The sequence below is a fragment of the Euprymna scolopes genome, chromosome 3 (assembly GCF_053919585.1).
Source record: "Euprymna scolopes isolate OS-2025 chromosome 3, ASM5391958v1, whole genome shotgun sequence".
Taxonomy (NCBI): domain Eukaryota; kingdom Metazoa; phylum Mollusca; class Cephalopoda; order Sepiida; family Sepiolidae; genus Euprymna; species Euprymna scolopes.
This window is the reverse complement of record NC_136484.1, coordinates 188736698-188880876: the sequence shown is the minus strand read 5'-3', so window position 1 is coordinate 188880876 and position 144179 is coordinate 188736698.

Below are 144179 nucleotides of genomic sequence, written 5' to 3'. Positions count from 1 at the left end.
ATATATATATATATATATATATGTTGTGGAGTACAAATCACCCCTATTTGATACCTAAGTAGAATGAATCACGCCTATGAATACCACTGGTTTCAGAGACTAAATGGATGAATTCATACCATGTTTAACGGCATGCTGCAAACACGATACTGTCATATCACATTAGTCGCCCGTGTATTATTCATGATAAATACATATTATATTTTATACACTTTACACTACTTGTGGTGTCTTTCATTTTTAACCCCTAGCACGGGTCTACAACAACTGGCTGACGAGGACGATTCAAGAACTTCCCGGATCAATGAATCATAATTGCTAACAACTGAATGGCGAAAATTCGGGACACGAATTCACTCTAAATTAAAACAGCCATTGGAAGACAGCATTTGACAAATAAAAAGATTAAATAAAAGAACACACGCGGATATTCGAAATAATTTTTTCCTACACTGAGGGAAATTCGAAACTTCAAAAGTATTTATTTTTCAAAAGTTCGGTGAAGAACTGGAAAAAAACTATTTGTTTACGTAAGGGAAATCCAACATTCAAGCGTAAAAATAAAAAAATCCGGATAAAGAACACGTCGATAAAAAGGACAAACATTTTTGCCGGAAAAAGAATGTCATAAAGATGTCGTCAAAAAGCCTTATCCTCTTGTTAAAAAAAGCAAGTAAAATGTAAACTACGAGCTTAAACAGAACTCCTAAGACAAATTGCGTGGAGAATTATTACTACGGAATTAATGACCAGATTTTCAGTAATTACAAATAAAAACTTTGTCGTTTTAAAAAGCATGTATTTCTAATGCGTCTTATGGTTAAAAGGGATTAGCATTGGAAAAAAAATAAAACACCTGCAAAAGTAAATGATATATTTTATTTTATTATTGGCTAAAGCGAGTATTTTCACAAATTAAACAAGACGTCAGATTTTAATCCGATTAAAATACACTTTTCACTGTTCGATGGGACTGCACGTCGAAGAAAAAAAAACGATTTCGCTAAGCACGATACATAAAGTACTAACGAGAAAAGGGCATTATTTTTCGCACAGATATCAAAAAGCATAACCAATATTAAATAAACGCTATACACTCTCTTTCACAGTTAAGTAACGTTTTATTTTTAAAGAAAAAGAGGAAACAATGTGTAGGATCAACAATGCATCGAACCCAGTACCTACAGGTTACAAAAATTGAAAAATGACAAACGAAATCTACTGTTTCCTGTATAAATTACAACGCCGAATTATTTTCTCAGAAATATTGCAAAACGGGGAAATAAATATATGAAATAAACATTCGTTAAATAACCAGATACACAATTTGTAATTGTTTTTTTTTTCTTTAGAGTTGGTACTATAGTAAAGGTAACTCAAGGAATTGGGTTGTTTTGTTATATTAAGTAATTCCATACCGCTACAAAAGATCAAAATGGACGAGTTTGCACAACAACTTTTGGAAATGGTTAAATTCCAAGAAAGTCAACAATTAGAACTTGAAAAAAACGTTCAGAGAAGAGACATTAGCAATACAGAAACAAAACGAAGAGAATCAATTGGCTATACAGAAACAAAACGAGGAGAAAGAATTAAATTTGATAAAATATCTCGGAGAAAAACAAGAGAAAAGAAAACAATGAAGGAACAAATATTGGAAAATCAGTTCGATTAAATGAAATTCTTCGAAGAAAATCAGGAATTACATAGGAAAGAAATGAATAGAAAATAGTGGAATTGAAAAAGAATACATTGAGAGCAACAAACCCAGTCGGATAAAAAAAGGGTCAGTGAAAAAGTACAGCGGATAAGAAACCAGCACAGCTGTTTCCCAAAGTGCGATCTGGGCAGCCATTGATACATTTTACTATGCTTCTGAGGAAGAACTAACGTTTGAGGCATATTAAAGATATGACGATCTTTTTAAAACTGATTGCAATGCATGGACGGATCAAAAGAAGGTTCGTTTATTACAACGGATGTTAAGTACATCCGTACATAACGAATGCGAGGACTATATTTTACCAAAAAAACAACGAATTGTCGTTTGACGAGGCAGTCAAACTATTAATGGAGTAATACTCTCCAAAAAGGCTTTTTTTAATAAAATATGGAGATGCATGATCTTACACTTAAAGAGAATCAGCACTATACGACATTTGTTTCTAGAGTTAATAAGCACTGTGCCGATTTACGGTTTATAATTTTACTTAGATTATTTCGGTACGAATATTTTTATCAACAATCTGAAAAAGGTCTTTCGGTGAATTATTCTTTTATGTGGGCACTGTAACGCAGATTAAACCAAACGCAATTTCTACGTCTATTTTTCTTTTTAGTGATATTACCGTTGTTATTTTGGGACTTTCTGATATTGTCTATGAAATTAATTTTACTACAATTAAATATTTGTACTATTTTTACAATTTGATTTGCCCATTGCCATATTGTATGGAATCACATATAATGGTTTCGGTTTTGATACTTTTCCTTTAAAGTCTTTATTTACAGTTTTAATATTGTATTTTACCTTTTTATCAAGATCCTGTAATATTCTTTCTTTTTATTAAATTTATCCTGGATTTAGGACGATCTGGAGATTTTTATATACCAGGAATTATTGTTTTTCATTATGATTGGGTCGTTTGATTTATAGTCAATGTAGTATAAAGTTTGATTAGGTGTATGATAATTTTCCTACGTATTAGATTAAGAGAACCATCTTCAGATTCTTTTATCCTGACTCTAATAACGCCCCCAAATGACCGCCACTCTCGTATTGTTACAAGGCAGAATTGAACCCAAAATGTATTACAACTAACACAGCTTACCTTCGTACCTATTTATATGCACGCATTTGCTTACACACGTACATAGTATCAACATTTTCACCAATACCTTCGACCTTTTAACTACATCTCTTTCGCTAGAAACACTCCTAAAGAACTAAAAACAGTGTACACATCAATACCAGAAACAACAATTAGTTGTTTAAATAATCCATACTAAATTATTCCGATCTTGTCATCCATGATTACAGATTTTTTTATCTATGCATCGCTGGGGCATGGGCAATAGTCACAGTACTTCGAAAGCCTAATGCGATAAACTCTTAAAATTGAATTATTGACACAGATTCACATTTAAGGAAGGACACTTCATTAACTCTAATTACAAGTTTTGTCCCCCCCCCCTTATTTGACTAATCCATCGTCCATATAAACTTTACTCATGACGGGGATCTATTCCAGAGCGACGCTCGTATGCTCAGTGAATTACCTACACTTTTCGTTTGTAACCTTTCTTTGTAACCTTTCCGTTTTCATGTAATACATGTTTAAACTGTCTTCGTTGTTCTGTTCTTCCTTGTGGCAAATTGCGAGCCATAACAATGAGCCACCTCAATTGCGATTCATTTTCACCTACTTTTGATTCGTTATGAATCGTTTATACTTTGGGAGTAGTAATTAATTTTAAGTAAATTATTATAATAATCACAACAAACTAATCTTATGTTAGACGGTTTAATGTATTTTAACGAAGTATTTCTATAGTAACCATTTTTACTTTTTTTTTTTAAATCAGTCCAGTCTATTTCGATCTTTGACGTGACGACCGCGAATATGACTGTAAAATTCATCTATATACATATTATTATTAAGCTAAGTAATATTTAAGTTTTCCTTACCTACTAGCGTTCGGCCGTTGCCCTTCTCTTTTTTAAGCCTATTTATGCTCTTAAATGTACCTGCGCAGACTTCACATAAATAAATCTAAGTGATCCTATTTTAATAGTTCAATATCTTACTGTTGATTGACTTAATATCATGGGAACCTATTTATCTTTTTCTAAAATTACATTAACATTGACCAACAAATATATTTATCTGGCATTTTTTATATAAAAGGATAACTTCTAAGTTTGACCTGTCTATCTTGACACCATAAGCACCCTAAAAGTGGAGAGAAACTTTATATCTTTACCATGTTGGACCCGCCCCAAAATCCAACCCACATTCAAATTTAACTTTACTGAATTTTGGATTTCTTGGTTTTTAAGACTAGTCAGTATATTACCTGGCACAACCTTATCCTAACAGATTTCCGCCCTAATTCGATCTCTGATCACACAATTGTTTTTTAACACAGATAACGTGGCTAAAATGTTATTAATAATCTCTACCTTCGATAAATACAGCATTTTTTTCGAAATACTTGCTAAGACTGAGATTTCCACGCGGATATATTGTAGTATAACCAATTTCATTATCCACCATCATATTTCTCGCACTAAACATCTTTTTTCATGTTTACAAATTTCGTTATTTCTAGCTTCCTGTACAACTATTCTACAAAACATGATTAACTTTTAAAGATGAACCCGGCGTACCCATCTCTTTCCTTTATACTGGATCCATTACTGTTTTTTTAAATTTATTTTTACCCTTTCTGTTCCCTTATCTCTTCCTTATTTTCTATATTATCTCTTTTTCCGCGGTAATTTATTTTTAAAATTTATATATATTCTTACTCTTACAAATTGCATGTACATATATATATATATAAAAGCGAAAATGTATGTATGAATGTTTGTGTGTCTGCTAAAAACTTTTGACAGACGGGAAAAAACTCAGAAACTTGATCATGTAAAAACCCCACCCTCCGAACGATAAATATCAAAAAACTAGCTCTAAAGGATCATCAGAAGTGCGTCAATTGATCGATTTTCTGCAGGAGGTCCCAAGAAAAGTGACATTTTACTGTTACACATTACATATTTTTAAATCGATTTATAACTGCCCCCCAAAATACGGGCGCCAACTCTTCTACATAAAGTATACACGGGACCGTTTATTTTGGGTCAACTTGTATTTAAAATCTTGACGTCAGCAAGCTCTAATGGCAGTCTGAATTTAAAAAAAAAAAACGTGTTATCGGTAGAAAAAAAGTAACCCTTACACAAGCTAAACTATTAACTTCTACGCTATGGCAACGGAACCAAAGTAACATTCAAAATACTTAGATACGATAGTTAAACGAAAAATAGCAAGCCAAAAATGTGAAGTAAAAAAATACGCTCACAAAAAATATTAACAATCGAAGTTTTTACAAAAAAAACAGCCAGACGCCATTTTATTTTAGAGAGAGGGAGACACACACACATACACAAACGTAAACAGAGAGAGACACACATACACAAAGGCAAACATAGAGAGAGAGACAGACAGATAGAGAGAGATCTCTAGACAGGAAACGAAATACGTAATTCAATAAAAATAAAATACTGCTACGTAATCTCGTAACGCTCCTGCGATGACCTCATTTAGTGACTATCTGTCAATCAAACCTATTTCACTCGCGTTATAAGTCTTATTTTAAAACTATAATCAATTCCTCTTACTCTTGGCCTAGACAGTTATGTGGTTGGAGTTAGTTTCACCTCCGCGTTCCGGGTTCAATCCAGCCTCACGACCAAAACTATCTTTTTCTTTTACATCTTTAGACAAGCGGGCAACGTTTCTTTATTTTTTTACTCCCCCCTATACACAGCGTATTTTTTCGCTGTCTTTTTTTTTGGATTTGTTTTTTTTTAAGGGTTATTAATTATCCCCCCGCTACACACACCTAAAAACACCCGGGCAACGCGGAGTACCCCCCGCTAGTTTTAGATAATTAATTTTTTTAAGATTCTACCTGTTTTCTTTCGCATTAACTCTTTCCATCTGATTCCATTTAACACCCAACAGTTATCATTTGATAGATTGTTTTTATTCTGGCTCGATTTTCTAATTCTATATTTGAAGATTCCTATAAAAAGAATAGCAGGGTTGGAACCTACCCACACATCAACATCCAAGAATTTATACACATACAATTCTGACTAAACTTTTAATGTATCTACTTAATTAATAATATAACCATGGCTTCTTAGACTACTGAAGAATACAACTTTACTCACTTTTGCATATGCTACTAATTATAATAATTACGTTTCACAGGATTTATAATAAATGTATAGTTCTTTGTAAGTTTACTTATAGCCTCTATTTCTATATTTCCCCTGTCTATTTATTTAGTCACTATTTTTAATATTATTTTCCTCATTAACATATTTTTGACATTTTTCTTACTTGACAATGAAACGCCCTCATGCTTTCGTCTACGATAAGTTTACATCATTTGAATCACCCTATCCTCTTACTAACATGGTGCATTTCCCAATATCTCTAACCTACCTACCTTCAGTACAGTATCAATTGAATGTGGAATTGATTTAGAGGGCATAATGGTAAAGATGACAAGTTGAACACCCCTCCTATGGTTCTAAGCGTTGCAAAAAAGATGGGTCAATCGTTGTAGTTGTTAATCATATCTATGAAGGAATTCTATTAAATATATTAGTCAATGGAAGTTATCTCCTGATGAGAAGCAGAAGGCTTCGAAATTCATCAGATATTTCATTTTGTAAACTGAAAGAAATCAATACATACCCATATTTATGTTTTACCTTTATTTCATTATATATAAATATGTGTGTGTGTTGCTGCATGTATATACTAGTATCTGTGTTTACACGTGTGTTAATCATAGAACGGCTGGATTAACTAAATGCTATGCTATGATATGGATTATGAACAGAAACATATTTACAAGAATACAATTTTTATTTTCATTAAATTATTATTCTACGATAAAATTTTATCATAATGATGACAGAAATGTTCGTCTTTTATGTTAAAGACAATTTCCCTCATTAATTACTAAACAACGCCAGGTTTTCTTGGTAAGGATCTATATCAATATAATTAGAAAAAATCCAGACTTTTAACAAAGTTAAGACCACAGGAAAAGGTAGGGTTCGTCTCCTTACTAATTATTTTAATTGTATCCTTGTGAGTTGTGTCATTTAAAATTTTAATCGATATATTTCATAGGGAATGCATTATGGTGTATGCATTATGAGATAATGCTATGGGACAACGGAATAACTACTCCCATGATTGATGGATCATACCTGTTCTGCAATTGTCCTTTCACTGTGGTTCGTTTGTTTTGTGATAGTTCCAATACATTTTATTACGAAGTACAATCCTCTTTTTAAACGTTTTCAACATTGGTATTGTTTATGCTTACATTGATCGTACGATTACAGACCTATCATTTTTTCCCTAAGTTTATGCGAAAAATCATTGACAGATATAATTACATCCTCCGTTTAAAAAATAAATAAATAAAAACACACGTTAAGTAAATGCTCTATTTTCCTTGTTTAAAGAGATACATCTAACGTGTTTGCCAATTGAATTTTTTTATTGAAAATTATCTTTTCCCGTGAACTAAAATGTTATCCGTTCAATGAAAGTTAGAAACTCGTTTTAATCAAAATAAAGCCATCAAGGACGCTATTACAAAATCTTTCGTAGAAAGTTAAATATACCGTCGTCTAAAGTGAACACGAATTATTGTTGATTTATATATCATTAAATGCCTTATGTAATAGATTCCATGAATTAGTTTTAAATAACTGACCAACATAGTTAAATAAGCTTAAACCAGGCTTAGGGACAAACAAATCCAACTTGCCTCCTCCCTTGAGGCTTGCATTCACAAATATCCGTGGGCTTAGAACTAATTTAGCTGATGTTGAAGCATTTCTCCTAACAAATACCCCGGATATCTTAGCACTAAGTGAGACTAACCTACACTCCTCCATCCCCTCTAACTACTTTAACATGCCTGGATATCTCCCACTCTGCCGTAAGGTCTCTGACAGACATATGCACGGACTTGGAGTTTACATTCGTAATACCCTTCCCTTGACTAGAGAAACAAACCTAGAAACGGATGACCAAGCCTTTATGTGCTTTAGACTTATCATGCAACACAACATTAGCTACTTTTACTTTCTCTACCGCTCTCCCTCGACCCAAGACTGCACCATAATAAACTAAGTATCTGACAGCATAGACACAGCACTCTCCTTCGACACTAGCGCCCAAGTACATGTATTTGGTGACTTTAATGTCCATCACAAAAACTGGCTTGGATTCTCTACTTATACAGATGCAGCAGGCAGCGCAACTCATAGCTTCTCTGTATCTCACTCCCTATCGCAAATTGTTACTTTCCCAACCCGCTTCCCTGATCAGGAAGAGCAACACGCATCACTATTAGATCTGTTTTTGACCACAGTTCCTGATGATTGTGTAACGAAAGCCGACAGCCCACTTGGGAACACTGATCATGCGGTAATAATGGTTGAAATCGCCCTAAACTCCAGACCCAAAACTGAAGAGCCAGTGCTCAAAACAACGAGATATTATAAAAAGGCTGACTGGGAAGCTATCAGAGATCTTATCAGAGACGCCCCATGGGGAAATATTTTTTCTCTTCCTGCTGAACAGTGTGCAACTGAGACCACTGAATGGTTCAAAACTGCAATCGAAGCGCATGTTCCCATGCGGAAATTCTATAGCAAGCCCCACTCTCCCCAATGGTTTACTTCGACTTGCGCAACTGCCATTGCTCAAAGGCAGCATGCATTCCGCAGGTTTAACCGACACAAGTCCAGTTCAAACAGACTAAAGTACATAGAAGCTAGAAGTAACGTTAAGAAAGAAATAGCGAAAGCTAAGAGGGTCTTTACGGAAACCACTAAAAAACTCATCGAAGCACAAAAATTAGGAACTCGTGACTTCTGGAAAATCTACAACAGTGTAGTAAATAATGGGCAATCAACAATTCCCCCACTAACCAACAATCACGACGTTCTTTGCTCAGCAACCGAGAAGGCTAACATGCTTGCCAGTCGGTTTGCCTCCACCTCTACACTGGACCCTCTAAACCACCCCCTACCTGACTTTCCTATGCGGACAGACGCCACGCTAGACGATCTGGAAATCACCCCTTCTCAGGTGCATGCTATCATAAAAAACCTTGACACTTCCAAAGCATGTGGACCCGACCTCATTCCAGCTGTGCTATTAAAAAAGTGCTCAGCCGAAGTAGCTCCAGTTCTCTCCAAACTCTACAACAAATGTCTTAATGAATCTTGCTTTCCGAGCTGTTGGAAAACTGCTTCTGTGGTACCAGTATTCAAGAATTCTGGCGAAAGAACTGACCCATTAAATTATCGCCCTATTAGCCTCCTCCCAGTTTTTGCCAAAATATTTGAGACCTTAATTAACCATGCTCTAGTCCAGCACCTTACAGATGCTAAACTTCTGACCGACCATCAATATGGATTTAGACAAGCCCGTTCCACGGCAGACATCCTCACTGTCATTTCTGAACGCATATACCATTCACTGGACAAAGCGGGAGAGGGCAGAGCTGTAGCTCTAGATATATCTAAGGCTTTTGACAGGGTATGGCATGAGGGTCTCCTCAGGAAGATTAGATCTTACGGTATCACTGGTAGAATACTTAACATAATTAAATCCTTCTTAGAAAGAGAAAAATCCAGGTTGTCCTGTACGGTCGTACGTCTAAACAATATAATATAAATGCGGGAGTGCCCCAGGGATCTATCCTTGGTCCTCTGCTGTTCTTGATATTCATAAATGACCTCCCCGACAACATTGCCTCTGAGATGGGTATATATGCTGATGACACCACACTCTATAGCAGGCACGACAGGAAAACAAATGAACATATATCTAAAGTAATGGCAGAAACACTAGAGGATGACCTCAAATCAGTAGTGGAATGGGGACAAAAATGGATGGTAACGTTCAATGCCACCAAGACAAAACTGGTTTCATTCAATAATTACAAGAAACCTTCTCTACCACCTATAGCAATGGCCAACAACTCTTTAGCTGAGAGTACGTCTTTCAAGCTCCTTGGCCTAACGTTCACAGGAAACATGAGCTGGAACAATTACATCGAGGGCATTGCCAGGGCCGCTGCGAGGAAGGTGGGCTCTCTCTACCGTGCTAGAAAACTACTAACACCCGAAAGTATCCTGTACCTCTATAAGGCCACTATTCGCCCATGTATGGAGTATTGCTGTCACATTTGGGCTGGTGCATCGGCTACTAGTCTCTCGCTCCTTGACAGGGTTCAAAAGAGAGTCGCAAATCTGATAGGCCCTAAACTGGCATCAAAACTTCAGCCTCTGTCCCATCGTCGAAACGTTGCATCCCTCTGCCTGTTCTACAAGTATTATAATGGTGAATGCTCTGAAGAACTGCAAGCACTTGTGCCCCCACGACGTGAACACCCTCGACAGACCCGACAAGCTACAAAATCCCACCCCCACACTGTAGAGATCCCTAGATGTAAAAGATCTTTCTACTCCAGTAGTTTCTTCCCCAGAACAGCTAGACTTTGGAATTCCATTCCATGTCACTGCTTCCCCAACTGTACTGACATGCATAAGTTCAAGTGCAACGTGAACCAACATCTCGCTGCCCTAATCCCTACATAGTACCCCAGTAGATGTTTCCCCTGATAGTAGCCCCCTACATTAAAGTGGCAATGTGCCTTGTTTGGGGTGAAAATGTAATAAAAAAAAAAATTAAAAAAAAAAAATATATATATATATATATATATATTTACGGGGACATTTCAGGTTACAGTATTATTTTTATTTTACATATGCAGTAAATGGGCATGAATTCGGTCCCAAAACGCGGGTCTTTGTGACGCCATATTTTAATGCTTGTAGTGTTCGTTAATAAAAGGATAAACAGTATTCCGGAATATGAAAATTTTCAGAGCGTTACAAATTGCCGAATGCTCTGTATCATTTTAATGGCATGACTGATTTTATCTGTGATGGTATTCGAAAACTACATAGGTGGTAATTAATTAGCTAGATGTATTAAAATTGTATGTAGAATCTGTTGTTGAATGACTACGATACTTTAGTCCAGAGGATAATTTCTGTTGTAATTTTATTATACAGGAAATTATATAAGACCCAATAAATAGTAATGATTAAAAAAAGTTTGGAAAAATGACTCCTGTGCAACAACTGATAATCGAAACCAAAACGTTTAGCTTAAGTTTTACTTTATCTTCGACGTACATGTTTGCTGCAAGACTAAAAATAAAACATGAACCAATAGCTATTAAGTTACTCATGTATATTAATAATGCGGTCATTCGATCTTCACCTGGGAAATTCCATATTTTTAATTTTAAGACTTGCAATGATTTTCCCGATCCAAACCCAAATATTAAGTTTCGCATGCGCGTAGTCTAAAAATTGTAATAGGAGTTTAGTAGACAACATTTTCCTAGAAATATATATACGCATACATAAATGTGAATAGAAAGAGTTTTGTGTTTCCTATAAGATCATTACGAAAAACATCAACAGGTAAAAATCATATAGAATATCTGCATGAATATAATCACACGGTATAGTTAACTAAAGATGAAGATCTAATTAGAAAACCGAGCAAGAGAATTGATTAAAATGAATGTTTAAAAGAATATGATAATTTGCTCAATTTTTAGCAGATGGATGCGATTCTACATGCCATGCACACGAAAGTTAAATATTCTTTTTAAGTAAATAGAAAAAAGGGGATTTAATATAAATATGAATACGCAAACAACACATTTATACGATATATATATATATATATATATATATATATATATATATATATATATATATATATATATATATGTGGGTGTATGTGCATGAGGAATACAGTTACATTTTTATATTATCAAAGAAAAATAATAGAGTTCAACAAGCAAACCACATAGCTGCTCTATATATTATTCCCTCTTACAGACGGCTACATTACCAACGCGTTTTCCCAGACAAGCGAGATGAACATGCCCTAATTTATTATCTACTTCTGATCACAGTTTCCGATGACTGTACAACAAATGCCGACAGCCCACTCGGGAATGCGATAATGGTAGAAATCGCCTTAAATTCTCGTCCTTAAACTGAAGACTAACTGCTCAAAACAACGAGGTACTACAGAAAAACTTATTGGAAAGCAATTAGAGAACTCATTAGAGGCACTCTATTACGAAATATATTTTATCTTCCTGCTGAACAGTGCGCAGATGCGACGATTGAATGGTTCAAAACTGTAAATGAAGCATATGCTCCCACACGGAAATTCTATAGCAAGCCCCACTCTCCCCAATGGTTTACTTGTACTTGTGCAGCTGCGATTTCACAAAGGCAGCAAGCTTACCACATATTCAATCGATAAACGTCCAGCAACAACAGAAGAAGTATATAGAAGCTGGAAGTAATTGTTAGAGAGAAATAGCGAAAGCTAAGACAGAATACACTGTTACCATCAGAAAACGCATGGAAGCACACAAATTAGGAACCCTTGATTTTAGAAAAATCTACAACAATGTAGTAAATAATAAGCAGTCAACGATCCCGACACTATCAAATAATCATGAAATTGATTGCACAACAACCGACGAGGCTAACCTATTTGCCAGTCGGTTAATCATAAGCATGGTATCATAAAAAACCTAAACTTCTCAAAAGCAAAGGTAGTCGATTTCATCTAGGCTGTGCTATTAAAAAATGCTCCGCTGAAGTTACTCCAGTTCTCTCCAAACTTTACAATACATGATTTAATAAATTTATCTATCCCAACCATTATCAATGGACCAGAGGTCATCTAGTCAGCGTCAGACAAGGCCAAACTATTTGCAAAAACTTTGCACCTAATTCTACCGTATGCGACGAAGGCCATCAACTCCCAATATTTCCTCCTATAACACAGAACAAGCTAGGTAATATACAAATATCCTTGCATGAGGTCGCCAAGCTAATAAAGAACCTAGATTCTCAGTAAATCAACTGACTCTGATGGCATCCCAATTATAGTGTTAAAAAAAGCTTCAACCAGAACTTGTTCCCATGCTTACGAAACTATTTAAGCGCTGCCTTCAGGAGAAGTGCTTTCCGACTCCCTGGAAGACCTCATAAGTTTGCCCTGTATTTAAGAATTCAGGTGATAAGTCATCCTCCTCTCAGCACAGACCAATAAGTCTCTTGTGTGTTATGAGTAAGTTGCTGGAATCCATATTAAATAGAGAAATAGTCAACCACCTCAGCAGGAATAACCTTCTTAGTGACGCACAATATGGTTTCCGCTCTGCAAGATCTACTGCAGATGTGATGACGGTTATATCCCACAGGATAAGTGAATCTCTTGATAAAGGATTCATTTCTAGGGTAATTGCTCTTGACATATCAAAAGCCTTCGACAAGGTATGGCATAAGGGTCTACTTCAGAAGATTTCCAGCTACGGTATAACTGGAAATGTTTTCTCAATCATTAAATCATTTCTCTCCGATAGGTTCATAAGAGTAGTGGTAGATGGACAAAAATAAAAGGCCTGCAATATAAATGCTGGAGTCCCTCAGGGGTCAATCCTAGGCCCAACTCTCTTCCTGATCTACATCAATGCCCTCCCTAAACACATACTTAAATCATTCGTTGACATCTATGCTGATGACACGACCATCTACGGTAACACTTCAAAGGCTGTAAATGACAAAGTTCTCTCTGATTCTCTCTCCTCTGATCTCGAGCGCGTGGTTCAGTGGGGGAAGATGTGGCTGGTTACCTTTAATACATCCAAAACCAAACTCCTATCCTTACATCATCAACGCTCTGATCCCCAGCTGACATCAATTGTGATGGATGGCTGTCGACTGGGTGAGGCCCCGTGCTTTGACAAGCTTCTGGGTTTGACCTTCCCTCCTGATCTGAAATGGAACACGTGCATCAAGTCTGTTGCCAAGGTCGCTGGAAAGATGGTGGGATCCTTCTACCGCTCCAGAAGATATCTCACTGCTGATGCAATTCTCTATCTATATAAAAGCCAAGTACGTCCAAGGATGGAATACTGTTGCCATATCTGGGCAGGAACGGACAAAAACAGCCTATCCTGCCTTGACAGAGTACAAAATAGACTTCGTGGCTTAGTGGGGGATGCTGTTTTCTCTACCCTGCAACCTCTCTCCCACAGAAGAGACGTTGCGAGCCTATCCTTGTTATATCGTTATTTTCATGGCAGGTGCTCGTCTGAACTCCAATCTCTTGTCCCCCTCGCTAATTTTTCACGAAAAACACCCGTCTAGCTGAATCCACTGTGAAAAATTTCCCCCACTCTATATCTGTGCCTAAATCAAAACGCGGATTCCATGAACAAAGCTTCTTTCTTAGAACTGCACGCCTGTGGAACTGTTTCGTCTGCCTGGTTCCCTCCGGACTACAACTTGGATGTCTTCAAGTCCAATGTTAACAAATTCCTAATGAACCACCCCCCTTAATTAAACACTTCATTAAATCTCCACACTAACGTAATATACTTGCAAAACCCCTTATCCCTGAGTGGCTTCCGGGCCTTGATAAGTGATGATCACTGTGTAAAAAAAATCTTGCTTTTCCGACTGCTGGAAAGCCGCTACTGTGGTACTTGTCTTCCAGAATTCTGGAGAAAAACTGACCCATGAAATTATCGCTCCATTAACTTTCTCTCGTTTTTCGCCAATATATTGGATTCTTTAATTAATCAAGCCCTAGTCCAAGATATTACAGCTGCGAAACTGCTTACCAACAAACAATATGGGTTTAGACAAGCCCGTTCCACGCTTGATATCTTAAATATAATCTCTGAATGTGCACAATGTTCACTGAACAAAACACAGGAGGATAGAGCGATGGCCCTCGATATATCTACGGTTTTTGAAAGGGTATGGCATGATACTCTCCTAAGGAAAGTTAGATCATATGGGATCACTGGAAGAATACATAATGTAATTAAATCCTTCTTAAGTAAGAGAAAAATCCAAGTAATCCACGACGGTCGTACATATAAACAATATGATATAAATGCGGGAGTACCTCCAAGGTATATTCTTGGACCATTGTTATTCCTAATATTGATAAATCACTTCCCTGATAAAATTGTTTTGGTGATGGGTATATTTGCTGATGACAGCACTCTCTATAAATGGCATGAGGGATAACACATGAACACATATCTAAGGAAATGACAGAAACGCGAGGATCGCCACTAATCTGTAGTGAAATGCGGTCATAAATGGATGGTCATATAAATGATGCCAAGAAACCCTCTCTACCACTAATAGCAATGGCCAAGAGCACATTACCTGAAAGTACCTTCTTTAAACTACTCGGCCTATCGTTTACAGGAAACATAAACTGGAACAGATACATTGACTGCATTTCCAAGGCTGCTGTAAAGGTGTGCTGTCTCTACCATGGTAGAAAACTATTTACGCCTTAAAGTATTCTCTACGCCTTAAAGTATTCTCTACCTCTATAAGGCCACCATTCACCCATATATGGAGCACTGGTTTAACATTTCGGCTGGTGTATTTGTATTAATAAAAATATGATATTTATACGTAACTTACGACCTGGTAAAATTTTGATTTAAATCATGATGATGATTTTCTAGACATTTAATTTGGGGGCACACAACTTCGCTTGTTTTAATACCAGCGTCTTTCTAGGTCTCCAATATTTTTGGGTATTTTGGTTACAAAGTAGGAAGACTACGTTTGGAATGAGTCTCATATTTTATATTACTAGTCACTTCTGACTTAAAGACGAAGGACAATCATAAGTAGAAGCGTTTTATAAATCGGAAAACCCATGAAAAGATGATATTATTAACCATACACATTCTCTTGCAAGTTTCACATATGTACATTAGACAACTCAACAAATATAAATACCATCCTGAAACAGAAACAAAAACAACATTGCTCAAATATTTACATGTGACGCACACACGGATGAATGAAATTGACGAATATCGTCGATGAACTAGTATCTCAGCCAGTACGTTTTGGAATAAAAATTAAGGGAGAAGTGTTGTCCAATACGAACTCTTGCTTTCCCTACAACATTAATCAGAAAATCTGATTTGTTTAAAAGAATAAATGAAATATCAGTTTGTGATGTTTCGTGTAATTTAGTGTTTTGGATTTAAAAATAAACAAAAAAGCGATGAGGATTATAGTTAAATATTTAAAATAAAAACAAAATCTAGTTTAAGATCGAAGGATCTGTCATGGTACGATGAGCAGAATGAAAAAATATGAAGAACGGATTTTGTGCGCATGCGCCTACTAATTCTAGGCGTTCATAAATTTAGATATTATTTGAAACGTAAGCGAAAAATCTAAAAACATACATATAATGAATTGTCATAGTACCATCGACTGACGACGCAACTTCCAGGGATGTATGGACGAATTTTGAATACACGTGTATATTTAATAAAGTCGTTTAGGAAAAAAATGCTAATAAAATTATTGCAGATTTACGAGAATACCATTTAATAGTTATATAGTGTAAATATGAAAAACATATGTATGAGAACATGATCGATGCACATAAGATAATTCTTCTTTTCGATATTTTGAAAATAAATTGTGAGTGAAATACGAGAATTTGTAATGTGAAGTGTGACCGATAGACATAACTATGGATGAAAATTATAGAAAAAAAACATACGTTAAAAAATTAAAGAAATATTGTCCAAGATGAAGATTTCAGTTTAATCCATTCCCCGCGATTTCCTGAAAGAAAAAAAAGAGACAAAACTTAAAATCCTGGCGCATGAAACTTAAGTAAATGACAGGGGGAGGGGCATAATCTACTGGAGGTATTTCTGAGAGAAAAAAATAACGTCAACCTCGCAATGTATAAAAATATGAACGATCGGTTTTATCCAGAGAAATCCTCCCAAATATCAATAAAATAACAAAAAATCGTGGGTTTTATTGTGATGCTGTTTGTTCATTTTGTTTTATTTTCGATCAAGTAAAGATTACAAGTTTAATCCACGGTACAGTTCCTACTGACAAACCTGCATGAGTGTGTACAATGTTTGACCAATGATTATCCAGATTTCTGATAATAAAAACTCACAGTATATATATGTATATATATATATATATATATATATATATATATATATATATATATATATATATTTGTAGTCATCGACATACAGTCCTGTTTCGTTGTATCACATCTCATCAATGCCGCAAGACTAGCGTCTCTCCCAAGCCAAGTATTGAACCTAGAACCGTCATGTTGACAGTGGGCAGTTCCCTCTCTCTTTATCTCTCTCTTTCTCTCTCTCTCTCTCTCTCTCTCTCTCTCTATATATATATATATATATATGTATATATATATAATTTTTTAAAGCAGTAATCGACGGATGCGCGTAGCTTGACTATTGGTAGGGTTTGAACCTTGGACCTCATGCATTTCAGTCTAGCGCTATAATCCAATCCGCTATGATGCCATAGACGATTTACTGCTTCGTTTTTATCATTCATCTGTTTAAGTGGTTATGTTTTTGCCTTTTTAAACGATATTAAGGTTAATATCTTCGCCTCAGAGGACCGGTGTTTTTTCTTAGAAAGTCGTCCATTTTTTTTTGGGGGGGCGTATTTTTTTTTAATAATTTTTATAAACAGCAATCAACGGACACGCGTGTTTCGGAGCCCTACTCCTCATCAGCGTAGCTTGATTGTTAGTAGGATTCGAAAAAGGCACAAATTACAGATCAGGTGAGAGGACGACAATTTTGCATGGCCATCGAAATGATGGTATGGGGCAACTAAACATTCTTGATATATCAGATTACTGATTTTCCTCTTGATTACTACGCCTCCGAACTGACATCCCGGAAAATAGTGAAGTTGTTCTGATAATGGACTGCTTAGGTTGTAGGAAATCCTTTTATACTATGACACTTATTCACCATTCAAATGACAAATCTTCAATACATGTGCTGAAAAGCAAAATACTTGTTTACTCATAGTTTTACATGTTGCATTTTATTTCCTCTGATAATTTGAGCCATTATTGAAAATCCATGGAAATAAGAATAATTTTTTCTATCTATTGTTTGTTCTAAGCAATACATTCTTAACTTAAATATGTGTGTATATATTTTTATTTACAAAATTTTACTTTAATCATTAAAGTTATACAAATATATATATATATATATATATATATATATATGTATATATATAAATATATATGGAAGTGAAAATGTATGTTTATGTATGTATGTATGCATATATGTGTGTATGTGTGTGTCTGTGTGTGTACATTTCCCTACCAAACTAGTAAGTCGATTTTCAGTCTTCAGATTCGACATCTGACATAGAAGATATTAAGATTTGGAAAAATCGTTTTAATTAATTTTTGGCAAGAAATATTGCGGTAAAGGATCAAAGATGAACGATTTATCTTTTGAAAAGTACCATGCTACTCCACCAATTTTGGGTCTTAACATTTAAAGCTTAACCAAATTATATTTGATGCTCGCATTTCTTGTTGTAATCCATGATTTTTATACACTTCCAGTAAATTTACTTGTGCTTTTTTTAATTTAAGTCTTATACTTTTGCCTCATAAACATAACATACACATATGTAATAACAATGTACGGCACTCGTCCGCTTTCAATAAAATTCTCTAATCATGTCTTATGAATTGCTAGCAACAGTAGTCGTAGAAGCGACGTGCTTGCTATGGAAACTAGTGTGAAAACCGTCGATCACACACTTATGTATTTTTTTACGATTTTGAACACTAGTAAACTTATCATAACTTTAGTTTTACTAAACGCCAATTAATCAATTTTTTCACAATATAGCTTAGAAGGTCCCTTATAAACTGTATAATTTGTTTTTTAGTCGAAAAATAAGTGAGCGGTAAAGCTTTTAAGCAGTTTTAAACGACTAAAGCCGCCACTTAACTTATATAATCCAAACACTACTGTGCTTGAATTATATAAATAAATAAGTGTATATATATATATATATATATATATATATATATATATATATATATATATATATATATATATATGCATATTATACAGGCACATAGAAATATATATATAGAGATTGAGAGATAGAAATAGAGAGAAAGAGAGATTGAGATAAGCAGATAGACAGACAGACAGACAGAGAAAGAAGCGAGAGAGATAGAGAAGTACTAGAAGTTAAACCTAACTATGTTCGGAATAGCTATTGAATAAGGATCAATAAATACGCCAACCTCCACATACTTATATTGTTATTGAAATCGGTGAAATCACACATGTTGTAAAATATATTGATTGATGGCTCTTGACAAGGACCCCATCCTAGCAGTAGATTAGGAGAAAGCTTCACATGCCGTATTATAGTGACTTATTTCACACTACATTGTAGTCTGCATTGCACTATGGATAAACAACTGATTAATACCTTCATTTTGTGTTCAAAATGCAAATATCAAGTATCAGGGTTCAATTTTGCTCTAAACAGAAGCACTTATTTCGAATCTGTTCTAGTCAAATGTAGGAATCAACTCTTGATTATATGAACGTATTCATACACAATCATTGTAACTCACTTTAAACGTAAATAAGTCACGCATCATGACACAATTCTGCCCTAAACCGAAACAATCATTCTGAACACGACTTGTCTTATAAAAATAATCTGCAACTAACTTTATAAGTCGGGCTTTTCTGCTTGTACATTTATATAAATTCTCATATACAATTGCCATTCAAGTTTTTTATAAAAATCTTAAGTTTGTTAATTTCATTCTTCGGTTATCGATTTTAGATATTAACAGAATCCTTTTATAAAAAATATTAAGTTCTTTTGTGTAAAATTTCCAAAATATTTGGTTATTATATTCAAGTTGATCAGAAACAAACTGACACACACACAACGCTTATATATATATACATATATATATATATAGATATATATATATATAATGCAATGCGAATAATCTACAATTACAAATGCCAATAACTTTAACGAGGCATATAAAACTGCTTTTTATGAATTATACAAAGCATAATTTATTTATATTCAAATAAACATTAATTTAATGTCGCTAAAATTATTCGGTTCAATAAGTAATCAATAACTAAACGACTCCCCTAGACTAAGACAAAAAAGAGACGTCTTCTCTCTTTAAAGAGGCAAATCTTTAAATCAAGGCAAAGAAAAAAAATGACATACATATTTTATTATCTATAGAATACAGAGAAAAAAAGAAATAAAGAAGTACGGAAAGAGAAGAAGCATAAGAGAAATTAGATCAAGAAAATGTAGCACGCAACTACCGAATATCATTCGAATATCATTTCTGAGAAGAGAAAGACACCAGAGTTAATATGTTGACAGAAGATAGCTAAAATCATGCGTCATCAGGCATGATATACAAAACGGACTAAGGGTGTGTGTTTACTGTCAGGCAAATCATATTGCTATGTATTGCTTTACTTATTCGATTTTGAATGGTTTATTTAATTTATAAAGAAATAAAGCTTAATTACTTCAAACAATTTATAAAAATGGAAGGTCGTTTAAAATAATATAGCTAATTTTTATCAGAGACTATAAATAAGATAAACTAACACAAATATAATAATAAAAATAAAGATGCATAAATAAATACAACATAGACTTGTACATCAAGATAATATGGAGTTAATTATATACTCTCTATATTAATTAAAGTAAATCACTCTCCTCTATCACAAAACATTTTAGCTATAAAAACACCGACGCTATATATACATGCTATATTGTCGCAATATTTGTTTATTCTGGTGAGTTGTTTACTATATTACCAATTCATTTAGTTCTATATACTAAATTATTACAATAATTTGAAGAAAAATTAGTCTCCAAAATAATCATACATTCAGCTAATTTTTCCTCATCGTTATGTCTTCTCCCTAAACAAGTTCACACTGCTACTAATTATATCATTGAGTTCAATCATTATATCCGTCTGTGATTATTCTAGTCAATCGTTTCATTTCACTAATAATTATCTATTACTTGTTCCGTGCGTAAATAACGATGCTTACTTTCGTTTGGATTGTTGGCTTTTAGCACTGTGATTTTGATACTCAGATGTATTTAATGGTGTAATATATTGCATTTTCGAAAATTGTAATGGTGCTTGTAATAAATTCAAATGTGACTCATCTTGCTTAGCCGTTTCAACATAAAACATAGAAACTTCCGCTTACCGGAAATAATAATAATACATCACATACATTAAGATTGCTTAATTACATATATTTCTACATTGACCATATTGTATCATACTGTTACATGCATGAGAATAAAAAAAATATTTTATTTGCCAAAGTTTTGTAATGCCTTGAGTCGATATCTGTTGCATAACGTCAGCGTTTTGCTCGCATTTCGCTTAACTGCATAAAGACATATTCTTTAATTCACAAATTTTCGGGGGTGTTTTCAAACATCTTCACAAGAATAAAAGCTTTACAATGTAATGTTCTGTTTACATAAATCACTAATTTGTGTTATAACTGTTCTTTTTTACTTTTTTTAAAACAATCTCATGGAAAGAAACAAAAGACAGCGTAGATTGGTTTTTCTTATAACGAATAAAATAATCATATTTCTTACTGTTCTATTTGATTTAAAAGAAAGTACGAACCACACGATAATTGCCGATATCATCTCTGTGTGATTTGTAAGACTCCGTTACAGTTACGTTTTTCTAACTCGCAAACATTGATCAGGTGTGATATTTTCAGGACATACAGGGTAAACCACAAACCACAGATGATATAAACCAAAGTATTTTCAAAAGCCAAACCGAAATTACTCTACCAAAACTCTCATTTATTATTTACTCTACAGATTTAAAACCTGACCTGTAAAGTATTAGGACCTCGAAAGACGTCTGGATTGCTTTATAGCCTTTACAAAAAGATGGCAAGGGGTCAGAATTGAAAAATGAACTTAAATGACTTTAATTGACTAATCACTGAGCATGCATTGTTGAAATTGCTTAATTGTTAATCTTTATAATTTATCAGCTTAAAGATAAGATGGTTATTTCGAAATCCGGAGCACTACATAACGACTAAGGCTGGAAACGTATATGTTTTGTTTATATAGAAGCTAATGTATTTTTCAAACTTTTGAAATAATTATTATACATCTCTTTTGTACAAATAATATCTAATTAGCATTGGCTGTATAATAGTACATTAATGAATTAAAATGCCATAGTTAAGTGTATTTTACGACGGGGTAACGCCAACTGACCTACTATTTATGCAATAGACTTGAGCAAATAAGCAATATATTTATATCTTTCAAAATTATATATATATATATATATATATATATTTACATTTTAATGAATTTGAATTTTATTTTATACTTAGACGTTTCAGATAGATAAAGTATCAAATATAATTTATGGTTCTGAGTATGAGAGAATCAATGTATGTTTCTTCTTAAAATTAGAAATAGTTGCCTATATTTATTGTTTGATGATTTTATAATCAAATGCATTAATTTTAATAAATTTTCACACACGATGTTCCTTAGAATTTTAAATACACAGACGTGTTCAAACGATGACAGCAAGTAATGTCGAATTTCAGTGTCTGTCTTTCCAATTATTGTGCCCGAGTGTCCTAACTTGTAATTGAATCATTCAATTAGTTAATCTTGTATAAATTTATAGATACTTATTTCATCCAAAATTCCGATTATATACAAACAATTCTAAGTTTATTATCAATGTTTGTATTATCGGTTTACTTTATTTCTTCAGACATTGTTTAAGATACGCGATAGCAAAGAATGAGATCGACTCTGCTCACTTCCAATTTAAGCAGGTTTCTATTATGAAATACCTATCTATAAAGATGCTACTATTTTTCCGTTAATTATGTAATATTATACAAATTAAAGGGATTTCCATTTTATGTCAGCCTGCGAAACAGGTTTTTTATACTCACAAACGATTGTACAACTCCGGGAAATTAAACAGTGCTGTTGATATAATACGAATGACCTTCAACCATCAGCATAAACACTTAAAAGTGGTGATTATCTTAACTTCCATCTCAAAGCAATTTATTTCAAATATCTATTTTGGCGATTATTACATTGTATATTTTCCTTGCGTCCTCGAACTGTCAGTGTTATTCATGTCCTCTAGAATATAAAACTTTATATCACGTCTTTAACAGCATTTGTCCAGACCGTCATTTTATTAGGTCGTAATGTTTTACAAACAGTTTTATTAGAAACAAAGAATGACACAAATTCTTAAGACTTAAGGAGGAATATAAATAAATATGCAAATCGTTACTTTTTTCTATAGTAACTTTCTGGAAAAATGCCAGTCTTTAGGTAGGATATTAAAAAAATCGATTACCGTATATTAATTTTTTTAGTCGCGGAGTTATTTTTTTTTCCAATCATAAACAATGACCAATTACCATTTTACGATAAATAACCTAGATGAAAAATAAATATATAAAATGATACTGCAATATATATATATATGTATATATATATATATATATATTTATATATATATATATTAGTAGTAGTCATCGTCATACAGTCCTGTTTCGTTGCATAACAACTCATCAGTGCCGCTAGAAAACCACCTATCTCAAGCCATCGCGTTGACAGTCAGAAGTTCTACCAATCGACCCACGTTAGCGGCGCCCGGAAATAATCTCGCCAAATGTCTATTTAAACAAACATTTGCCTACCATTTTTACAGTGCTCTAACCGTTTTATTTGTCAGCCAATTAAGTCGCGGGTGAGATTACTTACGACAGTGCTCTATCCAAAGAGGGAGACTTAAAATATGTGTAGTATATATATATATATATATATATATATATATATGTATATAAATACATAAAGATATGCATATATATATACACACACACTTTTACTTAGCATATATAGGTTTTGTATTAGAATGCGTTTGAAAAGTATTAAAACTCTATAATCCAAAACGTCAATTTAAGTAGGAAGTCCTATTTTGACCAAGGTGAACATTATTATGCGGCCTATCATCTGAAGTCCATTTTAGATGTAATATTCCTGCACAAGCAACAAGACCTCTTCCACACAATAAACTATAAATTACACTGCCCGATAAATTTTTGATGCCCAAGTTTTCTAAGCTGATTCATAAAAAATTAGGGCAGATGATTTTCCTACTGATGTTTTTCTCATCAGGTCATGTGTTGAGATATCTGCTATTTGTTCCAGTGTATCCTTAAATTAGGTGTTTTGACTCCGCTTTTTAACCCATTTCTGAAATCGTCAAGTCTGCAAATCGGCCAATTCCACGCAACAACGAAATTCGTGTTTCAGTGTTTAAAGGCTTGCACAAATTGGAATCGTCCTTAGTTACATGTGTGTCACGTCGCTACAGTAGTAACATAACTAGGTTTGAAAGTTTCAGTTTTGTTCTCAGTTTGTATTCTAACAGATGGCACACCAATATTTTTTTTTATTTAAAAAAAAACGATTCTATAATAATATATACGACATTTGGACGAATTAAAACACCATAATTAAGCGTATTTTACGACATGGTCAGGTTGGGTGCCCCAACCCTGCTAGTCTAATATACAACAACCACTATGTGTGTCTGTCTGCCCCAATATGGTATAGCGTAAGCTTCTCTGAAATTAAAAGCCGCAGAGTGGCGCGAGAAGCCTCAAATGATTGAAATTTTTTACCGTTTCTTTTATGGATCTGTAGCCGGTTAAAATATTTTAATAAGTCCGAAAATGAGTCGACATTTAAAAAAAATGGTTATATATCTTAGTTTATTTTTATCAGTTTCTTTGTCTGTTACCTTGGTACAGTGCTAACGTCACCAGCTTTAAGAGATACAGTTTTGCCTTCGGTTTCGATTAAAGCTTATGACACTCAAATACTTTTTTTTCTTTTTAAGACAGGACTCTATAGTAAATATAAACAACATCTGAACGAATAAAAAAATCTTATTTAAGCATATTTTACAACTAGGCAAATCATTCTTCGCTAGTCTAATATATAAAAGCACTATGTCGGTCTGTCTGTCCGCATATGTAATAACTCAACAGTTATACATTTTTACATTCAACTTATTTTATTTTTAAACAGTCCATATGTGTGAGGAAACGTTTATATACAGTAGTAACGTAACCAGCATTGAATGTTACAGGTTTACTTTCTGTTTCGAATCTAGTTTATTCCCCTCAAATATATTTTATTTTACATGGAATTAACTACCAGACAATAATATTTACGAATCTAGACAAATTACAATTTGATATTCATGCGTATTTTACAAGTAATAAAAGCCGGCTTCTCCTCGCTTGTGTATGAAAAACAAATAAATCTGTTAATTGCAGTTGTTTTTTTTCCGGTTTAAACGGAATTGTTTTTGCTAACTGAATTTCTAACAAGTCTAAGAGAAATAATTTTGTAACGGCCCGAAAACAAATAACATTGCTAATACTATTAATTACTATTTTCATTTAATTTTATTTTTCTTGTATATGTACGAGATAATAGAAGTGTATATTTTTCTTCAAACGCTTTAGTCTATATGCATAAAGTGTAAATTTCTTTTAAATAGCATATATTGATTTTTTATTATGTTCCTCGAAATTTGATTCCAGAAACATATTTATCAGATAAGACAAACTATGTTTCTTTTTAAACTATACACTTACTTTTCCTGTCTTAATTTTTATTACCCTAACTCAATTTCTAACACGTCTTATGGAGATTATTTTTAAAGGATGGAAGAATATTTTATATTGATGTAATAATAACTATTGTTTTTAAATGTATTTTCATTCTTCTTTAACTTCTATAAGTACTATATATTAAATATTTACATTTCTCCTCCCTTTATTTAATATGGTTAATATGTAAATTTCATAAAAAAACTTGAAAAAACCTATTATAAATAATGTTTATTATATTTTCCGAAATTTTATTTAAAAAGTAATCTACCATATTGGACTAATTTATTAAATATCCCATCATCATTAAATATAATTTAATAGTAACTCCAAAATTTACGTATATAATTAAAATTGACTTCAAGTTCAAAATTCCAAATCAATTCCAATATCAGAATACAATTTGTATTTGTAAATGTCTATTAAATTATATTTAAAAAAATTCAAATGTACTCTTTATTACGGGGGTAATGCTTTTCTAACCTTATGAAATCGTGCACTATACTAAAACGTTAAAATTATACTTCTCTATTATTGTTCTAATTATTTAATACGTGATTTAAAAATAAAAATGAAAATAAACAAATAAAAAGCTAAGTATGAGATATTAAAATAAAAAAAAAGATATTGTTAAATACAGGTTTTAATTTTTTTATTACTGTTTCTGTTTATAAAATGATCTCACCTGTGTACACTACATTAAAGGCATTCGCTCCGCATATTTAAACAATCTTTTCCTAGGTCATTAATTAACCGTAGTATATGATACTTCTGCGTGTTGCAAAGTACGCATTGTTTTAATTTTTGGGAGGGTGGGAGTCTGTGTTCAGTTTTCGTCTATTTAATGGTAGAAATTACACACTTTTCTTTAAGCTCCTGCACGCCTATTTCTAACGCTGGCTTAACCCGTGTTTTCGCTGTAAAAGCACTTATATAGAAACAAGACTATCTATATTTAGATTTTAAATATTATAGAGTACATAAGGAAGCAAAAGAAAAGTAAATAAAAATATAAATAAAAATAATAATAAAATAATTATTAAATATTTGAATTAGCATTCATGTCGCTACAAAATTGCCTCGTTCTAAACCCTAAGGAATTGACTTCGGATAAAAGAATAGTTTCTTAGGAAATTTTAAGTTTTCATATTAAATAGTGTCATAACAATTTGACATGATATACCATTTAATTAGCGCGTTTTGATCTATTTAATTGCTGAAGTTACAATCCTTTTATAACAAGTATATCTGCGCGTTCAGAATGTTTAATATTATCTGGAAAAAAGCAAATTTGCACAGTCTTATTTTAATTAAAACTAGGCCGACACCTGCTGATACATATCGCTATATCAACGAAGCGTTTTGTCCGGGACCCACTAGAGAACATATAGCACCATGATGGTCTACAGAATTTAGTGGCGGCAACGAGAGATTGATCATCATTATTGCATGTTTTCAGCAATAAATTAAGAGCCTTAGTCGAAGTTAATTATCAAACAACTGTTCAGAAAATTGCTTCTGAACTACACGTAACTACACTCATGGGCAAAAAAAGGGCCAACAGTGAAAGAAGAAAGAAGTCGATTTTTCAATATTTTTTCCATGCATTTTTGTTAATTTTAACTGAAAATTGCTATTTTGCAGATCATTATTATTATAATATATAATAAAAAGTGATCAAAATAATCCTAAAACTGTTAAGACCGCATCTTGGCGGGGATATAAAAACACGAAATGCAGGATAAAGGCGGCCCAACATAAATTACAAGAAGATTTTTTTATATATTATAAGAAAAGAAAATGTGAATAATTCTCTTTCTGTAGTGAAGCGAATTTGTAAAAGGTTCGAAGTCGAATGCTTGGTTAAAGGAATATCTGGATTTGGTCGTCCTTTTCCATCCACTTTGAAGGACGACCATAGGCTTAAATAAACTGTTTTGAAGGATTGAAAGAACACTTATGTTGACCATAGCAAATAATACAAAACGGGGGCTGAAAATTCTGTTTCTAGATATAACATATCTAGACGAATTAAAGAAATCGGATTTTCTTCTAAAAGGGGTGCAAAGAAGCCATTTTTATCTAAAACAAACATCAATGATAGAAAGAGATTTTTCTCGTGTGATGGCAAGAAAGATACAGACTGGTTAAGCAATGGTTTCTGGTTAGATGAATACAGATTTTGTCCAGTTAGTGATGCTCCTGATGCTCCCGAATGGTGCATCGAAGAACTTGAGAAAGATTCTGGACAAGTGGCATAAACATAAAAATTAAACACGGGAATAGCGGGAAAATGGTATGGGGAACTTTTACTGCAGCAGAAGTTGTGGAGCATATTAGATGTGAGAAGTCAATCAATCCAAAGGAATACATTCGAATATTAGAAATAGGGCCGTTACCAAGTATCCAGAAGCCGGGAATATCCCAGAGCATTATTTTTCAACGTGATAATACCCCCATCACACACTGCTAAAGACATAAAACATGGGTTTCTGATCATTCAATTAGTGTGATATTTTGCCCAGGTGTAAGCCATGATTTAAACGCAATCGGGAATATTTGGTCAATAATATCTCGTGCATTGTCTGGAAGAACGATTTCGAACAATGAAAAACTGTGTGAATCTGCGCAAAACGAATGAAAAATAGTATCTCCTCTTCATAGTGTTCCACTTTGTTTAACAGCATGTCAAAAAGGATGATTATTTTAAAGAAATTAAAAGGGAATGCAGTTCTATCTGAAGCATGTATTAAGATGTCTTGTTCTGTGTTATTAGTCTCGTTTTAGTTTCCTTATTCAATTGTTCTTTGTTAAATTTGTTCTTTGTATATGCACAAGTCATTAACTAATCTTTTATTATACCATAGAATTTAATGACGGGAAGAAATAATTTTATACAGAGAAAAAAATCTTCATAATTTACATGATTTTACATGAGTTTACTTATCTGTCTTTACTGTTTGGCTAAAATACACACACACATACACACACATATGCATATATATATATATATATATATATATATATATATATATATATATATATATATATATATATATATGATTGAAATACCTATGTACTAATCGTTGGTCATTCAATTGTGTAAAATGTTTAATGAAATGTAGAGCGCGGTTTTCAGGGAAGACAAACCCTCTGAAGATTATGAGGTAATCCGTCTTTATTCGACGAGGGCCGCGCACCAAAGTACTGCAAAGATTATCAGGCAACGTTATTATCGTCTTTAATACCGTTTTCACTATTTGCAAATCGATGAGACACTTTTGCCAGAACGTTTTGAGCTTCTTAACGGATAAGCATTACTTTGCGACAAGTGTGTGGTGTGTATTTGAACTTTCAATTTATTACAAAAATTTTCTCTTCGGAACTTTTTCCTTAATACGTTCTATCTTTACATTTTGTCTGTTATACTATTGATCTGACGAGGTTTATACTGCATGCGCTTATCGACAGTTTTAGTATGTATCTATACTTATTCATGTCTGTGTATGGATATTTATTTGGGGGGGGGTTACTTACGTCCGTTTCTGTTTCGCTTTCTCTCTCTCTCTCTCTCTCTCTCTCTCTCTGTGTGTATATATATATACATATATATATATATATATATATATATATATATATATATATCATTAGAACGGTAAAGAACTTTTATTATTCCTCATTCGAATGTCTATGTATTTTGTGTAACACTCAAGGGACACTAACAAAAATGTGTTTCTTGGTTTCAGAAAAATTCCATTGAAATAAAACAAAACTAAACAGGTGACTGGATCTTGTTTCGAAATATTGTAAATCAAAGATACTGTAATTGCTATATAACAAGACACATGAAACATGTTTAATATAAGTACACACAAAACTTCGTTAACTCCAATGTACAGATTTTCAATAAAATTTCGCTATATATATATATATATATATATATATATATATATATATATATATATATATATATATATATATATATATATATATATTTAATTAAATTTTCACCCCAAACAAGGCAAATTGCCACTTTCGTGTAGGGGGCTACTATCAGGGGCAACAACCACTGGGGTACTATGTAGGGATTTGGGCAGCAAGATGTCGGTTCACGTTACACTTGAACTTCTGCACATCAGTACTGTTGGGGAAGCAGGGACCTGGAATGGAATTCCAGAGTCTAGCTGTTCTGGGGAAGAAACTATTGGAGTAAAAAGATATTTTACATCTATGGATCTCTACAGTGTGGGGGGTGGGATTTAGCAGACTGTCGGGTTTATCGAGGGTGCTCACGTCGTGGGGGCACAAGTGATTGCAGTTCGTCAGAGCATTCACCACTAAAAGACTTGTAGGAAAGGCAGAGGGATGCAACAATTCGTCGATGGGACAGAGGCTGAAGCTTAGATGCCAGTTCAGGGCCTATCAGGTTTGCGACTCTCTTTTGAACCTTATCAAGGAGCGAGAGACTAGTAGCAGATGCATCAGTCCAGATGTGCCATCAATACTCCATACATGGGCGAATGGTGGCCTTATAGAGGTACATTATACTTTCGGGTGTTAGTAGTTTTCTAGCACGGTAGAGAGAGCCCACCTTTCTTGCAGCGGCCCTGGCAATGCCTTTAGTGTAATTGTTCCAACTCATGTTTCCTGTGAACGTTAGTTCAAGGAGTTGGAAAGATGTACTCTCAGATAAAGAGTCGTTGGCCATTGTTATAGGTGGTAGAGAGCGTTTCTTGTAATTATTGAATGAAACTATAACTGTTATAAAGTAGCAGCGTACGTGTGTGTGCACAACTCCCATACATCGCTCATCATTGGGCAGATTATGAACAAACCTGGCATGATGATTGTCCCAACCTTATGATCGTTCACACCATGTTTAAGGTAAAGGTCAAAATCAAGGCCATAACCTATGTAAATATACAGCTTACGCCACTGGATAGATCATTACTAAACCTGAGATCAAGATCGTCCTTAATATACAAACGGTGCACACCATATTCCAAGGTAAAGTTCAAGATCATAGCTTATATAAGTATATTCTCTTAGAGCCCACACTAACGAACTGACCATCATTAAACCTACCTATGAATAGTACACACTATTTTTTAAGGATAAGATCAAGAATTTTCTGTACGCTGAGGTACCTGCGAGCCGGGTACCAAGCGTACAGACAAGTACAGACCAAAGCGCGAGTATTTTGCTACTCTATCTAACCCCTGCCACCGCTGCCGAGATTTGTAGACACTTTGACCAATTTCTGACTTTGGTGACTTGCGCAAGCCACAACATTTTTCCTCTTTCCGTGCCTTTTCATAATATGCCGGACTATACAATTCCGTTATTTATCCTTTTCTATCTCCTCTTCTTATTTTGCCCAATTTTCCCTTTCTTGTTTATTTTATCCCTTTAACCAAACAACTTCTTCTCGACATCTTCAATCTGCTTTATTTCTTTTTCTCTTTTTAATTCTAATTTTAATTACTTTTTTTTATTAATATACTTTTAATAATATACTTCTCACCAATATCTTTTTTTCACTCTTTCCGCACCGGTCTCAATCAATGACTCCAAGTATTTGTTTTTATTACCCATATATAATCAAAAATATTTTCTTATTATTCATTTTTGGCTTAAATCGTATGACAACATGGGGTGAAAATTTAATTTATTACGTCTATTGTAACAACTGGTAATGACTTATTAGGAGGTTGTAATAATATAACCATATTTAGCTCTACTAGCGTATTGCCCAGTCCTTTTCCCTGTTGTTTTAATCTAAATATACCTTTTAACATATAATTGTGTATATATACATTATATATGCACACCCACCACACACACACACACAAACACACACACACATATTTATTTTTATATATATATATATATATATATATATATATGTATATATGAGCCATTAACTGACGTTGGCTGGTGGAAGCCCCTTTCCTTCTACGTTTGGTGATAATCTTCATGTATTGTTTGAATCTAAAAGATCCATTAAGGAAATGCGTAAAACCGTATACAATAATAATGTAAGGAAAATTTTGTTATTAGAGTAAGAATAGAAAGTACAAATATATTTTCTAGAATTTACAGATTCTCACTGTACGTTACAGAACAGCCGCCAGTTTTTGTAAGTGAGTAAATAAGCGAGGGGATAGTCGAGGATTCGAACTTGCGAAGCTCGATTTGGAATTGATAATTCCGATCATAAGTTAAAATAAATACAGAATACATAATGTTATTGAAATACGGAATGTTATTGAAAATGGAATGTAGGATTACCATTATTTAGTGCTCACAAAATAGTTAGATATCTGTTTATAGAGAAAAGAATCTCATGATGAATTTTGTTTCTGTTAATGAAATGAAATTAAAATAAGAAATCTACATCAGAACAATAGAAAATATTAAACATATTTGTAAAGCAGGTTAGAGAAATCGGATGAAACAATTGAGTAACAATGCATGCTTAAACACGGAGGCATGTCAGGGCATGTGTCTGATATGAACGTGTTGGCTATGCAATGACGTCAGGAGTCTTGAATTTAGTTAGATAAGTCAGTCAGGCAGGGACAGTCAGTCAGACAGAGCGAACAAGTGAGAAGAGGTAGTAAGAGACAGAACTGACATCGAACCTTGGAAGCGAAGTTTATAAGAAGAAAGAATCATATAAAGACTTGAATTCCTTGACGCAAAACCATTGACCGGTAGAAATGGAATAAAAAGAACTTCATCTTTTTGTATCTGCGTCTTCGTGTTATGTGTTCAAGAGAAAAGATATTGTCAATTTATATTATAACTTTGTGAAACATCATCTCAAAAATAGGTAAAGAAATACGTGTCAATGTGATAGAAACACTCCCATTCACAGAGCTTTCAAACAGTATAAATGTTAAACGCACTACACCTCGGTCTCTATATCTATATATAAAATCTCCTCTCATTATGTATTACATGTCGTCGGTTCTCATTTCTTTTTATGTATATACCCTGTCTATGGCTCTTATATGAAAATTCTAAAACTCTCTCCTTAAGACGAACAACATCAGCAATATGTACGACATCTCTTCTAAAAAATAACAACCTTATGTAACATGTATATTAACTGTTAATATTGATGTAAACTCCACATGTTTAGACCGACTTTCACCATAGACCCCACCAACATCACGTAACGATAGACTGCCCCAACATACAATGTAATGAACCTATATCAGAGCAGAGCACTCCCCCTTTTAGTTGTGGGTAGTAGATTAAAAAAGAATCTTTAAATTAAACCGAACAATCGTAGGTAGCATACCCAACCGTAAATTAATGGTTGGTGGCATTGCCGATAGGAGAAAAACTGCTTTTTGCATCGCACGATCAAGTAAAAATCTGGCAGGCATTGAATTACAATGCATAATTGTTTTGGCTTCCAATAAGCCACAAAGAAACGAATACAAAGGAATAGAGTTTAAGCAATGTATTACTGGAACAACAACGTAAAAAAGGTTAGAATTAAAAAGAGTAGTAAACGTCACCGACCAGGCGAGGGTCGCTCTGGTGTTAATCCACACCTGAGGTCAAAAGGTCTATGGTTTATATAATGGATAGAACAGTCCATTTTGAGGGTGACTCCCCAACAACAATAATACATGTGTTTATATCTCTAGAAGCACTTGTTTACGCAAAGTCGTAATTGGTCATTGTAATAAAAAATGTGGAGATAGACGTAATATAAAATTTACCACCAAGCCCTCAAATAGGTTAACGTGTGTATAAGTAATGTAACCCTCCACCGTACTAGTAAACACAAAAGTCGTAATTGAAATGAAAATTCTTGAGGTGGACATAATGTTTTAATTAACCGCCTCCCGAGAAAATGTTTACGCCCTAGCCTGTAAAAAAATATAACCGTCAGCTTTACTTGTTAATGACAAAACAAAAACAAACAAGGTAAACATGTTTTGGTTGATTATGTACCATAGCGACCTCGTTATTTTTTAATAGTAAAATGTGGTTACAATCTTTTTTTATTGTTATTAAATTGGAAGGTGGAATCGCAGAATAGTTATTAAACCTCCTACCCTTCCCATTTTAAGAATGTCTTTCAACACGGTGCCTAAAGAGCAAAAGTACCCTTGTAATTTTTTCATAGCAGGTGTTTTATTTTAGGGGAGGGGCGGTATTACCGTGCCGCTAATACGAACATGTTTACATTTCTAAACGATGCTACTTGCGGATAATTTGCCTCGCTATTTCTATATAGTTTATCAGATACACTTCAATATTCACGACATTTACTGTTATTAAATTGTTAGAGAGAAGCAAAGAATAGTTACACAGCACCCTTTCCTTCCCAAGTGTAGAATGGCTTTTAAAATAATAAAGTTGATATTTTAGCACGGGGGTAGGAGATCGCAAGTGTCCATGTATTTACTTCATAGCAGTTTTTTTATTGGATGGAGTGATGTCGGAACTGCCGTGTCGGTAGGACGAACATATATACCTTTCTAAATCATTATTTCTGTGCATTTTGCAATATCGCTATTGTTAAATATTTTATTCACGTTAAATGCAAGCTTCACGATATCTTCTTCTGTTATGAAATTTTTATGTGGAAGCACGGTATAATATCAAACATTCTCCCCTCTTTGAAGTGGTGGGGATAATATTACCGTGTTGGTAGGTCGAACATGTTTTTTAAACCATGGTGCGTGTGCATTTTTGCCACCTCGCTGTTTTTCCATTTTTTATTCAAGTTAAATTAAATCTTCACGATATCTTTTTTTTTTTTTAATAAAACTGATGCGTGGAATCACAAAGAAGTTAATAAACATGTAGAGAATGACGTTTATAAAAATCGTTCTCTCATCTCAGGACGGTGGCATAACAACACAAGTGCACACGTTTTTCTTCATGGCAGGTTTTATTTTAGGGTGTGGGGCGATACCGCCGTGTCGGTAGGTCGAACATGGGTAAATTCCGATATTAGAATGCCCTGGCCGAATCCCCGCAAAAAAATATTGTCAGCGTCTATCAAACTTAAACATCAAATTGTAAATTCGAAAACAAAACGAAATTAACTTTTTTATTATAAAAAAAAGATGCATTTACTATGGTATTGTTTTAGTAAGAACGAATTACTAATTCGTTATCTTTCTTACTAAAATGAAGTGAAATTTTTAATTATTTAATTTTTTCCATGTATACTGAAATAAAATTACCCTCGACTAGAGAAATAAAACTAGAATCAGATGACCAGGCCATTATGTGCTTCAGACTTTACATGCAACAAAATATTAACCTCGTACATATTTTCTTCCGCTCTCCCCCAGCTCCCTGACTGTATCCTAATAAAAAAGGCTTCGAAAGCATAGCTGCAGCACTCAAGCTTGAAGGTAGCACACAAGTACATGTATTTGGTGGCATCAATGCCCACCACAGTAATTTGCTTAGATTCTCTACTCACACAGACGCAGCTGGTAGCCAAACATATAACTTCTCTATATCTCATTCCCTAACAAAGACGGTTATGTTTCCGACACGTTTCCCAAACCAAAAAGATCAACATTCCTCAGTGCTATATCTATTTCTGCCCACAGTTTCCGATGATTGTGTATAGAATATACAGCCCACTCAGAATGCTGATCACGCTGTAATAATGGTAGACATCGACCTAACTTCTAGATGTAGTTACACAGCACCCTTTCCTTCCCAAGTGTAGAATGGCTTTTAAAATAATAAAGTTGATATTTTAGCACGGGGGTAGGAGATCGCAAGTGTCCATGTATTTACTTCATAGCAGTTTTTTTATTGGATGGAGTGATGTCGGAACTGCCGTGTCGGTAGGACGAACATATATACCTTTCTAAATCATTATTTCTGTGCATTTTGCAATATCGCTATTGTTAAATATTTTATTCACGTTAAATGCAAGCTTCACGATATCTTCTTCTGTTATGAAATTTTTATGTGGAAGCACGGTATAATATCAAACATTCTCCCCTCTTTGAAGTGGTGGGGATAATATTACCGTGTTGGTAGGTCGAACATGTTTTTTAAACCATGGTGCGTGTGCATTTTTGCCACCTCGCTGTTTTTCCATTTTTTATTCAAGTTAAATTAAATCTTCACGATATCTTTTTTTTTTTTTAATAAAACTGATGCGTGGAATCACAAAGAAGTTAATAAACATGTAGAGAATGACGTTTATAAAAATCGTTCTCTCATCTCAGGACGGTGGCATAACAACACAAGTGCACACGTTTTTCTTCATGGCAGGTTTTATTTTAGGGTGTGGGGCGATACCGCCGTGTCGGTAGGTCGAACATGGGTAAATTCCGATATTAGAATGCCCTGGCCGAATCCCCGCAAAAAAATATTGTCAGCGTCTATCAAACTTAAACATCAAATTGTAAATTCGAAAACAAAACGAAATTAACTTTTTTATTATTAAAAAAGATGCATTTACTATGGTATTGTTTTAGTAAGAACGAATTACTAATTCGTTATCTTTCTTACTAAAATGAAGTGAAATTTTTAATTATTTAATTTTTTCCATGTATACTGAAATAAAATTACCCTCGACTAGAGAAATAAAACTAGAATCAGATGACCAGGCCATTATGTGCTTCAGACTTTACATGCAACAAAATATTAACCTCGTACATATTTTCTTCCGCTCTCCCCCAGCTCCCTGACTGTATCCTAATAAAAAAGGCTTCGAAAGCATAGCTGCAGCACTCAAGCTTGAAGGTAGCACACAAGTACATGTATTTGGTGGCATCAATGCCCACCACAGTAATTTGCTTAGATTCTCTACTCACACAGACGCAGCTGGTAGCCAAACATATAACTTCTCTATATCTCATTCCCTAACAAAGACGGTTATGTTTCCGACACGTTTCCCAAACCAAAAAGATCAACATTCCTCAGTGCTATATCTATTTCTGCCCACAGTTTCCGATGATTGTGTATAGAATATACAGCCCACTCAGAATGCTGATCACGCTGTAATAATGGTAGACATCGACCTAACTTCTAGATGTAAAACGGAAGAGTCATTGTTCAAAACAACGATATATCATAAAAAAGCTGAATGGGAAGCAATCAAAATTTTATCAAAGATAATTCATGGGGAACTATATTTTCTCTTCCTGCTTAAGATCTGGCAAGTGAGACCATTGAATGGTTCAAAACCATGAATTGAAGCATGCGGAAAATGTATAGCAAACACTAATCTCGACAATGGTTTACTTCTACTTCTGCGGCTACCACTGCTCCAGGGCAGCATCCATACAACGGAGCCTATAGAAGATTGAAATGATTGTAAGAGAGAATATACTGAAACCATCAGAAAACGCGGCGAAGCACAGAAATAGGAACCGGTGATTTTTGGAAAATCTACAAAAGTGTAGTAAATAATTTACAACCGACAAATCTCTCACTATCCAACGATCATGAGGTTGTTTGCACAGAAACCGAGAAAGCTTACACACTTTTCAGTCTGTGTGCCTCAAACTACATATTGGACCCAGCAAACCGCCCTCTCCCTGAATTTCTCTTGATGAAAAACGCAACACTAGTTTATCCTGTACTCACCCCTGTTCAGTATATGGTATCATGAAAAAAATCAGACACCTCAAAAGCATGTAGACGCGAACAATTCCCGCCTTTGCAATTAAAAATATTCCCTTTTAATGGTTTTAGTCCTCTCCAAGCTTTATAACAAATGCCTAAACAAATCTTGCTTTGCTAGCTGCTGGGAAATTGCTTCGGTGGTACCATTTTTGAAGAATTGTAGCGAAGGAACTGATCCATTAAATTATCGCCTTATTAGCCTCCTCCCGGTGTTCGCCAAAATATTCGCGCCTACTATAACCTAACCCAAGTCTATCATCTTACCGTTGCTAAACTTCTGACCGACCAACAATATGGATTCAGGAAAACAAGTTTCACCGCATATATCGTGCTGTAATCTCTGACCGTATATACCATTCACTGGAAATGCATGGGGAGTTCAGGGCAGTTACCCTAGATATATCTTAGGCTTTTGCCAGATGGTCTTCTCGAGAAAATCAGATCAAATCAAATGAACACATATCTAAGGAAATGGCAGAAACACTAGAGGAAGACATCCAATCTGTAGTGAATGGGGACAAAATGGATCGTCACTTTCAATGCTTCCAAGACTAAGCTTGTTTCCTACAATAATTACGTGAAACATTCTCTTACTACAAAAAGCAATGCCCAAAGACACATTACCTTAAAGTACTTCTTTTAAAACACCTCGGTCTTACGTTTAGAGGGAACATGTTGAAACAGATACATTCAGAGCATTGATAAGACCGCTTTTAACAAGGTTAGCTTACTCTATCGTTCCAGAAAGCTACTTAGGTCTAAAAATATGGTGTACATCATTTAGGCCACCATTCGCTTATGTATTATTCGGGCTCGTGCATTTGTTACTAGTCCCTCATTCCTGAACAGGGTTAAAATAATCGCCAACCTGTTACGTCCTGAACCGACATCTAAGCTTAAGTCTCTGTACCATCGACGAAGTTGCATCCTCTGCCTGTTATACAAGTATTTTAACGGCGACTACTCTGAAGAACTACACGCACTTGTACCCCCTCGACGTAAATACACCCGACAACGCCCCCAAGCAGCTAAATGCTACCCCTACACAGTAGAGATGCTTAGTTGTAAAAAAGCCTTCACTCTAATAGTTTCTCCCCATAACTGCTAGATTTTAGAAGTCCCATCCGGGATTATGCTTTCCACACTGTACTGACATGCAGAAGTTCAAGTGGAATGTGAACAACAATCTTGCTGCTCAACTCCCATTTACAATATCCATGCAAGTTATGTCCCTTATAGTAGCCCCCTACTTTAAAGTGAAACTGTGTTGTGTTTAGGGTTCAAAATTGAAAAAAATCACCGACGACGATAGAAATAAGTAAAACGACTTTATTTGTCACATGACACGACAAATAAGTATTAAACAAGAGTTATGTAACATTCGCCCTTAGGACAAGGAATGAAAAGCTTCCAAAACATTAACTGTTTTAATTAAATGAGAATTCGCTAAGAATTTTAAAGACGTGGATTTTTATTACACATTTTAAAGGTGTTAACTATTTCAAACAAAGCACTTTTAATCGTTTGTTAATAGTTACTTCGTAAATACACACAGCCTTTAAACTGCCAAATAAAAAGTCATGTCTTTAAAATTCTTAGCAAATTGACATAATTTAAATAACGTCCGTTTCATTTTTTTTAGTATCCGATTTTATGGTTAAGTTGATGGACGCGGACGATTTTTTTTATCGGTGATTTGGACAGGGTAAACCGATATCGATATTCACCCGAACATGTTTACAACAGGAAACCACGTTTGTGTTTAAATTTGTTTTGAGATTTCCTGACGTCCAAGCATAAACGGACATGGCTGTTAGCATATTTAAATAATTTTAATTACAGCCCCGAAGTAGCCAGCGGAACAGTGCTCTAGATGCAGATTGTTTTGGGAGTTGAAGAAATCATATATAGTAGTTGTAGTTTGTTGAATGTGTATGTAAACGCTTGGCAAGGGGTTATATATTGTTGTTTAGTCTTGCAGTTGCAATAAAATGAGCGATAGAGCAGGTTTCAAAATCTAGCACGGCAGGATAGGAGTCGCCGAGCAGCTCCTTCCCCGAGGTAAACAACGATACCCTATTTAGGACGCACCCGGCTCATACACATGGAGGTATTCTCCTGTAGTTAGATACCTACCGAAACGGTGGAGGATTAAAGACATTTTTCCAGTTATGTTTGCAACAAATTTTATGTATATGTTCCAATTTTTATACGAGAGTAAGGTCAGACCCATAAGCCTATCAAGACATCACACTATATTCAAGTGAGTGCCATTGATTTCAGTTTGGGGACTAAGGGAATTCAGAGTGATTATGGTGAGGTGAGAGATGATTGTTTTGGATGCATTAAAATAAATAGGCATTTTTTTTCCTATTGCACTATTTGCGTGAGATAGATAAAGAAGGAAGTAGAAAGACGTTGTTCATTGCTGACTTTTAAAGTGTTTCCACAGATTGTTGCGTTGTCTGCATAAATGTCTACGAATAATATATGAACGTGATTTGGGAGATTCATTGCTGAATGTCAAAAAGATAGTTAGGCTTAGGATGGAACCATTGAAAGACGCTAGCGTTATATAATACGTTTCCAATTTCTGTCCATCAACGAGTACTCTTATAACCCTATCACCGATGAATGGTTTAATAATTGAAAGGGTGGTGGCGGAAGATTTTACTTCGATTAACAAGAATCGAAATTTGAATTGTGGCAAGTAATATGTGTATCATATTTACGGATTCAAGTAATACAACGTTTTTCATGCACGACTCGAAAATCGAAATGACTGTAAGTTTGTTGAAAAGAATTCAACTCTCTTTGTAGAATAAATACAATATTTAAATGAAAGACGTTAATTTATTGTAAGACGAGAAGCCTTGAGCCACAGTGGCAACCCATTGAACATATTAACATAGTGTCATTTATTGAAAGAAAAAAAACAAGTATATTTCCTTCACATACAAAACTGACGTCTTTAAACGTATACAATCAAAAACTATTGCCGATTATATTATAAGTGCCGAAAACATGGAAAAGCTATTACAAATGTATGGCATAGTTATTAATGACAGTCTGTTTATCTCCATAATGCTCTAAGGGTGCCGAATAATTTTAAGCCGTTTTTCATCATTGGTTACTCAAAAGGCAAAACACATGGCTTTAAGTCAATCCAATGTAACACTTAGGAGGCGAGGAATCGGAAAAAAGATCACAGAAAAAAATTAAGCAACGAATATAATGAAATTCAAAAGTTGGATTCTATCAAAATGTGAAGATCTCCGTTGATGAAAATATATTTTCATTTTTATGAACATTTTGCACATTAAGTAAACTGTAGCAACCTCATTGCCGATTGTGCGACAACGACACACATAATTACGAAGAAACCAAAGTATATCAATCTTGATTTCAAATTTCACACTCAGAGTCACTTTGTAAAACAAGTCGATGATATATCTTAGAAGACAAACGATACTAAATCTTCTAGGCAACTGAGCCAGTTATTTTGCTGAGATAGTCAATTGTGTCTCTGTTTATCACAAATTACTGTAACTTATCCATGATGCACAGGAGACAAATTGGCCTGTTTCTGGGAGAAAGATAACCGATCACCCTAATTTTTAAATATGTGGCAGATGATGTTTTTCAATGTGCTGTGAGCTCTGTAAGTATATGAGTTAGTTCGAATTTTGGTTTTTTAAGCACTATTATTAGAATGCCGTCAGGGGCAGTTGCTATACTGAAACTAGGGTTTTAGAAAGCGGGGAAAAATCACGTACATATATCTGTTTGTCGCATAGTGCGTTTTAAGAGACATAAAACAACCAATACATATGCCGCTCCCCATTTGGCAGTACCAAATTGGTAAAAGGGAAAATTATTTCCAACTCGTATTTAGGTAAACATGCTCTTTCGTAAAATAATTGAATTCATTAAAAACGTACCCCAAAAAAACAAAACAAATAAAATAATATATATATATATATATATATATATATATATATATATATATATATATAGTAATTACTAACTAACATTACTAACTAGCTCTACCTACGTATTGAGCACTTTTGAAGTAAATACTTAAAGTTTACGCATAAATCTATACTTTCGTATATTAATTTTATGTGAATAAATGAAGTAGTTATATATATATATATATATATATATATATATATATATATATATATATATATATATAATGTGTAACTCTTGGTTAATTGTCTAAAAAAAACACTGGACGGATGGCTTCCACGTTTTGGTATAATATGTTTACTATATCTATGTGTGTTTTTATATATTTCATTTTAATTATAACATTATTAATTTATCATAATTTTTCTATGATAAATAGGTGGGTTTCTTTGTACCGATAGGCCATTTTTTATTTAGGGACAGTTATTTATTACCGCTTCCTGTCACGTTACCAGTGTTTCTAATTTAGCGGTTTTCCTGCTAGATATGGAGATTTCGTTTGCAATCTAGCGGGAAATTCTAGAAAATCTGGAGATATTTCGCACCCACACACCCGCAAGCGCTTGAAAGAACTTTAAAACATAAAATAAATTCATTCATGTAAGTAAAAAAAAGTAGCATTTATTGCCTTTGATAACAATTATTTATTTATTATTTGTTTTGTTTTTCACCTTTTTTTCGACTAACCATTCTAAACTCTCGCTATAAAATCGATTTTTTCAAGTACATTTTAGGTGGGGGGCATTCAAACCTTCGAAGTTTAGTTTAAAATACGACATTTAGAAGTATTTAGTCGAAAATTGTAAAAAGCAAGAAACAACAGCAAAAAAATATCAATACAGAAGAATTTAATTATCTACCAACCTAAATACTTTTAACATGCTAAAACAAAGTTTTTTTTGTTTTTTTTCTAATTTCAAAATATGTTGCACCATTAGTGTGATGTTTAATTTGCAGTATATTTCAATTTAACTTTTATTATAAAAGTTTGAGTTTATGATTTATTTCCTGCAAAAAAATACCCTCTCTGAAAAAACAGTTAAAACTAGCTAATAAAATACGGGAGCTAACCGCTTCAATATAATTCAACAAATATATAGTGAGAAACCACGGAACATTTTATATATTGAATATACTATATTTATAATTTTTTACGGTAGTAAGTGAAAATAGGGAGTTTTTTGGAGGGTGGGGGGAATTAGCAATTTTGGAAAATTTCAGATGATAAAAGTTAAAAATCTAGCGATTTTCTGGACATTTCTTGCGCCTGATCTCGCGGGTTTATTTAAATATCAGTTGCCAACAGTGTATCACTAAAAAACACTACATGATGTATGTAAACAGAATGTATTTACGATATCGGTACATTGTTAATGGGTTTAATCACATGATTATTAATAAATTAACCACACGTGGTCGCTTTCCTATTAAATATTCATCGAAAAATGTTAGCTACAGACAAAATGAATGCCGACGTCAAAGTGTATAAACATTTTTACCCATCCCTTTCCTTAAAAATTCACCAAAAATCAGAAAATTAACCAATTTTAATGAAAATTGTAGTATTTATCAAATAATGATCGTATAATGTAATGAACGTATTATTTTTACTTAACTCTTAGTGAAAATGTTTTATTTTGTTTAAACAAAATATACCTTTACTAAAGTTATGGTTTTCAGTAGTAAATAAAAACGCAATGATTTGTTTTTGCTTTTTTATATAAATAAAGCATCGTAATTTGTAACAATAAAACATAATTTTTAGAGTAATATTACGAAAAGAAAACTCCGTATTAATGAATTCGATATAACTCGAAGTGAAATGAATTCTCGCATACTATTCAGGAAATTAAAGATTCAATTAGATTCCTATTTCAGTCACCTAAATTAGCTAGGGTGAAATGAGTTTAGGAATTTATAGCCAACCCTAAATATTTTTTTGCTTTAAAAAATAGCATTAATAAAGTAAGTTAGGTAAAATTTGCATAGAATGCTCTGCTTTACGGTTGTTGTAAAAATGGAACGGAAATTTGAATTTCGTTTCCTTTTAAATTCGGTACATTTTTACATTATGTCCAACTCATCGTTCACATTCGACACATCAACTTTTATAGCTTTTCGGGATGCTGGAAGGGTTAGGAGTGTCTATTCCGAAAGCCGTTCTTTACATGGATAGCTTGGTAGGTGTGTCAGAAATTTCGTGAAAAACAGTGATTAATTCCACCGCGTTTTTCCAAGCTTATAACTCCTCGAACAATGTAACTCAAGCCCTATTTTTTTCAATTAAGGAAGCAAGGACCAGGCTTTCATTAAAAAAACAACAAAAAACAAACAACGTGTTTATAAAGGTTTTAAACTTAGGACTTTACAGGTAAATTTCTAAAAAAAAACACTACTTTTTTGTTTTAAATTTGAATATATTATTTATTGATTTTTTCTCTTCAATTTATTCTATATAACACTTTGGTGACTAAATTATTTACTTTTTTTAGACATTTAAATATGGGAGGCGTGAATTATTCGACCTCATGTCTTTCCAAGCTTATATCTCCTCAAAAATGTAATTCAAGCCTAATTTATTTTCAATTAAAGGAGCAAGGACCAAGGTTTCATAAAAAAAGAAAAAAACAAACAACGTGGTTTAAAAAAAACAGGTTTTAAACTTCGAACTTTACAGGTGAATTTCTAAAAGAACACTACTTTTTTTGTTTTAAAATTTAATATATTACTTATTGACCTTTTCTCTTCAATTTGTGATATATAAAACTTTTGTGAGTAAATTAATTAGTTACTTTTAATAGACACTTGAAAATGTAATTCTGTTTGGTTTTATGAATCATTGTTAAAGACCTCTAATGGAAATTCTCACAGCGTGAAATATAGCTAAAATATAAATATCAAGAAAAGCAAGTGGTTAACGTTTTACAAATGAATGTGAATGATTCACACTTACAGGGAAGGTTATAAATTAAAAATGCTTGCAGTAGAATATTATAAACAAAACATAATACAATTAGTTCTAGGGTATTTCAATGACAAACACTTTTTTCAAGACTGAATTCTTTGTTGTATTTAAAAGGTGTTCTGTAATTAAAGAAATGAAGTCCTCTTAATACAAAGAAATCCGACAACTATTGTTTTCCGCGTCATTCAATAAAAGGACACGCGTTCTAGACTGTTTATTTTTATTGTATGTCGATTAAGTTGCTGAAGTATTTGAAACAAAGTCTCACAACGAAGGAAGAAGCATAAAAATTGCCTTATTTTTCTATACAACTATTGGTTGCGGTGTTTTAAACTCTCAGAGAAATCCTTATATACTTGGGTATTTTAGTTTAATGAGGTAGTCTATAAGTTGAAGTATGCAGCCAGCCCCAATACGAAGGAATGTTGAAACCCTGTCCGATACGAAAAATGTTGAATATTAAAAATCGCAAAATAAAAACTTTGGTTCGTCTATCCTTAAATACAGGAGAAATATTTCTAAACTGAGGTTGTATTTGTTTTTGTTTTTATGGGGTGGTCATTGAACTAAACTAGGAATACGTAAACATATTGAAAATCAAGATAAACAATACCAACACTTTTTTTGAAGAGGAAATTCTGCTAGAGTGAATGTTTCTTTTGTTTGGATTGATGTTCTTATTAGTTTAGAAATCAGGCTGCGCAAAGAGCAAAAAATTCCGTAAATGATCTAAAGGCATTGCAAAGCCATCGACTAACACTTTAGCAAAGACTACAAAATAATTTAACACCTTACTTGCATAAGAACATTTAAAGTAGTTCATGTTTTCTACTAATTTTCTAAAAATATCGAAATTAGAAAAAGGGAATAAAGTAAAAACAAAACGAGAAAATGTTTTTGTTCACATTAAATTGTTTACCTTATTTAGTCATTGATGCATTTCTCTTCATTTGCCCTGATTTTTTATTTGCAAGTTATCATAATAGAAATAAAACGTACTACATTAAGATACAATTAAAGCAATAAGTATGTGTCTAATAGTGAGTAAGCCATTGATATATGATATAAATAGATAAACTTAATTATTCAATAGCATAGCTTCCATATCATAAGAGAAATTACAAGATGGTTATAACAAGTAGTGACCCATTGCCGCCAAATTACGGGTAAAGTAAATAAATTGATATATTATTTGTATTAGCATAAACAATTATATAGCTACTACTAAAAACAGTAGTATCACTAGTAATAAAACACCAATAACAATAGCAGTTATAAAACCGGGGAAGGATGCGTAGCTTTCTTCCGTGTAAGGTGACACAAATTGTAAGTATGAAATATAGCGCGGACTGAGCACTTTTTTTATTTAATAGAACTGCTTCACTAAAGAGTAACTCTAATAAATGAAATTATGAATATTATTAATGCTATAAATATGTCGACATAGGATGTACAATAGCAGCATAATGATATAAACAAAATAAAAAAAACAATTAGATCCAATACTAAAAATTAGTGTTTAAGCGTTATCTGAAGGAGAATTGTTTCCAAATTCTCTGGAAGGTCTGTACTCACTAATCCATGTGATCAGTCATCTTCCTTTTAGTACAGACCAAAAAGTCGCCTGTGCATCACGAATAAACTGCTGAAATCTGTTTTAAATATAGAAGTAGTCAACCGCCTCAGCGAAAATAGTCTTCTTACTGATATGCAAATTGAGTTTCCACTATGCTAGATCTAGCGACTCTCGACAGAGGCCTGATTTTAGGGCAAGGGCTCTTGAAATACAAAGGCCTTTGATAGGGCATGACATGAACGTCCACTTCAGAAGATCTCTAGCTATGGTATAGCAAGAAATGTATTCTCAATTAGTAAATAATTATTCTCTGATATGATTATAAGGGTACTGGTTCATGTGCAAAAGCTTACAATATAAATGCTGGAGTCCCTAAGAGGTACATCATAGGCCCAATTATCGTCATGCTCTACATTAATCGTAGGTCATATCCTAAAATAATCCGTAGACATTTATGCTGACGACATTTCAATCAATGGCAACACATCAAAGAATGTAAAAGGCCAAGATCTCTCTGTGTCTCTGTGCTGTGGTCTTGAGCACGTGGTACAATGGGGGAAGTAGTGCCTCGTTACATTTAATTCATCTAAAATCAAGCTTCTATGTTTAAATCGTCAACTCTCCGATCACGGTTTCTCTTCAATTGAAATGAATGGCTCTCTTAAGAGAGGCTCCATGTTATACCAAGCTCTGGGCTTGAACTTTATTGCTGATCTGAAACGAATACGTACATCAGATGTGTTGCAAAAGGTTGCTGTAAAATGGTGGATCGCTCAATCACTGTACCAACTGCTGATTCAGGTTTGTTTTCTTTTTTTTTACAAGGTGGTGACAACTTATCAAGGCCCGGAAGCCACTCAGGGATAAGGGTTATTGTAAGTACAATACGTTAGTGTGGATATTTAATGAAGTGTCTACTTAAGGGAGCGGTGGATAAGCCATTTGTTTACGTTGGACTTGAAGACATCCAGGTGGTAGACAGGTGGGAAGCAGGCAGACGGAAAAGAGTTCCACAGGCGTGCAGTTCTAAGAAAGGAGCTTTGTTCATGGAATCTACGTTTTGATTTAGGCATAGATAAAGAGTGGGGAAAGTTTTTGAAAATGGATTCAGCTAGACGGGTGTTTTTCGTAAAACATTGGCGAGGGAAGGCCAGAGATTATGTTTCAGACGAGCACCTGCCATAGAAAAAATAAAGATAGACTTGCAACATCTCTTCTGTGGGAGAGGGGTTGGAAGGAAGAGAAAAGGGCACCCCAATAAGCCACGAAGTCTATTTTGTACTCTCTCAAGGCAGGATAGGCTGTTTTTAGCAGCTCCTCCCCAGTGTTTACCTATATCACATCCAGATACGTCCAAGGATGGAGTACCGTGGCCCCATCTGCAAATGAGCTGATAGAAAGAGCCTATCCTGATTTGAGAAAGTTCAAAATAGAGTTCATATCCTAGTAAGGAAGTACCTTTTCTCTTTCCTTCCATCGGCTTCTCACAAAATAAATATTTCGAGCTTGTTTTTGTTTTATCGTTATTTTTCTGTAAATTGTTCGTGTTAACACGGCTCTATGTGCACTCCTCGTCAAACTTGTACTAAAAATACTATTTTAACTGAAACCACTATCAATAATTTCGCCCCACTCTTTATCTGTGCCTAAACCTAAACGTAGATTCGATGTGCAAAGCTTTTTTCTTTGAATCGCACGTTCACCTGCCATCTAACTGACTACCATTTGGTCGTCTGCAAGTTTAACGTAAACAAATTATTGTTGGACCGCTCCCTTAAGTAATCCAATTTACAATTTATTACTAACGATTACTACGATATTACCACATTTACTACTGTACTCTCATAAGCCCTATTCCTCAAGTGACCTCCGGGCCTTGAAAAGCGCTAATTCCTATGTAAAGAAACATATCAGATTCATAAAAGAGAAGAATAAGAGGATCAACAACAGATTAAAGGGGATAAAATATGGGGAAATTGTTATCTAGCCGTATAATATTTTTCCGGGAGAAGTCTGCGAAAAAACATTTTAAGTATTCTAGTTTTCGAGGATTTTTGAAGCTCCATTGAGATCAACTTGAAATCGAATATCGGGACTGTAACTTCATGGAAATTAATTTGGTCGGTAAAGCTATAAAATAAAAAAGTGGCTGAAAGAAATGTTTTCTCCGCGTAGTGGCTTGACTGTTAAATGTGGTCCAAATTAATCATTTTCTAACTACGATGTGCCATGGTCCTAGTTATGTATATAGGTGTTCTCTGTCAGGAATATTGGAAAAATCGTACGTACCAGTAGCAAACGGTAGTTGATGATTTATGAAGTCAAGCGCATATTTAGTTAGAAAGTATTACATTTTCCGCGATTCTTTGTAAACGTTGCTGAGATTTTAGAACTTGGAAGTCCGAATAAATTAATCCAACAAACATATAGTAAGGAGGGTTGTCCTTTTCAGTTTTGATGCTCAAAAGAATATAGTGTTAATCAATATAGGGTTGATTTTATCAATTGCTAGGATACAATGAAACACTCATGGTAGAGAAGATCAGAAGAACCACCAGAGAAGATATTTTCAAGGGGTTGCTGTTGCTTAGTGCAAAATGGTGTTTGTAAAGAAGCAGCCTACATCGGTCATTGAAAGTGTGATCTACATTATTATCGAAATTGCTAAAGAAAAAACAGCAGCCATGAAGTAAGTAATAACAAAAGTGTAAAATAATTAAGATGGCGATGATATGATGTATAAAAACGACGAATGTTGGACATATTTGGTAATATGTGATAGAATGAGTGTTGATTGTTTGTCCATATAAAAGCACAAGAATAATCGAAATGATAATTTTTGATTCGGAGTCTAGATGATTTATAAAATGCAGATTTACCAGGCATGTTACTTGTATGAAATTGAATTTTAGAAACAATTAAACAATTTTAGTTGTCATGATTAACACTGGGATATGGATTTTTACTTAAACAAAAAGTTATAGAATTTAGCTTACAAAATATTAAACAAAAATATATGACAAAGAGTCAGGTGAATATATTTTTATTTGTACGTGTGTTTATGATGCAATTAGAAATTGTAGACAAGGGGAGCAGGGAGAATTAGGGGAAATGCCATCTGGATGATGTGAAAGCTGTCTGGCATGAAATTCAATTTAAATTAAAATAAACGCTGAAATGTCCAAGGGGAAAGACGTTCTCGATATAAGAGTTTCTGTGAATACAACAAGAGCCTTCTGATCGTTTCGTTAAGATTACTCCGCACTTCACCTTTTAGAGATCCGGCAAACAAGACCCAACGATGGAGAAGTTCTTAATAGTTATGTGCCCACGATGTGTTACTGTATCCGTTTATTATATTAACACGTTAAATATATACTCGCATCAGGTAGAGGACAATAGAGAACGTAGACGATCAGAGAGACAAAAATGTTCGCATGCCTAGCCATTTGTATACATCAAAAACGAACTCTAGATAAACGAAAGCATTACTAGATGATAACATCACGTAACATTACAAACGTTCAAAGGCATGTACATATATACAGAATAAATAGAATGCACATTACGGTTTTTGTCAGCTACTGCTTACCTAGTTATCAGTAACGGGTATTAGAATAGATAAAAACAGAAGAGAAATTAGAAGAATATACTGTACAAAATGCAATAAGTATTTTTTGGCTAAGAGAAATCATAAAATACAGACAGGATATTTATAGTTACCGTGTTCGAAAATATCTGAGCTCTATCTCTGAATTAGTACTGGTTCCAATGTAGAAAGTATTGATGATTATGTATAAATGAACAATAAAAATAAAGAGTATATGAGTTTTTGGTTATCCAAAAAAAGTCGGACATGCTATGTTCACACTTTTTTTGCTGAACGACAAAATTTTGTGTTTTTCTTGCAAATGTTTTCTGACCGCTCGGGATTTCTTTTTCCGTTATTCCTAAAAACCGAAAAGGCGTAGGTGAAAAGTCAATAGAAACAGATCGGGACATGTTGAGGTAGCGTTCCTTTTTTAACGCAGTATTGATGAAAGGATGTATAAGAAATGCCTTGAGAAAAATAAAACACTAACAGCGTTCTTATTAAAAAAAGAAACTGTGTTTTATGTAGAGAAGTGCTCAGTTATGTTAGGCCTAGGAAGAATAGAACATACGTATGAGAATCATACTACTAACGTTACATATCATTTAACGTGGATTGTGACTCTCCTGGGAATTATATAAGATAGTATGATAACATATAAATAATCATAATATACTCAAAATATAGAACAATTATTGGATAGTAGGGCTATCTTTCATATTATATTATATGCAGAGAAATATGTGTATATGTGTGCACGTGTTTCTGTGTGCATCATTGTATAGATTTGTATACGTTTCCTTTCATCCATTTCTGCAGTTATCGATTTAAGATTATATTGATGCATTCTATATCTTTCTTTGTCTATCTCCTCATTTCCCTCTTTCTGTCTGTATGTATGCCCCTCTCTCTCTCTCTGTATATATATATATATATATATATATATATATATATATATATATATATATATATATATACGACTTAATCTATGAAACAACGTAATTATTATACATTTATATTTTGATATGAATTCTATCCCTTTTGAATATATATATATATATATATATATATACATATATATATATATATTGTAAATACATTTTCTTACAGACGCACACATTTTCATCTGTTGTTTGTAGTAGAAAATACTTATATAAACGGTTTGTTTTGCAGTAAATAAACTCAATTTTACATATTTATAAAAGAAAACATTCTCTTAGGCGATGCATGTTTTTGTTGTTTTTCAGGCCTTGCCTTTTAAATATAAAACAGAAAGAAGATCAAAAGTTCAAAAAGGTTCGAATGCAACATTTCAACTTTAGAATATCACGTTTCATAAAAGACGCAAAAATTGCAAATCGCATGGGTTTGTATTTCTTATCCACGCTTTTTAATTTACATTTATTTACCTCGCAGATTTTGTCCAATATTTGTTCGCGAATATTCAATTGGTTTCTGTTATCATTGAAAATCAGTTTTCGTTATTTTGTCCAGTTTCACATTCAAATTCGATTTTCCTTCGCATATCAAATTTTGTTAGCCTATTTTGTATCCATGATGTAAAACGAATCATGGATACACCTAAAACAGTTTCAATATTCTTTATCTCAGTCCGCCAATATTTTAGTTCATGCTTTAATTTCCTTTATGTTTTTACAGATTGTAAGCGTAAAGATAGAAAAAATTGATAATTCACAGAAAAAAGTTAAAAGCTATGATTTCCCGTGTCTCTTGCATACCATAACGCTATATTATAATTATAATAAGTGAGACAAACGCTGCTTATTCAATCTATTTTGTAATTTACAACTAAATCTTTTAAATTTATTGTTTTGTAATGATGTACTATGTAAACATAGACGTAAATATATAATAAGGCAAACGAATACAATATAAATAAAATCATAAGTAATACACTGGAATAATGTATATCTAATTTTAATATAGTATGTAACATGACTGGAAATAACAAACGAGATTATGCTATAAAAATTGAAACAATTACTTCGGGTTTATGAATTATGAAAATTCTCATATATAAGGAAGACGATAAGGACTGGGCGATATTTAAGAGACGCCATTTTTTCGACGGGGCTAGCATGTTGTTCTTGCAGCACTCATGACTAAATAACTCATGAGTAATTCCGTCACGTATTTTGCCTTTCACCCGAGGATAAAAGTTGCAACATCTAGAAGAGTGTAACCTGACAGTTCAATTATAGAAGTAGTTCATTCACTAGGTTTCCTAATATGCGAAAATCTATATAATCTTGAAACATTAATAAACATGTATTTGTTTATTTTTCGGTTTGCGTTCTATATTGAACACCGTAATAAAAGAAAAATACGATACTCGTAGCCATTATGTTTAATTTTTTATCATATATGCCGTCGTTTTACGTAGAGAATAGTGAATTCAATAAGCTATATTTCATTTTTATTTAAATGTGCCCATAGACGAAAAAAACTGTTTATAAATAGTTCACACAATACATTATATTAAAGAGGTAATAGGAAAACGTTGTATTAATTGAAATAAAAAGAAAATTATTTTTTCAAGTAAGATTGGATTCTGGTATAACTAGACAATCTTACCATTAAAAGTCGTTCGTAAAAGTAATTATTTCGAAATTCTCATTCGATTGATCTAAGTGTTTTCTACATCCATTTAAAGAAAACGTCTGCTAACCTTAACATAATTAGATATAATAAGACTATAAATAATATTATTTGCCTCAGTAACTGATGGCATTCTTTGTTTAATGTGTCTTGATAAATTAGGATGTCTTGTAACTGAATATCCCGGGACATAATTCCTTGAAAGTTTTTCCCGTTTCGCACGGATATTTAAAGTGATTAACATCCGGTCATGTAAATATTACTTTGAAAATAATACAAATCATTCTGGGAGGGAAAGTCTTTTAAACAATACTTGTGAATTTCCTTATCTTTCAAAATGAAAAACAAAGCAAACCACACGTGAAATATATATCACACTCCTTGCTATATTGTTTTGTCTATCGGAAAATTTTTTCTTCGAAATATGAATAGATAAGTGAACAAAGGAAAATATTTGCTTTGAGACATATGTCATATTGCACTCGTCTATATATATATATATATATATATATATATATATATATATATATATATATATACTCGTCTATATAATATACATATAATAAGAGAAAGAACGTTAGAGATAGTTCTATTTTATTTAGAGTAAAGGTGTTTGTTCGATTGCAATATTAGCAATCTAAGTTTATTAACAGCGTATATTAATAAGCACTATTTTCTGTAGGTTTACTTTTTGTTTATAATTGTTACATTTACATTAATGGTACCACAACTACAATGTATTTAAGTATGCATATATATATATATATATATATATATATATATATACATATATATATATATTTATATATATGTAAATTATTTGTATAATCATATGTCTATATCCAGCTTTTTTTGGGTAGATATACATATATATATATATATATATATATATATATATATATATATATATATGTATGTATATAATGTATCAAAAAGAATATGAAAAGTATAAAAGCTTGTATATTTTCTTTATCGTTTTTTATTGGCGACGTGCAGTAATACAAAGTAAGTAGTCATGCACTTATAGATCCGTAATTATATAAAAACAATTCCATAAAAAAAAACATTCCACACATGGAAAGGGGATGGTGGTTTGTACCTCTTCTGTACTTTAAACTTAAAATTGAATAAAAAAAAACATATCATTAAACTTCAATTAAACTTTAAAATACGATTTAAAAATAAGCCCGGATCAGTAAGTGCATTAGCACCCAAATGTATATATATATATATATATATATATATATATATATATATATATATATATATATATATATAAATATATATATATATATATATATAAATTTAAAGGAGATTAGAATAATAGTCTAAAGAGCTAAGTGTATTTTAATGTAATAGTGAAATTACTAGTTTAATTAAACTACAGGAAATGCTCGTTGTAATTTAGATATATAATAAGCTCGATAGTTAAATGTCCTAGAGCTAATTCAATATTAAATAATGTGATTTATAATTTAAAAATTTTAAAAATTTTTAAAAATTTAAAAATCAAAATTTAATTAAATTAAAAATCAGTTTCATAAGAAGGAACAACAACAAAGTCAATTATCTGTACGATCGTTTCGGAAATCCGTGCTTTTTATTTGTGGTATACATGAAGTCACGTAGAACAATTATACATAGTTTTTTTGGTAAGCACGGTCTCCTCATCAGAAAATTTTGGAGGATTTCTATTGAATTGAAAAGACACCAAAAATAAACCTAGCATTAAAAGTAAGGCAGATGAATCTTTTGGTTTTTCTTTTTTTGAAATCAGGAACTGTATTTAAAGAAGTCATTTAGATGTTTGCTATAGCTTTTTATTTTATTTTTAAATTATAAATCACATTATTTAATATATATATATGTATATATATATATATATATATATATATATAATTATATATATATGTATATATAATTATATATATATATATACACACACGAAGGAAAAGGAATTAAAACCGTAAGTTGAAATTTCCAATCACATTTATTGTTCGACTGACATAAACAATTCTTACCAGTCAATTTCACGTATACTTTTAAATAAGGCCATTATTATTGCAAAAAAAAACAACCAGATTTAGCATATTAAAAATTAAATTGATTGTTTTCGCCAGACGTGCTTCCATTTATTTTGACACTAAATATGGAATCAGGAAGTCTTGATGTTTCCATGCGTTTCCGACGTGGCGTACTGATTTGGTGGGATTCTATATTAAAGGAACATAAGCCACATTTCAAAAACGATCCACGGAGGCCTTTATATTGAAGCCATCATTTTCGATATAAGAGTCAAACCTCTTGGAAATTTATAATTTTAATATATTTCGGATTCAAACTCTTCTCAATATTTTATACATTTTGATATTCTTTCTATTTTTCTTCTTATTTCTTGCCATGTTGTAAAGATAGAGAATTAAAAGTCAGTTAATAAGAATCAGCGCGTTGTATTTCAAAATGTCGTAACAGTATATTGGCTACGCGAGATTAAGGCGTCAGGGGGGTGTTGTTATAGAAGCGTGTATTTCTTTTGAATAAAATAAAATACGCTTGATAATCAAATTACAACGCAATATTACGAAACTAACAAAAACGTTTACGCGTGTATAATATAGAATATATAAGCGTCAAACTTAATCTTAAATATTTTATACATCATTTTTTTTTAATTTTCTTTTTTATTCGTCCAGCTTGCCATGTTGCAACGTTTGATGAGAACAGTCAGTTAGTTAAGATCCGTGCGATTTTTCTCAGCATTCAAATGTCGCAACGGTGCGACATTTCACAAAATACAACAGTATAAAATACGCTGAGAGGCAATGCGCGAATCTTTACTAACTGACTTTAACTTCTCCAAGTTTAAAACACGGAAAGTAAAAAGACGAATAAAAAAAAATGAAAAATAATATGGATCTCATATTGAGGATAGAGTATTACTCCGAAGTATATTTAAATTGTAAATTTCAAACGAGTAAAGTATTTGCCTATTTTCGTAATATTGCGTTGTAATTTGGTTATCAAGCGCACCTCATGCGTATTTTATGTTATCCACATAAAATCAACGCATACATACCGGGACTCTCACCCCTTACGTAAATCTCGCGTAGCCTAATCACTCTTCCGAGATTATTAATTACAACCGCTAAGAAACAACGCGCTGATCTTTAATAACAGGCTATTCTTTCTTCAACATCACAACATTGCAAGACAGAAGAAGAATAAAAAGAAAATGAAAAAAAATATGTGTAAAATATTAAGGATGGTGTTTGCGTCCGAAATATATTTAAATTGGAAATTTTAAATGAGGAAAAATATCTGTATATTTTCGAAATAGTGCGCTATAATTTGTATTTCAAGCGTAGCTGATGGCTATTTTATTTATGCAAATTCAGTAAACATTTCTATAAAAGGGCTAACACACTTTATATATAATAAACATTTTTAAAGTTACCTGCCTTATGTTCTCCTCCAAGAGTTCAAACACACATATTGTCCACATACATTGGCTCAGTATGAAAGATTGTTATTATATTCTCATATAATACAAACATCACTCCTTTTATATCACAGGGAATAATATAATTTCCCCCAAAAGCCTTAATAATTCATTTCACTCCGAATGTTACTATCGCTCGACGTCGCATTCCTATTGTTACCCATCATTTTCTCTACTCTACTCATGAACAGAATTAACCTTCGAAATACATTGGTATAAACAGTTCTAATTCATCCAATACCTCTTATTGATGTATCCTATTATTAGATAATGGAATAAGTCTTTAAGGTATATTAATTTTATTTATACAAACATTAATGGCTACATATGTGCATACATGTTTCTGTAATCACCCACGTTGGGGGATTACGCCTTCAGGCCAAGAATTACCGTCGAATGTGACATTTCCACTAAATACATTTTTCTATTTCGTTTATCAAGTTAAAATACAACCTGGGTGGGAGTAAAAAAAAAAAAACGGTAAAAGGATGAGTGTGGTCTTTGAAGATAATAAACATCGTTTTTTTCTTTTTTTCTTTTCCCCTTCCCTCATCCAACCTAAATTTTGGTGTTTTATGGCATAGGGCATTGAGAGTTTAGTTTTCTTGTCTTAGAGTCTGTAAGTTAATAACCTTAGCTATGGTCAACTAAGTACTGACCGGTGCCTTTTAATCTACCTCCACCCTATGTTTGTATGTGGATGTATCTCTGTATCTATTGTATGTAGATGTATGTATATGCATATATATTTCTGAACTATTAGAATAGGCTGCCTCGTATAGAATTGTTGTAACAATATAGATTACAAAAATGCATGGATGTCCGAATGTTGTTTATATATATATGTTATATATGTATGTGTGTGTGGGTATGTATATATATATATATACATATGTATATATATGTATGTATGTGTGTATGTGTGTTGTATGTGGGTTTATACATTTATATATACATATATATATATATATATATATATATATATATACATATATATATATATATATACACCCGTCTGGAGTGGGGTAGCATAATATTGCATATACGAAGAGGTTACCACGCTACATAAGTAAAGAAAAATACTATTATTTGTCGCTGTATGTCTGTAATGTGTGTGTGTATATATGCGCGGGTGTAGATAAATGTAGACATTTATAAGTGTATTGATATATGCATATAGGTACATGTGGGGGTTAGATAACTTTCGGGTTTTATATTTATTCATATTTTATTGGTTTATTTGTTTTAATTTAATTTTATTTTTATTCTTATTTATTAATTTTTATTTAATTTTATTCATTTTTATTTTTATTTTTTTATTTTAGTTTTGTTTTATTTACCTTAATGTAAATTTTACTTTATTTCTCCGTAGTTTCAGAATTATTGTCTAGTTTCAGTAAATAAAACAAAGAGCGTTCAGCATGTATTCGCTTTTGAATATATGTATTAATGTGTGTTTGTGTGTGTGTGGCGGTGTCTGTGTATGTGTTTGTTATATGTGTGTTGCATGTATGTGTGGGTGGAGGTAGATTAAAAGGCACCGGTCAGTACTTTGTTGACCATAGCTAAGGTTATTAACTTACAGACTCTAAGACAAGAAAACTAAACTCTCAATGCCCTATGCCATAAAAAAACATAAGTTAGGTTGGATGGGGGAAGGGGGAACAAAAAGAAAAAAAGACGTTTTTTATCTTCAAAGACCTCACTCATCCTTTTACCGTTTTTTTTTTTTGACTCCCACCCAAGTTGTATTTTAACTTAATAAACGAAATAGAAAAATGTATTTGGTGGAAATGTCACTTTTGACGGTAATTCTTGGCCTGAAGACGTAATCCCCCAACGTGGGGGATTACAGAAACATGTATGCACATATGTAGCCATTAATGTGTGTATAAATAAAATTAATATATATATATATATATATATACGTATATATTAAGTAATTCACATACAGTACTGTTTTCATGTTTCATAGACTTTTAACATTATACACACAGATATATATATATATATATATATATATATATATATATATATATATATATATATACATACAGGGTGACCCAAAAACACCGGGCATTCAATTGTTTTTCTGAACATTTTACAGTCAGCAGAGAAAAAAAGGGACAAAGATCCTAGTGTTTGGATGTGATGTTTTGAATATAATAAACTAGTTATGACCAAAGTTTCATTTCATCCGGACAAAACACTAAGAAACGCGGCCTAATTAGAGTTGGACCCTGTTTTTTTGCGTCACACTGCATAGGTATGCCAGGTTGTATCAAATTTCCTTTTCCTATAAATATTTACATATAATTATCATTCACCACTTAAAAAAAACTTTTTGTGTTGGAAAGCAAAATAAGTGCCCATTCCAGCTGAACCTTTTGCTAGCCGCATTTCATTTTCTCTGATGTACGATCCTTTATTGAAAATCCATGGATTAAGGAAATCAACATAACCCCATCCATATATTCCTTTTGTCCCAAAATACATTCTTAATTCAAATATATGTGTCTATATGTTATTTTTTTCAGAATTTAAATATAACCACTAAACTTATATAGTGCCCTAGGATCACCCCGAAAGTATTACTCCAAGTGATATCTACCAGGGTCTTTCATCGGATGTCTAATCAGTGTCTTATCTCGATTATATATATATATATATATATATATATATATATATATATATATATATATATATATATATATATATATATATAATGGTAAAAATTCAGTACGATTGTAGGATAGGGATATAAAAGTTATGACGGATTTTAAAACGATGTTAATTTTTGTATTCAATATTTTTATGGTTATTTATTATATTTCTAGCAGACTTCCGCTCTTTTTCACAAAAGAGTGTCGAAAAAGTGTGTGTGTGTATATATATATATATATATATATATATATATATATATATATATATATATATATATGGGTGTGTGTGTGTGTGTATATATTTAATTTCTTTAGTTCAACTATGTGGGAATTGAACTCATTTACTGGGCTATTTTAAGAATATCGTTTTCTATTATGACCTGAATTAAACTAACAGTACTGTTATAACATAAATATAAATAGTTCTTTGAAAATAATTATGATAAAAACAAGGTGTTATTACAAAGGGGAGTATGACGTATCATATTACATCTGCTAGTCATCATAATTCTACAACAGTGCTGTATTGCGTTTTTATGTTTGACTCGCTGTTATGTACGTGTTGACTTCCCTTTCCTGATTAAACGTCAACGAGTTTAATCCATTATGGTGCACCAGTAACCAAAGTTATTTCTCGGTCAAAGAAAAGCTTAAAATCACATTTTGTGCAGATGCCTGGATTATGTTCACAGTAGTATTTTATAATATTATCCATTCTTAAACAATATTTGTCCAATGACCAGTAAAATATGTTTTTCTTCATAGGAAAGTTTTACCACAGGACAAACGCAAACAAAAACTTTATGATAGAAAACGTAATGTTCTGACTCACAATTTTAATTTATTTTATAAAATTGTTTTGCAATCTGAAACGTTTATTTTTTCTTTAAAAAATGTAAAGAAAACAATTCACATCGGTATTATTCGGGATTAAATCTCTTTAAAATGTGAAAAAGGTGTATTTTTAAATGGATTCATATGAACGTCCAAAGTATCTGAATATATATATCTATAAATACTGTAAAAATAATTTTCTGTATATTTATTTATTAATCTTTTTTTGCTTGTTCTTTTACTCATGTTCACCCTTTACAAAGTATATTGCCATTGGACGTTAGGGGGCGAATATTTGGGTCCATATTTAGAACGGTTAACTAAATTTATTTACATGTTACACTTAAACTTCTGCATACCAGTAAAGCCAGGGAAGCAGGCAGCAGGATTGGAATTCCAAACTCTATTTGTTCGACGGAAGAAACTATTAGTATAGAAATCTTTTTGGCATTTAGGGACAATTACACACAAGGTTGGGATTTATTGATAAACGTAGTTGTCAGGGATATGTACGTTAACGGGGGTACAAGTGTAACGAGTTCATCAGAACACGTTCCATTTAAATATTTGTAAAACAGGCACAGTGATGCAAAATTGAGAGGATATGACAGTGGTCGGTGCTTAGTTCAACATGTGCGATCGATTTGATTTACAACTATTTTGGGGGCGCTATCTAAGAGGGTGATACTAGTGGAGGATGCAGCAGCCCATATATAGCAACAATAATCTATGCATGGGCGAATGGTTGCCTTGTAAATGTACAACATACTCTCAGGTATGAGTAGTCTTCTAGCTCGATAGAGGGAACCCATCTTCTTTGCAATAGCTATTGCAATGTCCTCTATGTATTTGTTCCAGTTTTTATTGCCCGCAAATGTTAGGCCATGGCATTTGAAGGTAGAATTCTCAGGTAGGGTGTCAATTGTTCACGGATATGGACGGTTGGATGTGCGTATTTTTATTGTCAAAGGAGAGCAGCTTAGTTTTACTAGTATTAAATGTTACCATATATTGGGGGCCCAAGTCCACTATAGTCTGTAGGACATTTTTTAACGATCATGCCATTGGCTTAGATTTATTTACAATGTATAATATTTATTATTCAAATTTCTTAAATACCAGAGATACGAAAATGTTCACATCTTCAGTTTCTTGCGAATGATTGTGTGTACAGTGTGTACACTGATATCAAACTGTACCCTTCGTGTTGGTATATACAAAGGGCGATCTTTTCCTATAACCTGCTTTATTTGGCCATTAAAACTGGTATACTGACGTGCTTACTTCTCACACATTATCTTATCATCCCTCACAGACTTCCTATCTTGCTTGCGTCCCGTCTTTTTACACGCATATCAATGGCATCATTAGCGTATCTAAAAAAGGGGGCGCCACGTGTTACAACCATAGACGGGTGACAAAATTGTACCTCACCCAATTTTTTCAGGCAGGATAAGGTGCAAAAAAAGAATTTATTTATTATATATTGTGTAATTTTAAAGTTTCAGTTATAAATTATTTAAAAATATTACAAAATCTTAAATAAAATCAATTAATCATTGAAAATATTTTTTGCCGATGTTGATTGACATTTTTAAAATCATTTGATGATAGTTATTTAACTGTCAGAAAAAGAAAAAAAAGGTTACACGCACACACACACAAATATATATATATATAATATATTATATATTTATATATATAAATATATATATATATATATATATATATATATATATATATATATATATATATTATAAACGTTTCATTAAATATCACAGATAACTCTTGCTTGTTTTTCTTGTAATCTTCCTTTTCTCTATGTCGGACCATTTTCCGAACGTTTTTTTTTCAAGTGAAAAAAATTTCCAATAATCGCGAACGATTTCGACCTCCATTAGTCATCCTCAGACGAGTAGTAAAAAAATAAAAAAATGAAATTGAAAAATGAAAATAGCGAGATGAAATGAAAAGACTATTAAGAGACGATTAAAATCGCTTAAAAAAACTAACATACTCCAAAGCACTTAAAGGGTGCCCTCCGTTTCATTTTAGTCTCGTTAATCGTTGGTTTATTGATGTAGATCAACAATGCCTCAAAAATTGGGATGCGCACCTCGCAATATAAGACAGTTAAAATGGCCCTGTTTTTTATTAACACGTCTCTAAATTCAGTTTTAAGAATGCAGTGTGATATGGGGTGCTGAAATGTTGACAGAGGTGGCATGTTAAACGACCGGAGATGCTTGTTCGAGTCATGCCAATTTACGATTTATTTTTGCAGACACATTCTCCTATGGGGCGTTTAAAGACGTACACGGCAGTTCTAGTTTTCAGCATACTGCCATCGGATGTAGGGTTATTATTTATTAGTAATTGGCTAGTTTTAAATGTTGTGGTCCGACAAAGAGAAAAGGAGGATTAGAAGAAATACCAGCAAGAGTGGTCTGTGCTATTTAATGAAACGTGCATAAAAGAAAAACTGCTGCCTAAATATATATATTTGTAAATATATGAATATATATACATATGTGTATATATACGTATATATATATATATATATATATATATATATATATATATATATATATATATATATACTGTATACCGATACTCTATGGCTGACTGGGATGGCTTCTGCACATTCATATCTGATTTAACTCTGCACTCCATGTTTAAAAAGGAAGTGTCCTCTATAGTATCAGATCTGACCGAATGGTTAATTGTAGTCATAGACCAATTCATACCATCTAAAATATTCCAACAAAAAGCTAACAGCCGGCGATCGTTCTCCTCGGAATGTGCTGCTGCTATCGCGCACAGAAATCACTGTTTTCATAGCTACCAACGTAATAGATGCACTGAGACTAAAGCTGCTTTCAGGACTGTCAGCAATCCTTGTAAAAGAGTAATAAAAAATGCAAAAGAGATATATGCCTAATCTATTAAATCCAAGGTAGCTGATCAGCTGCTTGGTTCCCACCAGTTTGGGCAAATAACAAATAGGATCCTGAACAGACGTGTGCGTTCTATTCCAACCATTATCAATGGACCAGAGGTCATCTCGTCAGCGTCAGACAAGGCCAAACTGTTTGCAAAGAACTTTGCACCTAATTCTACCCTATGCGAGGAAGGTCATCAACTCCCCATATTTCCTCCTATAACACAGAACAGGCTAGGTAACATACAAATATCTGTGCATGAGGTCGCCAAGCTAATCAAGAAGCTTGATTCCAGTAAAGCAACCGGCCCTGATGGCATCCCAATTATAGTGTTAAAAAAGCTTCCACCAGAACTTGCTCCCATACTTACGAAGCTATTTAAGGGCTGCCTTAAGGAGAAGTGCTTTCCCGCTCCCTGGAAGACCTCATCAGTTTGCCCTGTATTTAAGAATTCAGGTGATAAGTCATCTCCCTCTCAATACAGACCTATAAGTCTCGTGTGTGTTATGAGTAAGTTGCTGGAATCCATATTAAATAGAGAAATAGTCAACCACCTCAGCAGGAATAAACTTCTTAGTGACACACAATATGGTTTCCGCTCTGCAAGATCTACCGCAGATGTGTTGAAGATTATATCCCACAGGATTAGTGAATCTCTTGACCAAGACTTCCTTCCTTGGGCAATTGCTCTTGACATATCAAAGGCCTTCGACAAGGTATGGCCTAAGGGTCTACTTCACAAGATTTCCAGCTACGGTATAACTGGAAATGTTTTCTCAATCATTAAATAATTTCTCTCTGATAGACTCATAAGAGTAGTGGTCGATGGACAAAAATCGGAGGCCTGCAATATTAATGCTGGAGTCCCTTGGGGGTCAATCCGGGGCCCAACTCTCTTCCTGATCTACATCAATGACCTCCCTAAACACATACTTAAATCAGTCGTTGACATCTATGCTGATGACACGACCATCTATGGCAAGACATCAAAGGCTGTCAATGACAAAGTTCTCTCGGATTCTCTCCCCTCTGATCTCGAGCGCGTGGTTCAGTTGGGGAAGATGTGGCTGGTTAGCTTTAAGGAAACCAAAACGAAACTCTTATCCTTACATCATCAACGCTCTGATCCCCATATTGCATCAATTGGGATAGATGGTTCTCGTCTGGGTGAGGTCCCGTGTTTTGACAAGCTTCTGGATTGTACCTTTACTCCTGATCTGAAATGGAACACGTACATCAAGTCTGTTGCCAAGGTCGCTGGAAAGATGGTGGGATCCTTCTACCGCTCCAGAAGATATCTCACTACTGATGCAATTCTCTATCTATATAAAAACCAAGTACGTCCAAGGATGGAATACTGCTGTAATATTAGGGCAGGAACGGTCACAAACAGCCTATCCTGCCTTGACAGTGTACAAAATAGACTTCGTGGCTTAGTGGGGGATGCCCTTTTCTCTACCCTGAACCTCTCTCCAACAGAAGAGACGTTGCGAGCCTATCCTTGTTTTATTGTCATTTCCATGCCAGGTGCTCGTCTGAACTCCAATCTCTGGTCCCCCCTCGCCAATCTTTCACGAAAAATACCCGTCTAGCTGAATCCACTGTGAAAAATGTCCCCCTTTCTTTATCTGTGCCTAAATCAAAACGTGTATTCCATGAACAAAGCTTCTTTCTTAGAACTGCACGCCTGTGGAACTCTGTTCCGTCTGCCTGGTTACCACCGGACTACAACTTGGATGTCTTCAAGTCCAACGTTAACAAATTCCTAATGAACCGCCCCTTTAAGTAAACCCTTCATTAAATCTCCACACTAACGTAATGTACTTGTTATAACCCTTATCCCTGAGTGGCTTCCGGCCTTGATAAGTGGGTATCACTGTGTAAAAAAATATGGGTGCGTATGTGTGTTTGTGTGTGTGTGTTTGTGTGTGTGTTTGTGTGTGTGGGTGGGTGTGTGTGTGTGTGTGTGTGTGTGTGTGTGTGTGTGTGTGAATTAGTGGGTTCAACCGTTTTCACACCTCTACGCAAAAACACTTTTTGGCGACAAGACTACTGCTAGAAATTATTTTTGCAAATTGTATCTTTCATATCGTTTGAAAATTTACTTTTAACGTAACTCGGATTCTGATAAGATCCACAAAAGACAATGAAAATTTTCCAAAGTAAAAATGAAAGTGTATACTTTTAAACTATTTTAAAGACGGTCAAAATGTATTTCATGAACAAATTTTATTCAACTATGATGTGTATATATGTACCCCACGTATGGCTCAACCCAAGTTCCACCACGACTAATGTTTTTTTCGCCATCTAACTAAGAGTTAACTTTAACCCTGACTGCTGTTCGTTAAATAATATATATATATATATATATATATATATATATATATATATATGTGTGTGTGTGTTTGTGTGTGTGTGTGTATGTGTGTGTATTCTTTGAAGTTTTTAACCTTTCAACCTATACAAACATTTTTTAAAATGTTTTTTTTTTATCATTCGTTAGAAAACCATCTAGTCAGTAAGTAATTTAATCACCTGCAATCACTGCATCAACTCGCTCTCGAATTTAGTATAGCACTAATAATCTATTTTATAAGGGATAATCCGTTGCTTTTCCATGAAACACTGTTTCGGGGATTTATAAACAACACAACATATTACACCATGCTCCCCAGTAGTGTTGATCAAACAGCACCTCCCTTAAACTTGGGAAGAAAACATACTACAAATATTTGATCTAATTTCCTATTCTTAATTGCATTAATCCCTTTAAGTACTTATCACCTTTTCACACTATAAAAAGGATGTTCTTACCTGTGTGATTTATCAGTTGCCAAATTCAAAATGGATATATTTGTCTTTTTTTTTATAAGATTAGGATTAATCCCTTTAAGTACTTATCACGCCAACTATAATTATTATTGTGTATGTTTACATTATTAATATTAATTTAAAATTAAATATATAAAGGTTAAAGATATTTATACAGTTATACATTTTTTAAAATTATTATTATTATTATTATTATTATTATTATTATTATTATATGTAATTATAAATACATTTTATGCATTACTCATATAGTTTTGGATTTCCTTTATTAATATTTTCTGGTTAGTCTTAAACGATATATGTGTGTGTGCGTGTGTGCGTGTATGTGGGGGTGTGCGTGTGCGTGTGTGTGTGTGTACAGGCATAGATCGTACGTAATATAGGGGCTGCGAAAAGGATCTAAAAAGGAACGGAACAAAAATTTTAGCGAAACGAAATTAGCGAGTCGACTGTACAACGTAAGATTATTTTCACACTATATTGCCCTAAACTTAAAAAGAAACATTAAAATAGCTTGTTTACTATTCTGCAGTATTATATTATTTTTTTTAGATATTTCATTTCATTGTTTTTGTTTTATTTTTCATTTTATGTTTTGTTTTAGTAATTGATTATGCAGAGAGATGATTATGAAATTCGATTTTTACGGTATCTTTTGTTTATTAGAAAGCTATATTAAATTAGATTCTAATTGAATAAAACAATAATTATTTCATTTAATTATTAACATATTCATAACTAGTACATATAATTTTATAATTAAAACACGCTTATTATTAGTTTTTGTTATCCGTTGTTTTGCTAGGCCGTACCGTCGACTTGTTAATTTCGCTTCTCTTAGATGTTTATCTCGTTCAATTTCTTATATTCGATATATATATATATATATATATATATATATATATATATATATATATATATAATCAATACGAAAACTATATAGATATTTTCTTCTTCTGTATTATTGTCTTATTTGTTGACATAGAAGTCTTTCGGAGAAAAAACTAAAACCTTCTTACCAAAAGCATAAAATGTTCTATTTTAATTTATTATTGTTATAACTTTAAAAACGAATGCTAAATATTCTCAAGCTTCCTACGTGCACAGTCATGCCAGGTTTTCTCCAAAAGCATGCATTTCATTTATTTTCATGAACAAAACTTGGATAATCATGAAACCATTGAACCGTCCAAAATGCCGCATCAACGCTAAACGGCATTAAATCTATGCTGAAGTTGATACAAAAATCAGAAACTGTCAAAAGTTCATATTTTATTGAAGCTGAATGAAGAGCGCGTGTAAAACAGGCCGAAAGCCATTTTTCAAGTGAGAGCGAGCAATCGAGACACAACGCTACAGAACAAACTCATATTGAAGATCATTAGGATACAGCGATTGGAACTCGATCATGAGGACAGATTGAAGGCTTCGTCGGCAGCACCACCAGTAATTTGTTACAATTTAACCATGTGTCATCGTAGCAACTTCCTGTGTCTCATAGTGTAAGAATTGACATCATCAAAATGGTTGAGCGGGGCATCCCAGAATAAGCAGGGACCTTTCAAGTCGGTGAAAATATCAGGTTAAAAGGTTAAAGGTGAATTTCGGCAACTTTCTACAACCTGGTTTTATCCCTCATTGTCAAATGGCGACTGCGTGCTACGATCGTGGATGGCTTACTCGTTGCTCGACGGAAATTTTTACTGCATTGTCTGTCAGTTTTTTGTCAAAGATGACAAGCCTCCTGGAACATCTAGTTTCGTCACTTATTTGAAACCTGGTGGAAGCTAAATCCCATAATTATTGAGCATGAACAGTCAAAGGACCATCTGCCTTGCTGGAAGAATTAGAAACCGCTGGTTTCACCACTCCTGCTGCAAAAGAAAAATTCGATGCAACACATATTTCCCTCATGGAAAAAGTGAAAAGGAAGTTCAGAGACATTCTGTACAGTATTTTAGACGTTATACTTGTCTTGCACGATAGAATTTAGCATTTAGAGGACATCGGGAGAATACCTCCTCATTAAACAAAGGCAACTTCTTGGAACATGTCGAATTGTTATCTCACTCTGATGTACAATTAAATGGCTATCTTTTCAGCCTCCAACAAAGCACGGAGAGTCAGACAATATGTTCATACATGTTGCGTGAACACAAAATGAGTCTTTTGGCTAACATGTGATTGGAAAACTTGCTCTTGACATCAATAATGCAAAGTACTTATTTTACTTTTTGATTGCACACCAGAGTATCGCATGCATATCAAATGTAAACAGTAATTAGATAAGTACATATCTGCCATGGTGCAGTTGAAGAGTGTGATTCATTCCTGTTTATATTTGAAACGTAAAACAGCTACAGCATTAACTTACGATATCCTCGAGAAATAAGAAAACGAATGACTAGATATTAAGTTCTGCCGCGGGCAAGGGTATGATAATGCTGTAAGCACTGCTGAAATCCATGGTGGTGTGCAAAAAACAAAAAACATCAAGGACGTTAATCCAAGGCCCGTTTTTGTACCTTTATCTAATCATTCATTGAACCTTTGTGGGAAACATTCATTTTCTAACAATCCTTCTAGTGTAACAGTTTGGGCAGTCTTGAGGCGCTGTATACTATTTTCGCTCTTTTAACCCATCGCTTGGATGTGTTAGTAAAGTCAACGGGTCTTACATTGAAGAAATTATTCACAATTCGCTTGAGTACACATGCTGATGCAGTGACATCGGTTAGACAAAAGTTTAACCAATTAGTGGAAGCTATTGGATATATGTAGAAGAAACCGACGAGACAATCTGTTCCCAGCTATATGCGACTTTTCCTCCATTGCTTTCTTGATATTCTGGAGTGACGTTTTACAAGAAGTAATCGTAGCTCAGAAGTACATACGCAAAGCATGTATTACCCTGTTGTTGACAATGCTGTCCAGCACGCACTTGCAAAATGTGAACAACGATATCTGTACAGAAAGAAGAATCAGAAGAAAGAACAGAATGTCAGGGCGGGGGAAAGAGATGCTGGATTGTCATTGTCAAAGGAGAGTAAGAAAGCAATGTAAGAAGACCTGGACGTTTTCAATATCGAGTACATGCAGTGATTGATATTTTGTTGACCTCCTGCCGTTTCTCCAGAAAATATTATGTGTGCCAGCGAAGAAGGAATACAGCTGTCTGTTGCTAAGCTTACAGCTGTGTATGATGAGCTATCTAATGAAGACCTTTGTGTGGAAATTCCACGTTTAAAGCGACACCTACATGCAGCTGAAATAAACTTGGATGAAGGTAAGCATTGGGATGTACGTCACTTCCAGTTTATCATAAAGTGAGACTTTGTTGAATCATTGTCGTATCTTACGCCGGCTCTAAAATTTCTACTGACAATATGTGTTTCTGTGGCATCATGTGAGAAAAGTTTCACCAAAACGAAACTTATAACAAAAATACCTCCGGCCAACCATGAGGTAGTCGAGATTGTCGGATCTGGCTGTCCTGTCTATTGAAATTGAACTTATAAACAAACAGATTTTGAGGAGTTTGCAACAAAGAAAACAGAAAAACATTCATTGTAGGGCAATAATATCGAACGTATATTCTTGTGTGAATGGCTGTTTATCATTTAAATTTTCGGAAAGTGAACATTTCTGCTAAAGTTCAAAGTACGCTGGAGTGTAGCGTTTTATGTAATGTTGCGATCTTTAATAATAATAATAATAATATATATATATATATATATATATATATATATATATATATATATATATATATATATATATAAATTGGGACTTGTTTTGTCCCGCTTTCAAAGCAGTCTGTAATATTTTTTTTTTTTTTGTTTTGGTTTTATATAGATACACCTTAAAAAAAAGAATGAAAATGTAAGAAATGTGTCCTTTTACACATGCCTATTTCAAATTTGATATGCTGAAACAAATCTGTAAAATAGCTTAAAGCGTGTTTACGTTACGTTACATATGCAGTTTTGTTAATGCGATTTTTTCCGAACTTCTGTACGTTTCTCAGCAGATATTGGGAAGAATTAATAAATGATCATGCAGAAACGCGAAGAAGGCAAAAACAAAAATAACGCGAAATAGTTGTCAATATATGTAAAATAGAAAATAAGTAAAACACTATTGGAAAAGTGTAAATTTTAACGAGTACAGAAAAACGGAGTAAAAGAAAGTAAAAAAAATGTAGATGTCTTTTTATGAAATCTATTCATTATTTTTTTTAATTTTTATTTGAGGGCCAACTTGTTTTTTTTTTCGAGAAAAGACATTGTAATGCTTTTTTTGTTAGTTATTAATTCTGTGCCGATTGTTAGTGATCATTTTTATAGTTTTTTTTTGTTTGGAACTTTTTTTTATAATGTAGAAGGTTGGGTGGCTGGCAAATTTTCTGCTGTTGCAAGAGCATACGATAATCGCAAAGATAGAAAAGAGGGCGTAGAAAAGTGGGAGGAAGCTCAGTAATATATTAAGTTTCCTGGTTCATTATGCAGGCGAAAGGGTGTTTGAATTTCTGTTTCTACATGAACTTTCTGATTGTTCCTTGTTGGAACCATATTTGATTTTTGTCCTCGACGGTCGTACATCTAAACAATATGATATAAATGCGGGAGTCCCCCAGGGATCTATCCTTGGACCTCTGCTGTTCCTGATATTCATAAATGACCTCCCCGACAAAATTGCCTCTGAGATGGGTATATTTGCTGATGAAACCACACTCTATAGCAGGCACGACAGGAAAACAAATGAACATATATCTAAAGTAATGGCAGAAACACTAGAGGATGACCTCCAATCAGTAGTGGAATGGGGACAAAAATGGATGGTAACGTTCAATGCCACCAAGACAAAACTGGTTTCATTCAATAATTACAATAAACCTTCTCTACCACCTATAGCAATGGCCAACGACTCTTTATCTGAGAGTACGTCTCTCAAGCTCATTGGCCTAACGTTCACAGGAAACATGAGCTGGAACAATTACATCGAGGGCATTGCCAGGGCCGCTGCAAGGAAGGTGGGATCTCTCTACCGTGCTAGAAAACTTCTAACACCCGAAAGTATCCTGTACCTCTATAAGGCCACTATTCCCCCATGTATGGAGTATTGCTGTCATATTTGGGCCGGTGCATCGGCTACTTGTCTCTCGCTCCTTGACAGGGTTCAAAAGAGAGTCGCAAATCTGATAGGCCCTAAATTGGCATCTAAACTTCAGCCTCTGTCCCATCGTCGAAACGTTGCATCCCTCTGCCTGTTCTACAAGTATTATAATGGTGAATGCTCTGAAGAACTGCAAGCACTTGTGCCCCCACGACGTGAACACCCTCGACAGACCCGACAAGCTGCAAAATCCCACCCCCACACTGTAGAGATCCCTAGATGTAAAAGATATTTCTACTCCAGTAGTTTCTTCCCCAGAACTGCTAGACTTTGGAATTTCATTCCAGGTCACTGCTTTCCCAACTGTACTGACATGCATAAGTTCAAGTGCAACGTGAACCAACATCTCGCTGCCCTAATCCCTACATAGTACCCCAGTAGTTGTTTCCCCGGATAGTAGCCTCCTACACCAAAGTGGCAATGTGCCTTGTTTGGGGTGAAAATGTAAAAAAAAAAAAAAAAAAAAATTGTTTCTTTGATTTCCGTCCCTCCACATTCTCTTGGCGTGGTTCTCTATGGTATGTGTAGTAGCGTAAACAACGTTTATCGATTCATTATCTTAATTATCTGGAGACTTTGGCAAAAATAACTTTATTTAAGTGTGAATTTCACCAAAAATAATTGAAAAAAAAGTTCTCATAAATTTTTTTGCGTCTACTAACTTGAATTCGATTACTTAAGCGTCTACGTATATCCCGGTTCTTTCTCATTATCTACCTGAAAATACTCGTAATTGTTCGGAAAAATCATCGTAACAAAACTGCATATTTGTCATTCTTACGCAGATTTAATTATAAAATAAAAAGATCGTTAACTCAGTGTTTCCTTTTCTTTTTCTATTGTGTATAGGCGTCTTACTTCTTTTCTCACTGAGTGGTCCTTTTTTTCTTTTTCAGCGTTTCTATTCGACTGCGTTTCTAATGCCTCTTTTTATTTCCTCAGAACAACAATGAATTCATTTTTTCATCCATTAAATAAGTGAATTGTCATAGTGCACACTTCTTCTGTTCTTCCTAAAAAGGTTTTCATACCCGGATTTTATACTTGTAAAAGTGTATTATTAGTGTGATATAATGGATAGTTGTATTTAAACAGATTGTTTTTTCGGATTTAATTTTGTATTTGGTTTTACATCTTAGCAGTAATACACCGGTCAGGAAGTAAGTAGAGCATGCATGAAAAGTTAAGATAGCTAACCATTCGGCATAGGATGAATTGAAGGTTAGTGGAATGACATTTGAGCGACCGTCCCGTGTGACGGTTACTCTGTCTACGCCAGTGTCTGGCATATTGGATTTTTAAGGGTCTCTGACAATTTCAAATGCATGTGCTAAAAAGTCTGGAAAAGGATCTAAGTCACTTCATATAAGTTACATTATACCTAGCAGTTATCTGGTAAAATGATTTTAATTCGGCGATGGCCTTTCCGAATAATTGTTCTACATCACAGTATATAAATATATCAATAACGATAAAAGTATTTTGTATGCAGATGTGTGTATGTGCGTGAATGGGTTTTGATATAATCCAGTGTTCTATCGGTGCAGGAAAGCATAAGCTTAGAGGGGTTTTGTTTTTTATCAGCAAAACGAGAAAGACCCGATCAATACAGGTAGTAAATTATGATATTTTTACGTGACCTTATTATCAGCGCCCAATAACAAGATTCCCGCACTTGAAATAAACACGTCTGCACTGGATGAGATCATAGAGTTTATGTTGGGTTTAATCGTGTGCACAAAATATGGTCACAAAACAATTTTTACGGGCATTTGTGTAGACAGTATTATTATTTATGTCTCATTGACATTTTAAAAGTATTTTCTTTAAGTTTCCCACGAAATGTTCTCATGCAGACTTTTACTGAATAAATGTTTTGCCTTTGTTAAACAAAAGAATGAGTCAGAGAAAAATGGATACACAATAGAATGACACTGTGGAAAGATGTGTGAACTGTTTTCATGTAAATCGAGCAAGAAAATATTTTTAAGAATGAGGAAAAATAGAGACTATATCTAAGGTTATTCAGATCAATATGTTAGTCTTTATTTATTTTTTGTCTTGAACTCAGGACAGACGCACACACACACGCATATATACACACACATATATATATATATATATATATATATATATTGATATATATTGATATATATATATATATATATTGATATATATGTCAAAACGTCGATAATCCGTTACCCACACAGCAATAGCCGTATAGCACAATGGTGAGAATCCTTGACTGTCATTTAGGCAGTCGGGTCTCGATCCTGGTTTGAGGCAATTCCCCTCTTGCCGCAGTGATGAGGTGCGAAACAGTACTATATATATATTGTTATAACAAAAACCAAGACTTCAAACAAGGGAGTTATACCAACAAATAGTGTATTGCATCGTTAGTTACAATTCTTTCAAGACTGTTCGGACAAATTCAAACATTATGTCGTTTGAAAATGTTCATTAAAGTGTGACTCCATGATAGCAACTGGTGTTGTTCTCTAGAGGATTAGCGGCAATAATTCTTCCTAGATTTTGAATACTTTTCAATTCGTAAGATATTATTTGCAAATGAATTTGCGTTATCGCAACATCCGTTTTCTACCATATGTTTCGCTGACAACGATCATTAACATTTACTGGAATTTGAATGACATCAACACTCAGAAGTTTTCAGTCTTCTTCGCAGTTAACCTGTAAATGTCAGGTTAGTGATTTCTTTTCTACATTGGTTTACTCGACTTTTCCAGACTATTGATATTGCGCCATTCGATGTCAGGACTATTCTTTATTATTATAGACTGACGAGAAGTCTTTACGCATTTTTTCATCTTTGAGAACCACTTGTGGTCCTCTATGGAGTCTATCAACGTTTTCGAAGATTTCCAGTACTCTTCAACCCCTTTAATACTTTTAAAATTGAACATAATTGCAACAACCGCTTCGTTGGCAGAGATCGTTGGTTTGTACTGAATTTGTGATGGCAATAAGATTCACTGATATTTTAGCACTCAACAAGGGGATGCCTGAATAGTGCTTTCTCTCTATGTCTCCCCCCCCACATCTACACTCCTCATTATTTGATGTCGTACCAGTTAAGGGTTGCACACACAAATAACTTACAATTATACCGTCTCAGTTTTCATGATTACATGTGATGTGTTATTTGTGTTTTACATCTGTAGCCGTTTTTCTATGTTCAGATTGTGTTTTATTTCATGCGTGTTAGTCACTGCATTCGAGGGTTTTCCTTAAAATTTCTGCAGTTTTCATTATTTTTATCCTCTGTATTTTCTCATTAATCTCCCGGATTTTAATTATTATTTTTATTATTATTGTTATTATTAGTAGTAGCAGTAGTAGTAGTAGTAGTTGTATATTAGTAGTATAGTAATAGTTCTTTCTTGTAGGAATATATGTTTGTATACAAAAATCATGATGTTATCAGCCATGTTCCATGTAATTGTCTTGAGTAGGGTTTTTTTTAACTATGATGTAATTATTTTAAGTACGAACAAGTGTTGTATGAGTTGTATAGCAGTTTCAAATAAGCGACATGTAAATACATGTACTTACATCATTTCTAGAGCTAGTGTTCTCTTTTCTGCATTTTACTCATCGGAACACATCGAATATATTTACAAAGGCATTCAATGCTGGGAAGGAAAATGATGGGGTAACCCCCTTTTTAATATCTAAAGAGACGCTTCAATTATAGATGTGTAAAAGCGCCGATGTGGAGCTAATTTTTGATATTAAGCAAATTTCAAAGTGGGGAACTTATATTAATGGAAAACATTCCTAAACACTTTTATTTTGATTTATTCAAAAACACAATCTATTCCATTTATTATTGCATTTATCTATCAGATATGTGAATTATATTCATGTATTACTGTTTGGGCATGTGATGTACGTATAACCTGCTACAGTATTCATTCGTTTCTTTATTTAATTCCTCGATGCGTAGGTTGGGTTAGCGGTTTCATGAAATAAAAAACTGCACGCACTTCTATTCGAGTGTGTCCATTCTTCTATTAACTGGATATTCCTTTTTTCCTTGGTCATCATTCAACAATAAAATGCATTACAACAAAAACATTATGAACAGAGGGGAGAAATCTATTTGATTGTCGTGAAGTTTATAGCAGGTCAACAGTTCCTGGCGACACTCCGTTCGTTGATAAGAAATTCTATGGCGAAAATCTCAGGCATTCTATTATCGTCTTAATTTTAGCCGTTTTGACTTAACTTTTACACATTCTGTTTCAGAATATATATTTAATGAAATATCAGAAATATAATTATTTAATACAACATATACAAATAGTTGTGTATCGTTATATCTGAAACTTTGTTTCAACATTTTTTAACCTAGACTCTAAAAATAACATTGTGCATTACAGGAGTCAATGGTAGCGGCACTCGGTATACTTTGAAAATGTTGTCGTAAGAAAGGAAGAGTTCTACTAATCTCGGCAAACTTGCTGTCATTCAGACTCAAGAGAACGCTAAAAGTGTTACTCAAAAATGGATGGTTTATGATGGTCTTTGTGACTATCCATAATAAATATATTAATAACAATGCATGATTTGGACTGCCTAATAATGTCTGCCCATATATTTTATGTGGGTTTGCTAGTGCACCTTGCCTAATATCTAGATGGGAAGTAAACACTATGTGGCAGAAGTACAGGTAAAATATTCTTGGACTGGTGTTACCACAAACACCACAATATTATAAATGTAACAACAAATAGCATATACCCTCGATATCAGGAGAAAAGTTTGGGTGTCAGGAATGAACTGTGCTAAATTGCTGGCTAGCTTTGGGGACCTGGTCCATCCCCTGACAATGTTGGCTCCCCTTCTAATTTCAGCAACGATAATATCACAGACATAGGACGGGTAAGTATTCCCCTCCAATTACTGGTGCCAAAATTATAGAGATGAAACAGAAAAAAAGACAAACTGAACAACATAAAACAGATGGAAAAAATAACGAAATAAGAGAATATACTAGTAATAGGATGTTGGTTCAGAGGATATCCTAATGACCATGGATTTCGGTAATGTAAAACATAGTTGCAACATGTTTAGTGACTACAATACAACGGATCAAAGAAATGACGGATCCAGAATCCACATGCAGAAGGCCTTCAAAACTCAAACACTATAAACATGAGAACTGAAAATATTTCAATATTTTTGATATATGATGGAATATAACCCCTGAAAGTCAGGATATTCTATTTATAAATGATACTAATAAGAACTGACAAATCAAATTAATTTCATTTCTGTTGTCAACCAAACAAGAACCAGAATTGATCTAGAAAAATTAAAACTGTTAGCCTTCCAGCGCATAATTTCTTTAGTGGAAACACATAAACGCATCTTACGCCCTTTGTTTGCTGTATAATAGAAGAAAAACATCCGATATAAAACAGCGACCAACCAACAGTTCTTCATATTGAGTACTTGTATAGAATAGCTACCCATCGGCAACTCTTCTGAAATTGAAAATTGCTTTAAATTCAAGAGTTAAGGTGTTCAGCATTGACTGTACTTGACTGATAAATAAGAATGAAAATTCTAATATTTGCAGTTGAAGATATTTACGAATCGTAAAGTTGCATACAGTAATTCAGGTACAACCTAAAAAACAGACACTTCCCTAAGTTCATTGAAAAACAGTCTTTTGCTGAAAAATTACAGTGCTTAGATTACTAAACTCCCTGGTAATGCGTTAAGCTTGGAATATGTTTATAAAGCATTGGTTATATTAATATTATTATCGAGCGTTAAACTTCAAATTATCTTTTTATGTACTGAATCGACATCTGCAAAAGTAGGGAAGCTATAGGGATTACAAATTAAATTACAAGGATCCAGACAACAGCAAATTCATAAAAAAATGGCTGGCGAAGGTATTAGCGACAGACTGTTAATCTCCATGATCCTTAAAATGTTGTTGAGTGATTTTAACCGTTTATCACTGTGATTAAAAAAATACAAGTTTAGTCAGTTCAAGGAAACTAAGTAGTTACTAGGAAACTGAGAAAATGATCATAGAAAAAAAAGACGAATTCACAAATATCAGGAAATGTTAAAATGTGCACTAAAAACTCCAAACATGAACTATCTCTTTACCTCGAATAAAAATCGCTACTTTTCCAAAAGCAATTTTTTCCTCTAAGAAAAGGGCGAACATTATTTACTATAATTGTGGTCGACCAAATAACAAGAATTTCAAAGGTAGATAGGAGAATTTCAAAAGGGGACTCCATTGGAAATATGGAGTGTTCTGTTAGCGAATATATTTATTTTTATGTGCGTTTGACACTTCAACACACAGTAAAAACTTTCTAGTCGATTGTGGTTCTACGCCAACGGATTTCATCAATTTATATCTTAATTTTAATAGACTCACTTCGAAGTGCTAACCGATGGAAGTCGAGTAAACAATGTCGTTTTGAAAAAAGGTGATGCGAAAATCTCGCTAAGTAACAATAAATGCTAACTTTGTTTCTGTATTCTGGAAAAGGTTCTTCTAATCCTGAAATCTAAACAAAATATATTTTTTGTACTAACTGCTAGTAAACAAAATGCAACTAAATCATTAATCACTAATAAAACAAAAAACTGGTGTACCTTAATAGCATTGTAATAATTTAAACAGTGTATTCCGATAGAAAACGCCTACTGTGATTTAGACATAACATACCTTACAGAAATGGTTGGTTAGTATTAGGAAGAATTGTTTTAGAAGGAATACGATAAAAAAGAGGGAAAGAAAAAGGAGGGGGTAGAAGATTCAGGTAGGCTTGGGTGGAGATATGTGGATATAGGAAGGGGGGGGTGAAAAGAGGATGGTAAAGAGAAAAGTGAGGGGGTAATGAGAGGAGGGGGAAATATGAGTTTCAATTTTTGTGTTTTAAATTTTGACTACTTTTTCCCCTTGTTCGATAAGGTGTATTAAGTAGATGAGAGGGTGAGAGATAGATGGGAGGAAAGGGAGAGATAGATGGGAGGAAAGGCAGAGAGATAGAGGGAAAGGGTTAGTGTAGCTGTCATGTTTGGTAGTTACAATGTTTCATTCACGGTCTGTGTGGTCGCTGTTCATTTCATACTGGGTTGTTTTTAAGCAGTTAATACTTAATGCAGACGTTGACGCACGCATAAAAAACGCATAATACATATACATGCATATTACACACCAATATGTAGACATATAGGTGCACACATATAAAAACAATGCCTATGCAGTCGTACATTGACTTTTATGCGAGAGTCAACAGATGTATTAACTCTTAACTGCTTATAAATTACCCACTAGGAAATGAACAGCGACCAAGAAAACCGTAAATGAAACAGTGTAACTGCCAAACATTACAGCTACACTAACACTTTCCCTCTCATCCTCTCTCTCACTCTCCCTTTTCTTCCCATCTATCTCTCTCCCTCTCATCTACTTAATGCACCTTGTCGAACAAGGGGAAAAAGTAGTCAAAAATTTAAACTTATTTCCCCCCTCCTTTCATTACCCCCTCGCTTTTCTGTTTACCATCCTCTCTCCACCCCCTCCCTATATCCACATATCTCCACCCAAGCCTACCTGAATGTGCTACCCTCCACACACACCACAACCTAATATATTTTAACCTTCAAAACTGAAATATTGTCATTACCCGCGTTCCCCTCTATTATCTCCCACCCCAAACCACCTCCTTTTTCATTACATTTTTCTCGTATTCCTTCTAAAAACAATTCTTCCTAATACTAACCAACCATTTCTGTAAGGTCTGACGAGGCTGTTAGATAGTAAACACGGTCCAACATCCGAAACATATGTAACCAAACAGATAAAACGGTGATAAAAAATAAAAAAGCATATTTGCTCTGCAACAGTATTGACCACTCTCTTCAGGTTTTTACTAATTACCAGTTTTACCATATATATATATATTTATATATATATATATATATATATATATATATATATATATATAAACAGAATAAGACATCAACTATATGTTTTTTCACATTATATAAAAATAGGAAGCTTTTGCAATATGTGTTATATGTACTGGGATATGATCCCTTAAAATCTGGAGATTCTATTTATAAACGCTATTGATAGGAACTAACCAACCGAATTTATTAACGTTAGAGTATCATTTTATCTGAATAAAAAAATCCCCATCAAATAATCTATCTTTTAGCCTTCGAGCACATATTTTTCTGTGTACACATTAAAATGGACTTTTGTTATTGACAAATATATAAAGTTTAGAACCTGTACAAAACATAGCCCTACTGATAATTCTACATATCCAGGCTATGTATATAATAGCTACCTCTCACACACTTCTCTGAAATTTAACATGGCTTCCAATTCAAGACAAACCAACGAAATAACGGAACTAAACTAATACATATTAGATGAAAACATCATACAAATTCCCTACGGAACGAAAAATAGTCTGAACTGTAAGCAGAAAAATGGGAAGTTGAACGCTCTTTTCCTGCATTCCAATATATACTCTTACATAATAATTTAATTTACACAGGTGTCAGGATAGAATGTATAACGCAGAAAGTAATAAACACAAACATGACTGACAAAACATGTTTAAGAATTCAGGCCGAAAACCACATCAAGAATCTAAAAACAAGTAACACAAATTATTCAGAGGATCAAAACGAATATAAGAGGATATAAATGTAGACATTTTACTAGCAGGGAAAAACTGAGCAAAAAAGAAAGAATCGAAGCAAAATTTGAAACAAATAAAAAAGGGATGTAAGACGACACAAATAAAAATCGGCACAGTGGATGCACAACAGGAGATTTGAAAACAATGAAAGCAAGTTCTATCAAACGTAAGCGGAAGCGAAAACAAAAACAGTACAATTGAACCCAATAAAAACAAAGCGTTGATAGATAAAGATATAAGAAGAGAGATAAGATCAAAATAAAATTCCACCTGGCTAAAATCTATGACAGAAAACTTACAGTAAATCTACAGAAAAGCAGAAAATGTAATCAGCGATTGAAACATTTAGCACACTATATGGAAAATAGCAAACTGGAACGCACCCAGTCACGACGGAATGCACGCATATCGCCCAAAAACTCACATCGCCATGAAAAAAACTAATTCAGACCCTGAAAAGATAAATCCGTAAAGCAAATTTGCCAGAATCGTGACCATCGGTAGAACCGCATTAGTCGAATAAGAAACATAAACAAATCACAACCTGCTAAAATTAAAACACAACAATCATCAACAGCAATTACATGCCTGCTATATATTTACCGACAATGCGGAATGTTCTACAACAAAGAGAACAAATTTACCACTTTGTTTATAATCTCCTAGAACAATAACGATACAAAAAAGAAAAACAAATGAATTTATACATATCTTTAAGCCGGTAAACAATAGAAAAGAAATATCGCCATGACATGGATCGACTACAAGAAACGTACGCCAGAATCCGTAATCATGGATAATAGAATATGTGTTTATTTACAAAATACCGGGCAAGATTATCAATTTGATTGAAAATGCAATGGGTGTATGGGGACTTGAAATACCAGCTAATACAAATATGTGGTTTCCTACTTACACTGCTATTCATAATAGCCAAGATCCCTCTAAATAACCTAGTAAGAGCGTGTCAAGCTTGACACCAATTTATTAATGCCGATGAAAGAATAAATAGCTCATGTACATAGACGAATTGTAACGGTTTGCAGAAACCAAATCAAAACTAAAGATGTTAATGAACATAACCGGAATGCGCACTACTGATCATGGAAAAGGATAAACTGGGGTCATTGTATAAACATAGCAGCTACTAATCTCTGGAAGTATTTGAAGCAGACACTGTTAAAGCAACAGAAAAGAAAGAAAATATTGGAAGGAAAACTATATCCTAGATACCTAATAAAAGCTATAACCACATAATAAGCAAACAGCAATCTCACAACTATCCAACAACCATAAGGTTTACACATAAAGCGAGAATGTTAATATGTTTGCCAGTCGGTTTGCTTCAATCTCAATATTGGAATACAAACACTCCTTCCCTGACTTTCATTTGCAGACCCCCCCCCGCTAGATGATTTGAAAATTATCCCTTCAGGTACATTATGTCATGAAAAAAAAACCTAGACACCTCGAAAGCGTGTGGACCCGATTTCATCCCGGATGTGCTATTAAAACAAAAATACTCCGCTGAGATCGCTGCACTGCTGCAGTTCTCTTCAAACTTTAAAACATGCTGTAACGCACCTTGCTTTTCTGACTGCTGGGAAACTGCTTCTTTGAGACCAGTTTACAAGAATTCTGGCGAAAGAAGTTGGCATTACATTATCGCCCGATTATTCTCCTCGCTCTGTTGTAAAATATATGAGTCCATAATATATCAAGCTGAAGTCTATCACTTTACAGCTGCTAAACTTCTAAAAATTATTAATTAAGGTAACCCGGTTCTAGGGTAGATACTTTAACCGTAATCTCTGAACGTATATATCATTCACTGGACAAAACAGTGAAAGGGTAAGGCAGTAGCCCTAGACGTATTTTACGCTTTTCCAGAGTTTAGCACAATGGTCTTACGAGGATAACAAATCATAGCTTCTCACTGGAAAATACTTAACATAATTAAATCTTTCTTAAATAAGTAAAGAATTGAATAATCTAAGTGGTTTCCGACGGTCATTATCTAAGCAATATGATATAAATGCGGGCGTACATCAGTGGTCGATTCTTGGACCTTCATTTTGACTAATATTCATAAATAACCCCCCTGATAACATTATCTCTGAGATAGGTATGTGTGCTGATAATACCTCGCTCTATATTAGGCACAGGGTGAAAACGAATGGAAGCATACTAAAGGAAATGGCAGAACCACTAGAGGTAGACTTCCAATCCCTAGTGGAATGGGGCAAAAGTTGATGTTCACATTCAATGCTGCCAAGACTGAGCTTGTTTTCTTAAATTATTACAATAAACCTTCTCTACCACCGATAACTATGGTTAATAATGCATTACGTGAAAGTACAGCTTTTATACTCCTCTGCTTTACTTTTACAAGGAAATATGAGTTGGTACAGATACATTTGGAGAATTGCCAAGGCCACTCGAAAGAGTGTGAGCTCTCTATACGGTGTTAAAAATTCACTTACGCCTGAATGTTTACAGTTCTTTTACAAAGCCAGCATTAACCCATTTATGGACTAATGTGATCACCTTTGGACTGGTTCATGTGCTACTCGTTTCGCGCTGCTGGATAAGGTTAAAACAAGAGTCGCCAACTTCATAGATCCTTAACTGTTATCAAAGCCTCAGCCTCTGTCCCATTGACAAAATGTTGTATCATGATGTATGTTCGTCTTAATGGTTGATGCTCCGACGAAATACAAGCCCTTGTACTTCCCCGAGATAAATACCTCTAACAAACGCTACAAGCACAACATCTCATCCATACCCATTAGAACTCACTAGATGTAAAAGTGCCTTCTACTCGAATAGTTTCTTCCCCAGAACTGCTAGACTTTGGAACTCCCGTTCGTGTTCCTACATTTCAAACTGTACCGACATGTAGAAGTTGAAATATAATGTGAACGGACATCTTGCTGCTCAACTCCCTACATAGTATCCCAACACGTTATGGCCCGATAGTAACCCCCTCCATCAAATTTGCAATGTGCCTTGTTTGGGGAAAATAGAATAAAAACCAAGCATTGAGAGTGTCACTAGGAAGATATCAGGACATTTTATAGGGTGGATCCAACAAGAAAGGAACAACTCAAAATTCGAAGCTATCTCTTTACAACCCTTCATTTTCTTTGGTTTTGATTCCCCAAAATTCAACCCAAATTTACTACCCTCCCGTGTCATAACTTATCATACTTTCATAAATCAGAGCCCCTTTTGTGTAGGCTGTTTTGGAACCCATTCAACGAGGGGTACTTTTGCTAGTATATATATATATATATATATATATATATATATAACTACTTCATTTACTCACATAAAATTAATATACGAAAGTATAGATTTATGCGTAAACTTTAAGTATTTACATCAAAATGTTCAATACGTAGATAGAGCTAGTTAGTAATTTATAAAATATATATGGCGATAAGGCTACACTGAATATTCGGCGTTTCATCAATTCTTGGATTCCTAAGGCTTATGCGCGAATTCTCTGGGTGTTTATCGTTTTTATATGGTCCTTTTCTAATGAGAAAATTTCCTCCAGGATAGCGATACAAAATAGTTTTAAAACTAACAAAAACAATAGAAAGTAAACAAATAAAAAAATTAAATAAACATGAATATACATATACGATCACGCATATATGTATGTATATATATATATATATATATATATATATATATGTATATATATGTGCATATATGTATGTACACATTTATATATTTATATATAAACTAACAAAAATACACTAACTTTTTTTTATACAAATCCTTTGCCGATAAAATACATGCCCATTGGCATTGGCTTTCGCGCGGTGGATACTAGAAAGCTGATTGGCTAACTAAATCCTCAATAAAAAAGGACCATATAAAAACGATAAACAACCACAGAATTCGCGCATAAGCCTGAGGAATCCTAGAGTGGATGAACCGGCAAATAATTAGTGTAGATTAATCGCCATATATATTTTATAAATTACTATATATATATATATATATATATATATATATATATATATATATATATATATATATATATATATATATAACACCCAATCAACCTCACAGCTCATAATTCATGACAATTAAGTAACTGGAAGCCCAGGGCTCACATTTCGCCCTAAGTTGAGCTCATCAGTTAGACATATCCGAACTCGGGATTCGAAATCCATTACTTGCTTCCGGAGCGAGTACTCTGCCACATGAGAAACCGCGTCACACACAAGAAAGTCTATTAACTAACAAATCAAACCGCGGCGTAATCCGACTATGGAGTGAACATACTTTGTATTGAACAAAGGTTGTGGTCGTCCAACCGACAATAAACGAAGCCGATATCTCACAAGTAGACTTTTTTTTTACTCTTCTTCGACAATGCAATCCCGCATGCTACCCTAGAGGGCAAATAATAATAGAATTTCCAGAATGTGAGAGTTTATATAATAATTCTCACAGTCAAACATAAATTTCCTACCTGATAATAATGAACAGCAGTCAGGGCAAAACACATTCTCAAGTTATGCGTTAGATGATTTACACACTTGAACGCTTATATCCATGTCCAGAACGAACACGGTCTCCGCAATGGCAGGTTTTAGGGAATCGACCTTGCGTGGGGCATTAGTTTTGGCTAAGGCTAAAGAAGAAATATTGAAGTGGTATGCAGTGAGATAGGGAGTGGTTCAAAAACTCTAATTACCAGTAGTGATAAACATTGTTGGGCAGCCGCCATTAATTCAAATTAGCATTTTTGCAGGCTGTGGTTTATGCTGGAAGGTATGGCGGCGATCGGAAATATCTGGTAAACCAAGATCTTCATCATACCCCTCAGCACTCCCCGATCCAGCGTGTATGTTTTGTCAATATCATACGATCGTAGAAATGTATAAATGTTGTCATTAACCATTAGTCAAGTAATAAAATATTCACTAGGGATAAATTCAATGCACAATCTATAATTTATATAAAAATATTCCATTATATGTCTTTCAAACAATATTAGGCCATATATTTATATTTAAAGAAATATGTACACATTCGAAATTTGAAGAGACAAGCAGTATTTTGATATATATATATATATATATATATATACATATATATTAATGTATATATATATATATATATATCTTTATATTAATTTGAAGAGACAAGCAATATTTTAATATATATATATATATTAATATATATAAATCTTTATATATATATGTATAAATATATATCTATATATATATATGTATAGGTATATGTGTTTGCGTGTGTGTGTGATGTGGGTGTGTTTGTGTGTGTGTTGTGAGTGTGTACGTGTGTGTGTGGGGCGTAACACGCTTATGCGGTCAGGGTTTACTTAGTGAATTTTGTCGTTCTATTTAATCTGCATCACAAACATAATAAGAGATTACTCTATAGTTGTTGTAGACCATAGACTAGTTGATCCATTCCAATGTTATTTGCTATTTACTTTAAACAGGTATATAGCTTTCTACCCGTATCCTTCCAAAGTTGATTAGGGCAAAATTAATAATTTTAATACAATGTTTGTTGCAAGATCAACGAAATTAATAAACATTATACTTTGTGCAAGTAAAACATAATTTCGAGATTTCAGTGAATAACAAAAGCGATGTTTATTAAGATTGAATTGTGTTTTTGCTGAATAAGAAAAATGAATTCAAGAATATTCATTTTTTTCTCAATGCAATACTTTTTATTGTAGCAATATTATGTAAGAAAAGTTGAAACGGAAGTAAATATAATGTTGAAAACCTCAGTTTTACCTATTAAGCTTGACTAAACATAATGTGGTTATACGATTCCAGATGAGAATTATCTAAAGATAGCAGGTGAGAATTGTCTGAAACAGAGGCTTACTTGGTCCAAACGTTGTGAGACAACACCTATAGATGTCAATGAGGTAAGGAGATTCGGAATTCCTAACCCGTCGCGATTACATTCTGAGGAAGGCCATAGGAAAAGTTGGTCGAAATGTCGTGAAACAAAAACAAAAAAAAAAGATGAGGATAATAGTCCGCGATAAATAAATTAAAGTTTACTTGTTTGTCAGTGGGGAGAAACTTTTGTTCGGAACTGTTTCTCAATATACAGCTTTTGTAGATTTTGTAAGAAAATATGTTCGATTTAAGGACTACTACTTCTGATTTTTATTTTTATTCGCTATTAATATTTTTTTTGTACCTCTTAAAAAAGTTTTAGCATTTTTAGTCGCGTTCAGGCGACTCTATAAGTCATTCTGTCGGTCGGTCTGTCGGTCTGTCGGTCTGTCCGTAACACTTTTGTGCTTGGCATTTTTGGTTAGGATCTAAGGTCTGTTGTTAATAGATGCTATTCTTAGCTTTTTAAGCTTTTCTTGGCCTTTTGGCCGGGATCAAAGTGTAGTATCTGACTGACAGATACTGCAAGCAAAGACCATATGTAGGGACAGCCTCACATATAAAACCTTGGCCAATGTAGAGGCAACCAATCATACCAATTGTCACTATTCAGCTCCCCCACTCCCCGGGGAGTTGGTCCCCATTTCCCCTTCACTCCTCACATTAAAAATCGGTCTTGTGCCTAATTTGCTCGGTTGGGGAGGGGGCCAAAAATACCCTTTTCTTGGACAAGATCAAAGTGTAGTATCTGTTCTTACTACCTGATGTACTTATTGTGATATAAAGTGGGGGATCACTTTCCTGTATTGATTTAATGTAAAATTATCACCCGCTTTACAACCAGTCAGTCTCAAAGCCATTCAAGTAATTCTATAGATCATTTAAGTTGTTTTTTAAGCATTCAAGCCATTTTTAAGCATTCCAGTCATCCTTAAGTTCATTCAATTCATCCTTAATTTCATTAAAGCCATTTACTTTTTATTTATTTAAGTCATTTCAGCTCATTTTTCGGTCATTTTAGTTAATCTTTAAGGATTTCATGTCAATTCATGCATTCATTCGTTACACGAGAGCACGCGCCAAATCATTATCGGCCTTGTTTCGTCTAAATTGCAACAGTATATGATTCTTCATTTCCATTTTATTGCTGCAATTTTTCATCCGATTTATGATGTTTGTAGGAGTCCTCCTGAGCTTGACTCCTAAACAATAATAATGTAGTTCAAAATTTATATTATTTTCCATTCGATTACGTGGCTATGAGATAAAAGAGGTTATTTCACAAAAGATATTTATATTTAAAAATCTGCAGCCAGATAATGTGCAATATTTACTTGGCTTTTATTGGATCACGGGTGTATATATACCCCGTGATAAAAATCGGCATTGATACATATATATATATATATATATATATATATATATATATATATATGAATAAAATAAAGCAAGATATAAATGATGATTTAGACGTTATGTGAGTAAAAAGGAAAAACCTAAAAGAGTAAAAACAAAAATAAAATCAACGTTTCGTCCCCATTTCAGGGGGCATCATCAGGATTTCAAGGCGAGGATGTACAGGAAGACTGTCATATCACAGTCGAAAGAGGAGAAGTTTAGTTCGGCTAGAAATCCTGATGATGTCCCCTGAAATGGGGACGAAACGTTGATTTTATTTTTGTTTTTACTCTTTTAGGGTTTTCCCTTTTATTCATATATATATATGTGTGTGTGGGGTGTTGGTGTATATATATACATATGTATGTATATATATATATATATATATATATATATATATATATTGCGATTTACTGAATACTTTTTTCGAAGCAAACATTAGCAATACTATCAAAAGATGCATTGTTCTACACAAAACCTTCACCACAACAAAATTATAAACAGATGATCTCTGTTGATTTCTAAGCAACTATGTTTTTTGTAGCAGAACCGTATACGTCGAAATTGAGTCCATCATATATATATATATATATATATATATATATATATATATAAGTCAGAATATTATATATATATATGTGTGTTTGTATATATATATATATATATATATATATATATATGTATGACAGTGTGTTCTCGTATATCAGATATTCAGACGTGTTGAATATTTTTAATGGGGTTTCTTGCAGAAAAAAAGTTTTCAAAGTATAAAATGTAATAATAAGTGGGGGGTATTTTATTTTTATCTGTCTGTCAACTTTTTTACGAATCCACATGAGTGAATCTTTCACATGACAGATTACTTATGCTAAGAATAGATAGGTTATAACACAGTTTTCTAGGTCGTACCAAGCTGTACTTACTGTCATTATGTTTTATTCCGCTCTCAGTTCGAATAGTTGGTTTTTTGCTTAAAAGACCATTTTTTTTTAATTATAGTCGCATGAACATGTCTTATGTTTTTTCCGTGTTTGTTTACTTTCCGCATTTTTCTATAATGAATACTAATTCTACTTTAATAAAAATATGATACTTATGCAACTTGGCAATATACACGCCACGATGTCTATTTAAATGTGTGCATGATACACGAACCGCATCGTCTCGTGTGCATATACATACGTTGCCACATAAATAAGTAAATGTAGAATACTGTCTACAACGCGTTCATTACAAGAGTACATTTTCATAGGGGTGTGCATACATTGTTGAAAGAAACACGTAAATAACATTGCCGCGTGGATAAAAACTCTACATTAATTAAACATACACTAATCCTCTCTCTTTTTATGTATTCATAGCATAAATAGTTCATGCTCATTAAAATGTGATGTTTGCACGTATTTACAGAGATTCTAATTGACACTTCAAAGTAAATGTGTGTACAGACAAAATATGACCGTCTTTTACGGACTACAAACCTTCTTTCTACATGTATCTAGAAGTCTAACCCATTTTTTGTTTCAGAACAGTTTCAGATAATTCGCTGCTACACACAAGTCTGGGAGGTGACTTGTTTGTAACAGAAAACCATCTGAAACTGTTCTGAAACTAACAATGGCTTACACTTCTAGAGGTTATGGGCCCAGTTTATATTAAAAAAAATTCTAATTTTAGGGGATTTCTTGATTTTCTAAATACTAACTTCTGTTCTTTAGTTTCTTTTAAATAACGTAGGACTTGTTTATCTCTGTTTAAATTCTTCATTGTCGGCCGTGATAATATTTGTGACAGTGTTGTTACTGTATAGCATATGTCGGGCCTGGTTGCAGTCATTAAATATATAAGACTACCTATAATTTCGCGATATTTTGTGTCGTTTATTATTTCAGATTATGTGTGTATACTTTTATTAATTCTGTGTGTATACTTTTATTATTAACATTTTCGGCCGGTGTAGAGCGTGCCTTGCGCTCTCCCATTTCAAATTTTAATAGTATTTTGTCGATGCATCTCGTAACAAGTCCTTTGCTTTGAGTAAATTCTATCCCCAGAAACCAGGATATTTTACCAAGATCGGTCATTTTGAATATTTTATTAATTTGTTCTTGACATTATGCCAATTTTTGTTAACATTATGCCATACTTTGATGCGATTAAAATATCATCGACCCACAAAACTTAAATCAGTAGTTTATCGTCTTTGTGTTGGGTATATAAACAGGGGTCTACAGCGCATTGTCTAAATTGTTGTTTAATAATATAATCATGAAATACTGTGTTCCAACATTGAGCACTCTACTTTAGACCATATAATGATTGTTAAGTCGCCACACGCTATTTTTATTTTTCATTATAAATCCCTCTTGAGGTGTAATATAAATTTCATAGTCTATTGGGGCATTCAAATAAGTATTTTTTACGTCCATTTGATGGATGCTTAGTTCATATTGTGATGCGACTTGCAGTAAAATTCTGATAGTCGTTAGGTTTGTGGTTGGAAAAAACGTAGAAAGATATTCTTTATCGTAAATCTGACAGTACCCTTTAGTAACAAATCTTGCTTTGTACTGTTCTACGCCTGGTGTTGCACTCTTTTTTGTAAAGACCCATCTTGTAGAAATAACATGCTTATCTCTTGGGAGAGGCACTACCGTATAGGTATCATTTTCGGTTAAGGCATCTATTTCTTTTTCATGGCAATTTTCCATTCATGATAATGTGCTGAATTAATCGCTTCGTTGAAGCTTTTTTGGCGCATTTTCCATTGAATAGCAATAGTCGATTTGATAATCTTTTATATTGTCGAATACAAAAAAATCGGGTCGTCTTCTATTTCTTTTGGGATATCTTTCGACTTTATCATCATCATCACCATCATCATCATCATGGAGACTCTCGTCTCCGTCATTTTTATTGTTTTCGTTTGTTTTAATTATTTGAGGTAATATAATTTCATCTCCTTCATATGACGGGTTTCGTATGTACAATTAAACGTGTATGTGAATTTTACACACCGGATTCTTTTATTTGATTTTTTTCGGGAAAAATATTAAATTGGCTGGACTGTTTTTATCGTAGCCAAGAAATAAACCTCTGTTGGCTTTAATATTCAATTTACTCTTTTTCTCTATATATGCGAAGCAAGTTTAACCAAATATATGCATTCTGCTATAATTTGTTTGTTTTTTTTTTACCGCAGAAAGATTCATATGGAGTTTTGGACAGTGTTTTGTTAAAGCACCTGTTACGTATATAGGTTGCCGCCATAAGTGCATACGTCCAGGGGTTTTTAGGGAGTTTTGATTCAATGAGTAGGCATCTTACCATTTCAAAAAGTGTCCGCCACTCACGTTCAGCAGTCCTGTTTTTGTGTGGCGATCTAGAAGCTGATGTTTCATGCCTGATATGATGGTTAATTAGTAAAAGTTCAACGTCTTTATTGGTGAATTCAGTACCGTTGCCAGAACGAATACACTTGATTTCACCGTAGAGGGCCATGTCGGCTAGATATTTCTTAGTTGCTAGCAGGGTATCAGATTTTTTCTTTAAAAAGTAAACCATTATTAAACCTGAATGGTCATCTACGAAATTCAACATATATCTATAATGATCTCTGGCCATCGGTTCTACGGGACCTTTCAAGTCACAATGCACCATTGATAGGATTTTTTGGCCTTTTTGTCTGGTATCTTGTTTTGATAGTTTGTCATTTTCCCTTGCGTACATACGTCGCAGTTGAAGGTTTTTGATGTTTGTATTTGTATTCCATCAACTACAGGCGGAAAAGAATGTCCAAGAATTTTATGCCATGTCTGTAGATCATGGCAGGCGGTTTTTGATGGGGCTACGCTATTTAAATGATATAGTCTTCCATTTTCTTTCATGTCGAATTCAGTTCCATTCGGATATACCAGTTTTGATTCAATGGGGCTAAAGTTTATATTTGCACCTTGTTTTGTGGCAGCTTGTACAGAAAATATATTTTGTTTAAATTTTCGGATTAGACGAGCGTTTTCTAGAATACAGAAACACAATTCACCTTTATTGTTCTGTAGCGTGATTTTCGCATTGCCTCTTTTCAAAACGATATCATTGACTCGACTCCCGCCAGCTAGTTTTACAAAATGATTTTGTGGCTTAAATTTGGGATCAAAATTGATAAAATTAGATTCCTTTGTAATCACATGTGCCGTGGCCCAACAATCGACAAGAAAAATAGTATTGTTTGTTGAAGCATCAAATGTACACGAAAATAAAAATGTATGTTCGCTAACAGAGCTCTCTACATTTTTAATGTAGTCACCATTTTGAGTCCTGTATCTACATTGGAAACTCTTGTGATTAGGTCGTCCACGATTATAGCAAATAACACTGGTCAACAATTTTTTTTCTTTGGCAGACCATCTAGGAGTGTCTTCTGGGGCGCTGATTACGAATATAACATTGATTTTGCCAGATTGGCTCTAGTTTAGAAGATACTGATAGCCCCAAATAAGCCTAAACTGCGAAAATTCTCCCTGAAATACTTCAATATAGAAGCCATAAATAATACTTTTCTGATATTATTGAATCATTATAATGATTATGTATATATTGAAGAATTTCAGGGAGAATTTTTATATAATTATTTATATAGGGAGAATTTTTATATAATTATATACTGTAATTACTTAATAACATGTTCTATAAATATAGTTGCAGTATAAATTAAACAGTAATTAAGAATTTTCTTTTTAATTCCACTGTTGAAAATGAGTTCCATAGAGAAAATGATTTCTTCTAGAAGATGTAGCAGATATGAACCGGATGTCTTTTGTTACATCTGTGGGCAGTATATGATGGCACAACAAAAGAGAAATATTACAGACTTTGTCAAGAGGGCGAACAAAGCATACTTCGATATGATACTTGGTGACCAAGACAATTCTTGGGCCCCACATATGGTGTGCAAAACCTGTGTAGAAAGTCTCCGCGGTTGGACCAACGGTAAACTGAAGTTGAAGTTTGCTGTACCAATGGTGTGGAGAGAGCCCAACAATCATTTTTATGACTGCTACTTCTGTCTCAATGACATGACGGGGTTTAACACGCACAAGAAAGCAAATTGGCAGTATCCGAGCCTGGATTCTGCTATCCGTCCTGTTGAGCACTCTGAGGATCTACCTGTGCCTGTTTTCACCAGTTTGCCTAAAATCAATGAAACCGAAGAGATTCCAGCTGATCTTTCAATATCAAGTGATGATAGCTGTAGTGACTATGAAGAACCCTCAAATGGCCCTCAGCTTTTCAATCAATCTGAACTTAATGACCCAGTGCGATACCTTTGTTTGTCGAAGGAGCAGTCTGAAGTTCTTGCATCACGATTCCAAGAGAAAAACATTCTTGATTCTGGCACAAAAGTAACATACTATAGGACAAGGGAAGGCAGCTTGTTTCTGGTCATTTGTAATGACGTTTCTGTACTTCTTAACTGCATGGGGATCTCATCATATGACACAGAAGATTGGCGTCTCTTCATAGATAGCTCGAAAGCAAGTCTAAAAATTGTAAGAAGTTTGCTCCTGTACCAATTGACCATTCTACCAAGATGAAAGAAGAGTATGATGCTATCAAATTTGTTCTTGAAAAGCTGAATTACAACACTCATAAATGGATGATTTGTATGGACTTGAAAATGGTGAATTTTCTGCTTGGTCAGCAAAGTGGGTACACAAAGTATCCCTGCTTTCTTTGTTTGTGGGATAGCAGAGCAAGAATCCAGCACTGGAGAAGGGAGAACTGGCCAGAACGAGAAAGTCTCGAGGTCGGCACAGCCAACGTCATCAATGAGCCTTTGGTACCCAGGGATAGAATCATCTTCCCTCCATTGCACATAAAACTAGGGCTCCTGAATCAGTTTGTTAAGATGTTGAACAAGGATGGGGATTGCTTCAAGTACATATGCAGGCAATTTCCAGGTCTTTCCGTCAAAAAAGCTAAAGGTGGCATCTTCGATGGACCTCAGATTCGAACGCTCATGAGGGATTCTGACTTCACTAATCATATGAACACGGTTCAGTTAAATGCTTGGGTGTCCTTCACAGATGTAGTGAACAAACTTTTTGGGAAATCACAAAGCTGACAATTACAAGCAATTGATCCGTAAGATGCTTACTGCATACGGAAAACTAGGGGCAAATATGAGCATTAAAGTTCATTTATTGTTTAGCCACCTCGGCAGATTTCCTGGTAATCTTGGTGATTACAGTGAGGAGCAGGGAAAGAGTTTCTATCAAGACATCAAAACAATGGAAGAGAGGTATCAAGGCACATGGGATAAGCACATGATGGCAGACTACTGCTGGAATCTTTTGAGAGAGTGCCCAAAAGTTGCTCACAAGCGAAAATCGTATAAACGTCAATTTTAGTTTTGTGAATAAAATATTGTTTTGTGTGTTCATTGTAACTAAGAATCTAGTGTATAATGCTTTGCATTAATTTATCATATATAACTGATTATGTAAATGTTTTTTTCACTTGAAGAATTAAAATTCAGCAAATTTTTAGCAACTTTTGTATATCCTCGAAATCTATGAAAGTGTTCAGTTATAGGATAAATGAAATGATATTATATCTAACTTAATTGTTAGATTGAGATTTTACACTGTCTTTGTGGTTTAAGATTATCATAAAAATCAATATCTGACATTTACGCACTATTTAGCCGTTATTTGTACGTTTAATTATGGTCGCGAATGGGTGATTTCAGACAAACGATCCCCCTTTGATATCTCAAAAACTAGAGTTAATTTGAAAAAAACTAATGTCAGATTCGGATTCAGCGCCCTTTAAACCCCCAGAAACCAGTCTTACTTTGCCTGCCAAAAATATTGTGTTGACCAGTGTAATTTTTGTACTTTTCCATGGAAAAAACTTGCTTTTGGCAAAGTTGCGTTTCTTATTCCTGGCATGGGTATAGTTCGATTTTGTTGTTTTATGTGTGTATTTGTAAATTTCATGATATTTGTGGATTCCTTTTTTTCTGTGAACATTTTTACTTCTGAATGCTACCTGGATTTGGCTAAATGCCATGGGTTTTTCTTTCTGGGTTATCACGGTGGTAAATTGCTTGAAATCACCCGGTAATCACTTAAGGAACATGAAAATTAACAGACTGTTACTTATAACTTCACCAGACATTTTTAAAGAATTTGCAGTTGTCTCGGCTCTTATACTATAATCACTAATAGTTTCGGCTTCCATTCGTTTTAGAGAGGTCAGTTCAGTGTATAAAGAAATAATTTTGGATTTTCCTTTCCATAAATAATGCTCTCTCAATATGTTTAATGATTTGCAGCCGTCGTCCAGGGATTCTCTCATTACCAGTGATAGACTTCGGTCATCTAAACATTGTATTAATTCCGCAAAGACCGTTCCGTTCTTTTCAATGAAGCAGAGGTCGTTTCTGTTTTCAGGTTGTGTTTGTAGTACTTTGTGTAGCTTTGGGATTCGTAGATATCCTGGAAATTTAAGTTGCTCCAATTCGAATTTTGATTCGGATCCATCGAAATAAAGACGCACTCTGGGCGCATAACGTCTAGAAGTGTAAGCCATTTTTAGTTTCAAAACAGTTTCAGATGGTTCTCTGTTACACACAAGTCCTGGGAGGTGCTATGTTTGTAGTAGACAGTTCCACAGAACAAAATATTCTTACCGTGTCGAGCCGGAAAAGAACATGTAAAATTGCTCCAGAAAAGGGTTAACATTTATGAAGCAATTCTGGTGTCTGATTGGTTGGTAGCAGAACGTGAATTAATTGTTTTCGTCAGTTCTTAGCAGCATCATTTATAAATAAAATCGTCCGACTGTGTGGGATCATACCCCATTATACAACCAAGATATTGCAACAATCTATGTAACAGTTTCGTAAAGTTGTCACGAAACACTGTATATTGAAGACATTTTTATCCATACGAACACTATTACACCTCCGATTCTATTCTAATTATTCCTTATTTTCACGGCATTATGGTTTCTCCAAGAGCTTTGAAACATCTCTTATGGTATATATAGCTTTCTATATTCGAATAATTCCCGTTAACACCCCCGTTTCACTTTGCTCATCGAGGCTAGGGAACGTTGAGCCTCGGCAGTACTAAAATTGGTTACCATTTGGGAATTGCCGGGGTTGTACGTGCTTTACGCTTATCTCGCCATTTTGTTTGAGTCGTCTAGTACTTGTATCTTCCGCTGGACACAAGCACTGTAGACACACAAGGGGGGGTGATTGAGCAGGCCTCGCCGTAAAATTACACTCGATGTTAGCTTTTCAAGTTTAGCCATTGTCGATTGAGACTGAACGGTGGCACCACATCGTTAATTATCTAATTTTAAGTGTATTGTAATGATTCATTTCGATATTTTGTGCTTGCAATATTCCAAAATCATTTTCTCTGTAAACACTTCTCGTATTGCAAATAAGTTAAACAGATGGTAACTTTAATCTCCACCACAGTAATGGCTTAGTTTGTCTACTTACAGAGACTCAGCTGTTAGCATAAAAAAATAGTTGTTCTATATATCCTTTCTATTAGAGACAGTTCCATTTCCGACAAATTTTTGCATACCAGCAATTTCAAAAAAATACACATTCTAGATCTTTGTATCTGACCACAGTTACCGATGATTGTGTAATGAATGTCCATAGCTGAATGGGGAGTGGTAATCACGCTGTGCTAATGATATAAATTACCCTAAATTCTCAACACAAAGCTGAAAATTATTACTGAAAACAAGGTACTATAAGAAGGGTTACTGGGAAGCAATCAGGGATCTAATCAGAGATGCCCCAATATATGGGAAATATATGTTCTCTTTCTGCAGGACAGTGCGCAAATGAGACGGCTGTACAAAACGCCTTTCTCTCCAATGGTTTACTTCTACTTTGCCAGCTGTCATTACCCACAAAGCATGCATATAGCAGATTTCTCCGACATTATTCAGTACAATAGACAAAATTAGAATAATTGTAAGAGAATAATAGCAACAACTAAGAAATAGTACACCGAAACAATTAGAATTCACATCGAAGCGCAGCAATTAGAAACTCGCGCTTTATGGAAAATCTATACCAATGTAATTAATAATAGACAATCAATAACTCCCCCAAGATCCAACAATAATAAAGTAATTTGTACGGCAACCGAGAAGGCTTACCATTAGGTTTGCTTTAATATCTACATTGGCCTCAACATACCATTACGCCCCTAATTTTCCTTTACAGGCTGACATTACACAAGGTTATCTGAAAATTACCTGTTCTCAGGAGCATTATATCATAACACCCTAGACACCTAAACAGCATGTTGACCTGATACCATCCCCACTGTAATATGAAAATTCTCCATTGAAGCTACCCCAGTTCTCAAAAAACATTACGACAAATGCCTTAAAATATTTTTTCCTGGCTGCTGGAAAACTGCTTCTATTGTATCAGTGTACGAGAATAGATCCACTAAAGTTTCGCCCCATTAGATCTTTTCGATAATATTTGAGTCTATTATTATTCAAGCTCTAGTTTCTCACCTGACAATTGTTAAACTTCTGACCGACTAATAATATAAATTAAGCAATCCCGGTCTACAGAATATATACTAACTGTAATCTTCAAATGTATATACCATACACTGGACAAAACGGTGGAAGTTAAGGCAGAAGCTTTAGATATATGTAAGGATTATGATAGTGTATGGGACGATGGTATTCTAAGGAAAATCAAATCATACAGTATAATTGGTAGAATACTAAACATAATTAAATCCTTCTTAAATACGGGAATAATACATGGTATCCTCGACGCCCGTACATCTAACCAATATGAAATAAATGTTCTTGTACCTCAGGGGTCGATCCTTGGGTGTTTATTATTCGTTATATTAAAAAATGATATCCCTGATAAAATTGTCTCTGAGATTAGTATATTTGCTGATTACACCATGTTCTATGTCAGGTACAAGGCATAAACGAATGAAGCCATATCTAAATAAATGGCAGAAACACTACAGAAACACGTCCCAACTGTAGGGAATGCGACAACAACCGATGATCACATTAAATAGGGGCAATACTAATTTTCCCCCTCTCAATAATTACAAGAAACCTTCTCTACCAACAATAGCTTTGGCTAAATAAACATTACCTGAAAATACTTCGTTCAAACTCATCGGCTTAACCTTCACAGGAAACATGAGTTGGAGCAGATGCATCGAAGGCTTGGACAGATCGGCTGAGAAGAAGGTGGGCTCTCGTTACCGTGATAGAAAGTTACTTACGTCTGAAAGTATCATGCACCTCTATAAGGGCATCATTCGCCCACATATGAGGCCATCTGATAATAGTCTCTGGTTCCTGACAGGGGTCAAAAGAGAGTCGCCAGGCTGAAAGGTCCTGAACTGTCATCTAAGCCTTACCCTCTTTTCCGTCGACGAAATGTTGCATCCCTCTGCCTGAAAAACTAAAATCCCTTGTACCCCCGCGACGTAAATGCCTCCGAGAAACCCAACAAGCAGCCAACTCCTACACAGAATAGACCCCTAAAAGTAAGAAACCTTCTACTCTAATAGTTCTTTTTCCACAGAACTGCATGATTTTGTAACTCCCTTCCGCTGCCCATACATAAGTACAAGTGTAATGGGAAAAGACACCTTGCTCCTCAACGCCCTACATATTATACCTGCAACTGATGTATATGATAGTAGCCCCCTACATGAAAGTGGCAATGTGCCTTGTTTGGGGTGAAAATCTAATAAAGATAAATCATTTAACCCATTACAAATTCCTTTTCTCTTATTGTATGTCATTTCATGTTATCTAGAATTTTTCATTATTGTATTTTAACAATTTTTTCTGAAAGAGCTAAACAAATTAATAAATGTCTAATCGCTCCATCATCGCAGTATCCTAATTTACAATATCTTTATTCTTCAAAGTGAGTAAAAAAGTTATTGTAAATGTATTTTTTACAAACCCGGTAACTCTCATTAAGCCTGTCGACCCGCCGATTCCCATCTTCACTGAAATTTGTATATTTTTCTGTGTGTGTTCATTAGTTTTACTTTGATTGTTTTCTACACATAGTCCATGCATCATGTGTTATCTGTATCTCGCATTAAATTTTCATAGTTATACAAACTACAGGGTGGTCGCTAGAAAAGCGAGAAATTTGTCAAACAACAATTTATTTTTACAAAGAATAATTTAACAACGTTTTTCCAGAACAAATGTTATATTATATTCATAGATACTCAAAATGGCGTCTGTGCACTTCACTGCAGCGTATCAATCTAGAAATCCAAGCTCGTGTGACGTTTTGAAGAGTAACTTTTGGGATATCATTCCAAGCTCTTGCCAAGCACGTTTTTAAGTCATCAAAAAAGTGAATGTCACGTCGACAATTCTGCGTCTCTTTTAACAAGCTCCAAGCACAGTAATCCATGACATTTAAGTCAATCTTTCGGTCCAATGAAATCAGTTGTAGATTGCCGAAGAAACTGAATGGAGCCATCCTGCTGGCATGTCCATTTTTGCTTGTCCACTACATTTCGTATATCACCAAACATAGGTGGACACATCTGCTCACAATAAACTTGCTGGTTCACTATTTATTTTTCCCCGTCTTCAGGACTTTGATAATATCTTTCAAGAAACCTAAGCTTCGTTTTGCCATACCATGTAATAGTAGAAAAACAAAGAACAGATGGCTGCATATTGTCATTTTCCACAAGCAGATCTTCCTCATATTTTTAAGTTTTATATGCACTTATCGATAAATGCGATCAGTGTGTCTGTTCAACGGCGTTCGCAAAGAGAATCTTGCTTCGTCCGAAATCCATACTCTTCTCCCAGCAAACGCTTGGTCAAACCGAGCAATCAGAGCAAGCGGTTTGTTTTCGCGCATTTCGTGATGTCGCTCAGTGAGGAAGTTACATTTTATTTATTCGACGATAGCATTTCAGTTCACTTTCTTTGAGAATTTCAAACACTGATGTTTCGATATATTGAGATGGCAAGCGATTTCTCATTGACTGGAATGACGTCTCTCTATTGCACCGTGTCGCACAGGTGAAAAAGCCAAATCATTCACCGTGGCACGTGCTTCATCCAAAATTCATTTCTTTGGTCCCGTTCCTTTTTGGCTAGTGCCAGCTGTTCAGGAGCTTTTTTTGTTTCAAAGTTGCAATAATATAATCACACTGATGTTTGTAATTGTTTAAAAAATTGGTAACACGGCCAAATATTTCGTCCGTCCCAAATCGGATTTTGACTTTTTAAAATAATTATCTCCCGCCTTTGAAAATCTGAAAGCTGTTTTCTGCTGCTCTCGTCCATGATGTAGGAATCAAAATCTAAATCAGAGAAATAACAAGATATAATGAAATCAATATGCAGATTGCATACCCATTCGACAACAAAGGAACCAATAAAAATAGCAATAACGCATTTTATTTATGATCTAAGCTTACCCTCAACTTCTCTGCTTTTCTAGTGACCACACTGTATTATTATTATTATTATTATTATTATTATTATTATTATTATTATTATTATTATTATTATTATTATTATTATACAATAGAGAAGAAAAAGAGAGAAATGAAGGATAGAAGGTCATACTGACAGAGCCGGCTTGGGGAAAGTATTAAACGGTGGCTGAAAGATATTGGTATAATTGAAAAAATATGAAAAAGTGTAAAACAAGGACAGAACGCCAAGGACGAGCTTGAAAGGAGATATAGATTGCTGGAAAAGTTAACGAAGAGCGGTCTGACAAGGTTGAAAGAGAAGATCCACACTGGTGGTATCAAATTCGGAATTTTGTTGGCAGAATAAACTTTACCGACACTGACAGTCTCAGCTTATTCATAATTAAATAGGAGTAAACAGACGAGAAATAACAACACCCCAAATGCAACAGGTGCTCGGGAGTTATAATGAGAAGGCCATCTGGTTGGGAGAAGTTAGAGAAAGGCTATCAGGAATGCAGCAAATGAAGAACGTTAGGATAACCATTGATGACGTACGGGGAAAAACAAACTTGAAGGAACCTGGTCCAAATGGAGTGATAGACTTCTGGTTTAAACAGTTCGAATGCTTTTATCCACCTAAAGCTGCTGCCTTGCAAAGCGCAGTAGAGTCGGGAGATGTCCCTGATTGGTTTGTAAAGGGAAGAACAACACTGATTAGGAAATCCCCTGCAAAGGGAACAGACGGCAATAATTATAGATTAATTACATGTTTACCATTAATGGGGAAACTGTTAATTGGAATTTTTCAGAAAAAATTATGAACATCTTGTGAGTAATGGTGTTTTCCCTGATTAACAGAAAGAGTGTCGGAAAGGCCGGAGAGCAACTACTGATTGATAAAGCATGAATGCAATATGCAAGGAAGAAGTAGAGGAATCTGAGCGTAGCATGGATAGATTACAGAAAGGTTTATAACATGGTCCCCCATTCATTGATACGTGAAAATCTATTGATGATGAAGGTTGCTGAGAATGTGGTAAGGATTTTGGAGACAAGTATGGCTTAATGGAAAACGGTGCTAACAGCAAACAGAGAGGTAATGGGGGAGGTTTACATTAAATGAGGAATTTTCCGAGGAGATTCGTTATCTCCACTTCTTTTTGTAATGATAATGATGTTATTGAGCATCCTCTTGAAGAGAGTAAAACTGGGGTATAACTTTGGATCTGGTGGCAGACGCCTCAACCATCTACTGTTTGTGTATGATTTAAAGATGTTCGGTAGAAATGAAAAGGAAATGGAGAGACTGGTAGAACTTGTGGGGACATACTCAAAAGACATCAGGATCGAGTTGAGATTAGCAAATGTGTGGTTCTTGTGATGAAAAGAGGAGTAAATGTTCATTCGAATGGAATAGCGCTGTCAAATGGAGAAATCATGAAAGAAATAGAAGATACAGCGTATAAGTATTTGGGAGTGTTGGAGGGTGTAGGCATCATGGATAGAGAAATGAAGGAGAACGCCAGGAAGAAGTATCTTAGAAGAGTGAAACTAATTGCAAAGTCGAAACTGAATGGAGGAAACCTAATGAAAGCAGTTAAATGCATGAGCAATCAGTGTTTTGAGATACAGTGCGGGAATTTTAGAAAAGTGTAAAAGATTGAGTTAGAACCGAGGAGATGTCGTTGATTAATGTTATGACCAATGAAGTGGAGGTATGTGAGACCAAGGATGGTTATGTGAAACGTATGGATAGAGAAAGGGCAGAGGAACTGGCTAGGAAGAACATGCATGGACGGTTCTTCCAGGATATAACAGAAGTGGCTAATGAAAGATCATCGCAATGACTAAGACCTGGGTATCTGGCTAAGAATACTTAAGCTTTTGTTTGTGCAGCACAAAAGAGCCATTAAAAACACGATTGTTCAAAAAAGTGGTTCGAGGAGAAGAAGTTGCTGCAGAATGCCCGATTTGTGGTAAGATCTCAAAGTCAATTGAACACTTTGCAGCAAGGTGTAGTGGACGGGCCCAGAGAGAGTACCGCAAAAGACAAGATCGCATAGGACTCCGGATATATTGGGAGGTGTATAAGAAGGTTGAGGTGAACTGTACTGGAAAATGGGTTGAGGAGGTTCCTGATGAAGTGAGAACAATTGAGGATAATAAGGTAAAGTTATGGTGGGACAACGTTTCATGATGACCAACCAATTGGAACATAATCGTCTGGATTTGGTCGTCATTGACAAAGTCTAAAAATAACTGGCCGATTGTAGACTTTCTTGTACCCTGGGACAAGAATGTGACAGAGAAAGAGAACGAGAACTGGAGCAATTAAATTATTCTCCATTGGCCTGGGAGGTAAGGCGTACACACGGTGTAAAAACACGAATAATACCGGCCATAGTTAGTACACTAGGAGTAGTATCCTGTCGCCTGGAAGGACAATTGAAAAAGAAACTAGAAATCGCCGATGTGTTAGGTGGGCTTCAGAGATCTGATATTGTAGGTACAACCGGCATCCTTAGAAAACCCCTTGATTTTGAAGCACCTGGTTTGGAGCCTGGATTGAAGAAAATCCTTCAGGATTGAACCCCATCTCTTTCCAGAGAGTCGTTGGTAAATGAAATCAGAATAATAGTAATAATAATAATAATAATAATAATAATAATAATTATTATTATTATTATTATTATTATTATTATTATTATTTTTATTATTATTATTATTATTATTATTATTATTATTATTATTTTCTGGATCAATAATGTGCTTATTATTTTAATTTTTACAGTTAGTATAATTTTAGGTGTTCTTATTTCATAAGCGTGCTTTGTGGTAGTATGTTTTGATAGTAGCACAATGCGCCAGAGCCTCTCTCCACCCCTAGTACTGCCGGAACGTGACTGGATCGCGCGTGGTGAGATAAAGAAGAAAAAAACTGAACCACAATGCAATTTCTATTCCCTCAACATCTTTGCAATCAGACAGTTATAAGGGTACGCACGTATTCTATTGCCTGTCAATGAACGAAAGGAGGGGGCACCCCTCAGCACTAGTAAGGAAACTAGGGACGGTAGTAGTGTAATCATTGGGAATTATCTTTACATCGTAATATTTTTGTAAAATAAATAGATAAGATTATTTCTCATATATATTAAAATGTTGTCGTGCGTTGTTTTTGTTCTTGCTTCAAAATATCAAACGTGCCTGAATACGATCCCATTTAGAATAAGACGTTATCCTGAGAGAGTGAAGGAGTCGGTCACCCCCAACATCCCAGATATGGTTTTGCTCACCCTCGTCACAAAACCTATGAACTGGCCCATTATCATAGACTATTATCGTTTCCAGGATGTTAATGTAACACGTAGGTCGGTCATGCCAATGACTGCCTAGACGTGTTACATCATTTCTTATATTACAGTCTGTCTTTGCATTTCGTAGTTTAAAATGTTCACTACGGACAGTACCATGGACATTAAAATGTAACTTTTGAATGTATTATTTGTGTTTGCGAAATTCTAAATTCTAAATAAATCCATCGTATATGTAATTTAATTGCTAGTTTCTCGTTATTTTGTATCATTTGACGTTTAGCGGTTTAGACTTTTTCAATTAATATTTATTTCCAAGTTATTATTTTTCTTAAAATATAGTTATAATATTAAGTAGTTTTGTAAATTTTACAGATGGAAGTTTTGTGTATTCCTACACATATGCCTTCGTAACTGAAATTCTTTTTTCATATAAATAGATCGCGATCTATATTAATGTTAGAAGCTAGGCCGATTTTTATTTTATAGATAAATGCTTTCAATAAAAATCAAACAGGATTAACAACGTCTCAGCGAAAATGCTGGAACCATTGTGGTATGAAAATGGACTGATGTTATTGCACTGAACCCGGTCACCGGATTCTGATTGACTGACTTCCATAAGAAAAAAAATGTTTGATGAGGTGAGGCGGAAATAATCCGGGAGGATCAAACGGGGAATATGAAAAGAAGGTTGAACTGATCTTATGCTAAATAAAAAAAACAACGTGTGCAACACAAATGTGATAGTTGTGCACGATATAAACAGTTTGTCAAATTCTACACATCAGGGCAGAATAACCATTACCAGAATATAAGATAAACAAATCGGCTTTACGTGTGGTTTTGCCAGTAATTTTCTCCGTATACTTTTTACGAAAGAAAAACCATATATCAAGACACTGAGACTACTCGGGGATTAAAATGCATGTGTGTATATTAGTCATTCGGACATTGGAGTAATGTGGTAGGAATTTGATATTATAAGATTGTTTACGATGGCAGTTAAATGAAGGCATGCTTACGCTGGACTGGAAGACGACAACAGTGTCGTCAACTAGAAAGTAGACAATGGAAATAGAATTCTACAGACGGGTACTTCTCGGAAGGAAGTTTTGTTGTTAGAATCCACGTTTATGTTTTGGCATTGATAGACTGCTGAATATTTATTGATAATATTTTTAGCTGGGCGAGTGTCTTTTTGAAAGATTGGAAAGGAAAGGGCAATAGATTGGAGTTCAGTCTCACAGACTTACAACGTTTTGTCTGTGGGGAAAATGTTGCAGAGAAGAAAAACGGTATCACCTATTAGATAAGAAAAGTGGGTGTAACTCGGTCAAGGCAGGATATATTTCTCTGAGTGGGTTTTGCACATATATGGTAACAACACTACACCATAGGACGTGCTTGTCTCTAATTTAAGTAGAGAATTGCACATGCATTAAGATATCTACTGGAGTGATAGAATGATCAAACAATTGTTCCAGAGGCGTAGGAAATGATTTGATGTTTGTGTTCAATTTCAGATCAGAAGAAGATAAAGGGGTTCGTCTAAACTGGAAGCGTCGTCAGGGCTAGCGCCGTTCAGTTATATAAGCGCCAGGTGTTGGCCAGAGTGTTGATGATGGAAAGTGAGAAGCTTGTTTTTAGATGCATTAAAGATAACAACCTTTTTTACCATTGCACCCTTTGTTCAAGTTCAGACGAAAGAGAATCAGAGAACTCTCGGGTATTACTTGATTGTGATGTGTTGTCATAGATGGTAGCGTCGTCATTGGATGTCTATAAATGATCTAAGAATGTGATACTGGAGATCTTTAGTGAAGATGAGAAAAAAAAGCTGAACCTAGGATTGAACCTTGAGGGACGCCAGCATGAATACTTTGAGCTTTTCATTTTTGTCTCTCAACAGCTGCTCTTATAGACCTATCGGATGGGATTTAATAAGTGAAAAGACATTTCTCAGATATTCCGTAGCTGGAGATCTTTTATAGTAGTACATTATGTCGAACCCTAACTTAAGCCTTCATATGCCTGGATTAATTGATCCAGAAACGAAGACTGCGTCGAGAAATTCGCTATTCCCATGAGATAGTCCCGTAAGTACATCGGGTGTACATCTAACAGAATGGAAACCATATTACATGTCACTTATATGTTGTTTGTGTAAATGTTATTGACCACTTCTCCGGTTTACACGGATTCCATTAACTCTATCATAACGCAGAGACTGATTAGTCTTTACTGATTGGTAGATGACCTCTTTTCTGAATTTTTAAATGCGGGGTAGACTGATGGGGATTCGATGGTGTTGGAAAGCATTTTTCTTTTTAAAACAGGATAAAGAGCTTTGTAAGTGTGAGGGCTAGTTCTACTTAAAACTATTTGAGCACAATAATTGGAATGATATCGAGGCCAGTGGACTTTCTGTGATTTTTGATAAATTGGCAACATCTTATACAGTGATTACTATCACGTATATTGTGTAATCAGGATCATTGGGGATACTGGGATTAGGTGCCCCTAACTGTATAAAGTAGAATTTTCTGCTAAGTTTTTGGCAAAGAGTTTGGCTTTCTGTGATGCTGAAAATATTATCTCAGGTTCGTTTGTAATGGGGGGGAGAGGCCACGCTTCAGTTCAGGACACTTTTTATTTATTCGTCAGAACTCAGGACAACAAAGCCGGTGCTCAACTAATTTGGAGCTAACGGACTGAGCATACAATTCTCTCGCATTTTTTATTACTATGTTATAGTAGTTATTCGTTCATCAAAATAGTGTAGTACATCGGTAAATAAAAGAATAAACTTAAGCAACTGTCAGACTAATTGTCAAGAATTCGATAATTTTCGGAATCGTTTGTTCTGCAAAAGAATAAGAATTAGAGTAATAGGTCTGTACGAAAATCCTTAGAGAGAAGGACTACTAGCAGATCTTCAAATAGTATATTAATAACATTTATCAGCGGACGACAATATATGGCATCCCTATATTCTACAAAACATATTGTGTGTCGAATGTCTACTGTGACAAGTTTAAATTACCCAGGTGAATGGAACATATTCGAAAATTTATATAATTTGATCTTTTTTTTGCGAGCTTTCTATTAAGATTTTAATGGTTTTCCAGTTGTGAAAGTATGGGACTGAATATATGAGTTCTGTGTCTTTTTACTACTCAAATATTTATTTTAAATAGTTATATAAATAAAAAATATGTTTCCTGTGTTTAAAAATAACATTTTAAATGAATAATAATTGGTAGTTTTAGTATGTAATTTTCAAAACCATTGGCTGTTTTTTCTCATATTTTCTTACTTAATCAATCTCTTTCAGCTAGGACATATCTCTCTCCATCTGTCCTCTCTCTCTCCGTATATATATATATATATATATATATATATATATATATATATATATATATATATATATATATATATGCATACTAGCAAAAGTACCCGTCGTTGACTGGGTTCAAAAACAGCCTACAGAACATGGCATTCTGATTTATGAAAGCATGATAGGTTATGAAAAGGAAGGGTTGTAAAGAGATAGCTTCGAATTTGGGGGGCTCAATACAAAAGCAAAATATGGTGAAAGTAAAAATGAAATAGATAAACCCCATAATTTATTATGTCACACTTAAAACTTATCACAATATTCTGTGGATCTATATCAAAAAACCTTGTTAAACTTTGTGACATATTTCCATTCTATGGAGGGCAGTTTCGAACAGACAACCCATAATTTTATTATACCATATTTATTCAAACTGAAACATAATTACCAAAGTATACTTACGCAGATAGATATGAAAAGTTTTTATAAAAGTGTGTGCCTATTTCCATTCCATGGTTGCCAGGCGCGAACGCAGCCCCCACAAGTTGATTATACCATCCCTATTTAAGTTAAAACATACTTATCAAAGTATTCTTATGTACATCTATATCCAAAACATTTGTAAACATTTTTTTTTAATTCAATTTTTTTTATTTCCATACTTTGTGGACCAAGCGCTACGCAGACCCCACAATTTAAATGAATCCTCGTTCTGCCAGATCAAACATACCCAGTCCTGTGTCTCGATACATCTTCTATAATTATATGTAATCAGTGTTTTAAAATAGTCAACCATATAGGAGCCTATTCGTGACCAGACACACACACACAGCCATTCAGCTTTATATTATATATATAAATATATATATATATAATTTCATAAATTTGAGCTTTTTGTGTATTGATAATTATATTAAAACCCTTTTTTCTATTCATTGAAAAATACAAATTTATAATATATCGGTCGTAGAGTTGCATTCACCAGCAAAAAATAGCTAATTAATATATTCTTTTAAACATTCATTTTAATTAGTTCTCTATTAGTTATTTTTTAGTTTTCGTATGCAATTACCGTCTTTAGTTTTATATTATGTGCAATTATATTCATGCAGCTATTCTACATGATTTATACTTACGTAAAATTTGCATAATAAGGTTATATTAAGCACTAAACTTCTTTTATATATATATATATATATATATTTATGCATGCGTATATTTATTTGTATTAAAAATCGTCTATCAAAGTCTTCTGTAATTTTTGATCAACGGACATCAAACTTAAGACATAGTCATTTTGAATCCACGAGAAACTTTATAATTTTAGAAAATCGGTACAAAAGTTTGAAGATTAAAAGAATGTTATTTGAATATCGAACGACGTCATTACTAATATAGCTATTGATTCGTGTTTTAACTTCTAGCCTTCCAGCAATTATACCTTTATATGATATATAATCAATAATGATATGCATATCAAATATATGATAACGACATATGTTGCTTTTATATATGGTTTCTGAATAAATTCATTGATACATATATATATATATATATATGTATGTATATATATATATATATGTATGTATATATATATATATATATATATATATATATATATATATATATATATATATATCCGATTATATTCCTTCATGCGCATCTATAGCATTTTGGGAGCATCACAAACAAGACACATCTTGATTCATCTGACCAGAAAACATGCCTGAACCAGTCTGTATCTTTCTTGCTAAAGCACGAGAAAAATCTATTTCTATCATTGATGTTCTTTTAGATAAAGATGTTTTCTTTGCACACCTTTTAGAAGAAAATCCGATTTCCTTCTTTCGTATATCTAGAAAGAGAAGTTCCTGTTTTGAATTGTTTGCTATGGTCAACAAAAGTTTTCTTTCGAACTTTCAAAACAGTTAATTTAAGCATATGGTCGTCCTTCAATTTTGATTTTCTGGGGCGACCAGATCCAGATTTCCTTTTAACAGATCGTTCGACTTCGAACCGTCGACCAATTCGCTTCCCTGCAGAAAGAGATGTTTTCACATTTTCTTTTCTTAAAATATCAAAAAAATTGCTTGTAATCATTTTTAACTGCCTTAATCCTACTAATCGGTATTTTATATCCTCGCCTATGTCTTACCATTTATAGGATTAATGTTTTCACTTATTATATTGTATAATAACAGAAATTCATGGAAAAATATTGAAAAATCGAGTTCATCTTTCTTTCCCCCTTGTCCTACTTTTTGCCTATGAGTGTATGTGTGTGTACAGTAGAAACACTGGATGTAGTCCCTCGTGAGTACACAGTTAACGAGATATAAAAATGACTGTACAGCATTTGGCACCCCCTATATAGCCCTAATTGTACCGAGGGGGCATCAAATCCTTGTGAAAATTAACAAACGATGCAGTTTTACGCTTAAACATGCGTAAATTTGAGTTCTGTGCCATGCAAACAACGAAATTCCATCATTACTCTCCTTAAGCCCCAAAAGTTCCCAAGGCCTTAACATATTTTAATTTGAGTGCAACAACATGAACAGCAGCTAAATATATTAAATAGTCCCCAAAATGGAGTGTTTTAAATAGCCCCCTTGGGCACATTCAAGAGTTATCACGAGGTATAGACAAAAAAATTATATAGAAATCAGTTAGTTACAACTTTTTAGAAAATTTTATAAAAATCCAAGACATCAATTTTTTTTTGATAAGCACAAAAGTGTCTATTTTAACCATGTTCACACAAAAGACATCCTTCGAGAGGCAATCGGAGTTTTCCCGGAAAATCCGTTCTGTTACTTTTTTTACTCAAAAATTCCGAGGCGTGATTATTGAGAAAAGTGAAAACAGATGAACGGATAAACGGACAAGGGTGGATTTACAGGTCCACACTCATTTTTTCGGGGAACCAACAGACAACTAACATAAATGAGCTTCTACTGCCGTTACAACATCTTTTGTTAAAATCTTATATCAGGAAAATGCAAACGCGTACTCCTTAAGAAAACCGTTTACAATGATTTTATATCTATTTACAAAACATTAAAGTATTTTTACTTCCCACTCGGAAACAATACGAAGAAAAATCTATCCAGAGTTACTTATTGTTTTCGTATTTCTTTACATAAGCATTTGCTAAATAAAAGGACAGATCAATATTTCTCATGCTCCACATTCATATCAAGTTCATCGTTGGTGCGTGAGAAAAAATGTGCCTTATTATCTGACACTATTGTTGAAGACATATTATCGCATTATTTACGGGTTTTGCATTGCTTTTTAACGGTTATATTCGCAACATTTCACCTTTTTAACACAATGATTCCTTAATATATTTCTTGTTTTAGTTTAGGATTTTTCTATAATTAGGTAATAAATTAAACAAAAAAACAACATTTTCATTGCAAAATTTAAGATTATTATATCCCGTCATATTTATTTAAACAAACATTTTAATCACAGCAACAGTTCGAATATACTAGAAACTCTATGATTGCAAAATCAGTATTGATGTCGAAACGTATACTAACCAGAGTCCTCAATGAAAGCATTGTACATACAATAAAAAGTATAATACGGCACATTTAACTCTTAAATTTCAAAAAGCAAATATTTTCCACTGTGCAAATCTCCTCAAATATGAATGCGTTGTTGTCTGTATAAAACAAGCATAAACTGAATAGTTCAAAATGTCCGTACGTGAATACAAGAATAAGACCGACAAAAATAATAAAAATGACTGCAAGAGACACGAACTATGGATATAAATATGCACTCTTACTAGATTTGCAGTTTATGAATGCCAGAAAATTATTGCATATTGTGCTGTTAAACACATAGCATGAATATAAACAATAAAAAAAACATTGGTAAAACAAGAACCAAGATACGGTAACCAGAAAAACAAATGGCGTGAATATTAAAAAACACACATTGGTAAAACAATGCGATTACGCAGCAAAACACATATAAATATCTTTTAAATATCGAACATGCAACACGATTTGTAATATGTAATGTTTGTATAAGATGCCGTCGTGAAAAGTTTAAAATTTTGTAAATTCCCACAAGCCAACTTTCCACCGTTGAGACTTCTTTTCTTAAAGCTACGATTTTATTACTGGCACTGTATGTGAGAAGCAAATCAGTGAATACTAATATTCTGAAACGAATATGAAACGAATAAAGATCAAAACCGAAGTCAGAGGTTTAACATTGGGGTCAGGCGTGACAGCTTTCAGGTTCAATGTATCTTTACCTTTATGATGATCCCGCTTCTGCCATGAAATGTCAGCTATCTTCCCAGCAAATTTTATGTGAATTTGTATGGGAATTAAATTTCCAAAAACAACTTTCATATCAAATTTCTCTGATGTGCTCTACCGTATCTCTTTTTTCTTTTTATATGTCTGCTGATTACATCGTTGATTGTCGATTAAATACAAAGTAACATTAAATTTCCTGATATATTTCTACAGCGTATGGCCATTACCGTTAGAACATCACAAGCAAATGTATTATCTTTTATGTACAACTTCTGTTGCATATGGCAGTTCCACACAAATACAAACACACACATGCGCATATATATGTATATATATATATATATATATATATATATATATATATATATATATATATATATATATATATATACAGACACATTTAAAATAATACCTAAATGTATACATAGTTATATGTGTATATATCCATCTCTGTACACCTAGTTATTTCTATCTTTTATCTTGCTTTCTATTCTCGCGTGCTCTTTTTAGCAGTATCCAAATAGTTTAATAAGGAGATGCGCTAATTTTCGCCTCAGCGGCCGAGTTCCAATCTTATCTTGAGGTAGTTGCTTTGCTAGCCGCATTGATAATCTGCAATTCAGTTACATCGCACTTTATGTCGATAGCTAAATGCTCCCTGTCATTGGTTGAGCATATTGAGGTGTAAAACAAATGCCGCTAGCATACAAGGCAACCAATAGCGCTTAAGCATTTGGTCAATGTTTAAAACGTTGTAATTTCTTATCCCCATTTCGGCAGCAGCCAATTAGCATAACGGTGGAAGTGCTGATATTTGTCTAAGCGGTAAAGTAACGATCATGGTTTCAGGATTTTGCTAGTCTTGCCGAAATAATAAGCTATGATACAGCAAAACAGTACTGTGTGTGGCGGACTTCTATTTCCAATCTATTTTTCATATTGTCGGATTTTATCCATCTCAACAATCATAATCATATATATATATATATATATGTATATATATATATACATATATATATATATATATGTATATATATATATATATATATATAAGCGAGAAAAGACACGGATAGAATTCACTTTACGTGTTATAATCGTATATCGTTAAATAATTAACCAAAAATCAATATAAGTTTTAAAGTGACAAAAATAACACGTCAAGTCGTTTAGAACCACATGGTGTAACAGTTAACGCACCCAATCAAAATACATATAATCTGACAAACAGTAGTGCCTCAAAACAGGCGGAAATACATACCTGTTTTATAAGTTTGGGCGTCAGAAGAAATAGTGATGTAAACAATATTGAAGAGCATAGATCCAGTGAAAGAGTGGGGGAAATCCACTGTGAAAAATCCCCCCCACTCTTTATCTGTGCCTTAATCAAAACGTGGATTCCATGAACAAAGCTTCTTTCTTAGAACTGCACGCCTGTGGAACTCTGTTCCGTCTGCCTGCTTCCCACCTGACTACAACTTTGATGTCTTCAAGTCCAACGTAAACAAATTCCTAATGAACATCCCCCTTAAGTAAACACTCCATCAAATCTCCACACTAAGGTACTCTACTTGCAATAACCCTTTTTGCATGATAAGGGCTGTCCCCTTTTCATGTAAGTATAAAAATAGAGAATTTAGTTTAAAATGAAAATGAAATAGCAATAGACAAATCCGAACCTCGTAATCTAGGTTTAGAAATAGATTACGTGTGAGAATTTAAAAATGTAAAACAAACATTTGTTTAGAATATAGATAAATATTTCAAGGAAAAAATGATAACTATGAAGTTTGTTATGAAATGATAAATTGAAAGAATGCAGCTTATAAGATAATGTTTTAAAAACATATTGGATAAATAGGTTACTGAGAAATAGGAAAAGTTTTGGACACGTATGCCCAGAGCACGTGAAAGAAGGCACATGTTTTAACATGTGCATGACGTCACGGAAAATAGAAAGTTCTAGGACTAGAAAAAAAACTTTAGAGTTAGTCAGTCAGTGAGAAAACTCGGAGAGAGGCTGTCGTCTAGGGAGCGAGACATCACTTCAAGAAAAAAATGTGAAACTTTTAATTCTTGGTGATGGAATCACGGCCGTGTGACGAAATAAACCATCAAGTGTTTTTTGTAAAGCTCGTCTTGTCTTATGATTCTTACAAAAAGGTAAAGTCGAATTGTATTATATATTTGTGTTATAAAATGTCTTTTCATACACATCTCGACTTCTCATATCCACAATGAGAATCAACATCAGCATGTCTACACAATTTCCGAACTGTCTGAACACTATCCCTTCACTCAAAGAGCTTTCTTCTTCTTCCATTCAACACAATTAGAATGAACATTTAAAATATAAGAATCATAACATGAACAATCTCTCTAGAACTCTAAGTCTCTTACAACAAAAATCTCTCTCTCTGAGTACATCAACATCCCTCTTAATAAAACTCTCTCAATGAAACCCCTATATAACACCCTTATCCCTGAGTGGCTTCCAGGCCTTGATAAGTGGTCACCACCTTGTATAAAAAAGACGAGCTTATTATAAATTAAACAATATTCATTCACGACAGAAACTTTACATTATTTACAAAACGATATTCAGTTTTAAGAGCAGCCGCCATCGTTTCCGACGTTCCCTTTAATACTTGCTAAGATTTCTAAGAGGCGATAAGTTTTACTTTTTTTATTTAGAGTGTTTGTATCTATTATTGCGATAACACCTCATCTTTGAAATATGATGTTTGTGTTAATTTTGATGCGGTTCTATATGTAGAGCGGGAGTTGATATGCAACTTTTGTTGTGTCTGTCGGGTTCGACTTTTCTTCTCAGACCTGCTTTGTCAACTTCATGTTGTTTGGACACTTTGAGATTATTATGTGTTCGATAAAATATTTTATGGAATTATTGTGTAATTTTATTTTCTATTTGGAATGTATAAGTGACGACTTTGATTTACATTTCTGACTCGTATAGATGATTGTACATCAACATCATAGACTACATTTCCATGACAACGTACTATGTGTGCTTTTCTTCATTTTTCTTCATCATTGCGGTAGTATTTTGCCAATACAGGTTGATATGGTCGTTATTTACGTTACCTTGCTCTATGATAGCAATTGAACTAGTTATTCATCGTCATGTTTTTTTTAGAAAGATTATTTAATGAATGGCGAATAACCTCCATTGGTAAACGTATTTTTCTGTCAATCAATGGTTCAGAAGGAGACTTGCTATCTGAGCAATTTGGATTTATTTTAGCTATGTGGCACAATGACGTAACCGCCTTTGAGGGAGTTGGGGCTTCTACATTAATGAAACGTGTGCCTAACTTTGACTGGACTTGTGAGGTGCAAATGTATTAAGCAGGTGTTTGTGATTTTGAAAATGTTCTGGTATGATTCAAGCCAATAATGACAGTTTGTTTATAATATTAAACCAAGGCAAAACGATATAAGACAATTCAATGGAGACAGGGAGAGATTTTAACTCGAAAGTACTCATAGATACAAAAACAAAACAATGTTTAAACGTTATGTATGAATGCCCCCCTCTCTCTCTCTCTCTCTCTCTTTCTCTCCACCTCTCTATCTCTCATTCACTCCCCTTCTCTCTCTTTCTTCATTGAAAGAGAGAATTAAATATAATTCTATCATTATAAACAATTGACGCTTGCATTCTGGAATCGGAGGAGGCGATATAGCATGCGTCTGGTTTCGACGAATCTTTATAAAATTATGCTCATCATTGGTAAATCTTAAATAGATAATATATTTTTTATAAAAATATATTTGTTCGCTAATTTACTATAAGCCAGCATGCAATATATGCCGACGATGGAAAGATGCCTATAAGGAGGCAATGAAAACAAGAAGCGAGCCATGCCAGCCAGTTAAAGCCGACGACATCTCGACCCTTTTTTATGTTTCCAACATGAGGTTATTGTTGGATTTCGTTTATTCCCCCTGGGACCTGGTTGCGTTCTAAGGACGTTCCTCAACCAAGCAACTCTCACCGGGGTAGGGATAGAAACATATTGTTGCCGAAAATACAGGATGATTTCTCGCATAGGAACAAGCATGACCCTACAAAAACCCTGCAAAAAAATCCACGGACACAAGACCAAAGAAAAAAATCAACCACTAGCCAAATTAAAATATGCGGACACAACAACCAAAGAAAAGAAACACTAGATGCATCAAAGTTTACGGAAATACAATAATGAAAGAACTCAACTCAAGAACAGTCACTTCAACTTAGCATCTACAGAGGAAAATACACCAGAACACTCCAGAAAAACTAAGGTAGGTGACTATTTCCTCTACACTTTTTGTTACTCTGCAAATCTTTTGGTTTTAATAATTTGTAAAAAAACATTTTGTGGCTAGAGCTACACAGGCGGCAAGAGGAAAGGTCCCACTTGTAATATTTTCAAAAACAGCAAATTTAAGCAAAATTTCATGCAACTGCTTAAACAAACTATACCTCATCTGATTTCCCTTTCATTGTTCTATAATTTTACATGTTCATAGTTGACTTTAAATTGAAATATTTTAGTGTTCACTTCAATATAAAAAAATAACTGCAAATTGGAGAGTGGAAAAATCGGCAAAATAAAAAATTGTTATTTAAATTTAATACAAGTGCAACAGAAACACCATGAACTAGTTAATATTTCAATTTGAAAGCCTGCAATATTTGGGAAATTTCTTGAATACTTAAATATTTCGGGGGAAGGGCATTTCACTTTTCTTTATTTTTTGTCCATATTTCTTTCCAAAGTTTAAATGTTATCATTGCGTAGCTGTTGCTTGATGTAATACCATACGTTTTCGATAGAATTGAAGTCTGGAGATTGTGCAGGCCAATCCTAACCTGTAATGTAATTCTCTTCCAGGAACCTCTTGGCATTGCCAGCTGTGTGAATAGGAGCATTATCTTTCATGATGGTAGGATTATCATTAACATTCCGACCAAAATAGGATAGAAAATGCTCAGTCAACATATTAATTTACTAGGTCAGATAAATTCGACCTTGCAAGCGCACTATAGGCCCTGGACCATTGGTACTAATAATGCTCCAAACGAAACTTAGCCGCCACCACATTGCAGCATTGAAACTGAGCAGATCGGATTAAATTATTTGTCTTTCCTCCGACGGACATACTGCCTACAATCACTGATAAGCCTATTGAACTTCCTTTCGTCGCTAAAAAGCACTTTTGACCAATATGAAGAGTCATGAACTTTATTGCATCTGACGAAGTCCACACAGCGCTTTTTGTTCTTTACAGAAATCATTGGCTTACGTCTTGACACACATCTTCGCAAATTAATTTAATCTGATTTGGACAGTAGAAGAGATAATTTTTTGACAAGATTTCACTGTGATTCGACTTGTGGTGTTGTTTCCAATCTGTTTCTTAGGCTGCGGAATTGTATAGCATTGTCTTCCCTGTTAGAAATAACTCAAGTACGACCAGATCTAGGGGTGTCACGAACACTGACGCTGTTTAGGTGATTTTGCACCGTCTTTCGAACCATTTTCACATCACATTTTGATCTCGATTGGATAAACAAGAAAAGTGGAGATTAATGAGCTCCTGACAATCACTAAGAGAAATAATATATTATGGACTAAATACTACTTTGTATAACCTGGAACAAAAAAAAACTTAGCATTAGAGATGCTTTGTTACTTGTTAGTAGATATTTTAAACTGATTTAGAGACCATAGTGTAAGATCATTTCAAGCGAATTTGTTGATGCAGACTTTATTTATGCCTTCTCAATTTGAAGTTATTGTGTTTAATTGACGTCGACACTAGAATGTTTTAATTAAAGGTCAAATATGAACACGTAAATTATAGAAGAATAAAAGGAGAATCAAACAAGGTATTGGTTATATAAACAGTTGCATTAAATTTAGCTTACCTCTGCAGTATTTGAAAAAAATTACAAGTGCGGACTTTCCTTTTACTGGCAATGTATGTATATATATATATATGTTGACAAAATGGCTACCACTAACCGAGTCCAATTTAACAGAGTTCTCACAGATGGATCGAAGATCACAATCTTTACTGGAAACCCATCCGACTTCGGGCCATGGCTGGCAGCTCTGGAAAAGAAAGAGCAGATCTACCAGCTTATAGACCCAGAGTGAGTAAACCTGGCATATGGTTTTACAGACGGCGTAGTATCGGAAATGATCCGCAAATTTCTCGATGATCATCCGAACTGCACGAGTAAGGATCTGCTCGATCACGTAGCAGCCTAGTACGGTATATTTAGAAATGCTGCCGACTCTGCTCGAGCTTTAGTAAGAATAAAGCAGATCGAGGTGAGGTACTTAGAGATTTAGCAAGTAGGATGAATAAACTTGCTAAGTTGGCCTATAGGGACGCACAGATGATGGAAAGCCCAGCTGTGTAAGAGCATATAGCTGGATTCTTCATAGACCCGCTTAATAACCCCTTTAACAAGCAGGGTGTGGTCAAATCGAATCGGACAACATTATCGGAGGTCTTGTTTGCTTATAGACAATGTGAACTCCTCTATGAGCGACTCTTAAGTGGCCACAAGAAGGAAATACTTTATTAAATGATAGCGTTAACAAGGGGGGGGGGCAATTGGTTAAGGGTACCACAAACGAACCTTACAGCTGTAACGCTGAAAGTTATACATTTGTGGGTGTGCTTCGGCAAGACTGCAGCGAGGGCGTTCCATCTATAATAGGCTAGTTCAAGATTTGAAATGGTCACCTGGCGAACGATTACATAACTTCAATTCAGGAAAAAGCAAGGCTAAATTACACTCGAAACCCACTCACCACCGACCGCCACAGGGGCCAAAAACGTGGACATGCAACCATGACAAATACTCAAAGAAAGGGGAAACCCTGGGAAAGAAAAACACTACAGGTTATGGATGCCCAGAAAGCGGTAAGAGTAGACCCAAGCCGGTCCACCAAAGAAACAAAACGGCCAAGAAAACTCAGGGAAATGGAGAGACACGTAGAAATAAACTCCCAAACCAGGGCTCCGGAATGGAGTGTATAGGTAAAATAAGAGGTAGACCGATAGAGGCGATTATCGACACTTGATCGGGAGTCTCACTCCTCAAAACATCAGTTCTTGAGGAGATAAAACCACATATAGGAGAGTTAAGGGATTCTAAGCTAATTGTTACTCTCGCTAACAAGCAAAGGACGACATTAAAAGGCATCGCCTATTTGCTTGTTTAAATGAAAAAGGCGAAAACTTCGTCAAAGTTTTATATCACTCCAGACGAAGATCGGGAGGTATACTTAGATACAGACTGGTTCAAAAGGAACCAAGTCCAAAGAGCCTTTCGCCCTAACCAACTAAGTTTTAGAGGGGTGAACATCACACTTGGTAATAATACCAGTGGTAGAGTTAGGTTACCGCCATGCACTGCATCGACGCACATCGGTAGAGTAGTTTCTAACAAACATAAAGGAATCCACTTCATCAGCATCGGATTTCAGTCCAAAAAAAAGAAACCTGTAACAGAAGCAATTAAGGTATGCACCCACACATACACACAACAGGTACCTGTGAACAGTAAAACTTTGAAACATTTTATGCTTTCCACCAGGCTTTTTTCTTTTGGAATAAGTAGGGACTTTCAATGACTAATCCCTTCACACAAAAATTCAAGAACTCTCAAATGCTTTCAAAATATCTCACAACCTAGATAATTCTCGAATTTACTCCTGTCCAACATTATAAGTATTAGACGACTACAAAATACAAAAAAGTTTGAAAACGGCCAGATATTTCAATATATATATATATATATATATATATATATATATATATATCAGAGGAGAGAGAATCGAAGAAAACTCGGTCGTTTACTGTCTTAGATGTACTACCATAGATGGTAGTGTCATCAGCATAAATGTATACGAATGATATAAGGATGTAATTTGGAAGATCATTAATGTAGATCAGGAAAAGAGTTAGATCCAGGATTGATCACTGAGGAATTCCAGTATTAATTCTGTGAGCTTCTAATTTTTGACCATCAACTACTAATCTTATGAACCTATCAGATAGAAATGATTTAATAATTGTGAAGACATTTTCAGCTATACCATAGCTGGAGATCTTGTGGAGTAAACCATTGTTCCATACCTTATCAAAAACCTGTGATATGCCAAGAGCGATTGCCCTAGAAAGGTTGTCTCCATCGAGAGATTCGTTAATCCTATGAGATATAACTGTAAGCACATCTGTTGTAGATCTAACAGAACGGAAACCATATTGTCTATCAATAAAGTCATTTTTACTAAGATGGTTGATTCTTTCTCTATTTAACACATATTCCAACAACTTGGTCATGACGCTCAGGAGATTTATTTGCCTGTACTGAGAGGGAGATAAAAGGCAGACTGATGAGATTTTCCAGGGTGATGAAAAGCAATTTCCATTAAGACAACGTTCTAACAGTTTTTTTTAAGTATAGGTGATAGTTCGGGTTAAAATTGTCTGAGTACTATAATTGGAATACCATCAGGGCCGGTAGCCTTACTGGGATCAAGGTTTTTGATTAGCTTGGCAACATCGCGTACAGAAATGTATATATCACGTAGCGTGTTTAATGATATAGTATGAAATTTTCGGGGTTGGAGGCATTGGTCGCAAAGGGTAGAATTAGCTGCAAAGTTCTTGACAAAGAGTTTGTCTTTGTCTGAAGCTGACGAGATTACCTCAGGACAGTTTATGATAGTTGGGATAGAGCACACGCTTCTAATCAAGATTTGTTTTGCTATTTGTTAAAACTTGTTGGACCCAAGCAACTGCTCAGTTTCTTTAGATTTGACGGACAGAGTATACAACTCTCTTGCGTTCTTTATTACTTTCTTCAATGGTTGCTGGCAGTCCTGGAAGCGGCTTTGGTCTCCATACATCTATTACGTTGGAAGTTAATGGAAAAAGTCATTTATTTGCGCAATGACAGCAACACACTCTGGACAGAACCATGGCTGGATGGTTTTTGCAGGACCTTTTTCGATTGTATGAACGGTATGCACCTACAAGTAACCATTCCGTAAGGTCTGATACTATACATGACACATCCTTTGTAAACATGAAACGCAGAAGTAGATCTGATATAAATGTATTGAAGCTATCTCAGTCAATCATAGTTTGTCGATATACTGTACGATTGAGAGGTACGTCTTGGACTTCATTACAGGGTGAACAGAAAGCCCTTGGACCAATTCAAAAGTGTTTTATTAATAGAAAATTACTAAACTATAAATTAAACATGAATGAAAATTATAAGTTAGGAAACCAAGAATAAATTCAAATTATTTATTTTCAATGTGATGTCCCTTTCTTTCGATTAGACGTTCGATTCCCTTTCTGAAGTTACCAACCGAGGCACGCAGCGTTTCCTGAGGTATTTTAGCCCATTCACTCAGAACAGATGCATTCAAAGCATCAACACTTGGATGAGCAACAGAACAGATATTTGCCTCCAACAAAGACCACACCGAAAAATCTATGGGATTCAAATCAGGCGATGCAGGCGGCCACATCTCCTTACTCCAGAATCTTGGAAAATGACATTGGCACCAGTCCTGAGTTTTTCTGGAGGTGTGGGATAGTGCACCATCTTGTTGGAAGGTGAAAGGCTGGTCTTTGAAGTGTTTCTTCATCTCTTCAAATGCTGGAACCAACATATCGTTAATGAACTTTCAAAACAAGTGCAGCGAAAACTATGGCGCCAACGATATAGCAGCGATTACTGTGTATTCTACTACAGTTTGATCAGTCTGAATAACACATCTGTCGTACAAATATTGCTGATTGCTTGCTAATTAATAAAAAGGTCGTAATCTAAAAGCATACCTGCCCATATTTGTAAGCGGTTTGCTGTATTAACTGAAAGTCTTTTCCTGGAAAAAAAGATAAGAGCTTGTGGTATGTGATCAGAGTAAAATGCTGGCCTTTACAGCATTTTGTGAAATTTCTTTATCTCGTAAATAATTGCTACGCCTCCCGTCTCAATTTCGCTATACTTTCGTTCAGTAGGCGTCAACGTGATTGATATGCATGCAATGGCTTTTTCGCTTTCCGCAGGAATAATATGTGATAATATGGCTCAGAATCCATGGTCTGAAATATCCCAACTTTAATGTCTAATAGTGGATTATGGTGTGTCAACAATAGATCAGAACCAAGTGTTTGGATTTTCACGAATAATTATCTGCATGAGTTCGACCAGTTCTATTTGGTATCCGACTTCACAAATTGATAAAAGTGAAAAATTGTATTTGATTTAAGGTGAAGCTCGAAGACTCAAACCCGTTAGATAAAGCAAAAATAAAAAGTAAAAATAGACAAACAAAATGAAAAAAAAATACTTAAAAAAATGAAATAAATATAAAAGCAATACCACCCCCACCGACATACGCACACCACCCCTATATCATATATGTACCTAGAATTAGTCGGCTAAATATGCCTGCTACCTTTTCGGAAATGACCTCGAGGTGTGAATGTCGCATTTTTCTTCCACTCTTAAAGCTAAGTTTAAAAAATGTTTGTCTCTCTAATTTTCTGAAATCTATTTCGTGCTAATTAACGGTACCTCTTTTCTTATTGCAGCCTTGACTTAAAATCCGGCAACCCACATTACCTATCGACTTGCTCTTTTTGTTCTGAAATCTTTTTATTTTCATGTATGCTACAAACGAATATTGTTTTGTTATATGTAAAACGTGAAAAAAAAGCCACCCGCGAAAAGGAACCTCCCAAACTAAACACCTCGAACTATTATCTTAACTAAAATGTAAATTAATTCCAAATTAAGCCATCTTCACAAACTGATCAAAGTAAAATATTTTATTTGAATTAAGGTGAAGATTGAATGATTAAAAATCAAGATAGATAATGCTAAAAACATCCCTCATAAATATGGGAGGGGAGATTATCTTCAAAGAGCATTGAAAATTTAGCACCGGACTTATACAAAGTAGATATTTATATGTCCCTCGTACCCATTTTTTTAATGGAGAGTAGATAATGCGGTCGATGTGTTATCGGCAGCTCCAGTAACTATTGCTTCTCCTTTTTTGTCCCTCAGTCCTCATTCAAATGAGTGATTATTCTGACAAAGGGTGAAGAAAAAGCGGCTTAAAGGTCGGTAGTACTTTGTGAATGAGATGTCGGACATTTTTCTGTCTCTATATCTATCCTTGTGGGCATGTCACTAGTAAAGGTGCTGGAGGTGAACGTTTGTCTGGGCTGATGTTATCCGCATGATAGTCAGGAACCACTAAGGAGGCTGTCCTATCAGCAGGCGCAAAGTACTGTGGTTGCAGTATTGCCATTTAGTGAATGGATTCTGGAACTTGCAGCAGTCTCTGGTGGGGCCTCTCAATGCCATACAAGTGGGTAATTGTTACGACTTTACCTGTTCATGTGCTACAAAAAAAATCATATCTCTCTGCGGTTCTCTCTCATTCTTGCTTAAAGCAAGTATGCTGACCTGTTCCAAAAAACCAATAACCTCAACATGAAACATATCAAGAACAAAAACTCGAATAAACCTAGACCCCCATCTTCCAACGTAGACCCCTACTACCAGGTCTCCTTCTCCAACATCAGGGCTCTACGTTACAACCTTCCAGAGGTTGAAACCCAATTACAGGAGACGAAACCGGACATATTCTTTCTAAGCGAAACTGGAATAGGCCGACCACTTCCCTAGATGAATTCATAATTAACGGATACTCTAACTTAACATCGAAATCTGACGCCCAATTAACCATGGGCATGGAATACGTGCCTACATAAAAGATGGGTTTCCGTGTGGCAGGGATATCTTCAGAGAAGACCCTAATTTACCTTATATGTTCTTCCGGGTTGCAGTAGCTTACACCACTGCATTTGTATTTGTCCAGCGGAGTTACTATCTTTAAGAGTATATCTGAGAAAATAGACCACATCCTGCCTGCACATCCCTCGGCTAACATTCACATTTGTGGTGACTTTAATGTTCATAACGTGGAATGGCTGACCCACTCAAATAAGACAGATGACGATGTGAGGTTCTGTTATGACTTTGTCTATGACCTCACTCAGATTGTTCGCAAGCCCACTCGAGTGCCAGATACTACCGGTCAGTTTGCAAGCCTTCTAGACCTTTTTTCTCAACCTCACTGAGCTATGTTCGTGCACTGTTCTTTCTCTTCTAGGATCCTCCGACCACTCGGTTGTATCAGTTAAGATAAAAATGCAATGGAACAAATCCCCAGATGTAGTCCTCCCCTGTTCTGTATACCGAAACTCCATGGCTGACTGGGATAGCTTCCGTACATTCATATCTGACTTACCGCTGTATGCCATGTTTAAAAAGGATGTGTCCTCTATATTATCACACCTCACCGAATGGTTGATTATAGGCTTATACCGATTCATACCATCTAAAAAATTCCAACAAAAACCTAACAGCCAGCCATGGTTTTCCCCATAATGTGCTGCTGCAATTGTGCACAGAAATTAAGAGAGTGATAGACACAGCTAAGACAGATTAATCTGAAACCACCAGAAAGCGCATCGAAGCACATAAATTAGGAACCCGGGATTTTTGGAAAATCTACAACAGCGTAGTTAATAATGGACAGTCAATTATTCTCCCACTAACAAACAATCATGAGGTTGCTTGCACGGCATCTGACAAGACTAATCTGCTTGCCAGTCGGTTTGCCTCAAACTCCACACTGAACTCGGTACACCACTCACTCCCTGATTTTCCTCTGCGAACAGACGCCACACTTGACGATTTGAAAATCACCCCTTCTCAGGTACATGATATTATAAAAAACCTAGACACCTCAAAAGCATGTGGACCAAATCTCATCCCGGCTGTGCTATAAAAAAATGATCTGCCTAGGTTGCTCCAGTTCTGTCCAAACTTTACAATAAATGCCTTAACGAATCTTGTTTTCCCGACTGCTGGAAAACCGCCTCTGTGGTACCAGTCTTCAAGAATTCTGGTGAAAGAACTGACCCACTAAATTATCGCCCCATTAGCCTCCTTCCGCTTTTCGCCAAAATATTTGAGTCCTTAGTTAATCAAGCCCTAGTCCAGCACCTAACAGCTGCTAAACTCCTGACTGACAAACAATATGGATTCAGGCAAGCCCGTTCAACAGCAGATACCTTAACTGTAGTTTCTGAACGTATATACCGTTCATTGGATAAAACAGGGGAGGGTAGAGCGGTGGCCCTTGATATATCTAAGGCTTTTGACAGGGTATGGCACGATGGTCTTCTAAGGAAAATTAGATCATGTGGAATCACTGGAAGAATTCATAATGTAATTAAATCCTTCTTAAGTAATAGAAAAATCAAAGTTGTCCTCGACGGACATACATCCAAACAATATGACATAAATGCAGGAGTACCTAAAGGGTCTATCCTTGGACCTCTATTATTCCTAATATTCATAAACGACCTCCCTGATAATATTGTTTCGGAGATGGGTATATTTGCCGATGACACCACTCTCTATAACAGATATGAGGGGAAGACAAATGAACACATATCCAAGGAAATGGCAGAAACACTAGAGGACGACCTTCAATCCGTAGTGGAATGGGGACAAACATGGTTGGTCACATTCAATGCTGCTAAGACAAAGCTTGTTTCCTTCAATAACTACAAGAAACCTTCTCTACCACCAATAGCAATGGCCAAGAACACATTGCCTGAAAGTACTTCTTTTAGACTCCTCGGCCTAACGTTTACAGGGAATATGAACTGGAATAGATACATTGAGAGCATTGCCAAGGCTGCTGCAAGGAAGGTTTTCTCCCTCTACCGTGCTAGAAAACTACTTACGCCTGCCAGTATCCTATACCTCTATAAGGCAACCATTCGCCCATGTATGGAGTACTGTTGTCACATCTGGGCTGGTGCATCTGCTGCTTGTCTCTCACTTCTGGACAGGGTTCAAAAAAGAGTCGCCAACCTGATAGGTCCTGAACTGTCATCTAGGCAGCAACCTCTGTCCCATCGACGAGATGTTGCATCCCTCTGCCTGTTATACAAATATTTTAATGGTGAATGCTCTGACGAACTGCAAACACTTGTACCTCCCCGACGTAACTACCCCCGACAAACCCGACAAGCTACTACGTCTCATCCCTTTACAGTAGAGATCCCTAGGTGCAAGAAAGCCTTTTACTCCAATAGTTTCTTCCCCAGAACTGCGGGTTTTGGAACTCCCTTCCGGGATTCTCCTTTCCCAACTACAATGATATGCAGAAGTTTAAGTGTAATGTTAACAAACATCTTTCTACTCTTCTCCCTTCATAATGACCCCGCTAATTATTCCCTAATAGTAGCCTCCTGCTTCAAAGTGGCACTGTGCCTTGTTTGGGGTGAAAATTGAATAAAAAAAAAAAAGAAATAACTTTTTTCCATAACTACCAACGTAATAGATGCACTGAGACTAAAGCTGCTTTCAGAAACGCCAGCAACCACTGTAAAAGAGTAATAAAAATGCAAGAGAGCTATATGCCCAGTCTGTTTAATCCAAATTAGCTGATAAGCGGTTTGGTTCCCACCAGTTTTGGCAAATAACAAATAGGATCCTGGACAGAAGTGTGCGTTCTATCCCAACCATTATCAATTGACCAGAGGTCATCTCATGAGAATCAGACAAGGCCAAATTATTTGCAAAGAACTTACCAGCTAATTCTACCCGATACGACGAAGGCCATCAACTCCCCATATTTCCTCCTAACACAAAACACGCTAGGTAATATAAAAATATCTGTGCATGAGGTCGACAAGCTAATCAAGAACCTTGATTCCAGTGAAGCAACTGGACCTGACGGCATCCAAATTATAGTGTTAAAAGCTTCAACGTGAACTGGCTCACATACTTACAAAACTGTTTAAGAATTGTCTTAAGGAGAAGTGCTTACCAACAACCTGGAAAACCTCATCAGTACGCCCTGTATTTAAGAATTCAGGTGATAAGTCCTCTCTCAGTACAGACATATAAGTCTCCTGTGTGTCATGAGTAAGTTGCTGGAATCCATACTAAATAGAGAAATAGTCACCCACCTCAGCAGAAATAACCTCCTTAGTGACACGCAATATCTTTTCCGTTCTGCGAGATCTACAGCAGATGTGCTAACGGTTAGATCTAATAAGATTAGCGAATCTCTCGACAAATGCTACCTGTCTAGGGCAATTGCACTTGACATATCAAACGCCTTCCACAAGTTATGACATAAGGGTCTACTTCACAAGATTTAAAGCTACGGTATAACTGGAAATGTTTTCTCAATCATTAAATCATTTCTCTCAGATCGGCTCATATGTGTTGTGGTCGATGGACAAAAATCAGAGGCCTGCAGTATTAATGCTGGAGTCCCTCAGGCGTCCAACCTGGGAGCAACTCTCTTTCAGATCTAAATCAATGATCTCCCTAAACACATACCTAAATCATTCGGTTACATCTATGCTGATGACACGCCCATGTACGGCAACACATCAAAGGCTGTAAATGACAAACTTTTTCCTGATTCTCTCTCCTCTGATCTCTAGCGTGTAGTTCAGTGGGCAAAGACGTGGCTGGTTACCTTTAATGCATCTAAAACCAGGCTCCTATCTTTACACCATCAATGCTCTGATCCCCATCTGGCATCGACTGTAGATGATTGCTCTTTCCTAGGAGAAGGTAAATCTTTTGACAAGCTTCTGGGTTTTACCTTTACTCCTTATATGAAATGGAACACATACATCAAGTCGGTTTACAGGGTCGGTGGATAGATGGGGGGATCCTTCTACAGCGCCAGAAGATATCTCACTGCTGATGCAATTATCTATCTATATAAAAGTCAAGTACTTCCAAGGATGGACTATTGCTTTCATATCTGGGCAGGAGCTTCTAAAAACCGCCTATCCTGCCTTGACAGGTTACAAAATAGACTTCGTGGCGTAGTGAGGGATGCCCTTTTCTCTACCCTGCAACCTCTCTCCCACAGAAGAGATGTTGCAAGCCTATCATTTTCACCGTTATTTCCATAGCAGGTGCTCGTCCGAACTTCAAACTCTGGTACCCCTCGCCAATCTTTTACAAAAAACACCCTTCTAGCTGAAGCCACTGTCAAAAATTTCCCCCACTCTCTATCTGTGCCTAAATCAAAACGTAGATTCCGTGAACACAGCTTCTTTCTTAGAACAACATTCCAGTGGAACTCTGTTCCGTCGGCCTGTTTCCCACGTGACTACAACTTGGGTGTCTTCAAATCCAACGTAAACAAAATCCCGATGAACCGCCCCCTTAAGTGGACACTTTATGAAATCTCAACTCTAACGTACAACGTACTGTACATGAAATGCCATTTATCCCTGAGTAGCTTCCAGGCCTTGATAAGTGGTGACCTCCTTGTAAACAAATCCTTTTGTAAACAAATATTCAGAGATCCGTGTAAGGTGTGCAGGTCAAGTAAGAAGGAGGCATAATTACTTACAATGTTTAGAAACCATTGTATTGTTTCAGCATCCTTAAGGGCCGCAATTGACGTAATATTGTCTTGATCTATTTTTCGACCATTTATGTCAAATATGAATCTAACCACCGCCACACTAGAAGCAGCATAAGGCATGCTCCATTTTTGTAGTCATCTTATACTCATTAGAAGAAAATAAATTTGAAATGAATTAGAAATAGAACAAATGTTTTCTGTACTGTCTTTCAGTATTAAACTAATTTCCATATTATCTGCACTCCAAAAACACGCGGCTTTTTTTTTCTAAAGTATGCATTACATCTAGCTAGTCTAAAGTTAATACGTAACCCAAAGGTCTTACTTCTTCACCAGATTTTTAACCAGTTAAAAATAACCAGACTTTACAATTTTGATAAAAGGTCAATTATAGCATCTATGGGGTGGAGCTGAAAGGGTCAAACATTCTGGCATCAGGTATGCGAGCCGTGTGTAGTTCTTAAAATTCGGCCCGAAAAATTGAAAGCTGATGCAAGAGAGAATTCTTAACCTAACAGAAGCGAGGATTTATGTTTAAGTTTTTTTTTCTACTGTAGAAGAAAGAACTTTATTAAATAGTATACGTAATGTCTGCAATTACCATATGCTTGGTTGTATCAATAAAGTGCCTCCATGATATCCATACCAAACCCCTGAATATAACCAATAATTGAACGTTTACTATATTTATAGCTGAAATATACAGTATCTTGTCTGTGATACTAGGGCTATTTTTCTGAGTAGATGGAATGTTCTGTGCCTGACCTTAATGTTTGCCTATAAATACAGAATAGGAATTCCGAATCGTTCTTCTTATAACTGAAAAAAAAACACCTAACGGCTAGCTACGAAATCCCAATATACATTTTTACCTCCATGACGACTACCTCTGTCTAACTTGCATGCCAAAAAATATCTTTTTCTTCAAACCAAGCCTTACCTGAAACTCTAATCCTAGTGTAGATCTACTGTTATTTGTAAGTAAATAACCCCTGTATCTTCAATGCTAATAATCTGCTCCTTCCCACTAAGCCGCCACTAAACTCCTGTATTGCCCAGCATTTGTAGTTGAATCTTTAACTTCCAGTCCCTAACCTCACATGCTAACTGCTTAGTCATCACTAAACATCTATACATTTCTACCTCTTAGACATGCATTAGAGTTCATTTCTATTCAGTTAGGTATTTAACAGCAAAAATATGTACTCGGAAGCAAAGCGATCTGCATTACATAACTATGTCTTCTCCTAGATAGTTTTGCAACGATTAATACGAAACCGAACCGATACTCTTTGTTATGCTAAATGTCCATGACTCTTAATTGAAAGCTGAAATTATCTGCCCTCAATAATAGAAACACACTTTATACCTACAACTTTATTTGCATCTACTGAAAACCTGACCATATATCTATTTACCTAATTACACATGACTTGAAACTTACTGTTTTATCCATACTATATTGCACTGACATCTCAACCATCATGCCATCTAAAATATAGTTTGGGCACAATTCGTAGTTCAATTCTTAACGTTATCAATAGTGTAACTTTATCCTAGACCTAAACTAACATGCATAAAATTTAAAAAATATGAAGGGAAAGCCTCAAACCACATTATGTCCTTTCTAACAAGCGTTCTTACAGTCTTAATTGTTTACACTTCATGAGCTCTACTCACCCCTTTATCCAGTTACAATGAAATAGGAATGCCCCTAAATCACTTTGAGGAGTGTAACTATTCAGCAGATATACAACCTCTACAAACTAACACTGTAACATAAACTAACTACGCGAGGTCGCAGAAATACCTGGATTAGAACAAAGGCGCGGTGAAAACACTCTCAGTGCTGTCGGACCCAGTAGATCTTCCCAGATCATCCGTCTAGGAGAAGGAAAACTCTGAAACTAAACCACAGGGGAGGGAGGCCTCTTTAGTCTTGGATGACAACCTTCCTAGAGATGGTGACTCAAACAAATTACCGGTTTGCAAACCTAAAATGCTTAAGGAGTAGATAGGCACTGTCTATCGCCCGGCTTGCATATTCCATTCTGTGCCTATTAGTCAGGCGCATAGATTCCAACGCAGTGATCTGACAGAAACACTCAGTGGTAGATCTTGTTTCTTGTCTTGGCAATGAAAGCCGTTTTCCCCACTCCCGACACATCCCACCCCTAAAACTGGGCACTTGAGAGTGCTTGAGTGACATATATGCCTGAGCAATTAGATTGGGTTGACCTTCCTCTGATGGGTTGAAGGTACCGGATTGGCAGTTCCTGGCAGATGTTTCGGTAGTACAGATGCCCTAACTCTTTGTTAGCGCTTAGAGTGGCTGCTCTATCAGCAGTTGTAAAATATCAGGATGTTTGTATGTAATGTTGCTTTATGTGCTTTAACAAAAAATTAGATACTTTTAACATACTTTGCAACAAAAAATTAGATACTTTTGTTTTCTCTACCGCTCTCGCTCGAGCAAAGACTGCACCATAATAAACAAAGTCTCTGACAGCATCGACACAGCACTCTTCCTCGACACTAGCGCACAAGTACATGTATTTGGTGATTTAATGTCCACCACAAAACTTGCTTGAATTCTCTACTTACACAGCTGCAGCGGACAGCACAACTCATAGCTTCTCTATATCTCACTCCCTGTCACAAATTGTTACGTTTCCAACCCGTTTCCCTGACCAGCGAGAACAACATGCATCACTTCTAGATCTGTTTTTGACCACAGTTCCCGATGATTGTATAATGAATGCCGACAGCCCACTTGGAAACGCTGATTATTCAGTGATAATGGTTGAAATCGCCCAAAACTCTAGGTCCAAAACTGAAGAGCCATGCTCAAAACGACGAGGTATTATAAAAAGGCTGACTGGGAAGCCATCAGATACCTTTTCAGATATGCGTCACGGGGAAATATTTTTCTCTTCCTGTTGAACAGTGCGCAAACGAGGGCATTGATTGGTTCAAAACTGCAATCGAAGCACATGTTCCCATGCGGAAATTTTATAGCAAGCCCCACTCTCCCCAATCGTTTTCTTCGACTTGCGCAACTGTCATTGCTCAAAGGCAGCATGCATACCGCAGATATAACCGACATAAATCCAGTTAACACAGACAGAAGTACATAGAAATAAGGTTAAGAAAGAAATAGCGACAGCTAAGATAGAATTTACGGACACCACTAAATAAGACGCATCGAAGCACAAAAATTAGGAACTCGTGACTTCTGGAAAATCGACAACATCGTAGTAAATAATTCTCAGCAACCGAGAAGGGTAACATGCTTGCCAGTCGATTTGCCTTAAACTCCACACTGGACCATTCCAACCACCCCCTACCTCAATTTCCTATGCGGACAGACGCCACACTAGACGATCTGAAAATCACCCCTGCTCACGTGCATGCTATCATAACAACCTTAACACTTCAAAAGAATGTGGACCCGCTCTCGTCTGAGATGTGCTATTAAAAACGTACTCAGCCAAAGTAGCTCCAGTTCTCTCCAAACACTACAACAAATGCCTTAATGAATCTGCTTTCCGGGCTGGTGGAATCTGCTTCTGTGGTACCAGTATTTAAGAGTTCTTGCGAAAGAACTGAGCCATAAAAATATCGCCCCATTAGCCTCCTCCCACTTTTTTCTAAAACATTTTATACCTTAATAAACCATGCTCTAGCCCATCACCTTAAAGATACTAAACTTCTGACTGGCCAACAATATGGATTTAGACAAGATCGTTCCACAGCAGACATCCTAACTGTAATCTCTGAACGTATATACAATTTACTGGACAAAGCGGGGGAGGACAGACCCGTAGCTTTTAACAGAATATGGCATGGGGGTATCATCGGGGAAATAAGATCATACGGTATCACTGGTAGAATACTTAACATAATTAAATCCTTCTTAGATAAGAGAAAAATACAGGTTGTCCCCGACGGTCGTACATCTAAACAATATGTTATAAGTGCGGGAGCGCCCCAGGGGTCTATCATTAGGTATCTACTGTTCCTGATATTCCTAAGTGACCTGCCCGACAAAATTGCCTCTGAGATGGGTATATATGCTGATGAAATCACACTCTATACCAGGCACGACAGAAAAGCACATTAACACATATCTAAAGAAATGGAAGAAACACTAGATGATGACCTTTAATCTGTAGTGGAAAGGGGAAAAATGGATGGCCACGTACAGAACCGCCAAGACTAAACTAGTTTCATTCAATAATTGCAAGAAACCTTCTCTACCACCTATAACAATGGCCAACGACTCTTTATCCGAGACTACATCTTTCAAACTCCTTGGCCAAAGGTTCACAGGAAACATGAGTTGGAACAATTACATTGAAGGCATTGCCAGGACCGCTGCAAGGAAGGCGTACTATCTCTACCGTGCTAGACAACTACTAACACCCGAAAGTGTCATGTACCTCTATAATCCCACCATTCGCCCATGTATGGAGTACTGGGCTGGTGCATCTGCTACTAGTGTCTCGCTCCTTGACAAGGTTCAAAAGAGAGTCGCAAATCTGATAGGCCCTGAACTGGCATATAAGCTTCAGCCTCTGTCTCATCGACGAAATCTTGCATCCATCTGCCTGTTCTACATGTAGTTTAATGGTGCATACTCTGACGAACTGCAAGCACTTGTGCCCCTACGACGTGAACACCCTCGCCAAACTCGACAGGCTGCTAAATGCCACCCCCACACTGTAGAAATGCCAAAATGTGAAAGATCTTTCTACTACATTATCTTCTTCCCCAGGACCGCTAGATTTTGGAATTCTGTTCCAGGTCACTGCTTCCTCAACTGTACCGACGTGCAGAAGTGCAAGTGCAACGTGAATCGACATCCTGCCGCCCAAATCCGTACATAGTACCCCAGTAGTTTTTGCCCCTGGTAGTAGCCCCCTACACCAAGGTGCCGTGTTTGGTGGGAAAATGTAATAATAATAATAATAATAATAATAATAATAATAATAATAATAATATATATATACATATATATATATATATATATATATATATATATATATATCATATAAGTGCATTAGTTACTTTGTAGGTGCAAATATTTTGTTGTATATTAATTTGTGTTAGTACGTGCCAATATAATCCTATCTCCACCATATTCTCCATATTTCGTTCTATTCACGTTTGTCGTTAAACGACCTATTACTGTAACAATTGTGACGGTCTACCTGGCGAGCTATCAATTTACCGATCGTAACTCAGTGTGGCTAATATTTGCACATTTGATCCGGCAGCCAAGCAATCAATGCCGGTCTATTTCATCAAATTAGCCGCCATCTCTGAACATGAACCATAATTTCCACAATGAAGACACGATTCGACTGAAGTTTAACGTCTGTATTTACATTTCATTTAACTGTCATTATTTTTTCTGTGAAACGATTGCGATGTGTTTGCTGAATTGAGGCTTTTGTCGGTTTCTATGTCACGCTTACATATTCTTATCTTAACTGAAAATGCGTCTCCTTTATTCGGGTTAGAGATCAAAATCTCGGCTGCATCCACGCGTTTTAAAGATATTAAAAGAATGTGATTTGTCTTATCCGTCAATATAATTCAAAACAACATATTATTAAATCTTTAATATATGCAAAGCAAATTATATTTTAAACATTAGTGTTGTCGGAGGAAGAAACAATCCACAGACATCATACAAACTTACATTCTCACTATAATAGGCAAAATAAATCGTATTACATTGTAAACGTAAGCACATAAAATGATGCAATCATTACAATTAAATTGTACAAAACGAATGTACATGACAAAGTGATGTACGAATGCAATCCATATAAGTATATGTTAGTTTAATTTTAATCGCTGAACACGTTAGATTAAACTGAACGTGACATAAAGTCGGAAGGACGGAGTAACTTATGTCGAGAGTTCGTATTAGAGATGCGTGAACGGGCAGAGAAATTGGTATCTTCAATTCTAGTCTCCATTAACAGTGGTTGATTTGATCAAATAATTCTTATGATTTCGGTGTTTGTTGAAGCGTGTTTATTTTTGTAATATAAACTCAATGTCCTGCTGAATAAGATCTCTAATTGTATGTAAGGGTATTATAGATATTCAGTTTGCTTATATGCAGTAGTGGAGATATTCGATATTCGTAGGGACGATAATTTTCGATTGGCTTTAAATTTTTAGCATGAGTTTATGTACAGGGCATATGTTGCCTTCAGTTCTCGGGTATCGCAAAGAGTGAACTGGGATTTGATGTTATAGTTTTATTCTTATTAGTATCATCACTTTAATAAAAAAAAACAATGTTAATATTGTAACGTGAGACAAAAACTAATCTCTTGGAAATGTTATTACTATGAATGTTATACTTATTCAATTGGCATTTTAGTCTCACTTGTTATTATTGTAAATTCGTAGTTATATATATATATATATATATATATATATATATATATATATATATATATATATATATATATATATATATATATATATATATATATATTATTCCTCTGCATTCTGTAAAGACTAGACGGAAGAACGATGAAATTGACGCCCTAGAAAAGTCGACATTATTCCATTTCTGTTTGTTGCAAACCATCAAATAGTTGGTCGTTTGTTAAAGAGCGATAGGAGCAGTCTATCCTGTCTGAAAGTGACACAATGTTTAACGAGCGACACTGAAGATGCGCCGCTGTAGAACTTATGCTTACTATTGATCCAAGTTATAAACAGAATACCATTGCCAGCATACGCAAAATGCAAATGCGGAGGGTTTAACGCAGAGCTCCATTAACTTTCCGGTCACGGTTATGGTTTGTGGCAAAGTTTCAATAAAGGCCACATCATGGCACCTCCCATCTTCGAAATCGGCGTTAAAGTCAACACCAAAGTGTATCTGGATGAGTTGAAAGGTGTGATTACCCCTTTAAGTAATAAGCTGGCCGCTGAGTGATGTTGGTGTGGCAGAAGGCATCGGCTCAGACCCACAAGTCCGAAGAGACCTATGCTTCGGTTCAAAAGGGGTTCATCGAATTTGTACGCTTCTTTCGCTGGCATCCTACTCCTGCGCCGACCGCTAGACTACTTCGATGAGTCATACGTCGGGAGCATCACCATAATGATCTCACACAACACCAAACCAGCCTGATGGCCGTCATCCCTAAGGTGTTTGTGGAAAACACATACTTCCAATACAAGACACGTATCGAGGCGGTGATTGAGGCTGAATCCGGCTCTACGAAATAACAAAATCCCCTGAATTTGTCTTTGAAATAAAGTTATAAATTAAAGCTCTATAATTTATTTCATAATTAAATAAGTCGATTTGTGTCAAAGATTCTTCGATTTTCTCCAAACTCGAATTGATTGAAAATTTTATTTTATTTTCTCAGTAACAACATTTTACTTCAAACATTATTTCCTTTATAGTTTTATTCGATATGAATATCGATTACCGTACACTCAATGACCCTTATTCTCGAGTGGCATCGCGGCCTTGACAACTGGTAACTCCTATGTAAAAAAGTATGAATATACCTACCCACCTGCATATGTTCTCCCAATAATAATTGACGTATTCTTCCACCTGATTTTATGTTATTTCAACCTTATTTTGTAGACTAACATAATACGGCCGTACATCCCAGTAGTTCTTCTACAAACGCTACATGTTTGTAGAAACGCTGTAGATGCTGACTCTTTTTCTGGAATGTTTAAGACAAACATCAATAAGCAAATTGTGTTTTTCCGTCATCATCTTTCATCCATTTAATCTCCTAACACAACCTTATTCCATGACTTGTCTACGATAACTTTCACAAAAAGTTAAAACAAACCTTATAGCCTTCATAATTTAAGATTGTGTTTTGGGGAAATTACTTCATCCGAAATAAACTAAATGTGCAGAAATTAAGAAAAATTATATTTCAGGCTCATGTGAAATTTTTCCCGGGTTTTAATAGTCTTAGAGGAATATAATACGTTACTTGTTTAAGCATTAAACACTCGGTTTTATAGGTATAAAAAGTGATATTGTTTTATATCTGAGTAAGGATCTTTAAAAACGTATCTGTAAATAGTTGCTATATAGACATACAACTTCATATATTAAAGATTTGGACTTAAGCTAAAAATTTGATCTAGTGTTGACCCGGTAAAAATAGCTGCAATTTATTTTTCTTACACAGTGATCACCACTTATCAAAGCCCGGAAGCCATTAAGGGATAAGGGTTATTGCAAGTACATTACGTTAGTGTGGAAATTTGAGGAAGTGGCTAATTAAGGGGGCGGTTCATTAGGAATTTGTTAACAGTGGACTTGAAGATATTCAAGTTGTAGTTCGGAGGGAAGCAGGCAGACGGAACAGAGTTCCACAGGCGTGCAGTTCTAAGAAAGAAGTTTCGTTCATGGAATCCGCGTTTTGATTTACGCACATATATAGAGTGTGGAAATTTTTTCACAGTGGATTCAGCTAGACGGGTGTTTTTCGTGAAAGATTGGCGAGGGGGGACCAGAGATTGGAGTTCAGACGAGCACCTGCCATGGAAATAACGATAAAACAAGGATAGGCTCGCAACGTCTCTTCTGTGGGAGAGAGGTTGCAGGGTAGAGAAAAGGGCATCCCCCACTAAGCCACGAAGTCTATTTTGTACTCTGTCAAGGCAGGATAGGCTGTTTTTAGCAGCTCCTGTCCAGATATGGCAACAGTATTTCATCCTTGGACGTACTTGGCTTTAATATAGATAGAGAATTGCATCAGTAGTGAGATATCTTCTGGAGCGGTAGAGGGATCCCACCATCTTTCCAGCGACCTTGGCAACAGACTTGATGTACGTGTTCCATTTCAGACAAGGAGTAAAGTTCAAACGCAGAAGCTTGTCAAAACACGGGACCTCACCCAGACGAGAGCTATCCATCACAATTGATGCCAGCTGGGGATCAGAGCGTTGATGATGTAAGAATAGGAGTTTGGTTTTAGATGCATTAAAGGTAACTAGCCACATCTTCCCCCACTGAACCACGCGCTCGAGATCAGAGGAGAGAGAATCAGAGAGAACTTTGTCATTTACAGCCTTTGATGTGTTGCCGTAGATGGTCGTGTAATCAGCATAGATGTCAACGAATTGTGATTCAAATTAAAAAAAAGAACTTGCTTAGCGTAAGTCGACTTAAAACGTCCTTCTATGCATGGTCAATTATATATTTATGAGGAAAATAAAGTTATGATGATTTTTATACGCACAGGCTAAGATAAATAAAGTGTATACATTATAATAATCGGTTAGGGGTTTATTCTAAAATAATAAATACGAAATCCCCATGAAAGCCAATAATATATATTAGGCAAAGTTATATAATCTATAGATAATTGGCTCTGTAATAATCATTACAAAATTTGTATACAGAAAAATATTATATTTTTGCGCATTTCAGGTAAAGCCGAGGGATTGTCCATACCAAGAAGGTGGGTCTATGCTATTTTAACTGTCAAATGGGTATGGACTCTTTCACATTCTTCTAATATTTTTAAAATAATAATATAAATTTATACACATTAAAATCTCTTTAAATGCATATATATATATATATATGTATATATATATGCGTGCGTGTGTGTATGTCTTCTTCTCTTTATATATGTATCTTTCTCTCTTCTATATAAGATACATATATCTATATATAAAACTACTATTAAGGCGCCGTCAAAAAAAGAAAACTATTATATTTTTATAATCATTTCTCTACGTAAACTAATTATTCACAGACAAATCAATAAAGAAATAAAACAAAATTAATAAACAATGTATATCTATGTTCTGTCGCTGAAAACAATTTCCAACTGTTTTTTGTTTTGTTTTTTTTTTTCAGAAAAAAACGTAAATCAGTCCCTGATGTGTGCGCTTCCACCATTCTACGAAACAAAGGTAGGTTATATTCATATTATTAAAAAAAAGACTTTAGAATATTAACGTGTAATATATATATATATATAAATATATATAAATATATATATATATATATATATATATATATATATATATATATATATATATATATATATGGCTAAAGATACAAAATAAATATGAAAACCGGTCGAGATATACTTCTTAAATTCGAAGAAAACAGCAAAGCTTACTTAGTATGTTGTCAAAACAAAAAAACAAAAAATAAATACGACATGTACAATTTACAGACACGTTCAATTTCAACGGCAAACATACATCATTCGAAGTTGGTGAATTATGATTTTCTCAAATTTATAAAACAAGTGCCGATAATATATTCATCAGGATGAAAAAGAAGTAGAAGACGATCTGATTTATTGCGATCGACAATTTAGAAGACCCTGAAGTCGACTACTACTATTCCATGGATACACCAAAACGCTTTAAGGAACCAATTAACTCACACCATTGTAAGAAATGAAAAACAATAAACAGAAATAGAAAGCGAAATAGATGTTTTAACTGAAAATGATACCTATTCAGTAATGTATTCCACTAAGGATAAAAATGTAATTTCTTCGCGATGGGTCTTTACAAAATGACTAAATCGTCAGTAAAAATCTAGATTTGTCGCTAGGTGATATCTTAAGATATACGGCATAAAATATTTTTCTACATTTTCCTAAACCTAACGAGTGTAGGAGGTTTATTGTAAATCGCATCTCAATATAAGCGTAACATATTTCAAATGAACGTGAAAATGCTTATTTAAATGCCCCGTCGGATTGTTAAATTTATGTTAACCCTCTCCAGAAGGATTAATAATGAAAGAGAAAAATGGCGTGTAGAGGCTTAAACAATTTACTGTACGGTCTGAGACAAAGCGGTTGAATTTGGAATACAGTATTTCATGATTATAGTATTAAAGAACTATTTTAACTAATGCCGAGTGAACCCCGGTTAGTATAAACGTGACATAATATATACCTATATTAATAAAACGTATGTCTAAATTATATGGAGATTGCTGTAAACCGCATAAATGGCAGTCTTCCTACTTATCGATTTGCTACTTCGATAGACTCGACTAAAGGAGGACATTTTCTGAAAACAAACCTCTTTGTGCTCAGAAAAACGGAAGAAATGTTTCAAAATTTTTACCCAGTGAAGATCTAATTTCAATAAGGGCCTTGCGAATCGATTTCGCCGAACTTACATAAACTGCTTTGTTTTTGTCGGAGTAGCTTCAGGTAAACACTCGTTTCGAAAAAGCTTTCGTTTTAGGGTTAAGTGCAGACGGTCAAGTGCTGTGTTTCAAGCTAAAATGAACAATCTACCATATTCTGAAGATCGGACGATTATCTAGCGGCTATGTGATTAATAATAACACATATTGAAGAGTATTCCGTGTATTTACGGGAAAGTTGATTACATACGTTTATATCATTATGTCTCTTCCACTACCCTGTACCCTCTCTTTCCTCTCTCCTACTTCATTTCTCCGTCTCTCTCTCCATATATATATATATATATATATATATATATATATATATATATATATATATATATATATATATATTCGGTATGATCATAATAAAGACGGATTCCCAACACTCATAACAAATAATAATAATAATAATAATAATAATAATAATAATAATAATAATAATAATAATAATAATAATAATAATTTCAAAAACTTAAATCAATACATCCTAATGTATACTGAATTCTCAAGAAGAAAATGTTCATGCCATTGTTTTATTCTCCGTAAAACTGATGAATTTGCTAATAAATAAATCCCCAAATAATTAATACAAGGACACATTTATTTAAACATAAACATGGTAACAACGCAATTTTTTAAATTCTCTAAAAAAACAAATTCATCAATTTCAGTCATTTTTATAGAATTCTTTTAAATAATCTGAACTATATTGAATAATAATAATAATAATAATAATAATAATAATAATAATAATAATAATAATAATAATGTAGCAAAATGTGGTAGGCAAAAATCAGGAACAAAGATAGGAAATAGTAAGTAATGCTACAGCACATTTTGCGACTATTCGTTTCATTGTACGGTGACATCGCTCCGCTTGTCCATTTCCGGTTGGAACGTATGCACAACGGAATCGCAAGTTAACTCCCCGTTTATGTGCAAATGCTTGGAACGCTTTGCTGCAGAAAGCCGTGTCATTGTGTAAAAGGATTTCATGCGACGAGCCACGTTCGGGGAACACTTCCTCCAAGTGATGAATAACGCTTGCCAAGTTCTCCTCGCCAATTTCCTCCAAATGGAGAAACGCGATGGACCCCAGTCTGTTAGAGTTAAAACAAATGAAAGGTGCCATGATGCGTGATACCCATTCCAATTCTCTGCCAATTCTTGTTCACTTCCAGTTTTCCCTTTTCCCACTTGAGCGGCACTGGGATAATAGACTGACATCTCTCCCATTTCCTTATGACCGTTTGAACGGTTGCGTTTTTCGTGATTGTGCAACTTTTCCCGACAAAGTAGGTAGTGCGTCGCACCCCTGGATGTTCACTATCTTTGTGAACCGCGCCTATCACCGGGTCCAGCCCGTTTTTATTTTTCATCACCTCGAACCACCACTGTCGTACTCGGGTCAATCGATCAGCGATGTTTCGTGCTGATGGAACCAGCATCACGTCAACTGTCAGCCCATACTCTTTCACGAGTTCCGTGAGAGTGGTTAGTCGCCTCCTAATAAGCATCTCGTTTGTTGCATTGGTGCGTACTCGCGCTTTTCCAGTTAGCGTGTCTGAGACCCAATTTTATACGCAGACAGAATCTGTCTTTATGTGTATCACCTTGCCCTGCAACTTAAGAGCCAAATTGATGCCTTTTGATACGGCGTCCAGCTCAGCTAAGTTGGTGTTGTTAGTCATCTTCATGTCGCAGCCAACACGCCTCTTCCAACACAGTTTCACGCGTCTCCAAGGCTGCACCGATTGCTAGGGTGCTAACATCGACCATTACATTCAGCTCTTTACCGTCTACACACCAATTTCCCCGGTCCAGATAGTCCTGCTTCACATATTGTAAGATCTAAAACATCAGAGGATGCAGTACGGTGTCCCTCGCTTCATCATCCCATCCCTTTGTTAGCGAACTTACTCTCCATCTGCGTATTTCATAAGCCCCACGAAACCAACCGCACATCAGAAAGTACCCGACAAGTCGACCACACATGGAGACCATTATTCGTCGCGTAACAATTCTGGGAGCATTTCCTTGCTCCTATCGCAGTTAAATACGTTCCATCCCGACCGCCAATCCCAGCATCCGTGTTCCGTCCTTCAACCGCTCCGAGTTCTTGCACTCGAAACCGAACTGCGCTTAGTGTTCTTACACGGTTCGCGGGCACTACGTCTTCATTGACAAAAATGTCATCAATGTAAGCAGATCCTGCCCGGCCTACAACTTCTTCCTGGGATAAAACTTCGCTGACAATTGCTCTCATTATCAGGGGAGCCACATTCAAGCCGAATCTCAAACGGGTCAGACAGTATTTTTTCAGTGGATTTCCACACTCTAGTATGGGCACAGTGTCTCATTACCCGTACTTGTAGGTATGCTCTCTTGAGATCCAGTAGAGACGTTCAAACTTTTTTGTCTTTATTCCCGCAGCTTAGCCGCACAAACATCTACGTTGGCTGTAAACGCTTCTACATAATGATTTAGTTCCCGGTAGTCCATGATCGGGCACACTTTGGCTTTGTTCTACTGTGTCACAGCTATCACGGGCATTAGACATAGGGTGGTCTAATGTATCCTCTGGGTACGGCACGAGCCAAGCATTATCTATCCAGGTGCGGAGCTACTGCGTGTATTCTTCCCGGATTTCTGCCGGCATTGGGTATTCTGACACTCGATTGTGTAGACTTTCATGGGAGGGGCCCGCAGACACTTCCACGATGCGGTCCACGTTCAGCTTTGATGGTCAAACAAGGCGGTGAAATCCCCTGAATTAATAGAAATGGCTACGCATTTGATATTTTACCTGCCGCCCAGCCTCACTGATCCTGTAGGTTCGACAACGACACCTCCCAAAGCTTTTATGGCATCGATCCCTAGAGGTAAGTCAAACCCAGCGGTTTGCCACGCCCCACGAACACATCGATTTCGGCAGACACACCTTCATCAGTGGATATAGATACCGCTATCAAAGATGGGTTTTGGACATGCCCTTAAACTATATCCGATGGTGAGGCTCCAGCTTTCGGGATTTGGGAAGTGTGGAGCCACCATTTAATTGGCATTGCTCAGAGTTCCACTCTGACCCGGAGTGGTACTACCTTTTAGGGTCTCAACTATGGGTTAAATTGAAACTGACTTGGAAAAAACAAATATATTCTATTAAAGAAAATTCTTCAAAATCACCGATTTCGGCATTAAATAACCTGGAAAGGGTTGATATGCCGTAAAACAAAATAAACCAACAACAGCCAAGTATGGATTCCTTCTGACCAATGTCAGCTCTGTCTGACCCTCCTGTCGACTCTGTCCGTACCTGTCTAGTCTCTGCCCCGGCACTATCTGTTTTCTCACTAAAACTCCAACTATATTGAGAACTAATCCCTTAGCCATGATGTCATTGAATGTTCAACAACGTGCAGCTCGATCCCATGGACCAAACATGCTTCACGTGTTCGTTGTTTTATGTCCGAGCATGTGCCCGACTCACGTGTCCTGAATTAACGTGCATTGTTCATACATCCCTTCTTCTAACCTATTTTTCGGTTAACCTATTTTCAATATATTTAACAATTTTTATTGTTCGTTTTTAAATACCTTATTTTAATTTCAATTTCATAAACACAATTGAATCATCAAACTCCTTTTTCAATAACATTTCTAACCATCAAATTCCTTTTCAACGAAGATACCTGCTATTTATTTTAAACTCTCCTGGATCTTAATTCCAAACCTAGTTTCCCAGGTTCGAATTTTCGGACTATCTTATCTCATTTTTACTTACTTACAAGGAGAGGTGACCTGTTCTCGTAACACTTATCCGCACCTTCGGCATAGTCGAGCCAAAATAGCTTGGTGCAAAATATAGAAGGAAAAAATAAGGAACAAATATAGGAAATAGTCAGTTTTGTCCTGCACCACCCACCTCTAGAGAGAGATTTATTGGCTCTAATGACGACAGAAAAAGAAGAAGAATGAGAGAGAAAAAATAGAAAAAGGCAGAACACTTGTTTCTCGCAGATTCGTGGTTCGTCACAAATAATAATCCACCCGCCAGAACCACCTACACACAATCGGCAAAACACTCTCTGAATGATTCCCACCGCCCTGCCTTTATAGTGACCTGGAATTATATATTTGCATAATCGCCCGAGAGCACAGGCAATTCTGCGAGAATTGCTTAGGGTCAACGCCAATAAAACCCCATGGACGCCATCTTGGAACTCTCTTCCGCTCGGCCCGCAACACAGCAGCAGACGTATCCGAGGTAAGCTCTTCATATCCCCCCCATTTATGTTATTCCACTACAAAAAAATAATAATAATATAAAAAAAGATCTTCATTAACGCGATCATATTAGCCTTCTTGTAACGTGTGATTAGTTTCATATTTTTTTACAATTTAAAATGTAATAGAATAATGAAATAAAATATCTTGAATTTTGCGTTTCACCATTACCAATTTATCCGATGTTTGAAGAATTTATTAAAATTATTTAAACTTTACGATGAAGTTTGTAATATTATTCCTTACCTATATTTGATAGTTTGTGCTTGTAGAATTTCCAAAGACTCCCAAAACAATTGTTTTTTTTTATGATCCAATTTTTTGAGTTCGTGATAAATGTGGAAATTTTATTTATTGAAAATAATTTTCCGATGAACTTAATTTAATTCTTTTAGTTAAGAATTTTTAACAAGCTTTGTTTTATGAATTATTCCTTGATATTTCCTAAAAATAAATTGGAATTTAATAAAAATAATGGAAATATTGATACGATATTGTGAAATTAAATTAAAAAGGACATAATGTTAGTTCATGGGTGCTAAACTAACGATAGTTAATTGTTCAAGAACTTTCCCGGTTAAATGCCACAGATTTTTAAATATCCAATCATATGTATGTCTTTATCATATTTTAAGCAAAAGGTAAGACTTTTGCTGTACATATTTTCCTTGATTTATAATTGAACTAAATTTTTATAAAGATGTAATATATAATGAACTAAGATTTTTTTCTATATTGATAATGTTTTATAAAACCAGGGGTTTATATATCTACTAGGCTGTTATTATTTACTTATTTTTTTAATGTTTTGGCTATTTTCTAACGGTCACTTAATTTCGTTCGTTTTATTCAATGTAATATGAAGTAAGTCTATGTAAGCTTTTAATCTTGGTTGTTCCTCTTCAATATAGAATCCAAATTACAATGAATTAATTTAAGTCTACTCGGTTTTACTTGTAATTTTCATTATGCCTGTTGAAAATTATTGTCATAACTACACATGCACACACATATACATACACACACACACACATATATATATATATATATATATATATATATATATATATATATATATATATATGGGTGTGGGTTTGATAGTTATGAAAATAATTTTCAACATTCATAATGAAAATTACTCGTAACTCTTAAACTGTGAAAACAATAATTCATCAGCTAAGCTTAAACTGAGCTTTAGCTTTTATTTTCTAAACTCTAAACGCGAAATTATTGCCCTAACACTCTACTCTATTTTCACTAATAAAATGTCGTAATTATCATTAAAATATATCAATAGTTTGACTTCGAAAATACTTACCTTGCTTGTGATTACCTTGAGCGAAAAGTTTGGACTCAGAATATCTTCTTCTACTCCGGATATCCTTACGATCACCTTTAAACAGAATATCATACCGTAAAATAGCATACGAATCATGGTAGTACTTGACATATACAAAGACTTTGGTAATACATAAACATAATGTTTTTTTTCAATGAAAAGTCATACTATATTATTGGAGTAGTAGTAAATTTTGATCTTTCTTAGGAAAAAGAAAGATTTCTTAGAGGAAGGATGATCTAGAATATTATAGACGATAGTGAATGTAAACACGATAATATTAGTACAGAAACACGCTAAATTAAACATCGTCGAAAATATAAGAACTATCGTACATGTATACATTTCCACTATTGAAAAATATTTTAAACTTAGATTTATTATTTATTATATAATAATTAAACAACTTATTTACTAATAAGCAATAACTCTATACGCGAAGCCAATTTACTTAAAACTAGAAATGGCGTGTACGTTTTTTTAATGTCCTATGGGATAATTTATTGCCAAAAACAACAAGTACATAGTTAGAACCAGTATATCTTCCGGACTAACATGTCACTTATCTTCCCTAACAGCTCCAACTACAAAGCTCCAACAGCTCCAACTATCAAGACATTGTAACACATGACAGGGGGAAGGGGCACATAAGGGCTTGTTGGCTTTTCAATGAATTAATCAAACACATTTTTAGATTATTAACAAGCCTTATAGAAGCTGTAAACGTTGGCGACTATGGAAATTTTATTTTTACATTAGAGCAGAATGTTCGAACATTGATTCACCAAAAGGGAAAAATAGACTGCAAGAAAACTAAACTAGAATTATTCAGGCTTTTCTATAAATCATGCATTAGGACATACATGCATGTATATAAATACTTGTATTTGCCTATATATATATATATATATATATATATATATATATATATATATATATATATATATATATATATATATATATATATATATACTAGGATTCCAGCCTGGCATTGCCCGAGTGTTTGGATGTGTATGTTGAGCAAAAAGGTAGTAGGAAGGCAGGCTAGAAACCGTACGACAAAGAAGGAAAAGAAGGGGGTAAAACCTAACGTTTATGCTGTTACGACCACCGCCAAACCGGAAGCGACATTTTTTTTTAAATTAAGGCTAGACAATCTAAAGGAGAGGATAACTTTCAAAAATATCGGCGAGAAAAGTGACCCGCCTGTAGAAAAGTGTCTAGTTGAAGGGGCAGATATTAATGTTTTAGCCAATTTTTAACTATTTGTCGTATGAAAGATTGAACTTTAAAACGATACTGATCTCGGTTAAATCCGTCGCCACTATTGAAAGTTTAAGGACGACATGCAAACATAGATACATACATATATTTATATATTGGTAACTAAACATTTTCAACCCAAACTGATGAAAAGCTTGTCCTATCTCTGAATACCCTTTATGTAAAATTTCAAATATTTAGACC